Source organism: Chelon labrosus (genome assembly GCF_963514085.1).
Source record: "Chelon labrosus genome assembly, chromosome: 10".
Classification (NCBI taxonomy): Eukaryota; Metazoa; Chordata; class Actinopteri; order Mugiliformes; family Mugilidae; genus Chelon; species Chelon labrosus.
The window spans coordinates 5,906,681-6,050,859 of NC_140360.1; the positions used below are offsets into that span (position 1 = coordinate 5,906,681).

Sequence of the window (144,179 nt, forward strand, 5' to 3'; positions counted from 1 at the left end):
TATTCACATGCTACGTAGCACACAAACATCCAATCACTGTTGCAGTATGCAAACGAGCCAAGACATAGTCTGACAGTGTAGCGTCAGGTTTCAGCACGGCCACGGAGCGGTAAACTTTGAAGAAGCAGCAGCGTTACAAGCACACAGATGAGTGCCCACGTCTACTGCATGTGATAAACTGAAGACAAATGACTAGTGTCTGACCAGTGATTACTATTTCCATCGTTAAAACGCCATTACCGACGTCAGTAATGTAGTTACCGCCATTACCGACAATCAAATGTGGTGCGTTATGAAGTGTGAAGTGAAGCAACTAATAGGCTAGAGCTCCGGTAGCTGACGTCACCCTGCACCGCCAATCACAACACCACCATATTGGCACGAAAGCGCAGCGTTGACAACTGCAGCAACTAACTAACTTGTCCTTGTACCAGTTCCATCCAAAAATGGTCGTCAGCTGTTGTGCCCCAGGATGTCAGAATAGTTGGGGACAGGTAAAGGGGAAATCATTTTATAGGATTCCCCAAGATTCTTCAAGACGGTAGATGTGGATTACTGCAATAAAACGCTCAAGAAGCAGGCATGAGAAATCCCTCAAGAAACGGATTTGTCTTGTGTAGCGATCACTTTATATCAGGTACAGAATCCAGCGTTTTCCAGGTGTAATGTTTATTTAGCATGTTTTTAACTCAATGTCCAACAGATTTCTTTTCATAAAGGTAAGTTAGGCTAATGTTAATAACGTGGCTTAGAAAGGAAGTTAATCTTTAAATTTACATCCGGTCCAGCCGGGCTAAGCCCAGGTTGTCCTTAAAGTCTAGAAACGCCCCTGGTTGCTAGTAACGCTACTGTAATGATAACAACAATGGCAGCCTCCATCTACATTGATGCACAAAAGACTACGAAAAGCGAGTTAAGCATGTAGTTGTGCATGGACAGAGCATGATTACAGCCTGGGCATCCTAGCACTGTAACCTGTAGGGTATGAGGCTCCTCGTTTTTCGTTTGGAGCTTCTCTGACATGCTAGCGACATTTACATGTAGCTGCTACCTAACTATGCTACCAATCTTGGGGCTCGTCAGGCAAGGTTTCGGAGCCACTGAGAAACTAGTATTCCCACCAATGATTGTAAATAAAACAAAATTCGATTAATTAAAAAGGATGTTTTATCTGACACATGTATTACACTTATCTCTGCTATATAAATACACTTGACTTTGACATTCAAGCTAGCTAACGTTAACGAAGGTGAGTCAGCGGAATGTTTTATTTACAGTCATTGGTGGGAATACATATTTAGTTTCTCAGTAGCAGCTGTACATGTAAATGTCGCTAGCATGTAAGAGAAGCTCCGAGTTAGTTGTACGTTAGTTGAGAATTATTATTCGGGGGAAAAGATGGCTGGCTGTCAATGCCCAGCGATGTTGCTGTATGGTGTGATAATCTTTCCCTCTATTAGGCTACTGCAGTGTCAGATTTAGTTAATACGGAAGTGGCAGTCCGCCGGGCGAACTGCTACTGTTCTATGAGGAAAAACGAGGAGCCTCATACCCTATTAGCTCATAGACATATGTATTAGCTCCTCCTCCCAACTTTATTGACAAAAGGCGTGTTCGACTACATCAGAGCCCGTCTACGGAGAGCCTTCCCACTCTCTATTAAGTCCCATTGTAACGAATTTTGGTTGCAGTTCCACCAGATTTCCACTGGGGGCGATCGCCATGAGTGCAACATGAATGGGACTCTATGGAGCTAAACGGCTAAATGTGTCTCTTTCACCCGATTGTCGTTGAGAAATCTCAGATTTGATTGTAGGTTTTGCAAGTTCAACATGGGTTATAGGTCAAAAGTTGAATGAAAGAGAACTTATGTCCTTTCGTTTTCTTACAGGTTGAGTTGTTGTTGCCCATAACACGCTAGCATTGTGCTAATGAACGCTGATTGGTCAGTGAAGGACTGATTACGACCAGATCCCGCTTGACGGCATCGTGGCATCCGAAGCGGGACCAGAATGTTAAGGCGGACTTTTTCGCCCAAGTTTTTTTTTTCCGGCCCGGTCTTTTAAAACAACAAAACAGAAACTCTTCTAGCACAATTATTTACCTGTGTCAGCTGTGTTGTCCATGCCTCGAGAGAAAAGAAAGTGCAGAGCGCGAAAGCACCAAAGCAGTGACTGAAGGATTGCCGTAAAGCAGTATCTGGTCGTACGATGTGTATGACGTCATTGACATTTTAAAATACTTTTTAAAGCAAATAAGTGACTCTAAAAAATCTAACACCCAGCAATGTGTAATTTCTTTGCATCTCCTTTCAAATACAATATTCAAATTACTGCACAAAAAATTATATCCTGAGAAAAGTGGATTTTGAGGGGTACTGCTCCATAGACCGCCATTCATTCTGCACTCGTCCTGAGAGCGCCCTCATATGGAACCAGAGTGGAACTGCAACTAGTTCAGAAGCCGGAAGTTCAGTGAGAGTGGAACTTCTCCCCATATTAGACGTTCTCTGGTGGAACTTCTCCCCTTATTAGACATTCTCTGACTTCATGCAGATCTGTGCAGATCCAGAGAATGTCTAATAGGAAGAGAAGTGGCACTCTCTGGTTACTTCCGGTTTCTGGACTGGCTGCAGTAACACGTCTCTGTCCATGCGGGGGCGCTCGCAGGCGAGTGCAGAATGAATTGGAGCCTATGGGGTTTCACCCCCAGAATCCACTTTTCTCAGGATATTATTTTTTATCAAGTAATTTGAAAGTTGCATTCAAAAGGGTGGGCTAAGATAATACACTCAGCTGAAAATTGCATTTTTAAGTTCATTTATCTGTTCTAAAAATCCGTTCAAAGAATGTGATGACGTCACATATTTTCATACTGCCAGAGGTGCTGCTTTACGGCAATTTCACCCGTGTACTTTTTACAACACATATATAACGATATGAAAATAAAAGTGCCCGCAGGAAAACATAAATACAGCACACAAAAATTAACTTCGACAGAAAGTCCTCCTTAAGAAAATGTTTCTGATTCTGCTTTAGCTTCAGGTGCCATCTAACGAGGTCTCTGGTCGTAATCAGTCGCAAGTCCGTCACTAACCAATCAGCATTCATTAGCAGAATGCTAGCGTGTTCCGGCCAACAACGGCCCAACCTGTAAGAAATTGAAAAGACATAAGTACTCATTCATTTGACTTTTGGACTATAATCTATATTGAACTTGCGGAATCAACAATAAAATCTACGTTGATTGAACGACAAGCAGGAGAAAGAGATACATTTAGCCGTCTAGCTCCATAGACTGCCATTCAGTCTGCACTCGCCCTCGAGCGCCTCCAGTGGAATTCTAATGGAACTGCAATCAAGATCGATACAATGGGGCTAATGGGAAGTGCCACGGCTCTCCGTAGACGGGCTCTGGCACATAGATATATATATAATGACTAGATGTCTCGTCCGCGTTGCTGGCCAACGGAGTCGAACGTCCGCATACGGCGGCCATCTTGCCACAGGCAGCTCGCTCACCCAAAACATTGTGTTGATAGTAAAACATGTCATTTTTAAATAGCCATATCTTGCTCAATTTTCAACCGATTTTCAAACAGTTTGGTTTATTATAAACGTCAAAGATGTAGTTACGACACTGAATACTTTTGAATAATTATCTTATGTTCTAAAAAATAGCATAATTTTCTAGAATAGGTACTAGGCCTACAAGATTTCCCTTAACAAATATACATCAAGAAACGCTTCATGTTGAAATCCCCACCCTGTACAGAGATGACAATAACACAGCACGAAGAACCAAAGTCCATATTTCCAAATTTGTAATAAAAATATTTTTACACATAAAATGGTAGTAAACCAGTTTGTTTAGACATTATAAAGGCACCTTTCAAAGATTTTTGAAGATTTATTAAAATCAATATTTGGACAGAGGTGTTAGAGACATTTGATGGATTTTTTACCTCAGGTTCGACTGATCCCCCCAGAAAGCCAGCCTGTGGTAAGATGGCCGACCTGTGCTGACGCTCTAGACTCCGACGTAACACATCTAGTCATTCTATATATATCTATGCTCTGGCAGATCTGACTTGACGTGATGCATGCTGGGTTGTTCATGCTCATCGACCTCGAATATGATTGGTTAAAGGTGACAGAGAATGAAAAAACGTTTTTACCTTGTCTTAGTTGAATAACGGTAGTCTGCCCGCATTCACGAACATACGAAAAGTGCTAGACATTCTGAACATCTCCGTTTCATAGAAATTCCTCCTTTAGAAATGTCAGCCAGAAAACGGCCCAATCTGAACAACGGATACATATTACGTAACATGTATCTCACTGCCCCCCCACTCTCATTCAATTCCCTCCCCTTCAAAATAATTTGCATACATCCGCCCTCTCGCCTCCAACGGGAAGTACATTGCAGCAGTGCTTGCGGAGTTCAAGGCGAAATGGCGAGTCGCGTTCCGAGGTGTGCTCTTCCAGGCTGTGCAAGCGGTGTGCAAACTTTCCATTACATTCCCACCGAAAGAAATGCACGAGATGCGTGGCTGCTGTTCATTTATAATCGGATTCCAACTACATTCAACCACAGACTGCTACTTCGTTTGTGAACGGCAGTCTATGGCGAAAGATAAATTATTTTCTGGTCCCGGTCGACTTGTGCCTTGGATTATACATATGTTGTTTTTCAGAATAAAAAATGATTTTACATGTCAAGAATGTCACAGTTTGTCGCAAGATAGTTAAGTAAAACGCTATGGAAAATACGTAATTAAACGAACTACAAGTCCCGCATGCTGGCGCGTACAGAACCGATCAAAACTCCCTTCGGTAAGTAGAGGGGCGGGACTTCGGCTCTCTATAGCGAAGTTTACATTCTTTTGAGTGGCAGCAAATGCAGCCAATCAGCGTCAAGTGCTTGTATTTCATAATGAGGTTGCCAGTTAAGCCCGAAGGGGCGCCAAATAGGTGCAAAACCACGCGTTTAAAATCCCCCACCCTAATATAGCTTTCTGAGAGAGGTTCTTAGGAAGCTTCTAAGGCATTACAGACCCAACCAAAATTTTGTTGTCTGCATGTCACATCACAGATCAAGGATAAATACCCCGTTCAATCATTCTATGTCACCTTTAAAATGAACTTGTTCAACCCAGCATGCATCACGTCATGTCAGATCTGCACAGATCTGCATGAAGTCGAACCATTCGAACACGCCTAAACTTGTCAGAGTCTCACCGTTGCCTTGGCAACCGCTCCGCGTATCGTTACAGCAGCGCGGCGCTCTGTGTTAACGGAGACTGACACAAAGACGTAGTAGCTCTGTAGCAGTTAGCAGCGTTACTACGTCTTTGTAACCAGTTAGCAGACCAGTTAGCAGACAACGGGCTAAATCTGTTAGCCTATGTTCCACGGTAGCACACACGGCTAACAGAAAACTTACTATAAATGACAACACCACTGCAGTTAGTCTGTTAATATACATGCTAACATACCATACCTGTCAAGTTTTGGATTTGAAAATAAGGGAAATTTTCCGGCGCCCGCCGCGAGCAGTCCCACCACCCCAACCAAGCTCCAGTATCCCTTACATTTTAAGACAAGTGTAGGCTACAAGAAAGCTAAAATCACCACTTGTCAACTACTTATAAACTACAATTGGCTTTATGCACAGCTGCACTACTTCCTGAACTTCAGCCTGCTCCTTTGTTGTCCTGTCTGCTATTATTGGACAAATTGATTAATCCAGGTGTGCCTGACCTCAGTAGTCACGACAACAATAATCAGACACACAGGATTAATCAGATTTACATGAGGGTTTTGTTTTTTTGGCAGGAGGAGTGCCTTCTCTGTCGTGGCGTCCATCATCCATCTCTGTTTTTTTCTTTTTTTTTTTCTCGCGCTGTCAGTCATCATCTATCGTCACACACTAACCTCGCGACGACCGCCACCCACAGTACCTGTAGTCGGCTACTGCAGGTGGCAGTTATCGCGAGGCTAGTGACATAGCTCAGACTGGGGATGTTTTTTGTTTTTTTTTACTCGGCCCGGCCTGGGGTATTATTATTTTTTAATAACGCAGGTTAAAATACGGGAGATTTACGGGAAAATACTAATACGGGAGGACGGCGGGAAAGAAGGGTAAAATACGGGACTTTCCCGGCCAAAACGGGATACTTGACAGGTATGTAACATACAGACACACTGAAAGTTGCGACAGACTTTTTCCCCCCTTTATTTTTCTTTTTCTCATGGCCCGGCCCACAGGCCCACCGGCCCACCGGGGAAATCCCCGGTGTCCCCGTACGCCAGTCCGCTCTTGTTAATGAGCCTAGGCATACGCACAGGAAGCACAATTACCTGCTTAACGGTTTCGCGTCCTCACGAGATACTTTCTCGTGCGCACAAGATACTTTTCATTTATTTATTTTTTTTTCTATGTCCCTTTAGGGCTCCGTACAAATGACATAAAAATAACAAAATGATAGTAATTAACCAGTTTCCTACGCTTACTAAACCCTTCAAAAGAAGCCATTAATTATGTGCGTGGAGCCATATTTGTTCATAAATAAATAATAAATATAAATAAAGTAAAGTAAATAAATAAATAAATAAAAAAGAGCATTATGGATAATATGGCTTGCGCATGTTTTATCGCATCTTTTTAACGATGATACTTTTGAAAGTTATGGTGGTTTTGTTATAGATCGATTAAAAATTACTTTTGTCTTAACGCTGATAACGAGGTCTGAACACAAAATGGAGAATGTAGTTTCATCTTCTAGCTGTCTTCTGTTTATATTTCAGTAGCCTACCTTCGTGTTACATCAGACAACTCTGTCTTTCACTCGTGTCTTAGTTCAACAACTCCACCCTGGTATTATGAAGAGGGAGACGAGCCATAGTACTGGAGAACAGAGAGACAGCGTTTAGAGTTTACACAGGTCGTATATAAAAATGTAATCCTATGAGTCATAATCAGTACAGGTGTCTATCCATGACAAACTTACCGACGACGACGGACGTAACTAAACTGCCAAAAAACAACAACGTAGAAACCAACCGATTAACGTCAAGAACAACGCCATGAAAACGTCATTTTTAAAAAAAAAAAAAAAAAGCGAAAGAGACTGTGTCGTTTTTATCCGAGGTCCGTATCAGTTGATTCCGCCCACACAAAGTCCGGAACCAGTCAGGTTACAGATTCTCTTCCTCTTCCTGAATCATGATTCATCAGTCAGAGTACTAACCACAAACCTCTCAGAGTCAGACTAGACTTCACTCCAATCAGTGAATCTGAATAAGTTAAATATTGCAGTAAACAGGTGGTTAAACTCACTGGTGTTCATTATGTGATTGATATATTTTATTCACAGGATATGATACTTTTATTCAGTTTGGTTGTTTTTGTTTATATAGCTAATGAAAATATATAAATATTAGTCTATTTTCTATTTTTTTGCAATTCTTGGTATTTTTATAGTAACTCAAGCAAACATGATCACAGATATGAACAATGGATTTTATTTTATTTTTTTATGGTAACACAAGTGGTTTCCTGATGGCACAGATGTGACTTGACACCGACCTCAAGGTATTTTGTTACTATGAAGTATCTTCAGATATTATAAAATGTTTTATAACTAAGGTTTAAGTCTCTACGCTGGTGTAAAATCACAGAGTCAGTGTTCTATATTAAATTGAATTAATGCTTTGTCATTGTACATCAGTACAACGAAATAGTGTGCCACATCTGAAACATAAAGATACCCATTCACACAGCCATCAGTATCTACAATCATACAAACATGAGGGCAATAAAAGTAAAAGAAAAAATAATAGCAATAAAAACATCAACTCAAAAAAAGGGTTGAACTTTAGATTGCTTAAAAGTAGTGCTTTCGAATGTATTAACTGCGTTACATTCTTGATTATATTTTGACGTAAAATTTACTTCTGATGTTAAAACTGAAGTTGGGAACTATATAATTACATTTCAACACTGAACATTAGTTTTTCCAGACTGTATTAGTTATAACTGTATAATAACTGGATTCTGAATCACATTTACTCTGCAGTGAACAGTTCACATGTTAGTTGGAAACACATTCAATTAAAGCAGAAACTACATGTTCATCTCTAGAAACATCATAGCGTACACACACATGTATTTCAATTAATCATAAAATGGCCCTGATATGTCACTAGACATGAAGAAATCATGTTCATTTCAAATACTTATATCACTGACAACAGTGGTCTGGCCAGGATATTGTGAAAGTGAAAGATAAAGTGAAAGTTGCAGCCCTCAACTGATGTTATTGTTGTCATGTTGTGTTTTGGTCTGAGGCGCCACCCTCCACCTATCTACCAATCACGAAGTCAGTAGAGTTTCGTCATCCGGGTTGCCAGCTCTGCTCTAGTTACCACAGCTGCAGCTACGAACGTGTCAGATAAAACATGTATAACGTTACTAAACCTAAAAGACCTCGTCATGAATCCGAACTACGTCGTGACAAAGTCCGAAATAAAACAAGGATTTGTATAGGAGATGCCTTTGAAAGATGGAGACGGCTGAAAACGGAGAAGAATTTTAAGACAGACGCCAACGTTGCTAATTTTCTCCTGGCTAACTTACTTGTACATAATGTAAATGGACATTTAAAATATTCACGACAGTCGAACAAAGTTATGCATGTTCGTGCAAAGTAACGTTACGTTAGCGCATACAGAGGAGGTGGGTCATCGAATTGAAAAGGTAAGGAATTGTTTGGGAAACAAAAACGGCGAGTCGTCATTGCTAACATTAGCGATGCATTATGAGCCCGTTTCTCTGTCATTATGTTGAAACGCCGAGGAAAAAAACATTAGCACGTCGATTATGGCAATGTGAAACGTAATTGAGACGTATTGAGTAGCCTAACGTTACCTTGGTAACCTGGCTACCTCGAGTCAGGGGGTAGGTTGGAAGGGATACACCGTTCTACAGTATTTTGAAAGTGATTGCAGTACCAGTTTTGGCCAGTTTTGGCCAGAATCCTACATACTGTTCCTTTAAGTCTATTAAGACAGACACATCTATTATAACTCATCAGTCACCATTCATGTGGACTGAGGCAGGGTGTTCCAAGACAGAAGTTGATCTACTGATCTGTATTTTCTGTTCTCTGAAAAGATAATTTGACAGCATCTAAATGTATAATAACTGGATTCTGGAGCAAATGTACTCCACATTGAATGGTTTCGTCTAAGAGTTTAGACTGGCTGCACAGCTTCACCCTGAGGAGAGAAACACATTCACTTCCAATGACATAAAAATAACAAAATTAATTAGTAATTAACCACAGTTTCCCACGCTCACTAAACCCTTCAAAAGAAGCCATTAAATATGTGCGTGCCATTTATTCATAAATAAATAATAAATATAAATAAAGTAAACAAATAAATAAAAAAGATCATTATGGATAATATGGCTTGCGCATGTTTTATCGCGTCTTTTTAACGATGACACTTTTGAAAATTATGGTGGTTTTGTTATCGATTAAAAATTACTTTTGTCTTAACGCTGATAACGAGGTCTGAACACAAAATGGAGAATGTAGTTTCGTTTTCTATCAGCTGTCTTCTGTTTATATTTCAGTACCTTCGTGTTACATCAGACAACTCTGTCCTTCACTCGTGTCGTACTTCTTTGTTCGACAACTCCACCCTGGTATTATGAAGAGGGAGATGAGCCATAGTACTGGAAAACAGAGAGACAGCGTTTAGAGTTTACACAGGTACGTACGTACTGGAAAACAGAGAGACGGCGTCTAGAGTAAATACAATACAAAAGTATTATATATATTAGATGAGTCATAATTAATACAGGTGTCTACCCATGAGAAACTTACCGACGACGACGGACGTAACTAAACTGCCAAACAACAACAACGTAGAAACCAAAATCCAACAACAACGTAGAAAAAAAACAAAACAAAAACGTAGAAACCAACTAATTAACGTTAAGAACAACACCATGAGAATATCAAAAAAAAAAAAAAAAAAAAACGAGAGAAAGCGACTGTGTCGTATTAATCTGAAGACTGTAATCAGTTGACTCCGCCCAAAAGTCCTAAACCAATCAGGTTAAAGATTCTCTTCGTCTTCCTGAATCATGAATCACGGTCAGAGGACTAACCACAAACACTCAAGAGTGGACTTCCCTCCAATCAGTGAATCTAAACAAGTTAAATATTACAGTAAACAAGTGGTTAAACTCACTGGTGTTCATTGTGTGGCATATATTTTTTATTCACATGATATGATGACACTTTGAATTTTTATTCAGTTTGGTTGTTTTTGTTTATAAAGCTATTGAAAATATATACATATTAGTCTATTTTCTATTTTTTTTTGCAATTCTTGCTATTTTTATAGTAACTCAAGCAAACATGATCACAGGTACGAACAATGGATTTAAATTTTTTTATTCTCCATACATACTCTGAATATTTAATAGTGATGGTAACACAAGTGGTTTCCTGATGGCACAGTTATGACTGGCACCGACCTCGAGGTATTTTGTTACTGTGAAGTATCTTCAAATATTATTAAATGTATTTATAACTAAGGTTTAAGACTCTACACTGGTGTAAAATCATAGAGGCAGTGTCCTATATTAAATTGAATTAATGCTTTATTGTCATTGTATATCAGTACATCTGAAACATAAAGATACCCATTCACATGGACGCCAGTATCTACAATCATACAAACATGGGGGCAATAAAACTATAAGAAAAAAAAAATAATAGCAATAATAAAATCAACTCCTAAAAAGATTGAACTTTAGATTGCTTTAAAGTAGTGCTTTCAAATGTATTATGTAATTTACTTCAGATGTTAAAACTGAAGTTAGGAACTATACATATACTTATGTTTCAACATTGAACATTATTTTTTTTCCAAACAGAATTAGTATATAACTGTATAATAAGTTTTAAGTTTAATGTGATTTTTCGTTATAAAAAATAAATCTTCAAGTGTTCTATGAAAGGTTTTGGTTCACAATTCAATAAATTCTGTTTGTGTCTGCATACCTTTCAGTGTCAGATACAGCTAGAAAGGTCACTGCCAATTTACAGTTCAACCTAAAATACTGATAAAACGCAAGTTAATGCTCAACCGTTTTTGCCAAGAGATACAAGTCCAACCACGACAGTCTCAAAGTGCTTATTAAGTCTGTTAAGACAGACGCGCCTATTATAACTCATCAGTCACCATTCATGTGGACTGAGGCAGGGTGTTCCAAGACAGAAGTTGATCTATTGATCTGTCTTTTCTGTTCTCTGAAAAGATAATTTGACAGCGTCCAAATGTATAATAACTGGATTCTGGAGCAAATGTACTCCACAGAGAACAGATTATATCTGAGAGTTTAGACTGGTTACACAGCTTCACCCTGAGGAGAGAAACACATTCACTTAAAACAGAAACATTTGTAGAGACATCACACAGCCAGACGATCCTCAGTTAATAAACATTTCATTGAAGAACACACGGCTGTCTTACCTCCGGCTGTGACAATGGCACTAATTCTGGGACTTGTTGTAATGTAGGTTGAGGATTCTTTTTAGAAGAAATTAAAGGAAAAAAAATGACATAATTTAATTCTTTCAATAAACCCAGTGCTGTGATCTGTAACAGTGCACATAACCAAATAGTGAGAAATAAACATACCTCTCTGATGATGACTGCATTTTTGTTTCTGACTATAATTGAACAAAACCAGTGAAAAACATAATTACCAGCACTGTCATGACTCAGCAAAAAACATTATCATCCATCAAAGATGTGACAAAACATAGAAAAGAAGAACATTTTCCTGATATAAATGAAACCTACCTGCTGAATAGATTTTCTCTCTGTAGACGTAGCACAGTACTGCTACTATTAGAATGACTAATAAAACCACCACACCAGTGATGATCCCTACAACATTTGAAGTTTGTTCTCCACATACAGAATCAGTTGACGTAGTTCCTGGTGTTATCAGTCGAAGGTTTTTTGATTCACATCTGGAACAATAAAAGGGACATTTTATAGAGAAAGGTACAGATACAACAAATTCATGGCTGTTATAAAAAATAAATGTGTCTCCATGTGTGATGTGAAGATTTACTTACTGTGTGTGTTGGAGACAAGATGTTAATGTTCCATCTGAAAATGTTCCATCACTGCAGTCAGAGCACACAGTGTCTGAGGAGGCTGAGCCTGCACAGACACAAATTATATGAAAGTTGAAACTAGTTCAGTCTAAAGTATGAAGAGATGAATTAATGAGTAAGTAATGTGTTGGAATGTGGTTTATTAATCTATGAAGAATCAGACTAACGTAGAAACATGGTCTAGATGAGTATATTCATGTCATGTTTAACCTAAACTGAAATAAGAAACTATTTTTTAATGTTTACAACTTGAGAACAATGTTTTACAATCAAAGACAGGAAATCTTCAGATATCAAGACACTGTTAGAGTGCAGGCTTTACATCATTGGATAAGACACACTAATGAGAAAACACCTGAAATTAATCAGTTAATCAACCATTAATTATCGGAACAGTGAAGTAATGTTTTGCTGTTGTTGTTGTTGTTTTAAAGTAGTCTCATTCATAAATTGAGTCTGGAGTCTCTGGCTGTCTTTGGATCATTTGACCATCATTCATTGGGGAAAGGATTCCTCCAGTTCCAGGTGTGAGTTCCAGGTGGATAAACACCTACAGATGTTCATATTTAAACCCCAACATGAAAGGACAACTCAGCAACGTCCACCTGGTGGCTTGTTAAATCTGTCTTAAAGCGTCATAGGATTAATATGACAAAGTAGTTTTGGAAGCCAAAAAACACAGGAGTGCTACTCAGTTACTGTACAACATCAGTAAATGTGGATAGAAACACATTTATTAGACTTTTGATGCTCTTTACTCCCATCTAGTGGTCAGCAATCATCATGTGCAGCTTTAATAAGCAAACTGTCACAAAGATCAGTTTCCTTAAACTTTGTTCTCATTTAAAACTAGAAAACCAACCTTTCTCCTTGATGTATTGTCCTGGATGACAGACCGTGTGTTTCTGTGATGCTACACATCGGTCCTTTGTTAAGTCAATACAGAAGAATCCCTCAAGTGGTTCACAAACTGTATCTGATGTTGGTGTACATGACCTCTTTACCTTCAGACCAGAACCTATCAACACATATGGAAGTTACAAAACATGCAGAAACAAAACTCCTATTCTGTTTAATCTGTTTCTGATTTAAAGATACCTTCAGTGGTTAGAACAACTTTAGAAAATGTGACACAATAGTCTCTTCAGTTTATGAATTCATAGGAAACATCTGCATAAATTAACTTGTCTGATGTGGATTTGATTTAAAATTCACCAGTTGATGTTATTGATGCAGAAAAAAGGAAAAACATTTCTACTGATAAATAAATAATATTAAAGGGGAACTCCGGCGCAAAATGAACCTGGGGTTAATAACACATGTGTACCGAGTTCGACCGTTCTCTGGTATTTGTTTTCATACATTTGTTTTGTTAGTCAAATGTGACCAGTTTTCTTGCAAACCGCTAATTAGCGTATAACGCTAGCCTTCGGAGCACACCTACACATAAAAAGAAATCGCTATTTCTATACCACTAACAAGGCTCACAATATCACCACATTTACAGAGAGCATAGGAAAGAGAGTTCAGTTTCCCCAAGATGGCGCCCGCCTGGATATGCGAGCCGGACGCGAACGGTACTGTATTCCTTTTTTAATAAACAGCCTGTATACTTGCAAAGTTCTCAATGGTTCGGTTTACATGTAGAGACTCTAGTTAATGCTACCGTGTAAGTGTGGTGATATTGTGAGCCTTGTTAGTGGTATAGAAATAGCGATTTCTTTTTATGTGTAGGTGTGCTCCGAAGGCTAGCGTTATACGCTAATTAGCGGTTTGCAAGAAAACTGGTCACATTTGACTAACAAAACAAATGCATGAAAACAAATACCAGAGAACGGTCGAACTCGGTACACATGTGTTATTAACCCCAGGTTCATTTTGCGCTGGAGTTCCCCTTTAACAGAAATGTACCTCCATCACAGTTGGTGCATGGGAAGCACTGCTTACGTCCATTAGCTTTATCCATATAAGTTCCTTCCATGCAGGGTAGACATGATGTACTTCTGAACTCTGTACAATCTATTTTAACTCTGTGTCCTGTTGAAAAGACAACCAGCCATTATAGTTCAAGAAATCTTCTTTCAATTTAATTCAAATACAATCTCCAGAAGAAGGCTACATGTTGCATGCTAAGTAAAGTGTAATGCTATGAACTGGGACAGCCCGTCCTCCTGTGTGTTGGTGAAAAGAAGAACCGCATCCAAAGATACTACGTCATCATTGATCACAAGGCCATCCCTTGCAAGGCACAGACATCCTTGGCAGCTTTCAAAGAGCTCTTCATAGCACACTTCATCTTCAGTGTCAACTACGATGAATCCCCCCACAACTTCTATACGTTCATCCAAACCAAGGTCTTTAACGTTGACGTGGGAAGTGCCAAAGAAAGTCCCCAAGTCAAGGAGCTAAGAGCGAAATTTTTGGTGAGCCCTCAACTTCACAGGCAGTCAGTACAGACTCTCCAATAACTACCCAGCACTCTATTGACAATAATCATATGGAGCAAATATGGAAGTTCCTATTTTCAGAAAGGTCACCAATATCATAAAACATGATGAGCAAGCTTTTTTGACCTGCAGAGTGGACACTTTATTTTGATGATCATTTCAATGCATTCTGTGGCAATGAGAGAGCAGATTCGTTTTGTTTTTCCAATTAAGGAACAAACAGTTCTCAAATGAGATGTGTGAAATAACACACATAATAACAAATATACATTGTGCCACAGTTCCATATGGTGTGAGCTGTGTTGTGGTTATTGCAAAGCCAATCCTATTTTGATGTAGTGTGTTTGTTGGAAATACATGTTGATTCAAACTGCAACTTGCATGGTTATCTTTATAAATTCAAGTGGCATGTGTGGTTTTGGGGAGTGAAATTGGGGATTATTAATTGACTCCCAGTAGTATTTTTAAAAATGAAATCAACTATAAAAGATTTATATGTTTTCCATATTGTTAATTTAATATGAACTATTCAGTGTTAAAAAAAAAACACACTGGTAGTGTCAGTGATGTGTGTTGAATTTCAACTTTTGAGAGTGTTGTTCCAACTCTGTCACAGTGTTAACTGTTTAATAGGGATGCACCGAAAAGAAAATTCTTGGCCAAAACCGAAAGTGAAGAACCACATGTCCCCTGCACTTTTTCAAAAGGCTGTTTTGGTCCCCTGCACTTTTTACCGTCCAAAAACAATGTTCCCCTACAGCAGGGGTGTCAAACTGATCCGTGAAAGGGCCGCTGTGGCTGCAGGTTTTCGTTCCAACCATGCAGCACCCATGCAGTGGGTGTGGCTGGCAAGTTTTTGTTCCAATCAAGCAAGAGAACACCTGAAATGACTGCATGAAGGCAGTTCAGTTGATTGATTGAGCCAAGTCAGGTGTGCTGCTGCATGGTTGGAATGAAAACCTGCAGCCACAGCGGCCCTTTCACGGATCAGTTTGACACCTGTGCCCTACAGTAAACAGAGAAGAGTCAAGCACTAGGACCAAGCGGAAACCTGTTTCCCTTAGTTTAGACCCGCCCACAAGCTCCTCGATTGGCTCTGCTGTCCCTTGTGTGATTGGCCGTCCCCGCTGTCACTCCACCTTGCTTGCATAGCGCTCTGCAAGTCCGGGCAGTAGAGGTGTGCGATACCGCTAGATTTGGTATCGATCCGATACCAAGTAAATACTGGGCCAGTATCGCCGATACCGATACCGATATCGATACTTTTTAAAAATTAAGGTGGATGCGCCATCAATCTGAATCAATCTAAATCTGAATTAATTCTCATGACATCTTAAGTGTTTTCATGATTTGCCTTTTGGATTATTAATCAATTAAAGTTCAGTACAGAATTTGGTTTATAAGTAAATAGAAAATACTTTATCACAATAAAAGTTTTTGTTCAGAAACAAAATGATCACTTGAGGACAAATAAAAACAAATTATTTTTCAGGCATGTTCAGAAACTACAATAAAAACTTAATCACTCCCTTCATTGAACTTCTTTCTGGATTTTCTTTTCTTAAATAAACAAAGTGTAGAAAATTATCACTCCACAACAAATCTTATAAATAATGTAAGGACGTGTTTAGGAAGTACAATACAATACAAAAATAAGACAACATTTCTCCCCTTTAGTGCACTTTTTTTCGTCATATCAGCGATCTGTAGGGGCCAAGTGGGCGGGGATTTTAAAAATTTCCATATGCTTTTACAAGTTTGTTGTGTTACCACCGTATCTTACTACGTTTTTACAAATAGCACAACTTGCTATCGTTTCATTTTCGGCCCGAAAATATAACCAAACAGCTCTATTCTTTCTCTCGTTGTGTGTAATGCGTTGCTGCTGGCCGAGCCTGGCTGGTAGAGGTGGGCGGTGTTCGGTCACCTGGCGCTGCGGAGTCACGTGACAGTACAACAAACACACGCGAGGGGGAGGAGGAGTAAAACGAGCCTGATCTGCTCTGTGACAGCAGCGGCATCGAGACAAACAGAGTCGGGTCGCTTCTTTAATGAAACGAGAGAAACTGAAACTTAAGTATCGATCTCATTACATTGGTATCGATCAATCTCGATACCAACGTTGGTATCGATATTATCGATATTTGGATCGATCCGCCCACCTCTACCGGGCAGGACTCCTTGTTAATCTGCTACTGTAAATTGGGCGTTTGTTCTGCCTGAGTCAGGTCAGCTAGAATGATTGTAATATCAGAGGTTTATTTACATTAACGTTTGAATCGGTGTCCATGTGCGTATGTGCGTGTGTGTTTGTGTGTTTGGTAATTAGGCGCAGCCAGGATGTCTAAAAAAGAAAAGTGAACATAAGAGACTTCTTTAGAAGTCAAAGTGAAACTCACAGAAATGCGTTACACCCATCCTGCAACACCGTCACTGGCGCCAATAAAGCAGCATATCCACTTCAAGATCCTCCTCATCATTTACAAAGCTCTCAATAATCTTGTAAAGTGTATTAGTTTTATTGAAAGAGCTGATAAATAAAATGTATTATTATTATTGTTATTATTATATATTGTTATATTATTTTATATATTATATTATTAAATACAATATATACAAATATGATACATCCAAACTCATTATAATTGTGTTTATTCCTCTATATCATCAAAATTCATAATTGTTGCACCCCAAATTGCCCCACTGTTCATGTCATCAGTATATTTTTGTCAGGTGACGGATAGTAGAGATGCAGAAGTTGTGTGTCCCCCACCTCTGAAGTCAAAATTTCGTCCTTGCTTGGCACCATTGCTGGGAAAATTCCTTGCTTGGATGTTTGGATTTAAAGTGATAAACCCGACATGGAGAAATTCTTTGCAGATGCTCGCCTCTTGAAATTTCAGCTGTTGGCATCTGAACCTGGGGGTGAGCTATGGAAGCTCACCATGCATAACCAAGTTAACCACATGTCTTGGAAACAAAGGGAAGCACCAGAACTCCCACAATCCTCCAGGTGTGAAACTGACCAAGCAGTTCACTGGCTGACAGTGGCATGTGACCTCTGAGGTCATCAGGTCATATAAAATGCGCTGTTTTGCCAGTGTTCTCTCTCTTATTCTCTTATCCTCTTACCCTCTACAACTCCACACCTCCACGTGGAGACCCCCAGCCGCTCGGCTGCAGCTGGGTGCCAGGCCTGTTCTCCTTACAGCAGCGAAGCAAGATCCTGCTGAGGAATCTACACCAGGTCTTTTAGCCAACAAACAGAAGGTTTGCAGGCTAAACTCCCAACAACAGGAGCCACACGGCTAGTTAGCACCGAGCTGCTAACAAGCCACTTCAAAGGACTTCAAGGAGCGGCCAGTTTCCCTCCAACGTCTGCCATCAGGAAAACACAGCAAGGACTACAACTTTTCCCGGTTTGGCTTCCATCAGGAACCGCCAGCCACAGGAGCAACACACCAGAAATTGACTTTCCACCAAATCTGGTATTATGACCTGGGCCTAGTCAAGCTAAGCTAAGCAAAGCATAGAACTTAAACTTTGATTGAATGTGATATTTGTGTTTATTGAGTTGTTTATAGTATAGTGGTTTGATGTTAGTTTAGATTATGCAACACATAGACTCAGGGTCTTGCATGCTTAACTAACCACTCTTCCTCTAACCTGGCACCTCATAAAACCCTTATCACATTCCACATATCTACTGGCCAGCACATGGGCTGTGTCTCAAATCGCGTACTTCTGCACTTACAATACCTAATTTGAGTACGTGAGTGCGTTCACACTGAAAATTCCAACGAGACGAAGTGCACTGCAAGTACCCGGATGGTGTACTCATAACGGTCAAAAAGCTGAGTGTGGAACGCTGCACACTTTCCACCCTTAACGGTAGCCATCTTGGCTACGTAGCGGAAGGGGAGGGACTATCAACCCAATTCAAACTTGCGATAGTGGCGGCTGATATCGGCGGCAGTGATTTGGAAGCGGTGGTGGAGCAGTTTTACAGGTCCATACAGATGTAAGTTACAATATGACATTTAATGAAAATGATCTTTATTTCTGTTTTAAACGTAGTACTATTAAATTGCTGCTCGATATACGCTCGCGGTCAAAATCAAAATACGGCGTTAGTCATTCGTCATTTCCGGTAAGTATAGGCGTAGTACCCGATTTGAGACGATACTACGTTTTTGAAAATTACGCACTACGGACGTAAGTGCATAGTGCTCATAGTGCATTATATCGAAGTGTACTGACGAAAGTACGCCATTTGAGACAGGCCCATGGTCTGAGTGTCCCCACTCAGCAGCCATCTTGTTTCCTTTGTGTTCAAGCGGCCATCTTGGCGGCCATCTTGGCACACCCACCCGGCGGCCATCTTGGTACGCCCACAACTGGCGGCCATCTTGACACACCCACAACCAGCGGCCATTTTGGCTCACACACACACACACACACACACATATCTGTATTGAGTACACTGTAGTTAGCTTGTATGTTTAATTTTATTCTTGTTAATAAATGTCTTTTAAACATACCTGTCTGTTTAATGTTGCACAAGAGTGAATATTGCCAACCTCTACACTGCCAAGAACTCCAAATTCCTTCAACTGTAACTAGTTGTTAACGTGGTAATTTTGGTTATAGTTATTAAGTTAATTATTAATCCGAACTCCAAATTGACAATTTAGTATAATTTATGAGACTGTTTTGATTAATTGGCTATCTTTTCCCTTCCTAGAAGGGTGGTGCCCCGAGGTGATCTAGTAATTCAGATCCAATTATTTAATAATAAATAATTATTTTTGATAATTATTAATTATTCATGATAGCCAAACCCCAATACTGAGTGCCTTAGTACCAGGCCCAACACAGCATTACGCGTTTTGCAAATCGCTATCAGTGGGTCTTTATATAATATTTCTATGATAAATATTTTATATAATGAAATACGTCCACACGGCAGAAATGTTCAACACTTTCAAAAGTGTTATCCCTAGGAGTTGAATTAACACTTGCTGCTTTGCTGTGTACACTGTTATTTCTTATTACTACCATCATTCATTCATTCATTCATTCATTTTCTGGAGCCGCTTGTCCTCTGAGGGATCGCGGGGAACAAGAGCCTATCCCAGCGGAGAGGTGGGGTCCACCCTGGACAGGTCTCCAGTCTATCACAGGGCTAACACAGAGAGACAGACAACCATTCACACTCACATTCACACCAGCAGGAAAGGACGAGTTAACTTTAGTATTCAGTTGGATCTTACCAGGTGGACACATCGGGCAGCAGTCATCCCCTATCTGATACTCCTCTGGACGGCATGTGAGGGTTTGACAGCACAAGACTTTCATCACAATTATCTGTGGAGAAGTTAAAAAAAAAGTCCATCACTCTCCTCTGACTTTAGTTTCTTAACAATAAAACACGTCTGAATTATAATAGGAGGCCAATGTAAGCATTTATTTATATCTCTATGTGTGTGTGTGTGTGTATAAATAAAAGCATTGTGCAGATGTGTTTAAGTATGTGCAGCAGGGGAAATAAGTATTTTGTAAGTTTGCCCACTTACAAAGAAATGAATGGTCTATAATTGTTACCCTAGGTTCATTTTAACAGAGACAGAGTATCGCAAAAAATCCAGAAGGTTTTTTATCCATTTGCATTTGAACTAAGTATTTGATCCCTAAACAACACAACAATTTGGTACTTGGTGGAGAAGCCCTTGTTGGTGAGTACAGAGGTAAGACGTCTCTTGTAGCTTGTCACCAAATTTGAACACATCTCAGGAGGGAATGATCAAGTCCTCTTCACAGATCCTCTCTAAATCATTAAGGTCCTGCAGCTGTCACTTCACAATGTAACATTTCAGCTACCGCCATAGATTTTCTAAAGCATTAAGGTCTGGAGACTGGCTAGGCCACTCCATGACATTAATGTGCTTCTTCTTGAGTCATTCCTTTGTTGCTTTGGACCTGTGTTTCGGGTCATTATCATACTGGAAGACCCACCTTTTGTGTTCTGGCTGAAGGAAGGAGGTTGTCATCCAGGATTTTATGCTACATAGCCCCGTTCATCGGCCCCTCAAAGCAGCGAAGTCGTCCTGTACCATTAGCAGAGAAACAGCCCCAAGACGTAATGTTTCTACCTCCATGCTTGATGGTGGGGATGGTCTTCTTGGGGTCATGCTCAACATTTCTCTTGCTCCTGACTTTGTCATTTTAGTCTCATCTGACCACATCACATTCTCCCAGTCTCTCTCTGAATCATTCAGATTTTCTTTGGCAAACTTTAGACAGGCCTGTACATGTGCTTGCGGACCTTGCGGGTGCATAAACACGGTGTGTCACCAGTGGTTTTGTTGGTGACTGAGGTCCTAGCTTCCTTTAGATCATTAACAAGCTTCTCCCGTGTAGTTCTAGGTTGATCCTTCACCTTTTTCATGATCATCCTTGTCCCTGAATGTACAGACTGGTTGAACTCTGCTCTACAGCATATCTCATCAGAGGGTAACTAGAGAACATACAGTTGACTTTGAGTTGTTGGATGCATGTGAGATGTAAACAGGACTTCAAGAACAACCCCACTGCTTCTATCCCACTAATAGAAAGAATCTCCCAGGATTAGGAGGATTAGAGGAGGAGCATTATGATTTATTATCCTGTGATTTTCTGCAGTAAAGTATTTTACCAGAAAAGATGAAGTTCTCCAAGATGTTCTTCTTGAAGTCTTGTTATATAGCAGGTACATTTTTTCTCAACCTGAAGACATCTCAGTGAGATTTGGGATGAGGTGAGTTTGAACATCCAAGACATCAGAACAGCATCTGTAAGAAAAATGAAAGGTTTACAAAAACTGCATTTTCCAGTTTCAGTTTATAGATTTCACTAAAAGTTTGGACACACCTTCTCATTCAATGTTTTTTCTGTATTTCTATTAATTTCTAGATTGTAGATTAATACAGAAGACATCAAAACTATGAAGGAACGCATGAGGAATTATGTAGTGACAAAGTATTGCGTTTTATATCTTATATCACACCTTTAGCTTTTACAACAATTTTGCAGACTCATGTTATTCTCTCAAGCAGCTTTTTTTTTTGCTCATTTCCCAATTCCTTGTTTCTTTGTCTTTTACCACTTCTCTAAAGCCCTTTGTACACTTCCTCAAATAGAGTCATGAGTTAATTCTAATCAAAGCTCATGTGCAGTTTATCATTGCAGAAAACTAAAAAGCCTGCTGTTCTTTCTACAGCAAAGATACATCCAGTCCCTACTGTACTCCTCAGTACCTTCTAGTTCATGGTCATAGCTGCTCTCTGATAAGTGCACAGTAAATAAAAGTTGCACCCTAAAGTAGGAGGAAGTAGTTGGTTTGTCCACCACAAATGACATAAAAATAGTAAAATTAATTAGCAAGAACTCAGGTTTCCCAGACTTACTAATCACTTTTAAAGATAAGAAATAAGTATAGTATGTAGATAGCCTTTGTTTAAAAAACAAAACAACACAAAGAACAAACTAGATCGAAAGTGGAGAATGCATTATCGATATATGGCGTGCGCCTTTATATCTTTAAGTTAGTATGGTTTCGTTCTTAATTCTTATACATGCCGTATTTTTATTTTCTAACAGATGTCTTCTGTTTATATTTCAGTACCTTCGTGTCACATCAGACAACTCTGTCCTTCACTGTGTCTTAGTTCAACAACTCCACCCTGGTAGGCTATTATGAGGAGGGAGACGAGCCATAGTACTGGAAAACAGAGAGAGGGTTTAGAGCAAGGACGAAATTTTGATTTCAGAAGTGGGGTGGACACAAGTATTTTTAATAAAACTCTAATCTTTCAGTTCACTGTGTTTCTAGTAGTTCTTCTAGTTTTCTGTTGCTACTTTTAAGTTTGATGTTCCCTTTTTCGGTTTGACTGCTTGTAAAGAATGTAGCATAACATTATCACCCAATTCTGTGTTTCACCTTGTTAGTCAACTTCACTCCATCTCAGTTCCACCAATTTTACACTTATTTATGGAATATATGGTAAACAGACCTCATTTACATAGCACCACACAGTGTAGGGTAGGTAAAAATGGCATCACAGGTGGGGAGAAATTGGACACCGATTCAAACGTTAATGTAGCCTAATGAAACCTCTGATATTACGTTACGTACCCAGGCAGAACAAAGGAACAATTTACAGATGCCGGTTAACAAGGACTCCTGACCGCAGACTCTCTGGTGACAGTGGCAGAGAGAAGGACCCTGGACAAACTGCTGTCCATACTGGACAACGCCCACCACCCTCTGCACAACACCTTCATCAGGCAGAGGAGTGTGTTCAGTGGCAGGCTGCTGTCTCAATCCTGCTCCACCAACAGACTGAAGAACTCTTTCGTCCCCCTGGCCATCAGGCTGTATAACAGCTCTCAGTGATGGCAGGAGACACAATAGACAATGGACAAATCTTTTGCACCTACTTACTGGACACTCTGTCATTTACCATGTCTGTCTACCTCTGCTACATCTGGTGACTGTGATTTTCATTCATTTTTTCCCATTTGTAGCTCTCATATTCATTAAAAAAAAAAAAAAAAAAAAAAAAAAAAAAAAAAAAACCTTCTACTTCTACTGGTCACTTTATATTTCTAACAGGTCACTTTATATTTATATTTTCTAACAGGTCACTTTATATTTTTAACATAGTTTATAGTTGTATAAACATTTTATTTCTAGTCACTTTCTATTTTTTATATAGCTTTTGTATTTTATGTTTAATGTTTGTAACTGCTACTGGATGCTTGAATTTCCCTCGGGATTAATAAAGTATCTATCTAAATCTAAATCTAGCAGACCGGTGTGACAGCAAGGTGGAGTGACAGCGGGGACGGCCAATCACACAAGAAACGGCAGAGCCAATCGAGGAGCTTGTGGGCGGGTCTAAACTAAGAGAAACAGGCTTCAGCTTGAGCGGCCGTTTTCCGCTTGGTCCTAGCGCTTGACGCGTCTCTGTTTACTGTAGCATTGTTTTAGGACGGTAAAAAAGTGCAGGGAACCAAAACGGCCTTTTGAAAAAGTGCAGGGAACATGTCCCCTGTGTCCCCCCATCAAATTACGTCCGTGATTTAGAGTATAAACAGATCACGTATAAAAGTTGAATCATATTAGAGCAGTCATAATTAATACAGGTATCTACCCATGAGAAACTTACCGACGACGACGGACGTAACTAAACTGCCAAAAACTGCAGTAACTGCCAAAAAACAACAACGTAGAAACCAAAATCAACAAACGTATAAATCAACTAATTATCGTTAATAACAACACCCTGAAAAGTTATGTCAAGTCAACATGGAAGTGAAAGAAAAAACAGCCGCGGTTGTCTGAGGTCAGTCCGTATCAGTTGACTCCGCCCATGAACCAGTCTCAGCTTTTTTTTTTTTTTTTTTTTTTGTAATAATTGTGCAAAACAATACAACAGCGACAACGGCTATCATCAGGGGGTTACATACATACATGCATTTTGAACAGATTGCATTATGAAAAGACATTGTAGAGAGCACTTTGGCAAAATATAAAACACAATATTTTCAGTTATGAAATATATATGATATTTTAGGAAAGGTTTACCAGTATATTAAGACTGACGAACTTATTTTTAAACTGATACAATTCATAAAGACACAGCAACAATTAAAAGAAGCATATATGATATGCAAAGGCATCAATAGACCTTTGTTGTTTACTGAGTTTATGTTATCCGACAGTTTGTGATCCAGCTATAGACTCAGGTACTTATAGGTCTGAACCACCTCTACACACTCCTCGTTGATGGTTACTCCAGAAAATCTACTTGGTTTTAGCTGTATTGATCCGAATGCGGTTCTCTCCGCACCATGAGATGAAGCTGTTCACCAGATTCTTGTACTCTTGTCCATACACCCCACAATTGAAACGCTGTCTGAGAACTTCTGCAGGTGACATGACTCTGTGCTGTAGTTGAAGTCCTAGGTGTACAGGGTGAATGGGACAGGGGAGAGTACAGATCCCTGTGGTGCTCCAGTGCTGCTGACGATAGTCCCGGGCGTGCAATTCCCCAACTTGACATACTGAGGTCTCCCAGTGAGATAGTCCTCTATCCAGGAAATGAGGTGTGAGTCCACTCCCATTACTATTAGCTTGTCCCTCAGTAACAGAGGCTGGATGGTGTTGAATGCACTGGAAAAGTCAAAAAACATGATCCTCACAGCAGCATTATCCTTGTCCAAGAGAGTCTGATGGAGCAGGTAGAGGATGGCGTCCTCCACCCCCACCTTCTCCTGGCACGCAAACTGCAGTGGGTCTAGAGCGTGATGGACCTGGCGTCTGATGTGATGAAGCAGCAGCTGCTCCATGGTCTTCATGATGCTGGATGTCAAGGTGACTGGTCTGTAGTCATTCAACTCCCTGGGGTGTGACTTCTTCGGGACAGGGATGATGCATGAGGTCTTCCACTGCATGGGGATCCTCCTAAGGTGTAGGCTCAGGTTAAATACATGCTGAAGGGCATGGGAGTCACACTCGTGGGGGATGGGGGTTTTGCAACACCCCCACTTTTTCAACAAGGTGATTTCATCCCCCTCACTTTTTCCTAAGGTATTAAACCAGTTGCCTGCCCTGGCAATGTACCAGCGTACTGAAATGGAGCGCACCTCAGTCCCCCAGACATGAAAACCCATTGGACAAGTAAGATTGATTGACAGCCATCCAGCCAATCACAGCCCTTTGACTAATAATGCCAAAAAGGGAAAGGCAGCAGAAGATTGACTTATTTTTCCAGTTGCAAGTTGTCATGCAATTAGGTGATAGGAGGGAAACAGAAAGCTAGCTGTCAATCTATAAATGCACTAATTTAATTTTATAGTAGTACATATTCTTGCATTAATGCCATGTAGGTGTTCATTTATGTAACTTAAAGCTATTTGCTGGAGCTTAAAACTTTCTTTTCAATGAAGAAAATCCCCTACATCAACTCATCCCTGTTACTGCTCTCAGAAACTAGAAAGGAATAGAAATGAAGACAATGAAATGCAATAAAACTATTAAAATCTTAAATAATAAAAGGAATAAAATAATATAGAGTATGATAAAGGCTAGGATGAAAGATTAGTTAAAACGGATTAGATGTGAGGAAGGGAAGTCCAGGAGTCAGGACAAAGGAAAGCGTGGAGAAGATGAAGGAGAGAACAGGAGAGAAGAGAGAGAGAACGTAAGAGAAGAAGAAGGGGAGAATATGAGAGGAGAGGGAGGAAACACGATATTGTTGTCACTCACACTTGTTCCCAATAAAACATAAATGAATTGCTTAATACTATGGTATTGTCTGTGAATATATATCTTGGGTTATATATCGTTGTGCTATAATGTACATTTTGAATGCAATATTATTTGCATATCGTCATGATGAAAATCTAGAAATGCATTGGATTAGGTTTGGAGACTGAAACAAACACACACTCTTTTAAAATTGCTGCTCCACCGCTGCTGTCCCACAGCTCAAAAGCACAGACCCTGAGCAATTATGGGGACACTCCGTCTAGACTGGTTGCTTTGCTGGGACCTTAGCTGTCCGCTCACCTGAGCTAAAGAGATGGTTGTGCTGTAAGGGGTGGCTACAAGCCACATCTGCTTGAATAACTATACTTTCAGTCTGAAAGTATAATGTCTGCGAGAAACAAGGTGATCACCAGTAAGCCGCATGCAGCGTGACTCACTGTCAGCAGGACGTTCATGTGACTGAGATAGCTGCTCCAGGCCAGAAGTTGGGCTTTCTGATGTGATTTTGTTCTGTTCTCTGCGAAGACAACAGGACTCTGGTGCTTCTTCTTCTTCACTGGCATCACCACAAATCCTCCCTAGGGAGGAATTTGGTGACTGAGGCAGGGTGTTCCAAGACAGAAGTTGATCTACTGATCTGATCTAACAATTGTTAGGGAGGAATTTTTTGGTGATGCCGATGAAGAAGAAGAAGCACCAGAGTCCTGTATGTCTTATGCTGAAGGAGTTTATTTAGGCTCGATCGAGGAGAACAGAAGCTTCGTCATCACAACATAAGTGCATGAGTTCCACCTCAATTCTAAAGCACAAACAGTAAACTCAAAGTCTTATACTAAGAAGGTGGACCGAGGCAGGGGGAGATGTGTCAATATCCAATTGGCTATTGTACATAAACATGAAGATAAGCATTCACACCAGCTCTGTCTGTAGACAGCCAGTGAGATTGAAGACGCCAAGAGAGGGACCATGGCCTTGGCATGTTCCTCAGAAAGAAAATAGGGCAGATAACTGACCCCAGCAGTAGGGAAGAGAAATTATTCTCTAACAACATCTATTACATAAAAGTGTTGACATCTATAACAGTGGACATTATAGTTTCAAATAGTGTGAAACATACATACCTCCACATTTCCTCTGTCTGTAAGTAAACAAAACCAGTGAAAAACATGATTATCAGCACTGTCATGACTTGGCAGAAAACATTATCATCCATCAAAGATGTGATAAAATTTTGCTGGATCGAAAACAAATCTTACTTGTTCGACATCTTTCCTTTACTTTTTTCTTACGGTTATATATTAATACACCTGTTAGTGCGACTAAAAAAACCACCATGATAACGATGATGATGGCCACAATAACTCCCACATTTGAAGTTTTTTCTCCACATACAGAATCAGTTGAGTTAGTTCCTGGTGTTATCAGCTGAAGGTTTATTGATTCACATCTGGAACAGCAGAGACGTGTTTTACATGAAAATGTACAGAAATAAAAAAATACATCCAATGTGTCTCCATGTGTGATGTGAAGATTTACTTACTGTGTGTGTTGGAGACAAGATGTTAATGTTCCATTTGAAAATGTTCCATCACTGCAGTCAGAGCACACAGTGTCTGAGGAGGCTGAGCCTGCACACACACAAATTATACAGAAGTTGAAACTAGTTCAGTCTAGAGATGAAAGATTAAAGTGTTATAGAGATGCAGCCTGCTTCACAATAGGACATACAGTGTGCTCCGGGACTGTTCTCTCAAGCTTTCAAGCTTGTAGGAGTATTTACAGACATCAGACATTTTTAACCTTTTCCTAACACAGACCACCCAAGCAGACGAAGATCACCTCCCTCAATAACAACAGGCCTGTTGCTCTTACATCTGTAGTCTCCATGTGTGTCGAAAGACTGATCCTAGGTCATCTTAAATCATCTCCCTCCCTACATTCGACCCACAACAGTATGCATACAGAGAAAACAGATCTACTAAGGATGCCATTAACACAACCATCTATGCTGCACCAAAACACAGAGAGGAGAAGGGGTCATACTTCATGATGCTTTTTGTAGATCACAGCATGATACCCAGCAAGCTGGTCACAAAAATGCAGGAACTGGGCCTTAGCAGTAACCTGTGCCAGTGGATACAAGAATTTCTTGGTGCACAGCAATAGACGGTGATTCTGTACACCTCAGTGACCCCGACCTTCAGCATGGGACCACTGCAGTGCAGTGTGCTTAGCACTAAAGCTGTTTTAGAATCCAAACACAGGAGTGCTACTCATTTACTGCACAACATCAGTGAATGTGGGTAGAAACATCTTTATTAGGCTTTTGTTGCTCTTTACTCCCATCTAGTGGTCAGAAATCACCATGTGCAGCTTTAATGAGCAAACTGTCACAAAGATCAGTTTCCTTAAACTTTGAGGAATTTTGTCCTTAAACTCTCATTTAAAACTAGAAAACCAACCTTTCTCCTTGATGTATCGTCCTGGATGACAGACCGTGTGTTTCTGTGCTGCTGCACATTGGTCATTTGTGAAGTCAATACAGAAGAATCCCTCAAGTGGTTCACAAACTGTGTCTGATGTTGTTGTACATGACCTCTTTACCTTCAGACCAGAACCTATCAACACATATGGAAGTTACAAAACATGCAGAAACAAAACTCCTATTTTGTTTAATCTGTTTCTGATTTAAAGATACCTTCAGTGGTTAGAACAACTTTAGAAAATGTGACACAATAGTCTCTTCAGTTTATGAATTCATAGGAAACATCTGCATAAATTAACTTGTCTGATGTGGATTTGATTTAAAATTCACCAGTTGAAAAAAAGAAAAACATTTCTACTGATAAATAAATAATATTAACAGAAATGTACCTGCATCACAGTTGCTGCATGTGAAGCACTGCTTACGTCCATTAGATTTATCCATATAAGTTCCATGTATGCACAGCAGACATGATGTACTTCTGAACTCTGTGCAATCTATTTTAACTCTGCTTCCTGTTCAAAAGACAACCAGCTATTTAATTTTAACCAATCTTTATTTTATTCGAATAAAATACAATATTCAGGGCAAAGAGCATGTTGCATGCTAAGGATTTTGCAGGCACCACTTCATTCAGAATGGCAACTCTGGTCAGAGAGCACAACACTTATACTGGTGTTATTATTACTACCATCAAATGAAAAATAACAAAAAAGTAGCAAAAAATATTAATCCATTTCTTAACAACAGTTTTCACTTGTGATCATGCTTAATACTTTAAACAACAGGAAAGGAAGAGGACCCTTTAGTATTCAGTTGGATCTTACCAGGTGGACACATCGGACAGCATTCTCTCCCTATCTGATACTCTTCTGGATTACATGTGAGGGTTTGACAGCACAAGACTTTCATCACAATTATCTGTGAAGAGAAGTTAAAAGAAACAGCAGAATAAAAATGGTCATCTCCCATGTTTCTCTGACCCATCCATTTCTCCCATCAACATCAACAGCAACATCTTTTCTCAACAATAAAACCTCTACGTAATGTAAAAATGTTACTTATTTGTTGGTTTGTTTTCTATGTAACACACATTGTTACTGAATGTACAGACTGGTTGAACTCTGCTCTACAGCATATCTCATCAGAGGGTAACTAGAGAACATACAGTTGACTTTGAGTTGTTGGATGCATGCGAGATGTAAACAGGACTTCAAGAACAACCCCACTGCTTCTATCCCACTAATAGAAAGAATCTCCCAGGATTAGGAGGATTAGAGGAGGAGCATTATGATTCATTATCCTGTGATTTTCTGCAGTAAAGAATTTTACCAGAAAAACTGAAGTTCTCAAAGATGTTCTTCTTGAAGTCTTGTCCATTTTTTCTTGACCCGAAAACATCTCAGTGAGATTTCTCTGTGTGAAAGCCAAAAATGGAAGACTGTAAATCTAAATTTAAAACATTCTCAAAACTAGACCTTCAGTCAAAACAGGAAGTGGTGAATCATGGAAGATATTTTGTTGAACAGTCTGTACTAAAAATTACAGTTGCCTGAAGGCCAAACACAAGGATATTACAGAAAACACAACAACATTTCACAAAAAACAACGATTTCATTTCAGATTACAGAAAGGGTAGGTACAACACTTCTTTATTACTAAGTCAATTATTCAACCAACATGGTCAGATGCTGTCCCCACAGAAATTAGAGAAGACTGGAAAGGAAACACTGATCGTCGTGCACTGTTAGAGGTATCTAAGACATAACTGGAAAAACTTGTTTTTTCAAGTTCCAGTAAAAACAGAAACAAAACTATTTTAAACAAGACATGATGAGTACACCTTCTGCTTTATCGTACTGGTCTACCTTTGTTGGGAAAATTTGTTGAAATAAAGGTCGTCTTTTACTACATAAGTTTTGTTTAACCAATAAGGTCAAAGAGATCTCCTTTAAAACGATTCACAGATTGTACCCTACTAATCTTTATACGCAAAGGCTGAAAAGAGACATCGATGGAAACTGTACATTTTGAGGAGATCTCAGGGAAACATGGTCTCACTTATTTTAATCATGTGAGAATACAAAATTTCTCTGGAGTAGACTGTGAAAAATAGCTCGTCTTGAACTGTATTAAGTGTTTGAGCTGGGTACCAGGAGAGTTGTCAACACTACAGCTGTGCGGTCAGGCACAGTGAGACACTGTAAGATCTTGTTTAACAGGTTTATTTTTGGCGAGGATGGCAGGCAATTGATGCTGGTTTTATATGTTACTCAGACAAACAATTGCTGCAAGGAGAGAGCCCAGGGTTCTGCTGCAGGGTTTCAAAAGGGCACACACCTGCACAGGCTCTCATATATACACCTTCTAATCAAGCCGGACTCCGCCTACTTCCTGCTCGCTTCAGATCCCTCCTCCTCCAGGGCCTTCTCTTCACATTACATTATTGATTGCGTATATTCTGGGTTTGTTTGAATCTTCAAGCTCAAAATTATACACTACACCCAAATGTACAATTCAAACATTTAATAACAAAACACTTCCCATGCATGAACATTATACAAAAACAAACAAACAAACGTCGCCACCGCTCATTTCGCTTTATAGCCGCCACCACCAGCGCCCAGGCGCATGTTTGGGCCCATGCTCTGTTGTCTTGTAGTTCCATTTTTTCACTGCAGCTGCAATGACAGCAACACAATTGATAAGACAATGAACATTTAAATTAAAGGGGATCTACTGTTTTTTTTTTTACCACCTGGACGTTATTTCTAGCATAAAATAATAATAATAATACATTTTATTTATCGGCGCCTTTCGCGACACTCAAGGTCACCGTACAAAATTGTTTAAAATAGAACACAATTCAAATACACGAAATAGTTAAAATAAAACACAAAGTGCATACAAGCATAATATAGAACATATAGTTACAAACGAATGACAGATAGAATGGGAGATAGAAGTGAGATTATGGAATGGAGAAGGCCTGTCTGAATAATAAGTTTTGAGCTGAGACTTGAAGGTGGTGACTGAGGGCCTGTCCACACGGAGACGCTTTTTGGTTTAAACACAGATGTTTTGCATTGTTTTGGCCGATTGTCCACACGAATCCTGTAAACGCATTGCCCTAAAACGCACTTTTCTGAAACCTGGTCCCAGGGTGAAGAAATTCGTAAACGCAGCTCTTGCATTTTTGTGTGGACGGCGAAAATGGCGAGAAAAGCAAACGAGCGTTTCGATGATGCCATCGCCACCATCGTCTAAAGCCGATTTGTAAATAGCACTCAAGCTTTATGCGCATGCTCCGCCTCTTCGTTTTTGGTGAATTTCTGAAACTGAAACAGCGCCACCTATAGGCCTGGAATATGAAGTAGCGTTTTGAATCGTGTTGAGATGGATCCGTGTAGACGCAGATATTCTTGAAACGATGCCAGGGAAAATGGAGGGGGAAAAGATCGTTTTCGTACGTGTGGACGTGGCCTAAGTCTGAATTTTTTAAGTGTTTCGGGAGGGTGTTTCAGAGGCATGGGAGAATGGGAGAAGGCTCTGAACCCCATGGTGGTCAAGCGAGCTGGTGGGATGGTGAGTTGTTGCGATGAGGATGACCTAAGAGTGCGGCCAGGAATGTTTGTTTGGAGCAGGTTAGTGAGGTACTGAGGGGCGAGGTTGTTTAATGCCTTGAAGGTGAGAAGTAGGATTTTGTAGTTGATACGGAATTTGACAGGAAGTCAGTGGAGTTGCTGCAGGGCCGGTGTTATGTGACTTATGGAGGGGGTTCTAGTGATGATACGTGCAGCGTAGTTTTGAACTAGCTGTAGCTTATGGATGGATTTGTCAGGTAAACCAAATAAAATTGAGTTGCAATAGTCCAGACGGGACGTGACCAGGCTATGGACAAGAGTGGCAGTATTTTCAGGTGAGAGGGATGGACAGAGACAGGAGATGTTGCGTAGGTGAAAATAGGCTAAACAGGTGATGTTGTTAATATGAGAATGGAAAGAAAGAGTGGTCAAGGATGACACCCAGACTCTTAACCTGGGGAGAGGGGGAGACTGGGGAATTGTCAATTTGAATAGAGAAGTTGTTTATATTAGATAGGGTGATTTTGGTAGCCTGGTCGTCACCATCCTACGTTTCAGCCCGAAATTTGATTTCGGTCTGCCACGGAGTCTGGCCAAATTGCCCTTCTGCTGTTTGCGTGTAACCGCGCGTCTTAGCCAATCAGCGAACAGTTGAGTGATGACGTGAAACTCGCATGCCGAGTTGCTTGTAGTCCAGCCAGTGGAGCTTGTAGTTCAACAGAATAGCAACAATGGCGACGGACGAAGAGACGTTAGAAGCCATCCGCGAAGTTGTCTCAACTCTCGAGAGCATCACGGAATTAAAACCAGAACAAGAGGCTTTTCTTGTCAACTTTATAAATGGCAAGGACGTCGTAGCTCTCCTTCCAACTGGCTTTGGGAAAAGTTAGATTTATTTAACTGGAAGCGGAAGTGGTAAGCGTAAGAGCCTGAACTCCGGCGCACAATATATGTCATTACCAAACGTTGCTGATTGGTTAAGGGAACCCCAATGATTTTAAACCTCAAAATAAGCATCTGCCCATTACGGAGACAGACTCCTATTACATTGGGCCAGACTAACGTGCAGACCGAAATCAAATTTCAGGCGGAAACGTAGGATGGTAACGACCAGCCTATGATTTTGGTGCCAATGAGAAGAATTTCAGTTTTACTACTGTTGAGTTTGAGGAAGTTGGTGGAGAAGGTTCTGATTTCCTGAATACAGTCTGAGAGGTAAGTGGGTGGAAAGGTGGAGCTGGGTTTGGTGGACAAGTAGAGCTGGGTGTCATCCGCATAACAGTGGAAATTAATATTATACCTATGAAATATCTGGCCAAGGGGGATGAGGTAGGTGAATGAATAAAAGAGACCCGAGAACAGAGCCTTGTGGAACACCAGAGAAAAGGGGGGATGGGCGGGATGTAAATGTTTTTAACTGAATGAACTGAGTGTGGCCAGAGAGATATGAGATGAACCAATTGAGAGGTGTGTCAGAGATACCGATGGAGGCTAGTCTATGAATGAGAATGGAGTGGGAAATAGTGTCAAATGCTGCGGTTAGATCAAGAAGAATGAGGATTGAAAGGAGACTTGAATCAGCAGCCATAAGGAGGTCACTGGTGATTTTTAACAAAGCTGTTTCTGTGCTGTGTAAAGGGCAAAAACCAGATTTAAATTGTTCATATAGGCTATTGTTAGAGAGGTGGGCATGGACCTGAGATGAAACTGTTTTTTCAAGAACTTTGGAGAGAAAAGGGAAATTGGAGATAGGACGGAGGTTATTGAAATTGTTGGGGTCTGCACCAGGTATCTTGAGTATAGGGGTGACTGAGGCTGATTTGAGAGACAAAGGGACAAGACCAGAGGTGAGAGAGGAATGAACAAAGGCAGTTATAAGAGGGGTGAGAGGGTGTATGTAGAGTTTTGTTAACCAGAGAAAAGAGAGCCTTTGTGTTCCCATCACTTGATTTGATTTGATTTGCAAAATAAAGTGATTTGGCAGTAGAGAGCATGGCCTTGTAGTGGAGAATGTGGTTATGGAACATGTCCTGATGTATGGTGAGGCCAGATTTCCTGTAGAGGCGTTCCAGTTGACGTATTTTAGCCGAGTTCGCGTGTAAACCAGGGTTCGGAGTGGGTGAAGGTGACAGTCCATGTTTTCAGTGGAGCCAGGGAATTGAAGAGATTATGAAGTCCAGTGTTATAATGAAAAAGCAGTTCATCGGGAGTGGATAAGTGGTTGAAGGGGGGGAGGGCAGTGATGCCAGTATTCAGAGCAGTTAAGTCAATGTCCTTAATATTACAGAATGATATGATGCCAGGTAGTTTAGATTTAAATAGTGCAAGGTTAACATTAAATGATATAAGCTTATGGTCAGAGATGGGGAGATCAATTGCAGAACAGATAAAAGGAGTAGTACCAGAACAGCAGATCAGGTCCAGAATGTGTCCTTTTGAGTGGGTGGGAAAGTCAATAAACTGCTGTAATCCAAAACTGTCCAGACAGGATGTGAAGCTTTTTGTGAGAGAGTTATTCATATTGTCGAGATGTATGTTGAAATCACCAAGTAAAATGATGTTAGGGCTGAGTGAGGATATGTGAGTGAAGAAGGTAGAGAATTCACTGATGAAATCAGTGTTGGGCTTAGGTGGACGGTAAACAGTGGCTATTATAGTAGGAGATGGTCCACTCAGTTGAATGACCAGAGATTCAAATGACTGGTGGGCTGGGATAGAGACAGACGAGACTTTCCATTTCTTGCGGTGGATTACTGCGATACCTAGCCCCCGTCCAATGGCACGGGGTTGACTTGTGTATACATACCCGGGAGGAGATGCTTCAGCTGAGAAAAGTAATTTGGTTGTTGCCATGTCTCTGTTAGGCATAAGACCTGTGGTCATTGATGAAATCCTGTAAAAGTTGTCCTTTACTGGAGAGAGAGCGGATATTAAAAAGTCCAAATTTGAGTACGGTTTGGCGAGGAATGGGAGGAGGCTGTGCAGTAGTGAGATCATAGTCTAAGGACGGGCTAATGTGACATTTAATATTAACGAGATTGTTGGGGTTAACAGAAAATCGTCTAAATGAAGACAAAACTGGCCTGCTGGAGGGTACAATGGTGCAGATAGGGAATGTACTACACGAAGATGGCCTAGAGGAGGAGCTAGTGAGATCAGTAGTAATACCATCGTTTACTCACCAATATCACTTTCATTTGCACTTGTTCAGAAGATAATTATATCAGCGTGTAGCAGGCACCCAGCTCACCGAGACGCTGCCTCTAAATAACGCATTATCTGCCGTGAAACTCGTTCATTTCACCAATATTTTGTTATGATACGTTAGTGCTATTTCCCGTTGAGTCCGGAGTTACCTGTTATCATCATTCCCCGGATGGTGTCTTCTGACCAGCACCCGCTACAGTTTACCACTGCAGCGAAGTTAGTTTTAAGTTGGATATTCGACAGACATTCGCTCTGGGTAAACCTCTTTTGCTACGGGTACAGTATCTCCGTGTGTTTAATGTATAGTCTGCAGTAAGGGTACACTTGAAATGTTGGAGTGGCTTGCTCGGAGTCGCACCGTATCCATAGTGAAAAAGAGGTTTACCGAATGTCTGTCAAATATCCAACTTAAAACTAACTTCCCACCGGCCTAACACAGAGGCTAGCCGCAGCACGCTAACCAGGGGCTAGCCGAGTAGCTAACCCTGGGGCTAGCCGCTGCAGCCTTACATGGAGGCTAGCCGTGGCGCGCTAACCCGGAGGCTTATGTTGGCAGCAGCATCATTGGTACAGTCAAAATTTCCACAGGAATTTTCTAGTTTAATTTTGTAAGACACTGGGATATTGGATGATGAGGATTAGCAACTGTACTAACATTTCTGACACATTAAACGGATAAAATCATTACATAAGACCTTCACCGCGGATTTGGAAATTATGCCGTTTCAGTTTATTTTCATTAGGTATCCAAAATCTACAGGAAAATAAATAATAAATAATAATAAAACTGGGAACATACCTCTTTTTTATTTTCCTCCATTCCTCTTCTCATCTCTCAGCTCCTGCTCCTCTCCAGCTCAAACCGGATCTTTTCGCGGGCTTAAGTAGATATAACCAATGAGAGTATGGGAAGGAACACACGTTGAGGGCTGGCCAATGAGAGCCGCACTCTGCCCACGGTCCCACGTGACCAGTAGAAACACCCAGAACGATTAAAATTTTTATTTTGATTAAACTATTTTTGGGCTAAATTTGGACTGGACAAGACGGACTAAACACAACCCAATTTTCAACGAGTTTTTTTGGGCTAAATTTGGACAAAAAAAGGACGACTACAGGAAGCCCAATTTTTAACAACTATTTTTGGGCTAAATTAAGGCCATGACTGGCCGACCAGATTTAGCCCAAAAAAACAACGTCTAAATGATGTCTGGTGTTTGGTGGGTTATATGAACCGAATCTTTTTTTTCCACCGCTACTGAATTAATTAAAAATGAATGAAAATTAAATGCTATTGAATACGTCATTGTTATCAAAAATTAAAGTGACGGGTAAAAATGGGTTATGACGGGATTTTTATGACCCTGTCAGTCAAAATGACAGACCTCTGAGGTACACAGCAGCAGTGCCATACGACAAAACATCAAAGCGATATAAAGAAATAACGGATGCAGTTTAGCACAGTTGAGAAGTCTGAGTAGAATAGGTTAAAGAAACGAATCAGTAATTATCGATATCGACTGATATGAAACACTTATATCGTGATACATTTTTCAGCCATATTGCCCAGCCCTAGTGGGCACCTTAAATATCCTTCCACTATCCCCCACAGCACCACTCAGGTGGATAGTGAAAATGGCTCCACCACACCCCGCCCCTAATTGTTTATGGATATAAAAGACATAACAGTTACCATAATCTTAACATGGAGCCATACATAAAATAATTATCATGAAACGCACACAACAAAAACAAATAAACCCTGATTTTAAGTAGATCTTTCTCCTGCAGAAGGTGAAGCCTTTCAGAATCAGTCTCTTGGCTGCTCGTTTTGAACTCTTCCAGCATCTGGGCCAAGCTCAGTTTTGAGACTTTAAATTCTTCATGCTTTGACTTTCATTGAGGTCCTCTTTAAGTCGGCTCCTCTCTTTGCAGACATTTTCGTGATCCTCAGCATCCTTTTTATTGAAGTCCTGCTTATACTGCCTCTCCAATAGCAGCTCTAATGACTCCACAGACACAGAATCATAATTTTTCATATCTTTACATGAGCCACTCACAACCCAACCCAATAGGGTTTTAGCGGCAAAGCGTCCATCTCCTCGACTATTAACAACCTCCCATGGTTCCAGCAACTGAGAAGCGTTAGTTCCAATTAACAACTCCACTTCAGCAGAGATTTCTGGGATGTGAATGTCATCAAGGTACAACCATTTTCTGAGGAATTCAGTGTTGATTATACTTGAAGCACTTACTGGAATTGTTTTTGGGTGTAAGCATCTAGCAGACTGTAATACCTTTCTCCATTAAGCTTGGATACTTCCAGGCCACTTACAATGTGTGCCGACACAGCTGTTTTGGGACTTATTGATAGCAACCATATTTTTGATCTTTTTCCAGGTTCAGCTTTCGCATTAGACTTTCGGAGCAAAATGTAGATGTTGATCCATTGTCCAAAAACGCATAGATTTTAATGACTTTGCCTTTTTTTGTTTTTACCTGAACTGGTAGAATCGACAGCATTCCATTGCTCCCAGCCCCTGTTTGGCTTCCAAAGGTTTCGGCTAATAGAAGTGTGTTCTTCACGGTTGACTCAGGTTCATTGCCACAGGTGTCCCTGGTGCTCACTGACTTGTCCACCTCTTTGACATGGATGTGTAAGGCTGCTGGATGACTTTGTTTGCATTTTTCACAGGTTATGCACTTATCACAATTTTTGCTCCAATGCCCAATGTCAAGGCAGCCAAAACAAGCTCTCTTTTCCTTTAAGAAGTTGACTTTTTCACAGTGTTTGATTTTTGTGAGTTTTGGACAGTCATTCATGGAGTGACATAGTGAACAGAATAAACTGATGTTGCTTTTATTCATTTCCTTTGTTTCTTTACGTCGTTGTTTGTTAACAGCACAGACATTTGTGGCAAAGTTCTTTCTCCTTACCTTAGGTTTCACTGCAGACGAGTCCCTTTTGACATAAATCCCCTTTGAATATCTCCAAAAACTGGATCAGACAAGAGTTTGACCTGGTGTTCCACAAAGCAAACATCATTGAAACATGGTATGCGATTTTGATTCTTACGGATGTCATATGCAATGAGTCTAAATCGTTCTCTTAATTTATATGGAAGTTTTGACATAATGAGTTTGAGATTGGCAGACGTGTCCAGTTCTTTCATGTCCTGCAGATCAGTCATGGCGTTGCTGCATCCATGGAGGAACAAAGCATAATCCTGAAGTGAAGAAACATTTTCCGCTTTGACAACAGGCCAGTTGTGTACCTTGTCCGTATAAGCTACAGTGATCTTTGTTCCATCTCCAAAGTGTTCTTTTAGAAGAGCTTTAGCTGTTTCAAATCCTCTTTCTGCAGTCAATTGTAGGATCTTTGCACAACGTCTCTTGGACGCCCCCTAGTGTATCTTTCCAGATAATATATGCAATCCCCTTTAGATGCACTTTATCCTCCACACAGTGTTTGAAATCATGCATGAAAAGACTGAATTTCAAAGAATCACCATCAAAAACTGGTATTTCTCTCGGTGTAAGTTGACTTGCTCTTTGTTGTTGTATTAACAGATCATATATTTCATTTTGTTTTTGCAGAATCCGAGAAATGGAATTATCATTAAGTGCATGTACCGTTATGTACATGTACCAGTCATGTTGTGCTGGTGTGTTGGTGCCATTAGGTTGTGCATCTGAAATTTCCCTCCTTACAACAGGTAACTGTTCAGGTTCCACAGGTATAATAGATGCAGGTCAGTTTTTTTCTCTGCCCTTTCAAAATAAGATTCCATTCCATCTTGTTCTGAAAATGCTCTCAACACTGCTAGTTCAGCATCTGAAGCTTCAGTCTCCATTTACATTTGCATTTTCTCCATTATTTTGCATAGTAACTCTGCCTCCATTTCCATTGCATGTTTCCTTTCCATTGCTGATGCGCAGGCCAGAAGGACGGCTCTCTTGGGTTCAGCTTTCAGAGTCATAATAAATGATTTGCTTGATCTTGAACTGCTACGGCTGTTACTTGAGGAATGGGATCCAACATTTGACACACTATCCGTGGGTTTTATTTCTGCGTAACCCGGATTGTGAACATTTTCAACCATTTTGTCAGTAACACATGCTTGATATTTTGCTGTCATGGTTTTTGTCATGTTCTGTCACGTTTTCTGTCACGTCTTTCGCCATGGTTTAGTTTCTGTCATGGTTTCTGTTTAGTCCCGTCATGTTTTCAGTCATGGTTTAGTTTTCTGTCATGTCTTTTCGTCATGTCTTTTCGTTATGTCTTTTCACAGTCAGTTTTAGTTTCTTGGATTTTCTGTTGCATTTTGTCAAGTCTTGTTTTTTTTCATAGTCATGGTTTAGTGTTTAGGTTTTCTTTTCTGAATTTCCTGTTTTGTTACTCCATGTCTTTTTTCCTTTTGATTAGGTTGTTGGTTTCACCTTGTCTCGTTTCTTGTTTTGCTTCACCTGTGTCTTGTCACCCCTGCTCCTCGTGTGTATGTATATATAGCCCTGCCTTCCCCGTTGTCCCTGTTGCGTCATAGTGTTTGTTAGCCATGTTTCACGTCACTGTTTGTCTGCCGTGTCATGCCATAGGTTTTTTTTTTTCATGTTTCCCATACCATAGTTTTTTATGTGACGTTTTGATAGTGTTTTTGATTTTTGTTTTTTTGGAAATCCTGCATCCTCGGCAGTGCTATTGGTTTTGTTCTTAATTAAAAACCCTTTTTTGCCTACTCCTGCCTCTGAAGTCCTGCGTTTGGGTCCTAAACCCCCATTCCCTGCTACCCTGCTTTGACATTTGCAACACTCAATAATAAAAATTCATTCACACTCAAAAGTTTTGCTTTGAACCAAATCTCATGATTTTCCTTTTCTCCCACAGGCAACAACTCAAGCAATTCGTTATGAACATCCTTTGCATCATTAATCAACACCTGATACATATGGAAATTTTTGTAGATTTCATTTTCATAACCAGATTCACCCAACTGTTGTAGTCTTCAAATTAGCAGCCTTTTGTAGTTTAGATTTTCCTAGTATTTCTAAGTCACTTATTTTAGTGAGCAGCGCCTTTGCTGGAAGCTGTGCTGTTTGTTTATAGAGAGCCGAAGTCCCGCCCCTCTACTTCCGGGTTATGGGACCTATCTTTCGAAAAGTCTATGGAGAGATCATAATTATTTTTTGGTCCCGTTCGAATTGTGGCATGAATTTCACATATGATGTGTGTGAATTTAAAAGATAATTTTTCACGTCAAGAGATAAATTATTTGACGTAAATAAGCTGAACAACATTAGGTTTTGTATGAGATCGCTTAGTGAACTACATCTCTCGTCTCGAACAATGTACGTCACTAGAGAACTATGGCTGTCTCCTTGTTGAGCTTTACCGTCTTCTTCCAGGACGAAGGCAGAAGCATCAAACGAGGTGAAAATCATTATAAATCGGGTCATGTCGAGAGCTGTAGTTACACGAAGGGAGTTTTGGTCGGTTCTGTACGCGCCAGCATTAGGGACTTGTAGTTCATTTAATTACGTATTTTCCATAGCGTTTTACTTAACTATCTTGCGACAAACTGTGACATTCTTGACATGTAAAATCATTTTTTATTCTGAAAAACAACATATGTATAATCCAAGGCACAAGTCGATCGGGACCAGAAAATAATTTATCTTTCGCCATAGACTGCCGTTCATATTTTTTCGAAAGATAGGTCCCATAACCCGGAAGTAGAGGGGGCGGGACTTCGCCTCTCTATTAACTCCATTAGTTCCATCAGTAGGCACAGCTGTTTTACCCAACTCAATCTCACCCTTTTTGACATTCATTTTAACCATTGTTTTAAATCACACACACAAAACCCCAAAACATTTTCCAAAAAACAACAACAAAGAAAAAACAATCACTAGCAGTTTTTCAACAAGTAGTCTACTTTGGTTTAGAACACCAAAGCATTGGGATTATTTCAACTCAGTTTATCTTCTGTGTGCACACTTTTTTTTTTTTTTTTAAATGGCCATGTATTGTTTATGGTGTCGATAATTTACCTCCATTCCTTTGTGCACCACCTGCTGCGTCGTTACCGCGTTCCACTGCTGCAGCGACTTCCGATCCCTCGTGTTCTTTCCGTTTGCTTTACTGTGAGAACAGAGCCGTGGCGTTAGGATAAACATTCTTGTGCATAACTCACAGAGAAGTGTTTTTGACTTGAAACGTTGATGCAACTTTGCTTTGTTATGCACTTGCAGCAGTTAGGATCTTCTTTGTTTCTGTGACCTCCACTAAATCACACCCATAATAGGCAAAAAGTAAGTTCAGACATGTCAATCCATTTAATAACTTGCACAACAAAAGCATAAAGCGGTGAAACAAAGAACTCAAAATCTCCCGCCAGCCTGTGGTCAAGACTTCCTGTGCGCCACACCTGAATCAATTAGTGGGCACCTTAAATATCCTTCCACCATCTCCCACAGCACCACTCAGGTGGATAGGGAAAATGGCTCCATCTTCAGTATCTGACAACACTAACCTGAAAGCAATTAAACCTAATATTTATTTAAACTTTCCAACATTTTCATGTAGTTATTTACTTTGTTTTCTCTACTGCACTCTCTGTTGTTGTAGTCCCTTTGGCGTCTTGTTTTGTATGTTCATATTATTCTTCATTGTTCTTCATGATACTGTCTCATTGTTGTCTAGATGTTTTCTGATTGGACGTCATTTCCTGTTTCTACTCCGCTGTGTCCGTGCACGAGGTTTAAACCGTGTTGGAAAGAATGGAGGACAAGATGGCATTAATAGAGGAGTATTGTGATAGAGGACGTACATATAATGTCATTCATGATAAGCTCAACCCATCATGACATTAACATGTCCCTCTGAACCCTGAAACCACGGTTGAAGGAGTTAGGACTGAAGAGACGGTCCAACTAGAAGAGTCATAATATCAGAGCTGCACAAATGTTTGGCTGCAGAACTATGTGGTCCAATCAGAAACAAGAAGTGTTGTTCCTACCCTTTCCATAATCTGAAATGTCAGTGTTTTGAAAACAAATGTTGCTGCGTTTTGACCTTCAGGGCCGTAGTTAGTATGGACAGCTCTGTCCTTCACTTGTGTTGTTGTCCTTTGGTCGACTACATAACCCTGGTCGTATCAGGGCTGTCAAGTTAATTAGTAATCTATGAATAGATGCTCTGCTTGAATCAACCAAACAGAAAACAGTATTTCTCATTGCCAGGTGAAATAGCAGCGCCGCAGCCACACCTTCCACAAATACTGGCAAATGCACTTCATCTCTTATTATTTATTTATTTATTATTTACAATAGCTGCTTATTAAAGTCGAGGAACTATGCAGGATATTTGCTTTATGGATAATTCTTATCTTAATTAAACAGCATTGGACAGTTATGGTTAGATGTAGCTATTTAAAAAGGCTTAGATTAATATAGTTTCTGTTTTTAACTGCCATGTAGCTGTACAAACAGGTATACTGTCTGCTATGTTCAGGTTGAATCTCCTAGAAACACAGGAGCTAATGAATGCAGACAATAACCAGTGATGTTCAAGGGAACACTTCTGTCCAAATGTCTTTTTTTCTAGTTTATTTGGTTTAAAGGATTTGACCTTTATTAGATTAATGTGCTAATACATTGTTAGTATCAAAAAAAGCCCTGGTAGTATGAAGGAGAAGACAAACCACAGTAGTGGAAAACAGAGAGACAGTGTTTAGAGTTTAAACAGGTTAATAAGTTGAATCCTACTTGATGAGTCATACCTAATACAGGTGTCTAAGCATGAGGAACTTACCGACGACGACCGACGTAGGAACCAACTGGCAAAAAATAAAACGTAGAAACCAAAATCCATAAAGCAAGAAAAACAAAATGAAACAACACCATGAACAGTCAAAACCAAAGTGAAAGAGAAAGTCTCTGTCCCATTTGTTACGTAATCCGTCAGCCGCAGATAAAATTCCTGAACCAATTAGGTTAAAGATTCACTTCTTCTTCCTCAATCAGAAATCAGTCAGAAAAAAAAAAAGAAAAAAAAAAAAGGTGGTGACGGTGAAGCTGGGACTAGTAAAGTGAACGTAGAGCAAGGTAAAAAACAGCGCAGTCAACGTTTACCAGCCTTGTAGCGTAACGTACGTAGCTCTAATGTTAACGTCCATTAGCTTGTATAAAAGCCTGATACAGCACGTTATCTTCGACAGAAACAGTTGAGTTTGGTAGCTCCGTCAGAGAGGATGAGACAGAGAGGAGAGGGATCCAGCTGCAGTCAGGTGACAGAGAGAGTGATGCGGGAGAGGCCCGCTGTCCCGGAGCGGAGGGGCGGAGTAAGGAGAGTCACGGAGTCATTCATCTAAGATTATCTCGTCCCGGGTCCAGGCAAGACTGTCAGCTGGCCTGATCGCAGTAAACAAGTGGTTAAACTCACTGGTGTTCATTATGTGACTGATATAGGATATGATGACACTTTGCGTTTTTATTCAGTTTGGTTGTTTTTGATTAGACAGCTATTCAAACATATGTTGCACACTTTTTTTTCTTCTTTTTTTTTATTTGCAGTTCTTGCTTTTTTAAATATTATTATGCTAGTATTTTAATTTCTCTAACTTGTTCTTTTATGGGGTGTGTGTGTATGTGTGTGTGTGTGGAGGGGGGACCACACTTTAAAAACACTTGCCCTCTTTTCTCTGCCATTGGTTGCGATGTCTGAAATACGGACTGAGAGGACAAGGCATATGCTGTAAGGACTTTGCCCCAAGCCAAGAGATGTTCCAGCGCTTCAATAGTCGCATGTACTCTGTGAGTGGAGCATCAGAGAGCAGGGAGACGGATGCAGATGAAGACAGTGTAGATGGATTTTAATCAAGGTAAACACTGTTACTGTATCTTTTTTATTAGTGCCAGGATATGATGATGATAATCCTCAAAGTACTGTAATATTTAATGGGATTTAGGGAATCCTAGGTATTATGGTTGAAGTATAATTTCACCTTATCCCTCACTAGAAAATCTTTTCTTTCTGCAGCACAAGCTCTGGCCTCTACACGTGAAGGAAACAGCAGTGGAGGAATGGAGATAAACCTGAAGAATTCCCCAAAGACATCAGACAAGACCATGTTCTACAGAGACTGAAACTACCTACTCTGTACCCGTCCTGTGGCGTCTTAAGCTCATATGCCACTTTGACATTTGACTTTGATTGGCCCTCTTTGGGTCACCACACATTCCTCTGTAAAACTAAAACATCTTTAATGTTTCAGGATATTTAAGATATTTTCAGATATTTCATAGGTTCAGTTCAGACAAATTGTTATGTTGTTAAATATGTTTAATATGCACCTTGGTACCTGAAGCAACTTGAAAGCTAAGGGTGGTGTTATTCTTCATATATATGAGGCTAAAGTGTTATGAGTCTAAAGAAAAATGTTTTAGACTGAGCTCATCCTCACCTGTTCAAATGGTTTTGACTGGCATAGTTTTTACACCAGTTTAGTTTAAGTCTTTTCTAACTCACTCATCTGTTTGTCACTTTATTGCTGCTCACTAAGATTTTCTGTAATTTCTCCTGTTTCTGGGTTGTAGTTATTTAAAAATTGGGGTCTTCTGCAGTCCCTGCAATAATAAATAAAGAATTTGTGAATTCAGGATGATATTGATTTGTGTGTGCACATTGTAATTATCAGAGGTTTTCTGTGTATATAATGTACTTGGCACATCAGTCTGTGTTTAATGTCTCATCTGTTTTCTAATGTTAAATAATGTTAAAAGGTGGTTTAACTCCCTCTTCTCGTTGTTGTCCTGGTTCTCAGGGGGGAGAAAAATAAATAAACTGTGTACCGTGGGTACAGTTTTGAATCAATCTGTCCACATGGATGTAAATTGACAATCTGTACCCACAGTTTAAAATCCGTCCTCACAGATTTTAAACTGTTAGTACAGATTAATTATTTTTCTCTCCCCGGATCCTAGAGGGCCTCTGTAGAAAAAGTCACTTTTTTTCAGAGGCCTGTTTGCTTATTTGTCTCGCAAGATCTGTCAACACTGCTGAAAATGATTTGTTCCAATATCTATGCATTTACAGCTGTGTCTGTGGTTTTTGGCTCTTTCAGATCTTCCAGTTCCATTCCTTTGCCCTCATGGTAAGATGATCAAAATCTGTCTCATGCATCAGAGCTGCATTTTCCTTCCTTGTTCCTGCTCGGAGTATTGCAGAAACAAATGACTGAATGCAGTTCCCCTTCATTGTTCATTAAAGCCTGCTTCCTGTTGCCAAAAATTCACTGCTGACATGATCATGTGCTTTTCCAAACTCAAAAAAACCTAAAGGTTGAACCACTTTGATGCTGATGGCATGTTTCTGCCTTTCCTGTCGTCTTTCATTTCGCCTATAAAACCAGAGTGTCAGCTCAACAGTCCTTGTCCATGTTTACTTCCCCTCCCTCTCTCCTTTTATCCCAGATCAGCTGACGTTTGCTTCTAAAGCAAATTTAGTCTTGTGAGCTGTATTTGAAAGCCAACTTTCAAGAGCAGGCTTGTCTTTATAACAGTAAATGCATGTTAGCCAACAGCTCACCCTTTCATAGCCTCTGTTTAATGTTTTCACTTGAAAAAAAAAGCCACTTTTTATTGCATTTTATCTTTGTTATGTTTCCTTTTATAAGCAGAAACAATAATGCTGACAACCAACAAAGAAGAACTCAGGGAAGATGGGAAGCAGTCAAAAAAAATTAACCATTGTTAAATGAAAAGGTAAACAACAAATGTAGGTTTGAAAAATGTGGGGGGGAGAGGGAACTGTGGGGAATGTACCAAACAAAATAAATAAAGTACAATAAAATAGGGCCGAGCTCAAGCTATCCATGGGGAAAGAAAAAGAAAACAAAAGGCCTGACTGTCTTATTTACAAAATCATCTGAAATTAATAAAAATACATCAGTGGCAGCAACCCATAACCTAGGGCGGTAATGGTTTCTTTCTACATGTGTGAATGTACAGGGTACCCCAGTTTTACCTCAGTCCTACCTCCCCACCACAAACCTTCCTAGACAAAAAAAGCAAAGTAAGCAAGAGCAAAACAAAGAGAGAAGCTTTCTGATTGGCTGATTGGCTGGAGGATGAGCAAATCCACAACTCTTCTGGAGCTCACAGGTGGCAGCCAATCTTCCACTTCTCACCTGCAGGACAAGGGGAGGAGAGAAACACACGTACAAGTCTATACACGTAACAAGTTTCTTCTCACTTTTGATCAGCAAGTCAACTGTGACTTTCCAGATCATAATGCAAAAGGAGTTTGTGTGCTAATTTGTCTTTGTGTGATTAAACAGGAATAGTGAGAGGAGAAACTCCCTAAAGCCTTTCAGCCATGGCCTTTGTCCCTGCTTTGAATAGCAAGGTACTTTGAAGCGCTCCCCTAAAAAAGACAATTGAAAGCCAAATAAGTCGCAGCTGGCAATGTAAATGCTGTTAGTGTCATGTCAAGATGGAACCTGTTCCCTCATTAGAGAGAACTGAGTTCAGTTTTTTCAGTTTGCCTTTTGTTCAGGATGAGCAGGGAGGTAACAGTCGCTGCAGTGAATAGTTTTTTCACGTACTTTAGTGATAAACATGTGATAAACGATCTCAGCTGACTAGGAAGGCAATCATGAGCTTGAAGACAGACCCACCCTGATTGCACATAACATACAACACCCAGCAATTTAGTTAGTGCTGCAATGTAAGTACTTTAGTGAGAAAAACATCCAGAATATAACTTCTGAGGAATTATCCACTTCTTCCAATGATGTAGCTCCTCTTTTTACAAGCTATTTGGTAACTGTGTCTGTCTACGGTTTTGGTGCTGAGTAGGGTACTGTGGGATGCAGAGTTTATTTTCTGATAATGGTCACCTGCTGAGGCACAAACAATACTGTGAGACTTTTAGGCCTGGAAAACATGAGTTTGGGGCAGTTTTTATGAAGCCTAGGAGGCTAAAGACAATGTAGGCTACAGTGAAAGTAAATCAGACTTTTTAAAATGACATAATTTTGTTCATTGCCAGTGTTATGTCAATGCACCTGCGTGAATGAAAAGAAAAACTGAAGTGAAAGAAAAAGACTGTCGTATTTCACTGAGGACACGTATTCGCTGACCATAAAACTCATTAACCAGAAGGTCAAAGGTTCACTTCTTCTTCTTCCTGATTTACAGTCCGAGGACTAATCACAAACACTCAATTCAATTCAATTTCAATTCAATTTTATTTATATAGCGTCAACAATACAAATCGTCTCAAGACGCTTTACAAAAACCCGGCCTGAAACCCCCAGAGCAAGCATGAAGGCAACGGTGGCAAGGAAAAACTCCCTTTTAACAGGAAGAAACCTTGAGCAGAACCCAGCTCATATGGAGGGACCCATCTGCCTAAGGCCAGCCGGGTACAGACAGGAGAAAGAGAGAAGAGAACAGCAAAGAGAGAAGAGAAGAGAACAGCAAGATAAACATACATCTGTCATAGATACACATATCTGACTAAAGTGTACATGTGGAATCTTATGATACAAACTGATGATGTTACATGACAGTTTGAAAATGTAAGAGGAATCATAGGCAGGTTGGAGAATTGTTCATTCAGGTAGGAGTGGATAACTCAGACTGGACTTCACTCCAGTCAGTGAATCTAAATAAGAAGTTAAATAAAGCAATTCATTCATTCATCTTCTATACCCGTTTAGTCCTGTTAAGGGTCACGGGGGTCTGGTATACGCAATGGATTTTATTTTTTTTATTATCCTTATGTACTTTGTATATTTAATCGTCATGGTAACACAAGTGGTTTCCTGACTGTACAGTTATGACTGGCACCGACCTTGAGGTATTTTGTTACTGTGAAGTATCTTCAAATATTATTAAATGTATTTATAACTAAGGTTTAAGTCTCTACACTGGTGTAAAATCACAGAAGCAGTGTTCTATATTGAACTGAATTAATGCTTTATTGTCATTATACATCAGTACAACAAAATAGTATGCTACATCTGAACAGAACAAAAAAAAAAAAATACTTTCCGTTCACACAGCCACCAGTATCTACAATCATACAAACATTCACTCATTCATTCTTTCTTTTTGTGTAATGTCTTGTCATCTGGAGGGTCACGGGGGTCTCAGCTGTCATCAGGTGAGAGGCTCAGTACACCCTTGACCACCCTTCATTCTTCTTCTACACTCCTTAGTGCACTGCTCGTAGTGTACCTTTTGTTTTCATTTAAAGAAATGAAGGAAAAAAAAAACAGAATTCCTTAGATAATTTAATTCCTTGGATAAACCCAGTGCTGTGATCTGTAGTAAGAAATAAACATACCTCTCTGTAGTTGTCTGCATTTCTGTTTCTGTCTATAATTGAACAAAACCAGTGAAAAACATAATTACCAGCACTGTCATGACTCAGCAGAAAACATTATCATCCATCACAGATGTGACAAAACATAAACAAGAAGAACATTTTCCTGCTATAAATGAAACCTACCTGTTGAAGATATTTTCTTTCTGTAGATGTAGCACAATACTACTGCTACTATTAGAATGACTAAAAAAAACACAACACCAATGATGATGGCCACAATAACTCCAACATTTGAAGTTTGTTCTCCACATACAGAATCAGTTGACGTAGTTCCTGGTGTTATCAGATGAAGGTTTATTGATTCACATCTGGAATAACAGAGACGTGTTTTACATGAAGATGTACAGAAAGAAAATAAGACATCCAATGTGTCTCCATGTGTGATGTGAAGATTTACTTACTGTGTGTGTTGGAGACAAGATGTTAATGTTCCATCTGAAAATGTTCCATCACTGCAGTCAGAGCACACAGTGTCTGAGGAGGCTGAGCCTGCACAGACACAAATTATATGGAAGATGAAACTAGTTCAGTCTACAGATCAAAGATTAAAGTGTTATATATAGATATAGACTGCTTCACAATATGACAAACAGGGTACTACTACCCCCCAGAGGACAAGCGGTTACAGAAAATGAATGAATGTTTTAGTTGTGTTCTACAACTGTCCTAGTCTCAGTATTTTCTCCTTCCTCAAACTATCAAACTACAGTTGATAAATAATAAATATTAAAGGACAACTGAGCAAAGTCCACCTTGTCTATATCAAGAAAGACCTTTATTAGAATTTTGGTGCTCTTTACTCCCATCTAGTGGTCAGAAATCATCATGTGCAGCTTTAATGAGCAAACTGTCACAAAGATCAGTTTCCTTAAACTCTGTTCTCATTTAAAACTAGAAAACCAACCTTTTTCCTTGATGTATTGTCCTGGATGACAGACCGTGCGTTTCTGTGCTGCTGCACATTGGTCCTTTGTTAAGTCAATACAGAAGAATCCCTCAAGTGGTTCACAAACTGTATCTGATGCTGGTGTACATGACCTCTTTACCTTCAGACCAGAACCTATCAACACATATGGAAGTTACAAAACATGCAGAAACAGAGCTCCTATTGTGTTTAATCTGTTTCTGATTTAAAGATACCTTCAGTGGTTAGAACAACTTTAGAAAATGTGACACAATAGTCTCTTCAGTTTATGAATTAATAGGAAACATCTGCATAAATGAACTTGTCTGATGTGGATTTGATTTAAAATTTAACAGTTGAAAAAAAGAAAAACATTTCTACTGATAAATAAATAATATTAACAGAAATGTACCTGCATCACAGTTGGTGCATGGGAAGCACTCCCTAAGTCCAGTACCTTTATCCATATAAGTTCCATTCAAACAGGGCAGACATGACGTACTTCTGAACTCTGTGCAATCTATTTTAACTCTGTGTCCTTTTGAGAAGAAAACCAGTGATTATAGTTCAAGAAATCTTTAATTCAGTTAAAATGCAACATTCAGGGTAAGGCTCCGTGCTGCATGCTAAGCAAAACTATTTTTATTGTTTACCAACTGTTTTCACTTGTGATAATAGAATAATTCAGTAAATTCAGTTGGATCTTACCAGGCGGACACATTGGGCAGCATTCATTCCCTATCTGATACTCTGCGTGATGACATGTGAGGGTTTGACAGCACAAGACTTTCATCACAATTATCTGTGAAATTAAAAAAAAACACAAAAATGATCATCTCCCATGTTTCTTTGATCTGTCCATCTCTCCCCTTCAACATCAACAGCAACATCTTTTCTTAACAATAAAACCAGTCTGGATCATGATTGGGCTTGCACAAACAACCAATAAAGGCATTCTTTATGTGAGGACAGTCTCTTCTTAACACAACGTAAAACTGTGACTAATTTCTAGTGTGAGTTTTCTATATAACACACAGTGTTACTGAATGTACAGACTGGTTGAACTCTGCTCTACAGCATATCTCATCAGAGGGTAACTAGAGAACATACAGTTGACTTTGAGTTGTTGGATGCATGTGAGATGTAAACAGGACTTCAAGAACAACCCCACTGCTTCTATCCCACTAATAGAAAGAATCTCCCAGGATTAGGAGGATTAGAGGAGGAGCATTAGGATTTATTATCCTGTGATTTTCTGCGGTAAAGAATTTTACCAGAAAAGCTGAAGTTCTCCAAGATGTTCTTCTTGAAGTCTTATTATGTGGCAGGTAAAACTTTTCTTGAACTGAAGACATCTCAATGAGATTTGGGATGAGGTGAGTTTGAACATCCAAGACATAAGAACAGCATCTGTAAGAAAAATTAAAGGTTTTAAAAACTGCATTTTCCAGCAGGAATCCTGGTTATACATTGTAGTTACAGTTACATATATCAATAACAGTGTACATTCACTATACAGTTGAGTTTCAGTTTATAGATTTCACTAAAAGTTTGGACACTACAGAACAGTATTCCTCAGTACCTTCTAGTTCATAGTCATAGCTGCTTTCTGCTAAATGCACAATAAACAAAAGTTGAATCCTAAAGTAGGAGGAAGTAGTTGGCTTACCCACCAAAAATGAGAAAAAACAAACAGAAATATTAAATTAACCAGTAACCAAAAAAAATAACTGTTTTTTCTGTGCTTACAAAACCCTTAGAAAGTCAGGCCTTTAAAGATGGATAGATAGATATGGGGCAGCCATCTTAATTAAAAAACAAACAAAAGAAACATATAAGATACATGGTTTGAGTTTATAGCAGTGTGACATATTATTGTTTCTCAAACCGATGTTCCTTCTTAAACTGGTTGTGTTATTGTTGTAAATAAAGTTAAAACGACGTTTGTCTGAGAGCTAATAACTTATAACATAAAATGGAGGCATTACTTTCGTTTTAGCGTTCCTCGTTTATATTGTAGTACCTTTAAGGTTTAACTCTTTTGTTCGACAACACAACCTTGGTAGTATCATATGAAGGGACACGACATACTAGAAAACAGAGTAATAGTGTTTACAGCACACACAGGACGTGAACAGCTAAAGTTTGCTTAAAATATAAAAGGTGCGTCACAATCAGTACAGGTCCCATGTCCAACTTACCGACGACAAACGCAGGAACCTATTGACAAAAAACAACAACGTAGAAAAAAAAAACGTAGTAATCAACTGCCTTACACAGTTATCTTACTCTTATTCCTCTAGTAGTTTTCTTTTTCTTTTTTTATGTTTCTCTGTCTTCTGCCAGGTGAGCGCATGCTCAGGTGCAGGTGACTGTGCCAGTGTTAGATCTCACGAGACAAATAAGCAACTGGACTGTGAAAGCAAGCCCAAAACAAGCGACTTGTTTCTACTGTATGCACGATTTTACAATCCGTGGGGACGGATTTTAAACTGTGGGTACAGACTGTCAATTTACATCCATGTGGACAGATTGGTAAACTGTGCGCAGTTTTGCAAAACTGTACCCACGGTACACAGTTTATTTATTTTTCTCCCCTTGAACTTCAGGACAATGACCACAAGAGGGAGTTAAACCACCTTTTAACATTATTTAACATTAGAAAACAGATGGTGTTCGTGTTGGGGTTTCTTCGACACTGATGTATATTATATATACAGTAAACCTCTGATAATTAAAATGTGCACCCACAAATGAATATCATTCTGAATTCACACAGTATTTATTATTGCAGGGACTGCAGAAGATCCCATTTATAAATAACTACAACCCAGAAACAGGAGAAATTACAGATAATCTTAGTGTGCAGCAATAAAGTGACAAACACATGAGTGAGTTAGAAAAGACTTAAATAAACTAAACTGGTGTGAAAATCATTTCAGTCAAAACCATTTCAACAGGTGAGGATGAGCTTGGTCTAAAACATTTTTCTTAAGACTCACAACACTTTAGCCTCATATATATGAAGAATAACACCACCCTTATCTTTCAAGTTGCTTCAGGTACCAAGGTGCATATTAAACATATTAAACAACATAAACATTTGTCTGAACTGAACCTATGAAATATCTGAAAATATCTTAAAAATCCTGAAACATTAAAGATGTTTTAGTTTTACATCCAGACGTTCTTGATGACCCACATTCAAACAGGAACATAATAAAACCTTGTAAATAATTAAAACAAACCCTACTCTGATTCTGATTGGCTAGCACTCATTGTCATCAGGGTCAGAGCCAATTAGAAGCAGGATGCTGGTGGGGAAAAACTCTGCTGTCTCCTCTGTGTTTGGGGAAAGGGGAGGGACAGAGGGGACAGGCAAGAAAAACTCCTGTTTAAGTCTCTACACTGGTGTAAAATCACAGAGACAGTGTCCTATATTGAATTGAATTAATGCTTTATTGTTATTATACATCAGTACAACAAAATAGTATGCAACATCTGAACAGTACAAAGATAAAAAGACAAACATAGATATACTCATTCACACATATAAAATCAGGTTCTAAAAGACTGACCTTATTTATTTATTTATTTTTTCCAAGTAAAATGAACTTCAAATGTTAAAACTGAAGTTAGGAAAAGTGCAACAACTTATTTATAACACAACTTAATGCTCAACCCATTTTTGCCAAGAGATAAAAGGTCCAACCAGGACAGTCTCAAACTGTTAAAATATAAAATACATGATTTTCAGTTATGAAATATCTATAATATTTTAGGAAAAGTTTAATATAATAAGAGAGACTAGCTTATTTTTTAAAAAGAAATAACTCATAAATACACAGCAACATTTATAACAAGTATATGTGGTATTTCCCTGTGCAAATGCATCAATATATTTCATTTATGTAATACAACAATCAATCACCATTCATACGTAACACAGTTTCCAAATAAAATAAACCGTCTCTATGTCACTGTCAGCAGGGTGTTCATGTGGACTGAGGCAGGGTATTCCAAGACAGAAGTTGATCTACTGATCTGTCTTTTCTGTTCTCTGCAAAGATAATTTGACAGAATCCAAATGTATAATAACTGGATTCTGGAGCAAACGTATACTCCACAGTGAACGGTTTTAATCTGAGAGTTTAGACTGGTTACAGAGTTGCCAGCACTGTCATGACTCAGCAGAAAACATTATCATCCATCAAAGATGTGACAAAACATAAAAAAGAAGAACATTTTCCTGCTATAAATGAAACCTACCTATTTCCCTGTTGTATACATTCATGTACTACTACTACTATAAGAGTGAATAAAAAAAGAATCTCAAAAACAACAATGCTGATGGCCACAATAACTGGAACCCTCCAAGTTTGTCGTCCACATACAGAATCAGTTGACGTAGTTCCTGGTGTTATCAGTCGAAGGTTTTTTGATTCACATCTGGAATAACAGACGTGTTTTACAAGAAAATGTATAGAAATAAAAAAAGACAGCCAATGTGTCTCCATGTGTGATGTTAAGATTTACTTACTGTGTGTGTTGGAGACAAGATGTTAATGTTCCATCTGAAAATGTTCCATCACTGCAGTCAGAGCACACAGTGTCTGAGGAGGCTGAGCCTGCACAGACACAAATTATATGGAAGTTGAAACTAGTTCAGTCTAAAGTATGAAGAGATGAATTAATGAGTAAGTAATGTGTTGGAATGTGGTTTAATAATCTATGAAGAATCAGACTAATGTAGAAACATGGTCTAGATCAGTGTTTTTCAACCACTGTGCCGTGGCACACTAGTGTGCCGTGAGAGATCGTCAGGTGTGCCGCGGGAAATTATCCAATTTCATCTAATTGATCTTAAAAACATTTTTTGAAAACAAATTAATTATTATTGCCATTATTATTGCCATTGTGGAGTATCTCTCTGTGTGTATGTATATGTGTATGTATGTATATATATATATATATATATATATATATATATATATATATGACTTTTCTTTGTGTTCATTTGATTCCTATTCAAGACACTTTGACAAGAATGACTTTATATTGTTAATATTGGCTACAGAGTTTCATTTTTTTAACATTTTTGGTTGGTGGTGTGCCTTGTGATTTCTTCAATGAAAAAAATGTACCTTGGCTCAAAAAAGGTTGAAAAACACTGGTCTAGATGAGTATATTCATGTCATGTTCAACCTATATTAAAAGTATAAACTCTCTTTTAATGTTTGCAACTTAAGAAAAATGTTTTACAATCAAAGACAGGAAATATTCAGATATCAAGACACCATCAGAGTGCAGGCTTTACATCACTGGATAAGACACACCAATGAGAAATCACTTGAAATTATACCATTAATCATCGGAACAGTGATATTTTATTTATGTATTTAATTATTAGGGTAAGTAGAGTTTCATTCATAACATGAGCCTGTAGTCTCAGGCCATTAATGAGTCAGGATGAAAGGTATTCGTCCAGTTCCAGGTGAATAAACACCCACAGACGTTCCTATTTAAAGCCCAGTATGAAAGGACAACTGAGCAACGTCCAACTGGTGGCTTGTTAAATCTGTCTTAAATCTGTCATAGGATTAATATGACAAAGTAGTTTTGAAAAACAGGAGTGCTACTCATTTACTGCACTACATCAGTAAATGTGGATAGAAACATTTTGGTGCTCTTTACTACCATCTATTGGTCAGAAATCATCATGTGCAGCTTTAATGAGCAAACTGACACAAAGATCAGTTTCCTTAATCTTTGTTCTCATTTAAAACTAGAAAACCAACCTTTTTCCTTGATGTATTGTCCTGGATGACAGACCGTGCGTTTCTGTGCTGCTGCACATTGGTCCTTTGTTAAGTCAATAGAGAAGAAGCCCTCAAGTGGTTCACAAACTGTATCTGATGTTGGTGTACATGACCTCTTTACCTTCAGACCAGAACCTATCAACACATATGGAAGTTACAAAACATGCAGAAACAAAACTCCTATTGTGTTTAATCTGTTTCTGATTTAAAGATACCTTCAGTGGTTAGAACAACTTTAGAAAATGTGACACAATAGTCCCTTCAGTTTATGAATTCATAGGAAACATCTGCATAAATGAACTTGTCTGATGTGGATTTGATTTAAAATTTAACAGTTGAAAAAAAGAAAAACATTTCTACTGATAAATAAATAATATTAACAGAAATGTACCTGCATCACAGTTGGTGCATGGGAAGCACTGCATACGTCCAGTAGCTTTATCCATATAAGTTCCATTCGTGCAGGGCAGACATGATGTACTTCTGAACTCTGTGCAGTCTTCTTTAACTCTGGTTCCTGTTAAGAAGACAACCAGTGATTATTGTTCTAGCAACCTTGTTAAAACACAATCTTCAGAGTAAAGAACATGTTGCATATAAAAACATCTATTTTTATTGTTCACCAACAGTTTTCACTTGTGATCATACATTAAAAAGCAGGAAAGGACGAGGACCCTTTAGTATTCAGTTGGATCTTACCAGGTGGACACATAGGGCAACATTTATTCTCTATCCGATACTGTCCTGGATAACATGTGAGGGTATGACAGCACAAGACTTTCATCACAATTATCTGTGAAGAGAAGTTAAAAGAAAACAACATCATAAAAACGGTCATCTCCCAAGTTTCTTTGATCCGTCCTTCGCTCCCCTCAGACTTAGGGTTAGGCTTTACAATAAAACATGTCTGGATCATGGCCCTGTTTTAGACTGGAGACCTGTCCAGGGTGTACGCCGCCTCTCACCCGATGACAGCTAGGCTCCAGCAGACCCCGCGACCCTTAACAGGAATAAGTGGGTATAAAAAATGAATGAATGTCTGGATCATAATAGGATGCTTACACAAACAATCGATAAAGTCATTCTTTCTTCTTAACACACTGCAGACTTGTTAGCATATATACATAAGTTTATAAAGCTGTTGAATACCTTGATTTTGCTGCTGATTCCACTTTATGAACAGTTTAAAACAATTAACGCATAAAAATTAAAGAAAAGGAATAAATATCCTGCCACTCACCTGACAACCAGTTCTACTATAATAATGAAAGTTTCTGTTACAGGTCATTTATCAAACACTGTCACATAAGAGTTGTTGATATTTGTGTTATTTAACACTAATACAAGTTAAACTATAGAATAGATTGGTCTGTAAATGCAGAGAGGATTCATTCTGTACTGTTATGGTGGATGAGTTTTCTATATATCACACAGTGTTACTGAATGTACAGACTGGTTGAACTCTGCTCTACAGCATATCTCATCAGAGGGTAACTAGAGAACATACAGTTGACTTTGAGTTGTTGGATGAATGTGAGATGTAAACAGGACTTCAAGAACAACCCCACTGCTTCTATCCCACTAATAGAAAGAATCTCCCAGGATTAGGAGGATTAGAGGAGGAGCATTATGATTATTATCCTGTGATTTTCTGCAGTAAAGAATTTTACCAGAAAAACTGAAGTTCTCCAAGATGTTCTTCTTGAAGTCTTGTTATATAGCAGGTACATTTTTTCTTGACCTGAAGACATCTCAGTGAGATTTGGGATGAGGTGAGTTTGAACATCCAAGACATCAGAACAGCATCTGTAAGAAAAATTAAAGGTTTACAAAACAGCATTTTCCAGCAGGAATCCTGGTTACACATTTACATACATACATATATCAATAACAGTTTACATTCACTATACAGTTGAGTTTCAGTTTATAGATTTCACTAAAGGTTTGGACACACCTTCTCATTCAATGGTTTTTCTGTATTTTTATTATTTTCTAGATTGTAGATAAATACAGAATACAGATACATCCAGTCCCTACAGTTCTCCTCAGTACCTTCTAGTGCACAATAAATAAAAGTAAATAATAAATAAAACCCTTCTAAAGATAAGAAAGTAGTATGTAGATGGCACCATATTTATTTAAAAACAAAAAAAAAAACATAAAACTCTAGACAGAAACCTGAATAAAAAGTGAATTATAGATGTATATGGTGTGCATCTTTTTATCATTTCAGGAGCATGCTTCCTGTGTACATACAGAGAGCAACACAAGCCTTACTTTGAGTTATATTAATGAGTAAATAATGTGCGCAACCTCTCACAGACTGGGTTAGGCTCGTGTCCTTGGCGTGTGCTTGTGGCTAACTCTCTGTATGTCATCAATATAATGGTTGTGCATATTTTTATCATGTGTCCTAAATTTCCTCAGCTGAGTTAAAGCTGCTGTTGCTCTTCTTCTACACTAAGTCAACTTGACTGCAGCGGTCCATTTATTGGGATCTTTTCTCTGTGTAAAAGCCATGATAAAGTGTAAATCACTAGACCTAAAGTGTAGGTCACAAAACTAGACCTTCAGTCAAAACAGGAAGTGGTGAATGATGGAAGATATTTTGTTGAACAGTCTGTATTAAAAGTTACAGTTGCCCTGAAGGACAACTGTAAGAAGCAGTCGAGTTGAGCGCCTGAAACTGAAAGAGTGGCAGCAGGTCAGCAGATCATTAGCTCCATGATTCTTACCTCTAAGTCTAAAAAAAAAAAAAAAAAAAGCAATTTCCCTTGTGGATGAATAAAGTTTATCTAAGTCCAAGTCTAAGGCTAAGGACAAACACAAACACATTACAGAAAACACAACAACGTTTCACAAAAAAACGATGATTTCATTTCAGATTACAGAAAGGGTGGGGACAACACTTCTCTGTTATTAAGTCAGTTATGCAACCAACATGGTCAGCTGTTTAACTACGCTGAATTCCTTCAACATTATAAAATTCCTGTTACACCGACAGATTTCTCTATTGGCCTTGATGCTGTCATCACAGGAATTAGAGAAGACTGCAAAGGAAACACTGATCGTTCCGCACTGCTGGAGGACATAACTGGAAGAACTTGTTTCAGATTCCAGTTAAAACAGAAACAAAACTATTTCAACAAGACCTTTGTTGGGAAAATTTGTTGAAATAAAGTTTGGCATTTACCACATAAGTTTTGTTTAACCAATAAGGTCATAGAGATCTCCTTCAAAATGATCCACAGATTTTACCCTACTAATCTTTATACACAAAGGGGGTAATTTTATGTTCACTGATCCAATTTATTTTTTTTTTTTTAAAAAGAAACCACATTTCTTAGAACTTGCAGTATATATCAAACTATACATGTCTTTGATATGTGACAACACTAACCTGAGAGCAATTTAAACCTAAGATTTATTTAAGCTTTCCAACATTTTCATGTAGTTATTTACTTTGTTAACTTTTCTCTACTGCACTCTCTGTTGTTGTAGTCCCCCTGGCGTCTTGTTTTGTATATTCATATTATTCTTCATTGTGATACGCGTTGGAAAGAATGGAGGATGAGATGGCATTAATAGAGGAGTATTTTGAAAGAGGACATACATATAAAGTCATTCTTGATAAGCTCAACCCATCATGACATTAACATGTCCCTCCGAACCCTGAAAGCACGGTTGAAGGAGTTAGGACTGAGGAGACGGGGCAACTACGTCTTCATCAAATGAAGTTAGAAGAGTCATAATATCAGAGCTGCACAGACCTGGACAAATGTTTGGCTACAGAACTATGTGGTCCAATCAGAAACAAGAAGTGTTGTTCCTACCCTTTCCGTAATCTGAAATGTCATTGTATTTTGACCTTCAGGGCAAAGAATGCTTGTAACCAGTTAATGTGGAAGCAGCCAGTTGAATAATGAATTTAAGTTATTCCACTGGGTTCATAATTGTATCGGTGCCTCACCAGCCATGAACCTCACCACACGTCACTGTTTCTTTTTCTAGAAGTTGTCATTTCTATGTTAGTACCTTCATCAGACATCTCTGTCCTTCAATTGTGTTGTTGTTATTTGTTCGACTACATAACCCTGGTAGTATCAGCTCTCAAGTCATGGATTTCAATAAGTTCACACGCCACACATGATATTTCTCACGCTGAGAAGTGATAAAAGTTGCCGCATATTAGTCACATAGAGTGTTTAAAAAAGAGATTAGTAATCTGTGAATGGATACTCTGCTTGAATCAGCCAATCAGAAGATAGCATTTCTCGTTGCCAGGTGAAATAGCAATCACGCTGTTCGCAAATGCACTTTTACAATAGCTGCTGATTAAAATCGAGGAACGATGCAGGATATTTGCTTTATCTATCTTTTTTTTTTACTATTTTACTATTTCATTAATTTAACCTTCTTAAATTAATAAAACTGGTTCGATGGGGCTATTTAAGAAGGCTCAAATTAATTGAGTTTCTGTTTTTAACGGCCATGTAAATGTACACACACAGGTTCAGGTTGAACCTCCTAGAAACACAGGAGCTAATGAATGCAGACAATGACCAGTGATGTTCAAGGGAACACTTTTGGCCAAATGTCTTTTTTTCTGTTTATTTGGTTTAAAGGAATTTGTCCTTCATTAGATTAATATACTAATACATTATTAGTATCAAAAAAAGCCCTGGTAGTATGAAGCAGAAGACAAACCATAGTAGTGGAAAACAGAGAGACAGTGTTTAGAGTTTAAACAGGTAATAAGCTGAATCCTATTTGATGAGTCAGAATTAATACAGGTGTCTAACCATGAGGAACTTACCGACGACGACCGACGTAGGAACCAACTGGCAAAAAATAACCACGTAGAAACCAAAATCCACAAAGCAAGAACAACAAAATGTAGAAACCAACTAATTAACGTTAAGAACAACACCATGAACCGTCAAAACTTAAGTGAAAGAAAAAGACTGTCTCGCATTCCTCTGAAGTCATGTAATCCATCAGCCGATAGAATTCCTGAACCAGGTTAAAGATTCTTTTCTTCTTCCTGAATCATGAAATCACAGTCAGAGGACTAACCATAAACACTCAGACTGAACGTCACTCCAGTCAGTGAATCTAAATAAGAAGTTAAATATTACAGTAAACAAGTTGTTAAACTCACTGGTGTTCATCATGTGGCTAATATATTTTATTCACATGATATGATGATACTTAGATTTTTTATTCAGTTTTTTGCAGTTCTTGCATTTTTTTACTATTATTATACTAGTTATTTAATTTCTCTAACTTGTTCTTCTATGGGCGGGGGGGGGGGTTGAAGTGCTCAATTACAAAGACAGCAGTGGAAGACCACACTTTCAAAACACTTGCCCTCTTTTCTCTGTCATTGCTTGCGATGCCTTTAAGCAGCGCTGATGTAGAACAAGTGTTCTCACAGATGAGCCTGGTCAAGTCCATACTGATAAATACTCCACATAAAATACGGACTGAGAAGACAAGGCATATGCTGCACAGACTTTGCCCCAAGCCAAGAGATGTTCCAGCGCTTCAATAGTCGCATGTACTGTGTGAGTGGAGCATCAGAGAGCAGGGAGACGGATGCAGATGGATTTTAATTAAGGTAAACACTGTTACTGTATCTTTTTTTTTATTTGTGCCAGGATATGATGCTAAGAAGGAAAGTTGTTTTTTGATAAATGATGATAATCCTCAAAGTATTGTAATATTTAATGGGATTTAGGGAATCCTAGGTATTATGGCTGAAGTATAATTTCACCTTATCCCTCATTAGAAAATGACCTTTTCTTTCTGCAGCACAAGCTCTGGCCTCTACACATGACCATGTTCTACAGAGAGTGAAACTACCTACTCTGTACCCGTCCTGTGGCCTTTGACTTTGATTTGCCCTCTTTGGGTCACCACACTCTCCTCTGTAAAACTAAAACATGTTGAATGTTTCAGGATATTTAAGATATTATCAGATATTTCATAGGTTCAGTTCAGATAAATGGTTATGTTGTTAAATATGTTTAATATGCACCTTGGTACCTGAAGCAACTTGAAAGATAAGGGTGGTGTTATTCTTCATATATATGAGGCTAAAGTGTTATGAGTCTTAAGAAAAATGTTTTAGACCGAGCCTCATCCTCACCTGTTGAAATGGTTTTGACTGGAATGGTTTTCACACCAGTTTAGTTTATTTAAGTCTTTTCTAACTCACTCATCTGTTTGTCACTTTATTGCTGCAAACTAAGATTATCTGTAATTTCTCCTGTTTCTGGGTTGTAGTTATTTAAAAATGGGATCTTCTGCAGTCCCTGCAATAATAAATAAAGAATTTGTGAATTCAGGATGATATTTATTTGTGTGTGCAAATTTTAATTATCAGAGGTTTACTGTATATATAATGTACTTGGTACATCAGCCTATGTTTAATATCCCATCTGTTTTCTAATGTTAAATAATGTTTAAAGGTAGTTTAACTCCCTCTTGTAGTCGTTGTCCTGAAGTTCAAGGGGAAGAAAAATAAATAAAATAAAACTGTGTACCGTGGGTACAGTTTTGCAAAACTGCGCACAGTTTACCAATCTGTCCACATGGATGTAAATTGACAATCTGTACCCAGTTTAAAATCCGTCCCCATGGATCGTAAAACCCTGCACACACTTTATTTATTTTTCTCTCCCCAGATCCTAGAGGGTCTCTGTAGAGAAAGTTGCCTGTTTTGGGCTTGTTTTCAGAGGCCTGTTTGCTTATTTGTCTCGCAAGATCTGGCAACACTGCTGAAAATTATTTGTTCCCATATCTATGCATTCCCAGCTGTGTCTGTGCTTTTTTGGCTCTTTTAGATCTTCCTGTTAAGATAATCAAAATCTGACTCATCCATCAGAGCTTATTTTTCTTCCTTATTCCTGCTCAGAGTGGGCTTATTGCAGAAACAAATGACTGAATACAGTTTCCCTTCATTGTTCATTAAAGACTGCTTCCTGTTGCCAAAAAAATCACTGCTGTCATGATCATGTGCTTTTCCGAACCCAAAACAACCCAAAGTTTTAACCACTTTGATGCTGATGGCACGTTTCTGCCGTCTTTCATTTTGCCTATAAAACCAGAGCGTCAGCTCATCAGTCCTTGTCCATGTTTAATTCCCGTCTCTCCCATTATCCCAGCTCAGCTGACGTTTGCTTCGTCCTAAAGCAAATCTACTCTCGTGAGTTGCATTTGAAAGCCAACTAGCAAGAGATTTACCATTTTTAAATGAAAAGGCAAAACAAAAAATGTTGGTTTGAAAAATGTGTGAGGAAAGGAAACTATGGGGATTGAGCCAAACAAAATAAACACAGTACAATAAAATAGGGCTTTTCTCAATCTATCCGTGAGGAAACAAAAAGAAAACAAAAGGCCTGACTATCTTAAAAACGTCCAATAAAAATACATCAGTGGCAGCAACCCATAACCTATAGTGGTAGCGCTTTCTTTCTACGTGTGTGAATGTACAGGGTACCCCAGTCTTAACTCAGTCCTACCTCCCCACCACAAACCTTCCTAGACAATAAAGCAAAGTCACCGAGAACAAAACGAGAGAGGCTTATGTCCTCTGTCTCTGATTGGCTGGAGGATGAGCAAATCCACAGGTCTTCTGGAGCTCACAGGTGGCAGCCAATCTTCCACTTCTCACCTGCAGGACAAGGGGAGGAGAGAGACACACGCACAAGTCTGTACACGTAACAAGCTTCTTCTCACTTTTGATCAGCAAGTCAGCTGTGAAACATTAACAAAAAGTAGAAAGAACGAGGGAAGGCAGAACGTCAGTGCAGAGAGTTGGAAGGGAGAAGAAAAGTCCTGGGACCGTTGCGTTCCAGCTGAACTCATGTGTGCACAGAAGGCTTCCTTTCCAGTTCATAATGCAAAAGGAGATTGTGTGCTAGTTTGTCTCTGTATGATTAAACAGGAATAGTGAGAGGAGCAACTCCCTTAAGCCCTTCAGCCATGGCCTTTGTCCCTGCTTTGAATAGCAAGGTACATTGAAGCGCTCCCCTCAAAAAGACAACTGAAAGCCAACGAAGTTGCATCTCAAACCTGTTCTCCTCATTAGAGAGAACTGAGTTCAGAGTAACAGTCGCTGCAGTGAATAATTTCCCCATGTATTTTAGTGATAAACATGTCTCATAAGCAAGCTATTAATGATAAATGATAAACAGTCTCAGCTGACTAGGAAGGCAATCATGAGTTTGAAGACAGACCCACCCCGATAGCATATAACATACAACACCCAGCAATTTAGTTAGTGTTTACAAGCGGGATTGACTTCACAAACTAGGCTGGTTTTCTGCTTGCAAATATGCAAATATGCAGTGATGCAGTATAACGACTTTAGTGAGAAAAGCATTCAATATTTTGACTTCTAACTTCTGAGGAATTATCCACTTCTTCCAATGATGTAGCTCCTCTGTTTTCACAAGCTATTTGGTAATTGTGTCTGTCTACGGTGTTGGTGCTGAGTAGGTAGGGTATTGTGGGATGCAGAGTTTATTTTCTGTAATGGCCACCTGATGTGGTACAAAAAATACTGTGAGACTTTTAGGCCTGGAAAACATGAGTTTGGGGCAGTTTTTATGAAGCCTAGGAGGCTAAAGACAATGTTCAAATCATTTTGTTCATTGCCAGTGTTATGTCAATGCACCTGTGTGAATGAAAAGGCAAAGCCTGTCTCATATTTCCTTGAAGACATAACCATTGACTCAGCCCATAAAACTCATTAACCAGAAGGTCAAAAATTCACTTCTTCTTCTTCCTGAATCATGATTCACAGTCAGAGGACTAATCTCAAACACTCAGACCGGACTTCACTCTAGTTCTAAATACGAAGTTAAATATTACAGTAAAAAAGGCAATAACAGGCAATAAACAGGTATACGCAATGGATTTTATTTTTTTATTATCCTTATGCACTTTGAATATTTAATCGTCATGGTAACGTAAGTGGTTTCCTGACTGTACAGTTAGGACTGGCACCGACCTCGAGGTATTTTGTTACTGTGAAGTATCTACAAATATTATCAAATGTATTTATAACTAAGGTTTAAGTCTCTACACTGGTGTAAAATCACAGAGGCAGTGTTCTATATTGAACTAAATTAATGCTTTATTGTCATTATACATCAGTACAACAAAATAGTATGCTACATCTGAACAGTACAAAGATAAAACACAAACAAACACACAGATACCCATTCACACAGCCACCAGTATCCACAATCATACAAACATTCACTCATTCATTCATTCATTTTCTGTAATGTCTTGTCCTCTGGAGGGTCACGGGGGTCTCAGCTGTCATCAGGTGAGAGGCTCGGTACACCCTTGATCATTGATTCTTACACTGATTGCTGCACTGGTTGTAGTGTACCTCATTTTGTTTTTCTTTAAAGAAATGAAACAAAAAACAAAAAAAATGAATTCTTTAGATAATCTTAATTCCTTAGATTTCTACGGATAAATAAATAATATTAACAGAAATGTACCTGCATCACAGTTGGTGCATGGGAAGCACTGCTTATGTCCATTAGCTTTATCCATATAATTTCCTTTCGTGCAGGGCAGACATGACATCCTTCTGAACTCTGTGCAATCTATTTTAACTGATAGGTGTGGCCAAATACAAGTGTCTCATCTGCTGGAATAACTATACTTTCAGTCTGAAAGTATAATGTCTGCGAGAAACAAGGCGATCACCAGTAAGCCACATGCAGCGTGACTCACTGTCAGCAGGATGTTCATGTGACTGAGGCAGCTGCTCCAGGCCAGAAGTTGGGCTTTCTGATGTGTTTTTTCTGTTCTCTGCAAAGACAATGTGTCAGCATCCAACTGTATAATAACTGGATTCTGGAGCACATTTACTCTGCAGTGAACAGTCCACATGTTGTTCAGCATGTTTACACTGGTTGACACTGAGGAGAGAAAGCCATTCACTTAAAGCAGAAAGCTCTTGTTCATTTGTAGAAACATCATGGTGCAGCACAGACAGACCATCCTCAGTTAATTGTAATTTGTGTGTGAAAAACACACTGCTGTCTTACCCGCTGCTGTTCACACCAGTGAGGATACAGCTCGTTCTTCTTTTTACTGTTTGATGGGATTAAAATATATATATATATAACATCTATTATATAAAAGTGTTGACATCTATACCAGTGGACATTATAGTTTCAAATAGTGTGAAACATACATACCACCACATCTCCTCTGTCTGTAAGTAAACAAAACAATGAAAAACATGATTATCACTGTCATGACTTGGCAGAAAACATTATCATACATCAAAAATGTGATAAAATTTTGCTGGTTCAAAAAAAAAGACTTACTTGTTAGACATCTTGCCTTTATTTTGTCTCGGTAATATATTAATACACCTGTTAAAGAAACCACCATGATGATGATGATGCCAAAAATAACTCCTGCATTTGGAGTTTGTTCTCCACATACAGAATCAGTAGTTCCTGCTGTTATCAGCTGAAGTTTTTTTGATTCACATCTGGAATAACAGAGACGTGTTTTACATGAAGATGTACAGAAAAAAAAAAAAAAAAGACATCCAATGTGTCTCCATTTGTGATGTGAAGATTTACTTACTGTGTGTGTTGGAGACAAGATGTTAATGTTCCATCTGAAAATGTTCCATCACTGCAGTCAGAGCACACAGTGTCTGAGGAGGCTGAGCCTGCACAGACACAAATTATATGGAAGTTGAAACTAGTTCAGTCTAAAGTATGAAGAGATGAATTAATGAGTAAGTAATGTGTTGGAATGTGGTTTATTAATCTATGAAGAATCAGACTAGAAACATGGTCTAGATGAGTATATTCATGTTATGTTTAACCTGAACTGAAATCATGTCTGAGTCAACTGAGTCATGTCCACCTTGTTTAAATTTAGAAAGACCTTTATTACACTTTTAGTTCTTCACAACCATCTAGTGGTCAGAAATCACCATGTGCAGCTTTAATGAGCAAACTGTCACAAAGATCAGTTTCCTTAAACTTTGTTCTCATTTAAAACTAGAAAACCAACCTTTTTCCTTGATGTATTGTCCTGGATGACAGACCGTGTATTTCTGTGCTGCTTCACATTGGTCGTTTGTTATGTTAATACAGAAGAATCCCTCAAGTGGTTCACAAACTGTATCTGATGTTGGTGTACATGACCTCTTTACCTTCAGACCAGAACCTATCAACACATATGGAAGTTACAAAACATGCAGAAACAAAACTCCTATTGTGTTTAATCTGTTTCTGATTTAAAGATACCTTCAGTAGTTAGAACTTTAGAAAATGTGACATAATAGTCTCTTCAGTTTATGAATTCATAGGAAACATCTGCATAAATTAACTTGTCTGATGTGGATTTGATTTAAAATTCACCAGTTGATGTTATTGCGGCAGACATTTCTACTGATAAATAAATAATATTAACGTAATATTAATGTACCTGCGTCACAGTTGGTGCATGGGAAGCACTGCTTACGTCCAGTATCTTTATCCATATAAGTTCCATTCATGCAGGGCAGACATGACGTACTTCTGAACTCTGTGCAATCTATTTTAACTCTGTTTCCTGTTGAGAAGACAACCAGCCATTATAGTTCAAGAAATCTTTTTGTTTTAATTAAATTAAAATACAATCTCCAGGGTAAAGAGCATGTTGCATACTAAGCAAAGATTCATACACTGTTATCTGTTATACTGTCATTATTATTACTACCATCAGATGAAGGCAAATATAAAAGGGAGTATCAATAAATATTAATCTATTTTTATTGTTTACCAACAGTTTTTACGTGTGATCATACATTTAACAGCAGGAAAGGATGAGGACCGTTTAGTATTCAGTTGGATCTTACCAGGTTGACACATCAGACAGCATTCATTCCCTATCCGATACTCCTCTGGATAACATGTGAGGGTTTGACAGCACAAGACTTTCATCACAATTATCTGAGAAGAGAAGTTAAAAGAAAAGTCATAAAAATGGTCATCTCCCATGTTTCTTTGATCCGTCCATCTCTCCCCTTCAACATCAACAGCAACATCTTTTCTTGACAATAAAATTAGTCTGGATTGTAATAGGAGGCTTACACAAGAGACCGATAAAAGCATTTTTGTTATAAGCGTTATTGAATGTACAGACTGGCTGAACTCTGCTCTACAGCATATCTCATCAGAGGGTAACTAGAGAACATACAGTTGACTTTGAGTTGTTGGATGCATGTGAGATGTAAACAGGACTTCAAGAACAACCCCACTGCTTCTATCCCACTAATAGAAAGAATCTCCCAGGATTAGGAGGATTAGAGGAGGAGCATTATGATTTATTATCCTGTGATTTTCTGCAGTAAAGAATTTTACCAGAAAAGCTGAAGTTCTCCAAGATGTTCTTCTTGAAGTCTTGTTATATAGCAGGCACATTGTTTCTTGACCTGAAGACATCTCAGTGAGATTTGGGATGAGGTGAGTTTGAACATCCAAGACATCAGAACAGCATCTGGAAGAAAATTTAAAGGTTTACAAAAACTGCATTATACCATAGGAGTTCTGGTTATACATTATAGTTACAGTTCTATCTATCTATCTATCTATCTATCTATCTATCAACTTCACTCCACATTGATGCTTTATTTGGAATAATCAACACATCAAGTATAGAATAAATCTCTTTCTCAATTCCTGGTTTGATAATAACATCATTTTAGTTACCCAGCTACTCAATGATAATGAAAATCTTCTAAATTACACTGAATTCCTCCAAACATATGGTATTCCTGTTACCCCAAAGGACTTTGCAACTAATGGATGCTGTTCCCTCTGGTATTCTAACCCTATTAGGAGGTGCTGGAAAACCAGTTTGTCCTCCTATAGACCCCTAACTAACACCAATGAGACATATGTGTTTCTCTGTCACAACTGAAAAAACAAAATACAATTGTCTCATCAGATCATTGTTTCAAACAGATATCACTACTACTACTCCATTTGTTATTCAGCACTGGTCTAAGATTGCTAATGGGTTGAACTGGATCCATATATGGAACCCTCCTTACAAATACTTAGTTACAAATAAAGTTAGAAAAGTGTATCACAAACTGATTCATAGATACTACCCTGCCAAACATTTTTAAATGTTTTTAGAATTTAAGAAAGATTAACGCATGAATTGTTCTCTGTGTGAGTCTGAGCCCAAAACCACTTTCACTTTCACATTGATCACAATGAAGATTGACTCAGATTTTTCTCGAGCATGAAACAACGTACTTTTTGGTGTCCATGATGTCAAAAGTAAAAAAAAAAACAGAAAGAACTGTATGTCATAAACTTAACAGGGAAATATCACATACACAAAGCTAAATTTAGTCACTCAAACCCCTGTTTTGTGGAATTCCAAAGGGGATTTATTTAATAGCCCAGCCCCCTTGCTATTGTTTAATTGTTTGTTTGTATGTACATTAATAATAACTGCCTTTCTATTGATTCTATTTCTTTTAATAAAGAAGTATTCATTTGCGTTGTAGTCTTATATTCGACAACATAACCCTGGCAGTATCAGGGCTCTCAAGTCACGCATTTCAATAAGTTCACACGCCACACATGACACTCGCTGTACATTAGTAACATAGACTGTATATGATGAGATTAGTGATCTATGAATCAATACTGCTTTGATCAGCAACCTATCAGCCAATCAGAAAATAGTATTTCTTGTTGCCAGGTGAAATAGCAGCTCCACAATCACGGCTTCCATAAATACTGACGTATGCGCTTTACAGTAGCTGCTTATTAAAGTCGAGGAGGAACTACGCAGGATATTTGCTTTATGGATAATCTTTACCTTATTTAAACAGCATTGGACAGTTGTTGGCTTAAATTAATCTCAGTAACTGTCATGTAAATGTACACACACAGGTATACTGTCTGCATGTTCAGGTTGAACCTCCTAAAAACACAGGAACTAATGAATGCAGACAATATAGTGTTGTTCAAGGGAACACTTTTGACCAAATGTCAAAAAAACAAAAAACAAAATGTAGAAACCAACTAATTAACGTTAAGAACAACACCATGAAATGTAAACACTGAAGTGAAAGAAAAACTGTCTCGTAGTTCTCCGAAATCACATGATCCGTCAGCCAATAGAATTCCTGAACCAGTCAGTCAGAGGACTAACCACAAACACTCAGAGTGGACTTCACTCCAGTCAGTGAATCTAAATAATAAGTTAAATATTACAGTAAACAAGTGGTTAAACTCAATGGTGTTCATTATGTGATATTTTGAGATATTTTATTCACATGATATGATGACACTTTGCATTTTTATTCAGTTTGGTTGTTTTTGATTAGGAAGCTATTGAAAATATATTTGCATATTTTACTTTTTTCTATTTAAACTTGCTATTTTTATATTATCATGCTATTTATTTAACTTCTCTAACTTGTTCTTCTACTTGCCTGTAGGCAGGTATGCAAAATGGATTTCATTTTTTATTCTCTACACGCACTTTGCGTGTGTAATCTAAACTAAAATGAGAAACTATTTGGTAATGTTAAGAACAATGTTTTTGTAATAAGCTTTTTCTGAAAATGTTGGTGTACTGCAAGAAGATATACGGCCTAGACAGTCAAAGACAGGAAATCTTCAGGTATCAAGATACCATTACAGTGAAGGTTTTACTTGAGATTAGACTGATTAAAATGTTTTAATGGTGTTTAAGCTACAACTGGCCTAGTCTCACTATTTTCTGCTTCCTTAAAGTATTAAACTGCATTTGATAAATAATCAATGTTAAAGAACAAATGAGCCAAGTCCACCTTGTCTTAACCTTGAAAGACCTTTATTAGACTTTTGGTGGTCTTTACTACCATCTAGTGGTCAGAAATGAAATCACCATGTGCAGCTTTAATGAGCAAACTGTCACAAAGATCAGTTTCCTTAAACTTTGTTCTCATTTAAAACTAGAAAACCAACCTTTCTCCTTGATGTATTCTCCTGCTGCTTCACATTGGTCCTTTGTTAAGTCAATACAGAAGAATCCCTCAAGTGGTTTACAAACTGTATCTGATGTTGGTGTACATGACCTCTTTACCTTCAGACCAGAACCTATCAACACATATGGAAGTTACAAAACATGCAGAAACAAAACTCCTATTGTGTTTAATCTGTTTCTGATTTAAAGCTACCTTCAGTGGTTAGAACAACTTTAGAAAATGTGACACAATAGTCTCTTCAGTTTATGAATTCATAGGAAATATCTGCAGAAATTAACTTGTCTGATGTGGATTTGATTTACAATTCACCAGTTGATGTTATTGATGCAGAAAAAAAGGAAAAATATTAACAGAAATGTACCTTGCATCACAGTTGGTGCATGTGAAGCACTGCTTACGTCCATTAGGTTTATCTATATAAGTTCCATTCAAGCAGGGCAGACATGACATACTTCTGAACTCTGTGCAATCTAATTTAACTCTGTTTCCTTTTGAGGTAAGGAGCGTGCTGCATGCTAAGTAAAGATTCATACACACTACTGTCATTGTTACTACCACCAGATGAAGGCAAATTTAAAAAAAAGAGAGAGAGTATCAATAAATATGAATATGACTGTTGTTCAATAGCAGTTTTCACTTGTGATCATACATTTAACAGCAGGAAAGAACAAGGACACCTTCAGTATTCAGTTGGATCTTACCAGGTGGACACGTCGGGCAGCATTCATTCCTTATCTGATACTCTCCTGGATGACATGTGAGGGTTTGACAGCACAAGACTTTTATCACAATTATCTGTGAAGAGAAGTTAAAAGAAACAACATAATAAAAAACAGTCATCTCTCATGTTTCTTTGATCCGTCCATCTCTCTCCTCAACATCAACATCTTGTCTTAACAATAAAACATGTCTGGATCATAGGTGATCCTCCAGTCCAGGCATTCTTTATGTGAGGACAGTCTCTTCTTAACACAATGTGTTACTAATTTGTAGTGTGAGTTTTCTATATAACACACAGTGTTACTGAATGTACAGACTGGTTGAACTCTGCTCTACAGCATATCTCATCAGAGGGTAACTAGAGAACATACAGTTGACTTTGAGTTGTTGGATGCATGTGAGATGTAAACAGGACTTCAAGAACAACCCCACTGCTTCTATCCCACTAATAGAAAGAATCTCCCAGGATTAGGAGGATTAGAGGAGGAGAATGCACAATGGATTTTATTTTTTTATTCTCTATATGTACTTTGAATATTTAATGGTCATGGTAACACAAGTGGTTTCCTGACTGTTCAGTTGTGACTGACATCGACCTTGAGGTATTTTGTTACTGTGAAGTATCTTCAGATATTATTAAATATATTTATAACTAAGGTTTAAGTCTCTACACTGGTGTAAAATCACAGCGGCAGTGTTCTATGTTGAACTGAATTAAAGCTTTATTGTCATTATACATCAGTACAACAAAATAGTAGGCTACAAGTAGTAGTATACCTGAAGCAACTTGAAAGATAAGGGTGGTGTTATTTTTCACATATGAGGCTAAAGTGTTATGAGTCTTGAGAAAAATGTTTTAGACCGAGCCTCATCCTCACCTGCTCAAATGGTTTTGAGTAGTATTTCTCGTTGCCAGGTGAAATAGCAGCTCCGCAATTACAGCTTCCATAAATACTGGCGTATGCGCTTATAGCTGCTTATTAAAGTCGAGGAACTACGCAGGATATTTGGTTTGTGGATAATCTTTACCTTAATTAAACAGCATTGGACGTTTGGTTGTTGGCTTAAATTAATTTAGTAACTGTCATGTAAATGTACACACACATGTATACTGTCTACATGTTCATGTTGAACCTCCTACAGGGAAGGACGAAATTTTGATTTCAGAGGTGGGGGGGACACAAGTATTTTTAATAAAACTCCAATCTTTCAGTTCACTGTGTTTTCTAGTAGTTCTTCTAGTTTTCTATTGCTACTTTTAAGTTTAATGTTCCCTTTTTTGGTTTGACTGGTTGTAAAGCATGTAGCAAAACATTATCACCCAATTCTGTGTTTCACCTTGTTAGTCAACTTCACTCCAACCAAGGATGCATTACATGAACAGTGGGACAATTTGGGGTGCAACAATCATCAATTTTGATGATACGGTTATAGAGGAAATAATGTTTCACAATTATAATGAGTTTTGATGTATAAAAACACATTTGTATATATTGTATTTTCCCTTTTTTAATAATAACAATAATAATAATAATATATTTTATTTATCAGCACTTTCAATAAAACTAATACACTTTACAAGATTATTGAGAGCTTTGTAAATGATGAGGAGGATCTTGAAGTGGATATGCTGCTATACTGGAGCCAGTGAAGGTGTTGCAGGATGGCTGTAACACATTTCTGTGAGTAACTTACACTTTGACTTCTAAAGAAGTCTCTTATGTCCACTTTTCTTTTTTTAGACATCCTGGCTGCGCCTTATTACCAAACACACATACACACATACGCACATGGACACCGATTCAAACGTTAATGTAAATGAAACCTCTGATATTACAATCCTTCTAGTTGACGTGACCCAGGCAGAACAAACGCCCAATTTACAGTAGCAGGTTAACAAGGACTCCTGGCCACAAACTAGCAGACCGGTGTGACAGCAAGGTGGAGTGACAGCGGGGACGGCCAATCACACAAGAAACGGCAGAGCCAATTGAGGAGCTTGTGGACAGTCTAAACTAAGAGAAACAGGCTTCAGCTTGAGCTGCCGTTTTCCGCTTCGTGCTTGACGGGTCTCAGTTTACTATAGCGTAATATTGTTTTTGGACAGTAAAAAGTGCCCCGCCCCCCAAATTACGTCCGTGCCTACATGAGCTAATGAATGCAGACAATGACCAGTGCTGTTCAAGGGAACACTTTGGGCCAAATGTCTTTTTTCTAGTTTATTTGGTTTAAAGGAAAGGCCTGGTAGTATGAAGGAGAACACAAACCATAGTAGTGGAACCAACTGGCAAAAAATAAAACGTAGATACCAAAATCCACAAAAACAAAAAAACATAGAAACCAACTAATTAACGTTAAAAACAACACCATGAAATGTAAAAACTGAAGTGAAAGAAAAAGTCTGTATCATATATCCGTGACAAAATAACCAATGACCCCGCCCATAAAAGTCCCCAACTTACCACACTCAGACTGGACTTCACTCCAGTAAATAAGAAGTTAAATATTACAGTAAACAAGTGGTTAAACTCACTGGTGTTCATTATGTGGCTGATATATTTTATCCACATGATATGTTGACACTTTGCATTTTTATCCAGTTTGGTTGTTTTTGATTAGAGAAGACTACAGAGGAAACACTGATCGCCACGCACTGTTGGAGGTATCTAAGACATAACTGGAAAAACATGTTTCAGGTTCCAGTAAAAACAGAAACAAAACTATTTCAACAAGACATGATGAGTACACCTTCTGCTTTATCATACTGGTCTACCTTTGTTGGGAACATTTGTTGGAATACAGTTTGGCTTTTACCACATAAGTTTTGTTTAACCAATTAGGTCAAAGAGATCTCCTTCAGAACAATCCACAGATTTTACCCTGCTAATCTTTATACACAAAGACTGAAAAGAGACATCGATGTAAACTGTACATTTTGTGGAGAACTCAGGGAAACATGGTCTCACTTATTTTGGTCATGTGAGCACAAAATTTCTCTGGAGTAGACTGTCACATTATATTATTGACTGCGTATATTCTGGGTTTGTTTTATGTTGGAGAAATGTTTTAATTGGACTCATAAAACCTCTCCTCACAATTATATGTGATCAATTTGCTTGTTATTTTAACCAAATTTTATGTTTTTAAATTTTAATTTCAAATTAGCTGTTTTTACAGAACTAATAGAACTAACAGTGTATATCAAACTATACATGTCTTCTGGTGACGCAACTTTACTTCGTTATGCACTCGCAGCTGTTAGGATGTTCTTTGTTTCTGTGACTTCCAGTAAATCACACTCAATAATAGGCAAAAAATAAGTTCAGACATGTCAATCCATTTAATAACTTGCAAAACAAAAGCATAAAGGGGTAGAACAAAGAACTCAAAATCTCCTGCCAGCCTGCAGTCAAAAACAAAAGACTTCCTGTGCGCCACACCTGAATTATTTAGTGGGCACCTTAAATATCCTTCCACTATCCCCCACAGCACCACTCAGGTGGATCGTGAAAATGGCTCCTCCATCTTCAATATCTGACAACACTAACCTGAAAGTAATTTAAACCTAAGCTTTATTTAAGCTTTCCAACATTTTCATGTAGTTATTTACTTTGTTAACTTTTCTCTACTGCACTCTCTGTTGTTGTTTTGTATGTTCATATTATTCTTCATTGTTCTTCATGATACTGTCGTAAAAACAATCGTCTCATTGTTGTCTAGATGTTTTCTGATTGGACGTCATTTCCTGTTTCTACTCCGTTGTGTCCATGGACGAGTTTTAAACCGTGTTGGAAAGAATGGAGGACGAGATGGCATGAATAGAGGAGTATTGTGATAGAGGACATACATATAATGTCATTCATGATATGCTCAACCCATCATGACATTAACATGTCCCTCTGAACCCTGAAACCACGGTTGAAGAAGTTAGGACTGAAGAGATGGTCCAACTATGTCCTCAACAAATTAAACTAGAAGAGTCATAATATCAGAGCTGCACAGACCTGGACAAATGTTTGGCTACAGAACTATGTGGTCCAATCAGAAACAAGAAGTGTTGTTCCTACTCTTTCCATAATCTGAAATGTCAGTGTTTTGAAAAAAAAAAAAAAATGGCGCTGTGTTTTGACCTTCAGGGGCGTAGTTAGTACGGACAGCTCTGTCCTTCACTTGTGTTGTTGTCCTTTGGTTGACCACATAAACTGGCAGTATCAGGGCGGTCTAGTTAATTAGTAATCTCTGAATAGATGCTCTGCTTGAATCAGCCAATCAGAAAATAGTATTTCTCTTTGCCAGGTGAAATAGCAATCACACCTTCCACAAATACTGGCAAATGCACGTCATCACTTATTATTTATCTATTTATCTATTTATTATTTACAATAGCTGCTTATTGAAGTCGAGAAACTATGCAGGATATTTGCTTTATGGATCATTTTTACCTTAATTAAACAGCATTGGACAGTTATGGTTAGATGGAGCTATTTAAAAAGGCTTAAATTAATTTAGTTTCTGTTTTTAACTGCCATTTAAATGTACACACAAGTATACTGTCTACATGTTCAGGTTGAACCTCCTAGAAACACAGGAGCTAATGAATGCAGACAATGACCACTGATGTTCAAGGGAACACTTTTGACCAAATGTCAAAAAAACAAAAAACAAAATGTAGAAGGAATTTGACCTTTATTAGATTAATATACTAATACATTATTAGTATAAAAAAAGCCCTGGTAGTATGAAGGAAAAGACAAACCATAGTAGTAGAAAACAGAGAGACAGTGTTTAGAGTTTAAAAAGGTAATAAGTTGAATCCTATTTGATGAGTCATAACTAATACAGGTGTCTAACCATGAGGAACTTACCGTCAACGACCGACGTAGGAACCAACTGCCACAAAACAATGTAGAAACCAAAATCCAACAAAATCCAAACCAAAAAATGTATAAGCCAACTAATTAACGTTAAGAACAACACCATGAAAAGTAACAACTAAAGTGAAAGAGAAAGTGTCCCATTCCTCTTGTTATGTGACAGGCAGGGTCATTTGCATGTGTGTTTTCCCCTCCTGTTATCCTCTTCCCCTCCTCCTTCTCACTCCTCAGACTAGGCGTGTTCGACTTCATGCAGATCCGTGCAGATCTGACTTGACGTGATGCATGCTGGGTTGTTCATGCTCATAGACCTCGAATATGATTAGTCAAAACGAACTTGTTCAACCCAGCATGCATCACGTCAAGTCAGATCTGCACAGATCTGCATGAAGTCGAACATGCCTATTAACTCAACTCAATTAGGATACACCTGTGGATCAGACCTGGCCAATCACCCCAGGTTGAGGTATAAAAGGACAGTGCCTGCAGTGATGAGGACTGCTATTCTCTGCCTGCCTGCGTTGTTGGTTTTCTGTGCAATACTTCGTGTCATTAACTTTGTAATCAAACAATAGGTTTGTGGAGTGAGTAGGTGAGATTAGGTAAGTTTGGAGTACTCCATACATTTTTCTCATTTACGTAGTACTTCCTGGAATATACACACTAGGTTTTAGGGTTGGTGCCACTTTTGTATTTATTTTTTGTTAAGCTCCATTATTTTTTAGATAAGAGAGACAGGTTTTTGTTTGTATATTGTTTCAGTTGTAGCCTCAGTATAGGCCTAGTTTTGTTGTATGTTTTTATGATTATTTGGCACAACCACACCGTCTCACTCTCCCCCACAATTGTGTTTTTGTATTAGTGTTGCTTGATTAATAAAGCATTTTTCTTTTCTTCACCACACAAACTCTGTCATCATTTATTTTGATTGTTGTATTTATGTCTCCTTGCCTGTAAACCATTTTACCATCATAATTCTCTGAAGTCATATAATCCGTCAGCCGTCAGATAAAATTCCTGAACCAGTCAGGTTCAGGTTCCTGAATCATAAATCACAGTCAGAGGACTAACCATAAACACTCAGGGCCCGTCCACACGGAGGTGCTTTTTGGTCTAAACGCAGATGTTTTGCATCGTTTTGGCCAATTGTCCACACGAATCCTGTAAACGCATTGCCCTAAAACGCACTTTTCTGAAACTGGGTCCAGGGTGGAAAAATTCGCAAACGCACCTCTTGCGTTTTTTGTGTGGACGGCGAAAACGGAAAACGATGATGTCATTGCCACACCCCTTGAGCAGCCTTCCACCTCTTATATCCCGCAAGACGTCTCATAACAACATCAACAACAATGGCGGACTACATGCTCACGTTCCTGCTGGAGAAGATATTGAGCCTATGAGGGTTACCAGGGCAAAATATCATTTCTCCTTGAGTTTTGTTTCTTCTAAAGCCAATTTGTAAACAGCACTTAAGCTTTATGGGCATGCTCTGCCTCTTCCTCTCCGTTTTTGGTGAATTTCTGAAACTGAAACAGCATCACCTATAGGCCTGGAATATGAAGTAGCGTTTTCAGTCGTGTTGAAACGGATCTGTATGGACGCAGATATTCTTGGAACGATGCCAGGGACAATGGAGAGGGCAAAGATCGTTTTCGTACGTGTGGACGTGGCCTCAGACTGGACTTCACTCCAGTCAGTGAATCTAAATAAGAAGTTAAATATTACAGTAAACAAGTGGTTAAACTCACTGGTGTTCATCATGTGACTGATATATTTTATTCACATGATATGATGACACTTTGCGGTTTTATTCTGTTTGGTTGTTTTTGATTAGAAAGCTATTGAAAATACATTTTTATACTTTTTTTTCTTTTTTGCAGTTCTTGCTTTTTAAAAATATTATTATGCTAGTTATTTAGCGTATTAGTTATGGGGTGGGGGGGGGGGGGTTGAAGTGCTCAATTAGACAGCAGTCGAACATCACACTTTCAAAACACTTATTACCTATTTTCTCTGCCATTGCTTGCAATGCCTTTAACCAACGCTGACGTAAAACAAGTGTTCTCACAGATGAGCCTGGTCAAATCCATACTGATAGATACTCCACATAAAATACGGACTTAGAAGACAAGGCATATGCTGTACAGACTTTGCCCCAAGCCAAGAGATGTTCCAGTGCTTCAATAGTCGCATGTACTCTGTGAGTGGAGCATCAGAGAGCAGGGAGACGGATGCAGATGAAGACAGTGAAGATGGATTTTAATCAAGGTAAACACTGTTACTGTATCTTTTTTATATGATGGGATATGATGCTAAGAAGTTGTTTTTTGATAAATGATGATAATCGTCAAAGTACTGTAATATTTAATGGGATTTAGGCAATTCTGGTACTATGACTGAAGTATAATTTCACCTTATCCCTCATTAGAAAATTTTCTTTCTCTGCAGCACAAGCTCTGGCCTCTACACATGAAGAAAACAGCAGTGGAGGAATGAAGATAAACCTGAAGAATTCCCCAAATACATCAGACAAGACCATGTTCTACAGAGAGTGAAACTACCTACTCTGACTTTGACTGGCCCTCTTTGGGTCACCACACTCTCCTCTGTAAAACTAAAACATGTTGAATGTTTCAGGATATTTAAGATATTTTCAGATATTTCATAGGTTCAGTTCAGACAAATTGTTATGTTGTTAAATATGTTTAATGTGTACCTTGGTACCTGAAGCAACTTGAAAGATAAGGGTGGTGTTATTCTTCATATAGGCTATATGAGGCTAAAGTGTTATGAGTCTAAAGAAAAATGTTTCTTAAGAGTCAAATGGTTTTGACTGGAATGGTTTTTACACCAGTTTAGTTTATTTAAGTCTTTTCTAACTCACTCATCTGTCACTTTATTGCTGCTCACTAAGATTATCTGTAATTTCTCCTGTTTCAGGGTTGTAGTTATTTAAAAATTGGGATCTTCTGCAGTCCCTACAATAATAAATAAAGAATTTGTGAATTCAGGATGATATTTATTTGTGTGTGCAAACTTTAATTATCAGAGGTTTACTGTGTATATAATGTACTTGGTACATCAGTCTGTTTAATGTCTCATCCATTTTCTAATGTTAAATAACGTTAAAAGGTGGTTTAACTCCCTCTTGTAGTCGTTGTCCTGAAGCTCAGGGGGGAGAAAAATAAATAAACTGTGTACTGTGGGTACAGTTTTGCAAAACTGCGCACAGTTTACCAATCTGTCCACGTGGATGCAAATTGACAATCTGTACCCACAGTTTAAAATCCGTCCCCACGGATCGTAAAACCCTGCACACACTTTATTTATTTTTCTCTCCCCAGTGCTCTGCAGAAAAAGTCGCTTGTTTTGGGCTTGTTTTCAGAGGCCTGTTTGCTTATTTGTCTCGCAATATCTGGCAACACTGCTGAAAAAAATTTGTTCCAATATCTATGCATTCCCAGCTGTGTCTGTGCTTTTTTGGCTCTTTTGATCTTCCTGTTGGACTTGTAGTCAAGACCACCTAAACCGAGACCAAGACACTACCAAGACCAGAGAGTATCAAGACCAAGACAAGACCATGACCAAGACCAAGACAGACCAAGTCAAGACCAAGACTAGTTCAGCTCGAGACCAAAAAAAAAAAACGAATTTTTTTCCATTTTGCATTTTCCTCCTGTCAGCCAACTAACTCGTGTGTATTGTTAATAAGAAATGAAACCAATCTTAACAGAAAATACACTTCTACTCTATAAGGTCTGATGTTGTTCTCTACAGAATCTGTAGCCTAAACCATTCTGCTGTAGTGGTGCATGATAGGCTCATAGGGCCACACAGAAGAGGACTTAAGTCTTAACCATACATACCACATCCAACATTTAATAAAATAAAATATATAATAATAAAATAAGGCTGCATTGCATGTTGATCGTGTAGGCACAAGAGGGATTAAGCCTGTGTGTGTGTGTGTGTGTGTGTGTGTGTGTGTGTGTTCTCACGGTCATGGATTGACAGACTGTGTGCAGCGACACCGTACCGTATCTGAGACATTGCAAGACTGAGAGACCCGAGACCGTGACAAGACCGAGACCAAAGACTGTCGAGGCCGTGACAAGACCAAGACCACGAAAAAGTCTACTTCCTGTTAAGATAATCAAAATCTGACTCATCCATCAGAGCTTATTTTTCTTCCTTGTTCCTGACCAGAATGGGCTTATTGCAGAAACACATGACTGAATGTAATTTCCCTTTATTGTTCATTAAAGACTGCTTCCTGTTGCCTGCTGTCATGATCATGTGCTTTTCCGAACCCAAAACAACCCAAAGTTTGAACCACTCTAATGCTGATGGCACGTTTCTGACGTTTTTCAGATAGAACCAGGGCATCAGCTCGTCAGTCCTTGTCCATGTTTAATCCCCTGTCTCTCCCTTTATCTCAGCTCAGCTGATGTTTGCTTTGTCCTAAAGCAAATTTATTCTTGTGAGTTGCATTTGAAATCCAACTTACAAGAGCAGGCTTGTCGTTGAACAAGTTGTAGAACAGTAAATGCATGTTAGCCAACAGCTCCTTTCACACCCTCTGTTTAATGTTTTCACTTGAAAAAAAAAAAGAAAGCCACTTTTTATTGCATTTTACCTTTGTCACGTTTCCTTTTATAAGCAGAAACAATAACGCTGACAACCAACAAAGAAAGAACTCATGGAAGATGGGAGGCAGTCAAAAAAATAAAATAAAAATAAAATAAAAATTCATCATTTTTAAATGAAAAGGTAAACAACAAATGTAGGTTTGAAAAATGTGGGGGGAAGAGGGAACTGTGGGGAATGTACCAAACAAAATAAACAAAGTACATAAAAGCCCTAGTTTAACCTATCCGTGAGGAAAGAAAAAGAAAACAAAAAGCCTGACTATCTTATCTACAAAAGCGTCTAATAAAAATACATCAATAGCAGCAAGCAACCCATAACCTATTGCAGTAACGGTTTCTTTCTACGTGTGTGAATGTACAGGGTACCCCAGTCTTACCTCAGTTTAGTGATGTTACGAGATGTGCCGAGTCTTCGAAGCGTGTGTCGAGTAATGGAGGGGGCGTTTCTGCGAAGCGCATATCGAGGTTTGCTTCATTTAGGGGAGGAGCCGAAGATAATAGGCGCGTTCGACTTGATGCAGATCTGTCTGAGTCTGACTTGACGTGATGCATGCTGGGTTGTTCATGCTCATAGACCTCGAATATGATTGGTTAAAATGAACTTGTTCAACCCAGCATGCATCACGTCAAGTCAGATCTGCACAGATCTGCATGAAGTCGAACGGGCCTAATGACGTAGCCTGGATACCAGACTCTCTGACTTCGCAGAGAGTCTGGCCAGAGAACGTCTAATATGGGGAGAAGTTCCACTCTCACTGAACTTCCGGGTTCTGAACTGTTGCAGTTCCACTCTGGTTCCAAAAGAGGGCGCTCTCAGGACGAGTGCAGAATGAATGGCGGTCTATGGAGCAGTACCCCTCAAAATCCACTTTTCTCAGGATATAATTTTTTGTGCAGTAATTTGAATATTGAATTTGAAAGGAGATGCAAAGAAATTACACACTGCTGGGTGTTAGATTTTTTAGAGTCACTTATTTTGCTTTAAAAAGTATTTTAAAATGTCAATGACGTCATACACATCGTACGACCAGATACTGCTTTACGGCAATCCTTCAGTCACTGCTTTGGTGCTTTCGCGCTCTGCACTTTCTTTTCTCTCGAGGCATGGACAACACAGCTGACACGGGTAAATAATCGTGCTAGAAGAGTTTCTGTTTTGTTGTTTTAAAAGACCGGGCCGAAAAAAAAAAACTTGGGCGAAAAAGTCCGCCTTAACATTCTGGTCCCGCTTCGGATGCCACGATGCCGTCAAGCGGGATCTGGTCGTAATCAGTCCTTCACTGACCAATCAGCGTTCATTAGCACAATGCTAGCGTGTTATGGGCAACAACAACTCAACCTGTAAGAAAACGAAAGGACATAAGTTCTCGTTCATTCAATTTTTGACCTATAACCCATGTTGAACTTGCAAAACCTACAATCAAATCTGAGATTTCTCAACGACAATCGGGTGAAAGAGACACATTTAGCCGTTTAGCTCCATAGAGTCCCATTCATGTTGCACTCATGGCGATCGCCCCCAGTGGAAATCTGGTGGAACTGCAACCAAAATTCGTTACAATGGGACTTAATAGAGAGTGGGAAGGCTCTCCGTAGACGGGCTCTGGTCTGGCCTAGCTCCATTGGCAAACGTTTATTTCCTGGTGGGAGGGCACAGTTTGAGGTTTAAAATCATCGGAGTTCCTTTAACCAATCACTAACGTTTGGTAATGACGTATGTTATGCGCCGGAGCCTTCAGGCTCTGCTGCCTCGTACTTCCGCTTTCAAGAACGCAACAAGTTAACAAATCGCTACTCTACCATCCCCTATTGCAATTAAGGACGCGAAATTGGAATAAAAGTGCTGTAATGCCAGTAAGCATATCCACAACGGAGCGAATGGCTTCGAGTATATCCGTCTCCGTTCGTGTAAACATTTCAAACTCGGCGCGCAACTGAAACGTAATCGCTCTCAGACCCGCCCTCTGTTCGCTGATTGGTCCGCCAACCAGTTGGCCGGAGTAAACGTTAGCGGATCAAGCTATTCCAGACGGAGTACTGTAGGGAATGCAAATGAGCGGAAGTACGTAGGCAGGCGGAGCCAGGCTACTAATGACGTCCGAAGCCTCGCTGCCCGGCTGTACCACGTGACTGCTCCAGCAATATAAACCTCTCTGGGTCTTTGATAGAGAGTTGCGGTCAATTCAGAGTTTGGATAGAGTTTTGATAGTTTGGAGAGTTTAGAGAGAGAGAGATGGTTTGAAGATTTAAGAGAGTGAGGAGAGAGAGATAGGGTAAGAGGATGGAGCCAGCTAGTAAGAGACATATTCAGTGTCCTCTTCCTAGTTCCACAAGCACTTTCACTTTCCTCTGCCTGCTTAAGCCCATGCCATTTGCCTAAAGTGACAGAAAAGCATTACACAACCTGCCGTATCATATGATACTACCATTTTGGGAAAATTTACACACACAGAATACATTCAAAAAATATTTTATCATACACATGTGATAATTTAAGTAGAGAAATTATTTGGTCATACATTCTTTTTGTAATTCAAAGTCATTCCCAAGAGCCATTACAGACACAAAAATTCAATGCATCATACATTATGTGGTTGAGCTGCAGCCTGTGATTAAACACCTGGCCAGTAGGTGGGTTCGTGTGCACATGAAGCTTCGAGAGATGAACCCTTTCTCGAACCAATTGGCTCAAGTGGTTCAATGCCTCATGAGGCTTCATCTCACCATCACTACCTCAGTCCTACCTTCCCACCACAAACCTTTCTAAACAACAAAGCAAAGTCAGCGACAGCAAAAAAGAGAGAGAGGCTTTTAAAGGGTGTCCTCCATCTCTGATTGGCTGATTGGCTGGAGGATGAGCAAATCCACAGGTCTTCTGGAGCTCACATGTGGCAGCCAATCTTCCACTTCTCACCTGCAGGACAAAGGGAGGAGAGAAACACACGCACAAGTCTGTACACGTAACAAGCTTCTTCTCACTTTTGATCAGCAAGTCAGCTGTGAAACATTAACAACAAGTAGAAAGAACTGGGGAAGGCAGAACGTCAGAGAGTTGGAAGGGAGAAGAAAAGTCCTGGGACCGTTGTGTTCCAGCTGAACTCATGTGTGCACAGAAGGCTTCCTTTCCAGGTCATAATGCAAAAGGAGATTGTGTGCTAGTTTATCTTTGTATGATTAAACAGGAATAGTGAGAGGAGCAACTCCCTAAAGCCCTTCAGCCATGGCCTTTGTCTCTGCTTTGAATAGCAAGGTACGTTGAAGCGCTCCCCTAAAGAATACAATTGAAAGCCAACTAAGTCGCAGCTGGCAATGTAAATGCTGTTAGTGTCATGTCAAGATGGAACCTGTTCTCCTCATTAGAGAGAACTGAGTTCAGTTTTTTCAGTTTGCCTTTTGTTCAGAGTGAGCAGGGAGGTAACAGTCGCTGCAGTGAATAGTTTTTCTACGTATTTTAGTGATAAACATGCCTCATAAGCAAGCTATGACTGCAGAGATAAACAATCTCAGCTGACTAGGAAGGCAATCATGAGCTTGAAGACAGACCCACCCCGATAGCATATAACATATAACACCCAGCAATTTAGTTAGTGTTTACAAGCAGGATTGACTAAACAAACTTGGCTGATTTTCTGCTTGCAAATATGCAAATATGCAGTGCTGCAGTGTATCTACTTTAGTGAGAAAAGCATCCAATATTTTGTCTTCTGACAGCTTCTGAGGAATTATCCACTTCTTCCGATGATGTAGCTCCTTTTTTTACAAGCTATTTGGTAACTGTGTCTGTCTACGGTTTTGGTGCTGAGTAGGTAGGGTATTGTGGGATGTAGAGTTTATTTTCTGATAATGGTCACCTGCTGAGGCATAAATACTGTGTAATTTCTTACATGACTAGCTAGTTCCACTTTATATTGCTCCCTAAGTGCCTCACTCTGCTTCTTTCAAATCATCATTCAGGCGCATTTTTTGTTAATTGTGGCTGAATAACCGTCGCTCATGCTAACAGACAAAATAGCATCTCTTTAAACTAAAAGTCTCGCACATATACTGTGAGACTTTTAGGCCTGGAAAACATGAGTTTGTAGCAGTTTTTATGAAGCCTAGGAGGCTAAAGACAATGTAGGCTACAATGAAAGAACATGAGACTTTTTAAAGTGACAGCACTTGTTCGTTGCCAGTGTTATGTCAATGCACCTGTGTGAATGAAAAGAAAAACTGAAGTGAAAGAAAAAGACTGTCGTATTTCACTGAGGACACGTATACACTGACCATAAAACTCATTTACCAGAAGGTCAAAGGTTCACTTCTTCTTCTTCCTGAATCAGAGGACTAATCACAAACACTCAGAGTGGACTTCACTTGTCAAATAGGGGGTTGCAGGGAATGGAGTGTGGACCCAGATGCAGGACTCAAAGGAGGCAGGAGTAGGCGAAAAAAAGGTTCTTTTAATTAACAAAAAGACAAAACCAAGAAGAGCTGCTCAGGTTGCAGGAAATCCAATAATCAAAAACACTCTCAAAACTATGACATGAACTTGGCATGAAACACTTAACAAGAATCACATGGCATGACAAACAAGCAGTGAACAAGCAGTATGACGCGACAGGGACAAAGGGGAAGGCAGGGCTATATATACACACACGTGGAGCAGGGGTGACAAGACACAGGTGAAGCAAATCGAGACAAGACAAGGTGAAACCAATGATCTAATCAAGGGAACAAAAAAGGCATGAAGACAAACAGGAAATCGAGAACTTAGCAAAATAAAACAGGAAACAGAACAGAAAAAACTAAACACTAACCATGACTTTGAAAACCAAGAACTTGACAAAATACAATAAACAGAAACATCATTCATTCATTCATTCATTCATCTTCTATACCCGTTTAGTCCTGTTAAGGGTCACGGGGGTCTGCTGGAGCCTATCCCAGCTGTCATCGGGCGAGAGGCAGGGGTACACCCTGGACAGGTCGCCAGTCCATCGCAGGGCCACATACAGAGACAGACAACCATTCACACTCACACTCACACCTTCGGACAATTTAGAATCACCAGTTAACCTAACCAGCATGTCTTTGGATGGTGGGAGGAAGCCGGAGTACCCGGAGAGAACCCACGCAGACACAGGGAGAACATGCAAACTCCACACAGAAAGGCCAGCCGGCCCATGGATTCGAACCGGTGACCTTCTTGCTGTGAGGGATCAGTGCTAACCACCTTGCCACTGTGCCGCCCATAAACAGAAACACAAGAAACTAAACCATGATGGAAACCATGACAGAAACAAAAGACATGACGGACAACATGGAAAACCAGAACTTAACAAAATAAAATTAGGAAACAGAAAACCTAAACACTAAACCATGACTATGAAAAAATACCAAGACTTAACAAAATACAATAAACAGAAAACCCAAGAAACTAAACCCGTGACTGTGAAAAGACATGACGGAAAGACATGACGGGACTAAACAGAAACCAGGACAGAAACTAAACCATGACGAAAGACATGACGAAAGACCAAGAACGGAAAGACGTGACGGAAAACCAAGAACGGAGGACATGACAGAAACTAAGACATGATGAAAGACATGACGAAGGACAGGACATGACGAAGGACATGATAAAAAACTAAAACCATGACTGAAAACGTGACATCACTCCAGTTAGTGAATCTAAATAAGAGTTAAATATTACAGGAAACAAGGCAATAAAAGGCAATAAACAGGTATACGCAATGGATTTTATTTTTTTATTATTCTTGTGTACTTTGTATATTTAATCATCATGGTAACACAAGTGGTTTCCTGACTGTACAGTTATGACTGACATCGACCTCAAGGTATTTTGTTACGGTGAAGTATCTTCAGATATTATTAAATGTATTTATAACTAAGGTTTAAGTCTCTACACTGGTGTAAAATCACAGAGGCAGTGTCCTATATGGAACTGAATTAAATTAATGCTTTATTGTCATTATACATCAGTAAAACAAAATAGTATGCTACATCTGAACAGTACAAAGATAAAAAAGACAAACAAACATAGAGATACCCATTCACACAGCGACCAGTATCCACTCATACAAACATGAGATGAGAACAATCATTTATTCATTCATTGACCATTGGTTCTTGGACTGATAACTGCACTGGTTGTAGTGTACCTTTTTTTTAATGAAATTTTTAAAAAATGACATAGACAACGAAAGACAGGAAATCTTCAGATATCAAGACACCACTAGAGTGTAGGTTTTACTTTAGATAAGATTGATTAAAATGTTTTAGTGGTGTTCAAGCTACAACTGACCTAGTCAGTAATTCTACTTCCTTAAAGTAACAAACAGCAAAGTCTGAGCAAAGTTCACCTTGTCTTAACCTAGACATTTATTACACTATTGGTGCTCTTTACTACCATCTAGTGGTCAGAAATCACCATGTACAACTTTAATGAGCAAACTGTCACAAAGATCAGTTTCCTTAAACTTTGTTCTCATTTAAAACTAGAAAACCAACCTTTTTCCTTGATGTATTGTCCTGGATGACAGACTGTGTGTTTCCGTGCTGCTGCACAGAAACACATTTAATGATGTTCCTTTTGAACGTTATGGTGGTTTTGTTATAGATCGATTACACATTAAAAATTTCCCTGGGCACCAACAAAGAGGTCTGAACAGAAAATGGAGGCAGTGGTTTCATTTTCTAGCAGTTGTCGTTTATATGTTAGTACCCCATGTATCACATCAGACAGCTGTGTCCCTCACTTGTGTTGAACTCCCAGGGCCGGTGCTAGCCATTTGGGTGCCCTAAGCACAAATGCTTGGTGGTGCCCCCCCCCCCCCCCCCCCCCCCCCCCCCCCCCCCAACCAACCAACCAACCAACCACCCACCCACCACCAAAGGAATAACAACCATTCAGAATTCCTTAGTTAGGTTCTCTTTACTTCCAAAATAACTGCTGCAAATAAATAATTTTACATTAACAATGGCACCAAACATGAAAAGAAATATATATATATATATATATATATATATATATATATATATGTATATATATACATATATTCTACTGAAATGCATTATTAGTCTTTTATATAGGCCTGTGTGTCACTGGAACATTTAAAATTCAAAACTCTATTTCACCTTTAAAAGAGGTCTGATGAGGCACGATATAATAATTCTGTAAATAATTTGACAACTCTGTGAATATGAAAATATACAAACACTGAGATTGTGGGTTTTTTTTTTCTAATTGCAGTTTCACCAACAGATGTTGCCCTTGGCCTATGAACCTCTTGAAAATGACCGCATAGAACAACGAAACTTATCTAAAGCGGTCTAATTTGGCAAAATCACATCACGTTCAGTTGCAGGGTTTTTCTAAAGTTCACCTTACCGAGAGCCGTTTCCTACTCATCATTTCATTACGTTGTGAAAGTGTCACTTGTAGCGTTACCTTTTCACTACACATCGTTTGATCATAATTGATAACAAACGCCAAAAAAGCGTCCTGAAATGCAAAGCAAACTAGGCTAATAGGCTAACGTTACTTACCTGACTATATATTTCTGATGGCTAAAAGAAATAGCAAGCCCAGTTTAAGCATAATCAAACATAGCATTGCTAGCAGACGAACTGATAAGTCTACCGTGCAGAAACGCAACACAGGTTCTTATTTATTTATTTATTTATTTGTGATCATACAGTAGACATTAACGTTACAGTAGCCCACACAGCAGCACAGGTTCGCGTGGCCGTCGTCAGATTTGGAAGTCGCTGAAAAGCCTCTTTCTAGGTTGTGGCTTCGAGTCGACTTCAGTGAGGCGCCTTCAGTGAGGCGCGGTGGTTTATGGTATGAGTAGTTCCTTCTCTCGGAAATGAAAATATGTACACAGTCTTGTACCTTTGACTTTTTTTGGACTTTCTCTTCGTTTTTTCACTCTAAATGATATGTTATATGCTTATGAGTTCAGCCGTAGCTGGTTATCCTAAGACATGCTCTAAAACTCTTTAGATACAGATTTTTCCAAAACGTCAATGGGAGAAATGAATGGGAACCGTACTTCCGGCACCTCCGCTCTGGCTGTGGGCGGGACTGTGACGCTGACGAGGCATAATCGAACAGACCACTGGGAGGTGGGGAAGGGGGGCACCAGAGGGAGACTGGAGAGAGGGCCGAACAGGAGATTCACCCTTTTCTCGACTAATTTGGTCTAGGCCTATATTACTTTTGTATATTAACATGCTTTAGACATATTTTATTTGTTATTTATACTAGTAGCCTATTGTGATGATTTTTCACGACCCATATTTTTTGGTGCCCCCCCAGGCACTTGGTGCCCTACGCGCAGTGCGTGATGTGCGTGTGCGGAGCGCCGGCACTGTGAACTCCTTAGTTTAACAACTCAGCTCTGGTAGTATGAAGAGGGTGACGAGCCATAGTACTGGAGAACATAGAGACAGTGTTCAGCTTGTACACCTTGTATATAAAAGTTGAATCCAATGACGACCAACATAGGAACCAACTGACAAATGAAACAACAACGTAGAAACCAAAAAAAACAAAAAAAAAACGGCCTGACTTGGGTTAAAGAGACAGCAGCCTGTCACTAAATGAGCTTCTCTGCCTGACTATGGTGTCATGTAGAAGGTGGAGGAGGGTGGTTGTTCAAGGTCCTACCCTCTGCCACTGATGTCAGGGACTCCAGCTCTGCCCCGACCACAGAGCCCACCTTCTGTATCAACTTGTCCAGCCTGAGGTGAACCTTCTTCTTAGTGCTGCCTCCCCAGCACACCACAGAGTAGAAGAGGACAGTGGCAATGATAGTCTGGTAGAAAATGTCCAGCAGATATTAAACGACAGATATTAGCCTCCTGAGGAAACAGAGACGGCTCTTTTTTTTGTACAGTGAGTCTATGTTAGCCGACCAGTCCAGTTTGTGATCCAGATGTAGACTCAGGTACTTATAGGTCTGAACCACCTCTACACACTCCTCGTTGATGGTTACAAGCTGCAGGCTGAGCCTGCACACACACAAATTATATGGAAGTTGAAACTAGTTCAGTCTGCAGATCAAAGTGTTATACATAGATGCAGACTGCTTCACAATATGACAAACAGGGTAGTACGTCATCAGATCAGAAAATGAACGAATGAATGTTTTAGTTGTGTTCTACAACTGGCCTAGTCTCAGTAGTTTCTACTTTCTACTTTCTACTGGCCTCTCAGCGCTCCCAGCCCAGCCCACTCAATACAATCTAGCACTTTCAATCAGCGCTGATGCCCTCTCGCAGAAAGTTGTTAGAACTACTCATCCTCCACACTCTTCCTCACCCTCCTCTTTGTGTGAGTCAGCAGTTGCCACTGATCTCACCAGCTCCCCCCGTAGGCCATCCTGTCGCAGTACACTCCCTATCTGTACCATCAGATCCTCCAGCAGGCCTGTTCTGCCTTTATTTAGACGACCTTTTAACCATGGTCTACTCTGCTGTCGTCCACACAGAGGCTCTGGTCGCATGTTCAACTACAACTTTTCAACTCCTGACTCTATCCCATCCATCTGGTCCTGCTCACGAACTGCAACTTCCTCATTACGTCATCACAACAAACGACAAGTGCACTTATCAAATCTCCGCCCCCTTCCTCAGTCCTCACAACCTATCATGAAGCAACGTCACCTGAAACTGGCTCTGCTCAACACCCGCTCACTTAACAATAAAGGTCTCATTCTGAACGAATTCATAACTGACAATAACCTGGATTTCCTCTGCATCACTGAAACTTGGCACAAACCTCTGGACTACTTTTCTCTCAACCAGACCACACCGACCGGATACACCTACATGGACAAACCCCGATCTGAGGGGCGGGGAGGTGGTGTAGCAGCATTCTACAGGAAGGACATTAAAACATCCACCATCTCCATCCCTGCTGCTCGCTCCTTTGAACACCTCACATTCAAACTCTCTGGTCCCACTCCTCTGGTCACTGCCATCATCTACCGCCCTCCCAAACCAAACCCCTCCTTCCTCTCTCTCCTGCTGCTATGTTTAGAATTACTAATAAAACCACCACACCAATGATGATCCCTCCAACATTTGAAGTTCGTTCTCCACATACAGAATCAGTTGAGGTAGTTCCTGGTGTTATCAGCTGAAGGTTTTTTGATTCACATCTGGAATAACAGAGGCGTGTTTTACATGAAAATGTACAGATACAACAAATTCATGGCTGTTATAAAAAATAAATGTGTCTCAATGTGTGATGTGAAGATTTACTTACTGTGTGTGTTGGAGACAAGATGTTAATGTTCCATCTGAAAATGTTCCATCACTGCAGTCAGAGCGCAGTGTCTGAGGAGGCTGAGCCTGCACACACACAAATTATATGGAAGTTGAAACTAGTTCAGTCTGCAGATCAAAGTGTTATACATAGATGCAGACTGCTTCACAATATGACAAACAGGGTAGTACGTCATCAGATCAGAAAATGAACGAATGAATGTTTTAGTTGTGTTCTACAACTGGCCTAGTCTCAGTAGTTTCTACTTCATTGAGGGCACGTATTCGCTGACCATAAAACTCTAAAAGCTACAAACTTTACAACAACTTTAGAAAATGTGACACAATAGTCTCTTCAGTTTATGAATTCATAGGAAACATCTGCAGAAATGAACTCGTCTAATGTGGATTTGATTTAAAATTCACCAGTTGAAAAAAGTTAAAAAAAAAACATTTCTACTGATAAATAATATTAACAGAAATGTACCTGAAGGCAAATAAAAAAAAAAAGAGTATCAATAAATATTAATCTACTTTTGTTGTTTACCAACAGTTTTCACTTGTGATCATACATTAAACAGGGGATTAGGAGGATTAGAGGAGGAGGATGCACAATGGATTTTATTTTCATATTCTTTATAAGTACTTTGAATATTTAATTGTCATGGTAGCAAGTAGTACAATTAGTACAAGTTTCCTGACGGCACAGTTGTGACTGACTCTGCCTGAAGAATTCCCCAAAGACATCAGTACAAGACCATGTTTCTCCTGAAGCAAATTTACTCTTGTGAGTTGCATTTGAAAGCCAACTTACAAGAGGAGGCTTGTCTTTGATCAAGCTGTAGAACAGTAAACGCATGTTAGTAAATGCTGTTAGTGTCATGTAAAGATTGACCCTGTTCTCCTCATTAGAGAGAAATGAGTTCAGTTTTTCCAGTTCGCCTTTTGTTCAGAGTGAGCAGGGAGGTAACAGTCGCTGCAGAGAATAGTTTTCCCATGTAGATAAACAATCTCAGCTGACTAGGAAGGCAAACATGAGCTTGAAGACAAACCCACCTGAGGAATTATCCACTTCTTCCAATGATGTAGCTCCTCTGTTTTCACAAGCTATTTGGTAACTGTGTTTGTCTACGCTTTTGGTGCTGAGTAGGTAGAGTATTGTGGGAAGCACAGTTTTGTTTTTCTGATGGCCGCCTGCTGAGGCACAAAAAATACTGTGAGACTTTTAGGCCTGGAAAAATATAAGTTTGGGGCAGTTTTTATGAAGCCTAGGAGGCTAAAGACAATGTAGGCTACAATGAAAGAAAATCACACTTTTTAAAATGACATCATTTTGTTCATTGCCAGTGTTATGTCAATGCACCTGTGTGTCTGTTTATCAGAGAATCCAATAATTCTTCACCCAAAAAAACTCACTCCACAGTCTCCGTTCATGTTTTGTTGAGCTAGGTTGAGATATCTTCCCCAGAAGATGAGAGTGTTAGTGGGAGAGAGGAGAGCAGAGAGCAGGAGGACATAGATTACTTTCACCGTCCTGAGTCTTCTATGTTACAGAGCTTTTTGGATCACCACCCACAACAAAATGGCAAAAATCCAGTAGTGCAAAGTGTATTGACCAGTAAAAACAGATGAATGCTGCTTTAAGATTCATTACTGTGATGGAGTGGTAGAGTATACAGTGTTTATAATGACACTTTTTGGAAGTATTTAATGTGTCCACTCTCACTGATTCTCATTAACTCATTGCATGGTTTAAGGTAAGGATGGTTTTAAATAGTTGCACAGTGGTACACATTCAAGAGACCAAAAAGACAGAAAAGGTGTGTGTTATCAAATGTGGTGGACCGGTCTGGAACAAAATGCCAAGGCTGATTTTTTTGTCCCAGTCTGCCCCTGGTCATGTGATCAGTTTACTCAGACAATAAAAGTCCTGAACCAATCAGGCTAAAGATTCATTTCCTCTTCCTGAATCAGAGGACTAACCAGAAACACTCAGAGTGGACTGAGTTAAATATTACAGGAAACAAGGCAATAAAAGGCGATAAACAGGTATCCGCAAATGATTTTATTTTTTTATTACCCTTATGTACTTTGAATATTTAATTGTCATGGTAACACAAGTGGTTTCCTGACTGTACAGTTATGACTGGCACCGACCTTGAGGTATTTTGTTACTGTGAAGTATCTTTAGATATTATTAAATAGTTTATAACTAAGGTTTAAGTCTCTACAGTGGTGTAAAATCACAGAGGCAGTGTCCTATATTGAATTAATGCTTTATTGTCATTATACATCAGTTCAACAAAATAGTATGCCACATCTGAACAGTACAAAGATAAAAACAAACATAGAGATACCCGTTCACACAGCCACTAGTATCCACAATCATACAAACATTCACTCATTCATTCATTCATTTTCTGTAATGGCTTGTCCTCTGGAGGGTCACGGAGGTCTCAGCTGTCATCAGCCGAAAGGCTCGGCACACTCTTGATCACTGATTCTTAGACTGCTTCCTGCACTGGTTGTAGTGTACCTTGTAGTGTACCACTGTGGTGTTTGTTTTTCTTTAAAGAAATGAAGAAAAAAAGCAGAATTCCTTAGATAATCTTAATTCCTTTGAGAAACCAAATGCTGTGATCTGTAGTGAGAAATAAACATACCTCTCTGGAGTCGTCTGCATTTCTGTTTCTGACTATAATTGAACAAAACCAGTGAAAAACATAATTACCAGCACTGTCATGACTCAGCAGAAAACATTATCATCCATCAAAGATGTGACAAAACATAGAAAAGAAGAACATTTTTCTGATATAAATGAAACCTACCTGGTGAATAGATTTTCTTTCTGTAGACGTAGCACAATCCTGCTGCTATGTTTAGAATTACTAATAAAACCACCACACCAATGATGATCCCTCCAACATTTGAAGTTCGTTCTCCACATACAGAATCAGTTGAGGTAGTTCCTGGTGTTATCAGCTGAAGGTTTTTTGATTCACATCTGGAATAACAGAGGCGTGTTTTACATGAAAATGTACAGATACAACAAATTCATGGCTGTTATAAAAAATAAATGTGTCTCAATGTGTGATGTGAAGATTTACTTACTGTGTGTGTTGGAGACAAGATGTTAATGTTCCATCTGAAAATGTTCCATCACTGCAGTCAGAGCACAGTGTCTGAGGAGGCTGAGCCTGCACACACACAAATTATATGGAAGTTGAAACTAGTTCAGTCTGCAGATCAAAGTGTTATACATAGATGCAGACTGCTTCACAATATGACAAACAGGGTAGTACGTCATCAGATCAGAAAATGAACGAATGAATGTTTTAGTTGTGTTCTACAACTGGCCTAGTCTCAGTAGTTTCTACTTTCTACTTTCTACTGGCCTCTCAGCGCTCCCAGCCCAGCCCACTCAATACAATCTAGCACTTTCAATCAGCGCTGATGCCCTCTCGCAGAAAGTTGTTAGAACTACTCATCCTCCACACTCTTCCTCACCCTCCTCTTTGTGTGAGTCAGCAGTTGCCACTGATCTCACCAGCTCCCCCCGTAGGCCATCCTGTCGCAGTACACTCCCTATCTGTACCATCAGATCCTCCAGCAGGCCTGTTCTGCCTTTATTTAGACGACCTTTTAACCATGGTCTACTCTGCTGTCGTCCACACAGAGGCTCTGGTCGCATGTTCAACTACAACTTTTCAACTCCTGACTCTATCCCATCCATCTGGTCCTGCTCACGAACTGCAACTTCCTCATTACGTCATCACAACAAACGACAAGTGCACTTATCAAATCTCCGCCCCCTTCCTCAGTCCTCACAACCTATCATGAAGCAACGTCACCTGAAACTGGCTCTGCTCAACACCCGCTCACTTAACAATAAAGGTCTCATTCTGAACGAATTCATAACTGACAATAACCTGGATTTCCTCTGCATCACTGAAACTTGGCACAAACCTCTGGACTACTTTTCTCTCAACCAGACCACACCGACCGGATACACCTACATGGACAAACCCCGATCTGAGGGGCGGGGAGGTGGTGTAGCAGCATTCTACAGGAAGGACATTAAAACATCCACCATCTCCATCCCTGCTGCTCGCTCCTTTGAACACCTCACATTCAAACTCTCTGGTCCCACTCCTCTGGTCACTGCCATCATCTACCGCCCTCCCAAACCAAACCCCTCCTTCCTCTCTGACTTTTCTGACTTCCTCACCCAGTTATCGGCCATCTCACCTTCCGTTCTTCTTCTGGGGGACTTCAACATCCACATTGACACTGACTGCAAATCTGCCACTGAATTCCTGGAACTGCTACACTGCTTCGACTTCACTCAACACGTCAACTTTGCCACCCACAGCCGTGGTCACATTCTGGACCTGGTCTGCTCCACTGGTCTCACCTTACATCACCTCTCCAGCGTCAACCTCAACATCTCTGACCACTTGGCAATTATCATGGACATCAACATCCCCATTCCCACCGCTAAGGACAAACGGACAATATCTTTCAGAAACCTCAAATCCATCTCCCCTTCAGCCCTTTCTGCCTCTCTTGCTAGTAAAATATCTGCTTCCCCCCCTCCGTTAACTGACAATCCCTCTGACCTCACCAAATTCTACAACGTAACACTCTCCTCCTGTCTCAACCAGCTAGCCCCCATCAAAACTAACACTGTCTCCTTCACCCACTCTGCCCCCTGGTACACTCCTGAACTACACAAAATGAAATCACAAAAACGACAGCTTGAAAGACTTCACAAGAAAACCGGTTTAACTGTCCATCTACAAGCCTATACAGATTACCTTCAGCAGTACAAGGATGCTCTCAGTACTGCCCGATCCACCTACTACTCTCACCTCATTCACTCTGGCTCCACCAACCCCAAGGCTCTGTTTTCTACAGTAAATAAACTCCTCAAGCCCAGCGACAATACCTCCAACTCATTCACCACTGACAAATGCAACTCCTTTCTCTCATTCTTCCAAACAAAAATCGACACCATTTACAACAACTTGTCCTCCTCTCCTGCCCCCACGGCCTGCACTCCCACTCCCTCACCTGCTCCTCCCCTCCTCACCTCTCAGCCTCTGTCTCAGTTCTCCCCCGTGTCACCAGGGGAGCTGCCCAAAATTATGATAGGCATGAAAACCTCTACATGTGTTCTGGATCCCATCCCATCTCACCTCATTAAGGACTCTTTACCAGCCATCTCCACACTCATCACAGAAATCATCAACTCCTCCCTCAGGTCTGGCTCAGTCCCCCGTTCACTCAAACTGGCTGCTATCACCCCCATCCTCAAAAAACCTGGACTCAACCCTGACATCTTGTCGAACTTCCGGCCCATCTCCAATCTCCCCTTTCTGTCCAAAATACTGGAGCGTATTGTCGCCACACAACTCAAAGCCCACCTCTGCTCAAATGACCTGTTCGAACCATTTCAATCCGGTTTCCGTTCCCAACACAGCACCGAAACAGCCTTCCTGAAAGTCACCAATGACATCCTCCTCTCCGCAGACTCCGGCCAGCTCACCATCCTCATCCTCCTGGACCTCACTGCAGCTTTCGACACCATAAATCACACCATTCTCCTCTCCCGCCTTGAGTCCTCCCTCGGCATCACTGGCACTGCACTCTCCTGGCTCAAATCATACCTCTCAGACCGACAACAATTCATCCACATCAACAACTGCACCTCCTCCACTGTTCCTCTGTCCCAAGGTGTCCCCCAGGGTTCGGTGCTTGGTCCTCTCCTCTTCATACTTTACCTGCTCCCCCTTGGCAACATCATTCGCCACCACGGTCTCCATTTCCACTGTTATGCTGATGACGTCCAGCTTTATATCTCCACCAACTCCATCACTCCCGCCACTCTTTCCACTCTCTCCAATTGCCTCGCTGACATCAAATCCTGGATGCAGATCAACTTCCTCAAACTAAATTGTGACAAATCAGACCTAATCATTATCGGCCCCAAATCCCTCAACAACACCACAGACAGTTTCCGCCTCACCATCGACAACTCCACCTTGTCTCCATCCCCCAACAGCCGCAACCTCGGAGTCATCTTTGACAGTAACCTCTCCTTTGATCATCACATCAATCAAATCACCAGAACTGCCTTCTTCCACCTCAAGAACATTGCCCGACTCCGTCCATCACTCTCCTTCTCTGCTGCTGAAACCCTCATTCACGCCTTCATCACTTCCAGAATTGACTACTGCAACAGCATCCTCTATGGCACACCATCCAAAACTTTAAATAAACTTCAGTACATCCAAAATTCTGCTGCACGTCTGCTCACCCACACCCGCTCCCGTGATCACATCACTCCTGTCCTCCAGAAACTCCACTGGCTCCCAGTTCCACAGCGTATTCAGTTCAAAATCCTCCTCCTCACACACAAAGCCCTCCATAACCAGGCCCCTTCCTATCTCACTGACCTGCTCCATCGCCACAATCCATCCCGCAGCCTCCGTTCATGTGACGCAAACCTCCTTACTCCACCACTCAAGACCAAGCATCGAACCTGGGGCGACAGAGCCTTCTCTGCAGCTGCCCCCTCCCTCTGGAACTCTCTCCCCAAACACATCCGCGACTGTACCGACCTTCCTACCTTCAAATCTCTGACAAAAACACACCTTTTTAAAATTGCTTTTAATGTTTAGCTCAGTTTATTGTGTTTTGATGTTATATTTCACATTGTTTTGCTAATTTGATGTCCTTTTTATGTAAAGTGTCTTTGAGTATCTTGAAAAGCGCTTTTAAATAAAATGTATTATTATTATAATTATTATTACTTCCTCAAAGTATTAAACTGCAATTGATAAATAATAAATATTAAAGAACAACTGAGTCAAGTTCACCTTGTCTATATCTAGAAATACCTTTATTACCCCTTTGGTGCTCTTTACTTCCATCTAGTGGTCAGAAATCACCATGTGCAGCTTTAATGAGCAAACTGTCACAAAGATCAGTTTCCTTAAACTTTGTTCTCATTTAAAACTAGAAAACCAACCTTTCTCCTTGATGTATTGTCCTGGATGACAGACTGGGTGTTTCTCTACTGGTTCACATTGGTCCTTTGTTAAGGTAATACAGAAGAATCCCTCAAGTGGTTCACAAACTGTATCTGATGTTGGTGTACATGACCTCTTTACCTTCAGACCAGAACCTATCAACACATATGGAAGTTACAAAACATGCAGAAACAAAACTCCTATTGTGTTTAATCTGTTTCTGATTTAAAGATACCTTCAGTGGTTAGAACAACTTTAGAAAATGTGACACAATAGTCTCTTCAGTTTATGAATTCATAGGAAACATCTGCATAAATTAACTGGTCTGATGTGGATTTGATTTAAAATTCACCAGTTGAAAAAAGGAAAAACATTTCTACTGATAAATAAATAATATTAACAGAAATGTACCTGCATCACAGTTGGTGCATGTGAAGCACTGCTTACGTCCAGTAGCTTTATCCATATAATGTCCATTAGTGCAGGGCAGACATGACGTAAGGCTGGACTCTGTGCAATCTAGTTTAACTCTGTTTCCTGTTGAAAAGACAACCAGTGATTATATTTCAAGATATCTTTTTTTAAGTTGCAAAATGTCATACACTGTTATCTCTTATACTGTAATTCTTATTACTACCATCAGATGAAGGTGGATAAAACAAGGAGTATAAATACATATTAATCTATTGCTGTTGTTCAATAGCAGTTTTCACTTGTGATCATTCATTAAAAAGCAGGAAAAGTATTCAGTTGAATCTTACCAGGTTGACACATCAGGCAGCATTTATTCTCTATCTGATACTCTTCTGGATGACATGTGAGGGTTTGGCAGCACAAGACTTTCATCACAATTATCTGTGAAGAGAAGTTAAAAGAAACAACATAATAAAAACCCATGTTTCTTTGATCCGTCCATCTCTCCCCTCTGACTTCTTAATAATAAAATATGTCTGGATCATAGGTGATCCTCCAGCCCAGGCATTCTTTATGTGAGGACAGTCTCTTTTTAACACAACGTAAAACTTCTATATAACACACAGTGTTAGTGAATGTACAGACTGGTTGAACTCTGCTCTACAGCATATCTCATCAGAGGGTAACTAGAGAACATATAGTTCACTTTGAGTTGTTGGATGCATGTGAGATGTAAACAGGACTTCAAGAACAACCCCACTGCTTCTATCCCACTAATAGAAAGAATCTCCCAGGATTAGGAGGATTAGAGGAGGAGCATTATGATTTATTATCCTGTGATTTTCTGCAGTAAAGAATTTTACCAGAAAAAGTTCTCAAAGATGTTCTTCTTGAAGTCTTGTCCATTTTTTCTTGACCTGAAGACATCTCAGTGAGATTGAACATCCAAAACATCAGAACAGCATCTGTAAGAAAAATTAAAGGTTTGATTGATAAGTCAACTGGACTGCAGCGGTCCATTTATTGGGAGCTTTTCTCTGTATGAAAGCCAAAAATGGAAGATAAAGTGTAAATCTAAACTTAAAACAGTCACAAAACTAGACCTTCAGTCAAAACAGGAAGTGGTAAATGATGCAAGATATTTTGTTGAACAGTCTGTATTAAAAGTTGCAGTTGCTCTGAAGGCCAAACACAAGGACATTACAGAAAACACATTTCACAAAAAAACAACGATTACATTTCAGATTACAGAAAGGGTAGGTACAACACTTCTTTGTTACTAAGTCAATTATTCAAACAACATAGTCAGCTGTTTAACTATGCTGAATTCCTTCAACATGATAAAATTCCTGTTGCACCGACAGATTTCTCTATTGTCCTTGATGCTGTCCAGTACTATTTCAACAAGACATGATGAGTTCACCTTCTGCTCTATCGTACTGGTCTACCTTTGTTGGGAACATTTGTTGGAATACAGTTTGGCTTCTACCACATAAGTTTTGTTTAACCAATAAGGTCAAAGAGATCTCCTTCAAAACGATCCACAGATTGTACCCTACTAATCTTTATACACAAAGGTGGAACAGAGACATCGATGTAAACCGTACATTTTGTGGAGAACTCATGGAAACATGGTCTCACTTATTTTGGTCAATATCTCTGGAGTAGACTGTCACATTACATTACTGATCACGTATATTTTGGGTTTGTTTTTTGTTGGAGAAATGTATTAATTGGACTCATAAAACCTCTCCTCACAATTCTATGTGATCAACTTGCTTGTTATTTTAACCAAATTTTACATTCATTGATCAAATTTTTTTAAAAACAAACACATTTCTTAGAACAGCATATATCAAACTATACGTCTTCAGTATCTGACAACACTAACCAGAAAGCAATTTAAACCTAAGATTTATTTAAGCTTTCCAACATTTTCATGTAGTTATTAACTTTAACTTTTCTCTACTGCACTCTCTGTTGTTGTAGTCCTACTGGCGTCTTGTTTTGTATGTTCATATTATTCTTCATTGTGATACTGTAGTAAAAACAGTTGTCTCATTGTTGTCTAGATGTTTTCTGATTAGACGTCATTTCCTGTATCTACTCCTTTGTGTCCATGCACGAGTTTTAAACCGTGTTGGAAAGAATCGAGGATGAGATGGCATAAATAGAGGAGTATTTTGAAAGAGGACGTACATATAATGTCATTCTTGATATGCTCAACCCATCATGACATCAACATGTCCCTCTGAACTCTGAAAGCATGGTTGAAGAAGTTAGGACTGAAGAGATGGTCCAACTATGTCCTCAACAAATGAAGTTAGAAGGGCCATAATATCAGAGCTGCACAGACCTGGACAAATGTTTGGCTACAGAGCTATGTGGTCCAATCAGAAACAAGAAGTGTTGTTCCTACACTTTCCATAATCTGAAATGTCAGTGTTTTGAAAACAAATGGCGCTGTGTTTTGACCTTCAGGGCCGTAGTTAGTACGGACAGCTCTGTCCTTCACTTGTGTTGTTGTCCTTTGTTCGACAACATGGCCCTGGTAGGATCAGGGCTGTCAAGTCTAGTTAATTAGTGAATTGAATGGAAGCCAATCAGAAAATAGTATTTCTCGTTGCCAGGTGAAATAGTAGCGCCGCAATCACACCTTCCACAAATACTGGCAAATGCACTCGATCACTTATTCATTTATTTATTTATTATTTACAATAGCTGCTTATTAAAATCGAGGAACTATGCAGGATATTCGCTTTATGGATCATTTTTATCTTAATTAAACAGCATTTGACAATTATGGTTAGATGGAGCTATTTAATAAGGCTTCAATGAATTTAGTTGTTGTTTTTAACTGCCATGTAGCTGTACACACAGGTATACTGTCTGCATGTTCAGGTTGAACCTCCTAGAAACACAGGAGCTAATGAATGCAGACAATGACCAGTGATGTTCAAGGGAACACTTTTGGCCAAATGTCTTTTTTTTCTAGTTTATTTGGTTTAAAGGAATTTGACCTTTATTAGATTAATATACTAATACATCATTACTATCAAAAAATCCCTGGTAGTATGAACGGGAAGACAAACTAGTAGTGGAAAACAGAGACAGTGTTTAGAGTTTAAACAGGTAACAAGTTGAATCCAATTAGACGAGTCATACCTAATACAGGTGTCTAACCATGAGGAACTTACCAACAACGACCGACGTAGGAACCAACTGGCAAAAAAACATCAGCAGCAAAAAAACGTAGAAACCAACTAATTTAGGTTAAGAACAACACCATGAAAAGTACATACTGAAGTGACAGAAAAAGTCTGTGTCCCATTTCTCTGGAGTCATATGATCCGTCAGACAACAGAATTCCTGAACCAATCAGGTTAAAGATTCTCCTCCTCTTCTTCTTCCTGAATCATGAACTAACCACAAACACTCAGACTGGACTTCACTCCAGTCAGTGAATCTAAATAAGAAGTTAAATATTACAGTAAACAAGAGGTTAAACTCACTGGTGTTCATTATGTGGCTGATATATTTTATTCACATGATATGATGACACTTTGAATTTTAATCAGTTTGGTTGTTTTTGATTCGAAAGCTATTTAAAATAAATTTGCACATTTTACTTTTTTCTTTTTTGCAGTTCTTGATATTTTTTATATTTTATGCTAGTTATTTAATTTCTCCAACTTGTTCTTCTACTTTTACTATATTCTCCATATGTACTTTGAATATTTAATAGTCATGGTAGCATAAGTGGTTTCCTAACTGTACAGTTGTGACTGGAACCGCCCTCAAGATATTTTGTTACTATGAAGTATCTTCAAATATTGTTTTACAACTGAGGTTTAAGTCTCTACACTGGTGTAAAATCACAGAGGCAGTGTTCTATATTGAGCTGAATTAATGGTTTATTGTCATTATACATCAGTACAACAAAATAGTATGCTACATCTGAACAGTACAAAGATAAAAAAAACAAACACTATCCATTCACACAGCCACTAGTATCCACAATCATACAAACATGAGAACATTAATTCATTAATTCATTTTCTATAACCGCTTGTCCTCTGGAGAGTCGCTGGTGGGCCGTCAATAAAGTAATAAAATCATTCATTCATCTTCTGTAACCGCTTATTCCTGTTAAGGGTCTGGTGGAGCCTATCCCAGCTATCATTGGGCAAGAGGTGGGGTCCACCCTGGACAGCTCTCCAGTCTATCTCAGGGCTAACACAGAGAGACAGACAACCATTCACACTCACACATACAGCCAATTTAGAATCACCAATTAACCTAATGAGCATGTCTTTGGATGGTGGGAGGAAAATAATAAAATCAATTTCTAAAAAGACTTCACTTCAGACAGACAGAACTGAACCTTAATTTAAACTGATATAACTCATAAAGACCCAGCAACCATGCAAAGGCATCAACAGATTTAATTTATACAACAATCAGTCACCATTCATACATAACACAGTTTCCAAATAAAATAAACTGTCTCTATGTCACTGTCAGCAGGGTGTTCATGTGGACTGAGGCAGGGTGTTCCAAGACAGAAGTTGATCTACTGATCTGTCTTTTCTGTTCTCTGAAAAGATAATTTGACAGCATCCAAATGTATAATAACTGGATTCTGGAGGAAATGTACTCCACAATGAATGGTTTCATCTGAGAGTTTAGACTGGTTGCTCAGCTTCACCCTGAGGAGAGAAACACATTCACTTAAAGTAGAAACATTTGTAGAGACATCACACAGCCAGACAATCCTCAGTTAATAAACATTTCATTGAAGAACACACGGCTGTCTTACCTCCTGTAGTGGCAATGACACTGATTCTTGGACTGTTCTTCTTGCAACGGTTCGAGCAATGATTTTAATGAACCTTGGGGTCCCTTTTTAGATTAAACATAATTTAATATCTTAGATAAACCCAGTGCTGTGATCTGTAACAGTGCACATAACCAAATAGTGAGAAATAAACATACCTCCCTGGAGTTGTCTGCATTTCTGTTTCTGACTAGCCTGGCTGACGCGACTGCACATCTCAATAGGCGCGTTCGACTTGATGCAGATCTGTCTGAGTCTGACTTGACGTGATGCATTCTGGGATGAACGCAATGCATGCTGGGATGGACGCAATGCATGCTGGTTAGAAATCCTGTCCGACTTGAGTCAGACGGGGAGGGACTTACCACTACGTCACCATGTCACATGACCTTAAAATATCGCGGGAGTCTTCGCCTGCAGACAGATCTTGCAGTTGCTCTCCACGAACTGCACGACCGGAAACCCGCCCTCATGACGTCAGGTCAAAGACGTGATTGGGCAGTTTGGGAGGAATCTCCTCATGACGATTTTGACGTTTCTCGCTTCGTTATGTTGGAATATGCGAAAATGAACAGAAATGGAAGGGATACCTTCTTATAAGTGATTTCTGCAACAATGGTAGGCTGGCCTACTGAAAACGCTGTACATCTGACTGCAGTTCAATGCAGTGTTCATTTCTTCCATTAAACAGTAAAAAGGCATTTTTAACATGTTGGTAACAGTAGAATAAGCGGGATAATGGACTTCACTCCATTAGACTATAAAATAAAAAATAAAAATAGCCTGGGCTATTGGCTCAACTGTCAGCACGCTCGGCTCCCGATCCGAGGTGCTGCTGGTTTGAGTCCAGGCGTGTGCAAAGTTCAACACAACGCAGGTTACATTCTAAGGCTTAGCGTCGGGCCGTTTTACCATCTAGAACGCGTGCATTCAATTTGTAGAAGTGTCGTCCATTATCCTTTACTTATATCGTAGTACTGCTTCTTCACTATCATCCTACATTGGTTTAGTGGGTAACACGTCAGTCTGGCGATCGGCCGTCCGTAGTTCGAATCTTGTTAACGGTTAGTAGGTTTTTGGGGTTCTTCTTCACACCTGTCTGTCCAAAAATGAAAACAAATGGCATTTAATCTCCATCTCAATATCTTTCTGTGAATTCGTTTCATGGTTGAGTTACAGGTGCTAAACGACTTTGGGTGTAAAAGTAAATATTCAAATAAGTAGCCTAATCAGCAGTTCATTCTGGCCAAGATTGGAGACCAAAGCACTATGCTACTTAATCCTTATTCAGTAGATTTGCTGCTATTCACAATCCTTTGCATACAGCATGCTTGTTGTAACACGGGTATAAATTCCGGTAACTCCAAAGGTTCTATTTCGTCGGCAACAACGAATGCAAACACCGCGAGATCCGCCATTGTTTACACGAAGTTGACCGTGTCCGACTTGTCTGCAGCCGTTTTATGCTCCACCCCTACAGTCGGCGTAAGATCACGCTGACGTAAGCAAGTCAGACTCAGACAGGCGCAGACAAGTCGAACGCGCCTAATGAGATGCTGGTCTGGAAACTACGTGTTTATTTTCTCGTATTTGAGGCGTGGTTTTACAAACGCCTAGAGCCGTTTATTGGGCGCTACGAATGTCTATCAAATGCGCCTGGTAATTCCCATGCTGCCTTGCGCGCGTTAGCAGAGCAAACACATCCTTCTTGGCAATGAAGTCTTTCAACGCCAAACGTTGCTCTTTTTTTAAAATAAACTTGCGTTCTAAGCTACTTAAAACACTGTCTAAGGCTGCATCGAACGGTAACGTTAGGTCCGCTGCCATGTTGGATTAACACGCTACAAGCTTCGGTGTCGCGCATAGACGTCGTCATCGTCTTGCTGCCCCCCCCCGTTCTGTGATTGGTTCCCTATCTCAGGCGAAAATATGGGCGATGGTTTCCAGACTGCTTTTGCAGCGAGAATGAAATCGCGCGCAAAGCAGTATGGGAACACCCAGGCTAGTTTCTGACTATAACTGAACAAAACCAGTGAAAAACATAATTACCAGCACTGTCATGACTCAGCAGAAAACATTATCATCCATCAAAGATGTGACAAAACATAGAAAAGAAGAACATTTTCCTGACATAAATGAAACCTACCTGCTGATAGATTTTCTTTCTGTAGACGTAGCACAATATTCGTACTACTGTTAGAATGGCTAAAGAAACCACCACACCAGTGATGATCCCTACAACATTTAAAGTTTGTTCCTCACATACAGAATCAGTTGAGGTAGTTCCTGGTGTTATCAGCTGAAGGTTTATTGATTCACATCTAGAATAACAGAGACGTGTTTTACATGAAGATGTACAGAAAGAAAAAAAAACATCCAAGACCAATGTTTTTCTAATAATAAACTTTTCCTGGAAATGCTGTTGTAAGACGATCTACAGCCTGCATAGACAATCAAAGGATATAGACAGGTATCAAGATAATAATGAGACTAATTAAAACGTTTTAGTGGTGTTCTACAACTGGCCTATAGTCTCAGTAGTTCCTGCTTCCTCAAAGAATCAAACTGCAATTGATAAATGGTCGATATTAAAGAACAACTGAGCAAAGTCCACCTTGTCTTAACCTAGAAACACCTTTATTAGACTTTTAGCTCTTGACTTCCATCTAGTGGTCAAAAACCACCATGTGCAGATTTAATGAGCAAACTGTCACAAAGATCAGTTTCCTTAAACTTTGTTCTCATTTAAAACTAGAAAACCAACCTTTTTCCTTGATGTATTGTGAGATGCATGTGAGATGTAAACATCAGATGTAAAGTTTGAACATCCAAGACATCAGAACAGCATCTGTAAGAAAAATGAAATCTTAACAAAAACTGCATTTTCCAGCAGGAATCCTGGTTATACATGTAGTTACATGTTACATATATCAATAACAGTGTACATTCACTATACAGTTGAATTTCAGTTTACAGATTTCACTAAGTTTGGACACACCTTCTCATTCAATGGTTTTTCTGTATTTTTATTATTTTCTAGATTGTAGATTAATACATAAGACATCAAAACTATGAAGGAACACATGAGGAATTGTGTAGTAAACAAAGAAGAATTAATCAAAACCAGAATGTGTTTTATATCACACCAATGGCTTTGACGACAGTTTTGCAGACTTATGTTATTCTCTCAAGCAGCATCTCAGTGTTTTTGCTCATTTCTCTATTTCTTTTTTCCCTTTTCTTTTCTTTGTATTTTACCACTTCTCTAAAGCCCTTTGCCACTGCCTCATATAGAGTCATGAGTTAATTCTAATTAAAGCTCATGTGCAGTTTATCGTTGCAGAAAAATACAAAGCCTGCTGTCCTTTCTACAGCAAAGATACATCCAGTCCCTACAGTACTCCTCAGTACCTTTCAGTTCATGGTCATAGCTGCTCTCTGATAAATAAACAATAAATAAAAGTTGAATCCTAAAGTAGGAGGAAGTGGTTGGTTACAAATGACGTAAAATAAAAAATATGAATTAGTAGGCTAATTAACTAGAAAAAAAGAACTTGGGTTTCCCAGGATTAGATGTTTAAGAAATAAAACAAAGCAAACAAAAAACTCTAGCTAGGAACACGAATAAAGAGCATTATGGATATGGCGTGCATCTTTTTAACGATGTTACTTTTGAAAGTTAGTAGCCTATGGTTCCGTTCATAACTTCTTATACAGGTCGTAGTTTCGTTTCTAGCAGCTGTCGTTTCTATGTTAGTAGCCTACCTTCATCAGACAGCTCTGTGCTTTACTTGCGTTGTTGTCCTTTGTTCGACAACATAACCCTGGTAGTATCAGTATCACGCGAATCAGCTATGAGCCAATCAGAAAATAGTATTTCTCGTTGCCGGGTGAAATAGCAGCATTTCGTCACCAAATGTCTTTTTTCTAGTTTATGTGGTTTAAAGGAAATGGTCCTTTATTAGATTAATATACTATTATCTTCAAACACACTTTACCCTCGCCCCCTAAAAAAATAAAAATAAAAGTAAATCCTGGTAGTATAAAGGGGGAGACAAACCATAGTAGTGGACAACAGAGAGACTGTGTTTAGAGTTTAAACAGGTGATAAGCTGATGCCTGCAAGATGAATCAGAATTCATAAGTGTATACCCACGAGGAACTTACCGACGACGACCAACGTAGGAACCAGCTGCCACAACACAGCAACGTAGAACCCAAAATCCAACAAAAAGGGGAAAAAACCGTAGAAACCAAAATCCAACAAAAAAGGGAAAAAAACGTAGAAACTAAAATCCAACAAAAAAGGGAAAATAACGTAGAAACCAAAATCCAACAAAAAATGAAAACGTATAAACCAAAGTCCAACAAGAAAAAGAACAAAAACGTAGAAACCAACTAATTAACGTTAAGAAAAGCCAAAACATGGTAGCAAAAGAAAAAAACTGTCTCGTATTTCTCTGAGGTCACGCCCATACAATGAACTAATCAGGTTAAAGATTCTCTTCTTCCTGAATCAGAGGACTAACCCATAGATAGGACTAACCAACCACAAACACTCACTGAGACTGGACGTCACTCCAGTCAGTGAATCTAAATAAGAAGTTAAATATTACAGTAAACAAGTGGTTAAACTCACTGGTGTTTATTATGTGCCTGATATATTTTATTCACATGATATGATGATACTTTGCATTTTTATTCAGTTTGGTTGTTTTTGATTAGAAAGCTATTGAAAATATATCTGGGCTACAACAACACTAACCTGTAGGCAGATATCCACTGTGGATTTTAATTTTTGTATTTTCCATACTTTCTTTGAATATTTAATAGTCATGGTAGCACAAGTGGTTTCCTGATTGTACAGGTTTTTGAGTTTTTTTGTTACTGTGGAGTATCTTCAAATATTATTAAATGGTTTATAAGTAAGATTTAAGTCACCGGTGTAAAATCACGGAGACAGTGTTCTATATTGAATTGAATTGAATACTTTATTGTTATTGTACATTATTGTACAAAATAGTGCGCCACATCTGAAACATAAACATACCCATTCACATAGCCACCAGCATCCACAATCATACAAACATGAATTATAAAATATAATAGCAACAATAAAATCAATTCTTAAAAAGACTTGACTTTTGGACTTCAGATTAATCAGTGAACAGAGCAACATTTCCCCTGATAAAACACATGTTAGTGCTCAGACTTTTTTGAACAATACAGGTCCAACCAGGACAACTTTGGCAAAATATAATATACAATATTTTTGTATATTATATACAATATTGGTAAACAGGAAAAGTTTATCAATATATTAAGAGAAACTAGCTTATTTTAAGCTGAAATGACTCGAAAAGCAACAATTAAAACAAGCATATGTTGCATTACAACGTGCAAAGGCATCAACAGATTTCATTTATGCAATACAACAGTCAGTCACCATTCATAGATAACACAGTTTCCAGATAAAATAAACCGTCTCTATGTCACTGTCAGCAGGGTGTTCATGTGGACTGAGGCAGGGTGTTCCAAGACAGAAGTTGATCTACTGATCTGTCTTTTCTGTTCTCTGAAAAGATAATTTGACAGCATCCAAATGTATAATAACTGGATTCTGGAGGAAACGTACTCCACAGTGAATGGTTTCATCTGAGAGTTTAGACTGCTCCTGTTACTGGTAGGAGCGCTATTGCAAGAAATGCTCCCATGGGTCGTATTCGAGAGCATGTACAAACGACTTATGTGGTCGTATAAGTTGGAGGGCTTGTTGATTAATTTAGTTTTTGTTTTTAACTGCCATGCACATGTACGTACCGCCTGCATGTTCAGGCTGAACCTCCTAGAAACACAGGAGCTAATGAATGCAGACAATGACCAGTGATGTTCAAGGGGACACTTTTGGCCAAATGTCTTTTTTCTAATACATTATTAGTAAATAAAAAAAGGCCCCGGTAGTATGAAGGGGGAGGCAAACCATAGTGAAAAACAGAGAGACAGTGTTTAGAGTTTAAACAGGTCATTAGTTGAATCCTGTTAGATGAATCATAACTAATACAGGAACTTATCGACGACGACCAACGTAGGAACCAACTGGCAAAAAAAAACTCACTGGTGTTCATTATGTGACTGATATATTTTATTCACATGATATGGTGACACTTTTTTTATTAGAAAGCTATTCAGTTCAATTTTCGTCTCAAGACGCAAATTGAACAAAACCCGGCCTGAAACCCCCAGAGCAGCCTGAAGGCGACAGTGGCAAGGAAAAACTCCCTTTTAACAGGAAGAAACCTTGAGCAGAACCCAGCTCATATGGAGGGACCCATCAGCCTAAGGCCAGCCGGGTAGAGACAGAGAAGAGAGCAGTAGGAGAAATGAGATAAACATACATCTGTCATAGATACACATATCTGACTAAAGCGTACATGTGGAATCTTATGATACAAACTGATGATGTTATATGACAGTCTGAAAATGTAAGGAATAGGCAGGTTGAAGAATTGTTCATTCAGGTAGGAGTGGATAACTGCAGGAGGCCATGAAGACTGGGCAGGCTGATGAGACTATTTGAAATATATTGGTAGTACAAGTGGTTTCCTGACAGCACAGTTATGACTGGCATTAGTATTAGTCATTTAATAGCATTAAATGGTTTATAACTAAGGTTTAAGTCTCTACACTGGTGTAAAACCACGGAGGCAGTGTCCTATATTGAAATGAATTAAATTAATGCTTTATTGTTATTTTATATCAGTACAACAAAATAGCATGCTACATCTGAACAGTACAAAGATAAATACAAACAAAGAGATTCACACCCATTCACACTTCTCTCCTCGAAGCAGAAACAGTGGGGAAGATTTGGACCACGTGGTTGTGCCAAATAAATGAAAGCAATAAAACAAAACTAGGCCTGGTTAACACACTTCCATATGGAAAACAATAAACAACTAGTACTAACTATCTTCTCTACTAAAAAGGTTACCAAAACTATATAGGTGGCACCAACCAACAATCCTAGTGCGTAACAAAGGATCACCTACGTGGTGGGGTGTAAAGGGTATCCCAATCTTACCTCTGGTCTACACCTTCCACCACAAGTGAAATAAATCATTCAAAAAGGGTCCACACGCCTCAATACCACGGCAGGTGACAGAAAGCAAAAAGAACAATCGAGCAGGGTAACAAGCAGAGGGTAGAGACTGGACCAAAAGCGAGCAACAAGCAGTAGCAAGTCAAGTGCAGGGGAAGTAGAGAGAGAGACCTGTATCTGGATCCTTTTAATGTAGGTGGTAACTGGATGAACCAACTAATCAGCAGGCCCCACCAGACTTGGACCCAGGTGGAATCACTTGTAGAATCACCTGAACACACTCACTTTATTGCTGCACACTAAGACTATGGTGCTTTTATATAGCACTTTTTTATATAGCACTTTTCTGCCTATTCTACCTATTTACAGTCACAGACACATCTACCCATTCGCCCACACAAGCACACACACATTCATAAACACATTCACACACCAATGCCATGCACTGGGAGCAACTGGGGATCCAATGTCTTGCTCAAGGACACTACGGCATGTGGCACATTCCGGAGATCGAACCGCTAACCCTCTGGTTCATGGACAATCCGCTCTACACATTGAGCCACAGTCGCCTGTGTTTATTATTGTAGTTATTTATAAAAATGATCTTCTGCCGTCCCTCCAATAATAAATAAAGAATCTGTGAATTCAGGATGATATTTATTTGTGTGTGCAAATTTTAATTATCAGAGGTTTACTGTGTGTATTATGTACACATCAGTCTATGTTTAATGTCTCATGCACACAGTGCACACAGTTATATTATTATTTTTCTCTCCTCCACGGAAAAAATTGCTTGTTTTGGGCGTGTTGTCAGAGGCACAATAGGATTTGTTAAAATATCTATGCATTCCCAGCTGTGTCTGTGCTTTTTCGGCTCCTTTTGATCTTCCTGTTCCATTCCTTTGTCCTCATGTTAAGCTAATCAAACTCTGACTTATGCGTCAGTTTAATTTTTCTTCCTTGTTCCCGCTCAGAGTGGCCTTATTGCAGAAACAAGTGACTGAATGTAGCTTTCTTTTATTGTTCATTAAAGACTGATTCCTGTTGCCAAAAATTCACTGCTGTCATGATCATGAGCTTTTCCAAACCCAAAACAACCCAAAGTTTGAACCACTTTAATGCTGATGGCACGTTTCTGCCTTTCCTTCCATCTTTCATTTTGCCTATAAAACCACGGCGTCAGCTCTACAGTCCTTGTAAATGTTTAATCCCCCTCTGTCTCTCAGCTCAGGTGACTGTGTACATACTATACAATCCTTAACCCTGCAGAGTTTTTTTTTCTGATAATGGCCGCCTGCTGAGGCACAAAAAATACTGTGAGAGGGAACCACAACAGTGAAGTTGTGTGCTGCACAGCTAAACTGAGAAAATCATTATGAAGCTATGAAGCGTGATAGTGAGTAAGCTGCAGCTTCAAGTTACGTCAATTGTAATTTTATACAAATATTGATTAGAATCACTTCAGGAAGGATTTAAATTAAAATCCATTAGTTGCACAGGGCTAGTTGCTATATGAAGTATTTTGAAAATCTACTTAAGAAAAGAGATATACCGTGCGTACTTCATCGTTGACTACAAACATGTGTGCAGGGTGTGTGTGTGTGTGTGTGTGTGTGTGTTTTTGATTGGCTACAGGCATAGGCAAGGCATACAGGTCCAGCCAGGACAGTCTCAAACTTTGGGGCCAAGCCCAAACCCTGAAGATTGCTCTATACCAGCATTTCCCAAACTTCTTTGGCCGCGCACCCCCTTCTATGTCCCAACTGGGTTGACACACCCCCAATCCCACACACCTTAAAAAAAAGAAGCAAAAAAAAAAACAAACAAAAAAAAAAAAACGCAACAAGCTTTTTTATAGCCATATTAAAGGAGGCATGTTTAATCATGTTCAGATGAACAGAACACACACATAATAAAATGATCACGATCACAACAACGCCCTCTCGCATTTGGATTACACTGAAACACTAAGTTACGCACAGCTTCCACTTTTAAGAGCAAAGAGGATGATGACAGGCTCAGGATCAGAAGCAGAAACACACAGGTTGAGGGACATGTTATGATATTTTCAGCCACGTCAAACAAAAATTGCTGAAACTTTAAATGACCGTGGAGCTAACACAACACGTCATCCTAAAACAGCGATTATGGAGATAAAATTAGAACGCCAGCAATTTTAATTGCATTGTAAAGTTACACACGACCCACAATATCGATAATTAACTAACATGAGAAAGAAAGCAAGCAATGTCAATTCAGCGATTCTGACAATAAAAATGATCAAAATAACTGGAATCATACAGAAATTACATTTATATCACAGACCAATGGAAAAATAGTATGATTTATTTTATCAATTGTATAATTATTTATTTTATTGTCATTACATTTCATGATTCTGGGTGAGGCACTGCCTCAGTGCCTTGAAGAACGTTAGGTTACGTTGTAACCTTGGTTCTCTGAGTGAAGAGACTATCTCTCCACTCCGTTACATATTCCATGTGTACGGGGAATGACCTCCCCTGCATGTCAGGGTACGTGGATACTTCTTTAAGGCGCCCCCAGGTTTACCCTATAAAGCACCTGTGCTGACGTGAAATCAGTGATAGTTTGATCGACACTGGTCTCCGAGCGGCCCTAAGAGCTGGAGAGATAGTCTCTTCACTCAGAGAACCAAGGTTACAACGTAACTTAACGTTACATAACGGAGCCACCAGAATCAGCCTCCCCCCTTTCATCTGCAGCCTTCGGAGAAGAGGCTGGAGAAGGGATAAGGGGGGAAAAACGTAGAGCAGCCTCTGGGACCCGGGGCCGCCCCGGCAGGGCGAACCCAGGAGAGTGCTCCTCCACTCTCCTGGACACGGGCCCCCTCTCGACATGATGTCCGCGGCCGTGTTCAATGACGCCGGCACGTGTACTGCTCTGAGCAAGCAAAAGATGGGGTGGGCCCATTTCAGCAGACTGGTTGCCAGCTTGCACAAGATGGGGGAGAGCAGGCCCCCCTGCTTGTTGATGTAGGTGGCTGCCACCGTGCTGTCGGTCCTGACAATGACATGGTGGTCTCTCAGTCTCGGTAGGAACTGGTGAAGTGCAAGAAAGACGGCTCTCAACTCCAGGACATTTATGTGCTGGGTTGTCCAAGGACCGGGGCAGCAACCGCTGACCCCCCAGCCCTCGTGGACGGCGCCCCAGCCTGCCAAGGATGCGTCGGTGGAGACCACTTGGTGATAGACCACTGGTCCCAGAGTACTCCCTTTCTGTATGTTGTCCGAAACTCTCCACCAGTGAAGGGCTGTGTGAAGTCCCCGGGAGACCACCACCTCGGAGTGGTGGGACCTCTGTGGACATAAGCCCAGGCTCAGCAAGGACTGTTGGACAGGTCTCATGTGCAGCAGGGTCAGAGGGACTACTTGCACCATTGCCGCCATCAAGCCCATAAGGCGAAGGCAGAGCCCCCAGCTGACCCACTGGAAGTGTCTGAGGCAGGCCCTGAAGGCCTGCCTCAGACCCCCGAGGCTTAGATGACGGTCCCCCGCCCCTTGCTTGACGGCGGGTGTTCCGCCTACGGAGAGCCTCCAGCTGTGGTCTGCGGTCCCCCGGCCCCCATGCCTTGACCTCAGGTGTTGGACGAGGTGCGGGCGCTATTTTTGCCTGTCTCAAACCCCTGGAGTGCCTCAAGGGGCTCCCCGAGACTTCCTGCGCGCAGCGGCGATTTTCTTGTGCCTGCTGCAGCAGCCTAGCAGCATTTGGGCCAAACACTGCTGAGGGGTCTACGGGCAGCCTTAGCAGGCAGTCCCGATCCCCCTGCTGGAGCTGTGGCATCTGACCACCGAAAGGGATGCCAGAGCTTTGCCTGCAGTCTCCGCCTGCTCCTACATAACTGAGGAGGGGCATGAGGAAGCTGCCTGAAGCTCGCCTACAACACCGGATCCCCCTGAACCGTCCTGTAGCTGACAAGACAGCTGGCAAACGTACAGGGACATGATCGCTCCAGTGTTAGCCAGGCCGGTCTGAGTAGCCATGGCTCTGTGCAGCTTGGCAAGCAGGCCGTCCATAACCCTGCAATTCTTGCTAGGGCATGTGGCTCTGCCGAGAACAGAGCTGGAGGGAGAGACCAGCGGAGTAAGAGCCAGGTCCAGTGGCGGAAGCGATCCACAGGCGACCTGCTGTAACCCTCTTTACTTTCGTTTTTACTCGGATTATAACTCTGCACCCTGACTGAGGTGGAGATCAAACAATCACTGATTTCACGTCAGCACAGGTGCTTTATAGGGTAAACCTGGGGGCGTGACCGGGCAAGCCGGTGTGTCTTAAAGAAGTATCCACGTACCCTGACATGCAGGGGAGGTCATTCCCCGTACATATGGAATATGTAACGGAGTGGAGAGATAGTCTCATATAGACATAAATTCTTCTCCGCCAGTACATTTTTGATCTCGCATACCCCCTAGAGGCAGCTCTATACCATTATCCCTCCACTAAACATCACAGTTGACACAATGCAGTCAGGCAGGTAACGTTCACCCAGCGTCTGTCAAACCCAGACTCATCCACCTGACTGCCACAGCAGTGTGATTTATCACTCCACAGGACATGTTTCCACTGCTCCACAGTCCAGTGTTGGTGTGTTTTACACTCCATTGGACATTTGTGATGCAACACTTGCATTCAGCTACTCTGTCATGGAAACCCATTCAATGAAGCTCCCATCTATCAATCAGACAACTGATAGGTGTGGCCAAATACATGTGTCTCATCTGCTCGAATAACTATACTTTCAGTCTGAAAGTCTGATGTCCACGAGAAACAAGGCGATCACCATTAAGCCACATGCAGCTTGACTATAAGTCAGCATTCATGTGACTGAGGCAGCTGCTCCAGGACAGAAGTCCAGTAATAACTGGATTCTGGAGCACATTAACTCTGCAGTGAACAGTCCACTGGTCGTTCAGTATTAAACTGGTTGACGCTGAGGAGAGAAACCCATTCATTTAAAACAGAAAGCTCTTATACATTTGTAGAAACATCATGGTGCAGCACAGACAGACCATCTTCTGTTAATTGTAATTTGTGTGTGAAAAACACACTGCTGTCTTACCTGCTGGTGTTCACATATAACTCATTCTGCTTTATCTTCTTTTTACTGTTTGATGGAATTAAACAAAATATATATAACATCTATTATATAAAAGTGTTGACATCTATAACAGTGGACATTATAGTTTCAAATAGTGTGAAACATACATACCACCACATTGCCTCTGTCTGTAAATAAACAAAACAATGAAAAACATGATTATCAGCACTGTCATGACTTGGCAGAAAACATTAGCATTCATCAAAAATGGGATAAAATTTTGCTGGATCGAAAACAAATCTTACTTGTTCGACATCTTTTCTTTACATTTTTCTTACGGTCATATATTAATACACCCGTTAGTGTGACTAAATAAAACACCATGACAGCGATGATGGCCACAATAACTCCAACATTTGAAGTTTGTCCTCCACACACAGAATCAGTTGACGTAGTTCCTGGTTTTATCAGAAGAAGGTTTTTTGATTTACATCTGGAATAACAGAGACGTGTTTTACATGAAGATGTACAGAAAGAAAAAAAGACATCCAATGTGTCTCCATGTGTGATGTGAAGATTTACTTACTGTGTGTGTTGGAGACAAGATGTTAATGTTCCATCTGAAAATGTTCCATCACTGCAGTCAGAGCACACAGTGTCTGAGGAGGCTGAGCCTGCACAGACACAAATTATATGGAAGTTGAAACTAGTTCAGTCTAAAGTATGAAGAGATGAATTAATGAGTAAGTAATGTGTTGGAATGTGGTTTATTAATCTATGAAGAATCAGACTAATGTAGAAACATGGTCTAGATGAGTGTTTTGATGTCATGTTTAACCTAAACTGAAATGAGAAACAATTTTTTAATGTTTACAACTTAAGAACAATGTCTTTCTAATAATAAGCTTTTCTTCTTGTAAGAAAAAATACAGCCTGTATAGACAAAGACAGGACATAGTCAGGTATCAAGATACCATTAGAGTGAAGGTTTTTTTTTTAGATGAGACTGATTAAAATGTTTTAGTGGTGTTCAAGCTACAACTGGCCCAGTATCAAGCTACAATTGATAAATAATCGATGTCGAAGGACAGCTGAGTCATGTCCACCTTGTTTCAATCTAGAAAGACCTTTATTACAGTTTTAGCTCTTTACTACCACCTAGTGGTCAGAAATCACCATGTGCAGCTTTAATGAGCAAACTGTCACAAAGATCAGTTTCCTTAAACTTTGTTCTCATTTAAAACTAGAAAACCAACCTTTTTCCTTGATGTATTGTCCTGGATGACAGACCGTGTGTTTCTGTGCTGCTGCACATTGGTCCTTTGTTAAGTCAATACAGAAGAATCCCTCAAGTGGTTCACAAACTGTATCTGATGTTGGTGTACATGACCTCTTTACCTTCAGTCCAGAACCTATCAACACATATGGAAGTTACAAAACATGCAGAAACAAAACTCCTATTCTGTTTAATCTGTTTCTGATTTAAAGATACCTTCAGTGGTTAGAACAACTTTAGAAAATGTGACACAATAGTCTCTTCAGTTTATGTATTCATAGGAAACATCTGCATAAATTAACTTGTCTGATGTGGATTTGATTTAAAATTCACCAGTTGAAAACATTTCTACTGATGAATAAATAATATTAACAGAAATGTACCTGCATCACAGTTGGTGCATGTAAAGCACAGCGTACGTCCAGTAGCTTTGTCCATATAAGTTCCACTCAAGCAGGGCAGACATGATGTATTTCTGGACTCTAAACTACTGCAATCCATTTCAACTATGTTTCCTGTTGACAAGACAACCAGTGATTATAGTTCTAACAACCTTGTTAAAACACAATCATCAGGGTAAAGAACATGTTGCATATAAAAAATGCAGTATAATTTTTAATCTAATGTTGTTGTTCAATAGTAGTTTTCACTTGTGATCATACATTTAACAGCAAGAAAGGACGAGGAACCTTTAGTATTCAGTTGGATCTTACCAGGTGGACACATAGGGCAGCATTCATTCCTTATCTGATACTCTTCTGGATTACATGTGAGGGTTTGACAGCACAAGACTTTCATCACAATTATCTGTGAAGAGAAGGTAAAAGAAACAACGTCATGAAAAAAGATAATCTCTCATGTTTCTTTGATCCATCCATCTCTCTCCTCTGACTTTTCTTAACAATAAAACATGTCTGGATCATAGGAGGAAGCTTACACAAGCAATCAATGTGAGGACAGTCTCTTCTTAAAACACTGTAAATTTGTTAACATATATAAATATCTTAATTATGCTGTTGGTTCCACTTCAAGAACAGTTCAAATCATTGACTTTTAAAAAATCAACTCCTAAAATTAAAGAGTAGAACAAATATCGTGTCACTCATCTGACAACCAGTTCTACTATAATAATGAAAGTTTCTGTTACAGTTCATTTATCAAACACTGTCACATAAGAGTTGTTGATATTTGTGTTGTTTAACACTAATACAAGTTAAACTATAGAATAGATTGGTCTGTAAATGCAGAGAGGAATCATTCTGTACTGTTATGGTGGATGAGTTTTCTATATAACACACAGTGTTACTGAATGTATTATGACTGGTTGAACTCTGCTCTACAGCATATCTCATCAGAGGGTAACTAGAGAACATACAGTTGACTTTGAGTTGTTGGATGCATGTGAGATGTAAACAGGACTTCAAGAACAACCCCACTGCTTCTATCCCACTAATAGAAAGAATCTCCCAGGATTAGGAGGATTAGAGGAGGAGCATTATGATTTATTATCCTGTGATTTTCTGCAGTAAAGAATTTTACCAGAAAAGCTGAAGTTCTCCAAGATGTTCTTCTTGAAGTCTTGTTATATAGCAGGTCCATTGTTTTCTCCACCTGGAGACATCTCAGTGAGATTTGGGATGAGGTGAGTTTGAACATCCAAGACATCAGAACAGCATCTGTAAGAAAAATTAAAGGTTTACAAAAACTGCATTTTCCAGCAGGAATCCTGGTTATACATTGTAGTTACAGTTACATATATCAATAACAGCGTATATTCACTATACAGTTGAGTTTCAGTTTATAGATTGCACTAAAACTTTGGCAGGGGTGGAAAGTAACGAGTTACATTTACTCTCGTTACTGTAATTGACTAGTTTTTTGTGTAGCTACTTGTACTTTTTTGAGTACTTTTTAAAATCAGTAGTTTTACTTTTACTTAAGTACATATTATTGGAAATAATTTACTTCACTAGATTTTAAATAGCTTCTGTTACCAAGTAACAAAAAAAATAGATGAAATTGCACTGCATCTGCGTGCTACTAACTGTCCATCTGATTGGCTGTGGACAACGCAGCGCCAGAAAGTCAGAAGCGTGGAGACGTTGGCGACACAGAGGAGCTAGCTAAAAGATGATGGAGACAAGTGCATTGATGGAGAAGGGTCGAATTTGGGACAGAGAGACACGCACGGAGAACGTGAGGCCAATTCCTGGCCATACTTAAGGGACTTCTTTGAGTTCAAGTCCGCGAATGACAATGAGACGCAGCTATCCACCCACAAAAGCTCTGTTTCAACCTGCGCAAGCATGTACAGGTAAGATAACCTCATGTCATCATCTCAACTTCATTAACTTCATCAATCATGGTATACTAATGTCAGTGTTAGCAGCCAGCTTTATAGTGCTAGTTAACGTTAGCTAACTTGCTAAGCTATTAAGCTAACTAGCACTTCATTTTTAACAATCAAATTTGACTCATTCCTTAATTTCACACAAAATTATGGTACTATTGCTATGAAATGGGTTGAAAATTGCTTATGAGTGTATTAACACATTGAGAAATGCACCAAAAAGTTATTAAGTTTTGGCTAAAATCTTCTAGTGTTGTTCTAATATTGTGTCTCTTTAAAATTAAAGAGTATGGTCTAGACCTGCTCTATGTGTAAAGTTCCTTGAGATGACTGTTGTTGTGATTTGGCTATATAAATAAAGATTGATTGATTGACATATTGGTGAATGTTTTTCATTCAGTGATCTTATATGCAGGATAAAACCAGGTGATCTGGGACCACACTTAAAGTCTGCCAGTGACCTATCCATGATATAGTCTTGCCTACTCCTTCTACATGTCACTTTGAAAAATATGAATTAATTAATATAAAAATATTTTAACTGTATGTTTAATTAAAACATGGTATTGATTATAGATATGATGATGTTTGTTTTTATTCACAGGAAACATCTATCAAAGATGAAAATCTACACTGACCTTGTGGCAGCACGGAAGCGGACCCTGGTACCAGAAAAAAACCCAAACAAGCAAAAATATCTGACTTGGTGGCAGTGGGTGGAACCAAGCGTGTGCCGCAAGCAAAAGTTGGCACGGTTCTGATTAACTTAATTTGTGAAGGCCTTCATCCATTTTCTGTGGCTGAACAACCTGCTTTTAAAGAAGAGAGGAACTTTAAAGAGGAACTGTAATCTGGCTCTATCTGTGATCTGTGTTCATCTTTAATAAAAAAGTGAGTTTGAGATTTGTGTATATTTTTGTACTTTTTTATTGCATGGGGAGAGATTACACACCCTGCCTAAGAAGTAACTATGTAACTTTTACTCTGAGTACATTTGAGAGAGATACTTATTTATGAGATACTTTTTACTTTTACTTGAGTAAATTTTTACACCAGTACTTTTACTTTTACTTGAGTCAAATTTCATCAAGGTAACAGTACTTTTACTTTAGTAGATTTTTTTTGGTAGGCTACTCTTTCCACCCCTGAACTTTGGACACACCTTCTACAGCAAAGATACATCCAGTCCCTACAGTACTCCTCAGTACCTTCTAGTTCATGGTCATAGCTGCTTTCTGATAAATGCAAATCGAAGCTGAAAAGAAAATTAATTAGTGACTAGAAACAAGAACTTTCTCGCCTACTAAACCCTTCAAACACGCGTTAAAGAAGAAGTATGTGGGTGGATCCATCTTTCTTTCAAACTAAGTAATATATATAAACAAATAGATAAATAAGAAGTGCATTGTGGATATATATGGCTTGCACATTTTTATCATGTGTCTTTTTAACTTTCTAACGACTTTTGAAAGTTCCTATGGTGGGTTTAGACAGTTAAGGATTTGTAGTCTTGCACCGTTAGCGCAGTGTGATTGACAAGTGACAGCTGCAACAGCCTGAGGAAATGGGTGGGACTTACCCACATGGACGAAATGCGATTGGCTATCAGCATCTAGGCAGTGATACGTGACACAGGTATAGCCTATCACAATAATAGGCGCCACACCGGGGACGCCAGTCCACCCTTAGATCGATTAAAAATTACTTTGTCTATAACGAGCCGATAACGAGGTGTGAACAGAAAATGGAGGATGCAATTCTGTTTTCTAGCATTTAACACCGTTACAGCTGCAGTTACAATAACTGCTTATTAAAGTCCCCCCAAAAGCCCTGGTAGTATGAAGAGGGAGACAAACCATAGTAGTGGAAAGCAGAGATTTAGAGTTTAAACAGGTCATAAGTTGAATCCTATTAGATGAGTTAGAATTAATACAGGTGTATAGGAACTTACCGACGACGACCAACGTAGGAACCAACTGGCAAAAAATAACAATGTAGAAACCTACTAATTAACCTTAAGAACAACACCCTGAAAAGTAAAAGCTGAAGTGACAGAAAAAGACTATGTCATACTTCACTGAGGACATGTAATCGTTGACTCCGCCCATAAAACTTATTAACCAGAAAGTTAAAGGTTTTCTTCTTCTTCCTGAATCATGAATCAGAGTCAGAGGACTAACCTCAAACACTCAGACTGGACTTCACTCCAGTCAGTGAATCTAAATAAGAAGTTAAATATTCATCATGTGGCTGCATAAATGAAACTGTCTGATGTGGATTTGATTTGAAATTCACCAGTTGAAAAAAGGAAAAAAACATTTCTACTGATAAATAATATTAACAGAAATGTACACAGTTGGTGCATGTAAAGCCCTGCTTACGTCCAGTAACTTTATCCATACAATGTCCATTCAAGCAGGGCAGACATGATGTATTTCTGAACTCTATGCATAGTTTATTTCTGGCTCCTGTTGAGTAGACAACCAGTGATTATAGTTCAAGCAATCTTTTGTTTAATTCAGGGTTAAGAGCATGCTGCAGGCGAAGTAAAGATTCATACACTGTTATCTGTTATACTGTCATTATTATTACTACCATCAGATGAGGGTAGGTAAAAAAAATAGAGTGTATCAAAAAATACGAATCTACTTTTATTGTTTACCAACAGTTTTCACTTGTGATCATACATTAAACAGCAGGAAAGGATGAGGAAACTTTTGCATTCATTTGGATCTTACCAGGTTGACACATTGGGCAGCATTCATTCTCCATCTGATACTCTGTTGGACGACATGTGAGGGTTTGACAGCACGAGACGTTCGTCACAATTATCTGTGAAGAGAAGTTTAAAAGAAACATCTCTGATGTTTCTTTGATCCGTCCATCTCTCCACTCAACATCAACGGCAACATCTTTTCTTAACAATAAAACCTGTCTGGATCATAATGAGGCTTGCACAGGAGACCGATAAAGGCATTCTATATGTAAGGACAGTCTCTTCTTAACACAACGTAATATTGTTAATAGTTTAGTGTGAGTTTTCTATATAACACGCAGTATTACTGTATGTACAGGCATAATACATTCCAATATCCCAGCTGTGTGTGTGCTTTTCAGATTTTCTTGTTCCATTCCTTTGACCTCATGTTAAGCTTATCAAAATCATCCGTCAGAGTTTAATTTTTCTTCCTTGTGTCCTTATGCCTATGCTGATAGCCAATCACATTTCGTCCATGTGGGTAAGTCCCACCCATTTCCTCAGGCTGTTGTGTCTGTGTCCTTATTGGAGAAACAAGTGAGGTGAGTAACAGTCACTGCCGGGAATAGTTTTAGCACATAGGTAAACAATCTCAGCTGACTAGGAAGGCAAACATTAGCTTGAAGACAGACCCACCCTGATTGCACATAACATTCGTCTCCCAGCAATTTAGTTAGTGTTTACAACCGGGATTAACTTCAAAAAGTGGGCCGGTTTTCTGCTTGCAAATATGCAGTGCTGCAATGTAACTACTTTAGTGAGAAAATATTTGATCCTATATTTTGGCTTCTGACAACTTCTGAGGAATTATCTACTTCTTCCAATGATGTAGCTCCTCTGTTTTCACAAGTTATTTGGTAACTGTGTTTGTCTACGGTTTTGTGCTGAGTAGGTAGGGTATTGTCGGATGCAATGTTTTTTTTTTGATAATAGCCGCCTGCTGAGGCACAAAAAATACTGTGAGACTGTTAGATCTGGAAAAAATGAGTTTGGGGCAGTTTTTATGAAGCTTAGGCAGCTAAAGACAATGTAGGCTACAATGAAAGAAAAACAGACTTTTTAAAGTGACATAATTTTTTTCATTACCAGTGTTATGTCAATGCACCTGTGTGAATGAATAGAAAAACTGAAGTGAAAGTAAAAGTCTGTCTCATATTTACCTGAAGACATAACCATTGACTCCACCCATAAAAGTCCCGAACCAGAAGGTTAAAGATTCACTTCTTCTTCTTCCTGAATCATGAATCACAGTCAGAGGACTAACCATAAACACTCAGACTGGACTTCACTCCAGTTAGTGAATCTAAATAAGAAGTTAAATATTACAGGAAACATGGCAATAACAGGCAATAAACAGGTATACACAATGGATTTTATTTTTTTATTATCCTTATGTACTTTGAATATTTAATTGTCATGGTAACACAAGTGGTTTCCTGACTGTACAGTTATGACTGGCACCGACCTTGAGGTATTTTGTTACTGTGAACTATCTTCTTATATTATTAAATGTATTTATAACTAAGGTTTAAGTCTCTACGCTGGTGTAAAATCACAGAGGCAGTGTTCTATATTGAACTGAATTAAATTAAATGAATGCTTTATTGTCATTATACATCAGTACAACAAAATAGTATGCTACACCTGAACAGTACAAAGATAAAAAACACAAACAAACATAGAGATACCCGTTCACACAGCCACCAGTATCCACAATCATACAAACATTCACTCATTCACTCTGTGGTTGGCACGAGGCTGGACCCTCTGGCTACTGTAGCAGAGAGCAGGACACTTAAAAAACTAACATGTATCCTGGACAATGCCAGCCACCCTCTGCACACGATCATCAGTAGCCAGAGAAGCACCTTCAGCGAGAGGCTGTTCCTCCCAAGGTGCAGGACTAACAGACTGAGGAACTCCTTTGTCCCCCGTGCCATCAAGCTGTACAACCACCACTCACTTGGGGGGATGAGAACAAAAAGGAAAGGGGCTGAATGACTTTTTTAATTAACCTAACACTTAACATGTGCAATAACAATGTACCTGGTACTTCTCTATTTATGCAACAACCATTTATGTACAGTCGTCACAATATTTATTTTTATTTTTATTACTATTATTATTATTCTTTACTGGGTGTTTTGGTATTTGGGCTTATTATACTGTTTCCTACATGTATGTCTGACAGTGCTGTATGCGATGGAGTTGTCAATTTCCCTGCGGGAACCTCCCAAAGGGATCAATAAAGTTGTCTGTCTATCTATCTATCTATCTATCTATCTATCTATCTATCTATCTCATTCATTCATTTATTTTCTGTAATGGCTTGTCCTCTGGAGGGTCACGGGGGTCTCAGCTGTCATCAGGCGAGAGGCTCGGTACACTCTTGATCACTGATTCTTAGACTGCTTCCTGCACTGGTTGTAGTGTACCTTATTTTGTTTTTCTTTAAAGAAATGAAGAAGAAAAAAACAGAATTCCTTAGATAATCTTAATTCCTTTGATAAACCAAATGCTGTGATCTGTAGTGAGAAATAAACATACCTCTCTGGAGTCGTCTGCATTTCTGTTTCTGACTATAATTGAACAAAACCAGTGAAAAACATAATTACCAGCACTGTCATGACTCAGCAGAAAACATTATCATCCATTAAAGATGTGACAAAACATAGAAAAGAAGAACATTTTCCTGCTATAAATGAAACCTACCTGCTGAATAGATTTTCTTTCTGTAGACGCAGCACAGTACTACTGCTATTAGAATGACTAATGAAACCACCACACCAATGATGATCCCTACAACATTTGAAGTTAGTCCTCCACATACAGAATCAGTTGAGGTAGTTCCTGGTGTTATCAGCTGAAGGTTGTTTGATTCACATCTGGAATAACAGACGTGTTTTATATGAAAATGTACGGACACAAAAAAATCCACTGCCGTTATAAGACATCCAATGTGTCTCCATGTGTGATGTGAAGATTTACTTACTGTGTGTGTTGGAGACAAGATGTTAATGTTCCATCTGAAAATGTTCCATCACTGCAGTCAGAGCACACAGTGTCTGAGGAGGCTGAGCCTGCACAGACACAAGTTATATGGAAGTTGAAACTAGTTCAGTCTGCAGATCAAAGATTAAAGTGTTATACATAGATGCAGACTGCTTCACAATATGACAGAGGGTAGTACGTCATCAGATCAGAAAATGAATGAATGAATGTTTTAGTTGGGTTCTACAACTGGTAGTTTCAGTAGTTTCCGCTTCCTCAAAGTATCAAACTACAATTGATAAATAATAAATATTAAAGAACAACTGAGTCAAGTCCACCTTGTCTATATCTAGAAAGACTTTTATTGCACTTTTAGCTCTTTACTCCCATCTAGTGGTCAGAAATCATCATGTGCAGCTTTAATGAGCAAACTGTGACAAAGATCAGTTTCCTTAAACTTTGTTCTCATTTAAAACTAGAAAACCAACCTTTTTCTTTGATGTATTGTCCTGGATGACAGACCGTGTGTTTCTGTGCTGCTGCACATTGGTCCTTTGTTAAGTCAATACAGAAGAATCCCTCAAGTGGTTCACAAACTGCATCTGATGTTGGTGTACATGACCTCTTTACCTTCAGACCAGAACCTATCAACACATATGGAAGTTACAAAACATGCAGAAACAAAACTCCTATTGTGTTTAATCTGTTTCTGATTTAAAGATACCTTCAGTGGTTAGAACAACTTTAGAAAATGTGACACAATAGTCTCTTCAGTTTATGAATTCATAGGAAATATCTGCATAAATTAACTTGTCTCATGTGGATTTGATTTAAAATTGACCAGTTGAAAAAAGGAAAAACATTTCTACTGATAAATAAATAATATTAACAGAAATGTACCTGCATCGCAGTTGGTGCATGGGAAGCACTGCTTACGTCCAGTAGGTTTATCCATATAATGTCCATTCATGCAGGGCAGACATGATGTAAGGCTGGACTCTGTGCAATCTATTTTAACTCTGTTTCCTGTTGAAAAGACAACCAGTGATTATATTTCAAGATATCTTTTTTAAGTTGCATGTTAAGCAAAATGTCATACACTGTTATCTCTTACACTGTAATTCTTATTACTACCATCAGATGAAGGTGGATAAAACAAAGAGTATAAATACATATTGATCTATTCCTGTTGTTCAATAGCAGTTTTCACTTGTGATCATTCATTAAAAAGCAGGAAAAGTTGAGGATCCTTTTGTATTCAGTTGGATCTTACCAGGTCGACACATAGGGCAGCAATTATTCCCTATCTGATACTCTTCTGGACGACATGGGAGGCTTTGACAGCACAAGACTTTCATCACAATTATCTGTAAAGAGAAGTTAATGGAAACAACATAATAAAAACAGTCATCTCCCATGTTTCTTTGATCCATCGATCTCTCTCCTCTGACTTTTCTTAATAATAAAACATGTCTGGATCATAGGTGATCCTCCAGCCCAGGCAGTCTTTATGCGAGGACAGGCTCTTCTTAACACAACGTGAAACTGCGACTAATTTCTAGTGTGAGTTTTCTACATAACACACAGTGTTAGTGAATGTACAGACTGGTTGAACTCTGCTCTACAGCATATCTCATCAGAGGGTAACTAGAGAACATACAGTTGACTTTGAGTTGTTGGATGCATGTGAGATGTAAACAGGACTTCAAGAACAACCCCACTGCTTCTATCCCACTAATAGAAAGAATCTCCCAGGATTAGGAGGATTAGAGGAGGAGCATTATGATTTATTATCCTGTGATTTTCTGCAGTAAAGAATTTTACCAGAAAAACTGAAGTTCTCAAAGATGTTCTTCTTGAAGTCTTGTTATATAGCAGGTACATTTTTTCTTGACCTGAAGACATCTTAGTGAGATTTGATGAGGTGAGTTTGAACATCCAAAACATCAGAACATCATCTGTAAGAAAAATTAAAGGTTTACAAAAACTGCATTTTCCAGCAGGAATCCTGGTTATACATTGTAGTTACAGTTACATATATCAATAACAGTGTACATTCACTATACAGTTGAGTTTCAGTTTATAGATTTCACTAAAAGTTTGGACACACCTTCTCATTCAATGGTTTTTCTGTATTTTTATTATTTTCTAGATAGATTAGTCGATTAATACTGAAGACATCTACAGCAAAGATACATCCAGTCCCTACAGTACTCCTCAGTACCTTCTAGTTCATGGTCATAGCTGCTCTCTGCTACATGCACAATAAATTAAATATTAAATATTTATATTAAATATTAAAGTAAATAATAAATTAAACCCTTCTAAAGGTAAGAAAGCAGTATGTAGATGGCGCCATATTATTTTAAAAATAACAAAACAAACCAAATTTCTAGATAGAAACCCGAATAAAAAGTGCATTATATAGTGTGCGTCTATTTATTGTTTCAGGGATGTGTGGGCTGCCAGGTGAGGCACTGCCTGCCATGAAATGACGATAAAATAAATTATACTACTGATAAAATAAATCATACCATCTGTCTGGCAGTCTGTGATATAAATGCATTTTCTGTACGATTCCCGTCATTTCGATAATTTTTTGTTAGTTAAAATTGCTGGTGTACATACAGGGAGCGACACGAGCCCTACTTTGAGTTGAATTAATGAGTAAGTAATGTGTGTGCTCTCTCACAGACTGGGTTAGGCTTTGTATGTCATCAATACAATGGTTGTGCACATTTCTATCATGTGTCCTAATTTTCCTCAACCTCGTTAATGCATTTCATGTGTGAGTATAACAGCCATTACTTCAACCTAATTGAAGAGGGCGCTAGTGAGCCATGGGTTCATGCTGTTGCTCTTCTTCTCCACTAAGTAAACTGGACTGCAGCGGTCCATTTATTGGGAGCTTTTCTCTGTATGAAAGCCAAAAATGGAAGATAAAGTGTAAATCTAAACATAAAACAGTCACAAAACTAGACCTTCAGTCAAAACAGGAAGTGGTAAATGATGGAAGATATTTTGTTCAACAGTCTGTAATAAAAGTTCCAGTTGCCCTGAAGGCCGAACACAAGGACATTACAGATAACTCAACATTTCACAAAAAACAATGATTTCATTTCAGATTACAGAAAGGGTAGGGACAACACTTCTCTATTACTAAGTCAATTATTCAACCAACATGGTCAGCTGTTGAACTCCTTCAACATGATAAAATTCCAATTACACCGACAGATTTCTCTATTGTCCTTGATGCTGTCCCCACAGGAATTAGAGAAGACTGCAAAGGAAACACTGATCGCCACGCACCGTTGGAGGTATCTAAGACATAACTGGAAAAACTTGTTTCAGGTTCCAGTAAAAACAGAAACAAAACTATTGCAACAAGACATGATGAGTACACCCTCTGCTTTATCGTACTGGTCTACCTTTGTTGGGAACATTTGTTGGAATACAGTTTTGCTTTTACCACATAAGTTTTGTTTAACCAATAAGGTCAAAGAGGTCTCCTTCAAAATGATCCACAGATTGTACCCTACTAATCTTTTTACACAAAGGCTGAAATTTTATGTTCATTGATCCAATGTTTTTTAAAAAGAAACCACATTTCTTAGAACTAACAGCGTATATTAAACTATACATGTCTTCAATATCTGACAACACTAACCTGAAAGCAATTAAAACCTAAGATTTATTTAAGCTGTCCAACATTTTCATGTAGTTGTTTACTTTAACTTTTCTCTACTGCACTCTCTGTTGTTGTTGTCCCCCTGGCGTCTTGTTTTGTATGTTCATATTATTCGCCATTGTGATACTGTTGTAAAAACAACTGTCTCATTATTGTCTAGATGTTTTTTGATTGGACGTCATTTCCTGTTTCTACTCTGGTGTGTCCATGCACAAGTTTTAAACCGCGTTGGAAAGAATGGAGGATGAAATGGCATTAATAGAGGAGTATTTTGAAAGAGGACATACATATAATGTCATTCATGATATGCTCAACCCATCATGACATTAACATGTCCCTCTGAACCCTGAAAGCACAGTTAGGACTGAAGAGATAGTCCAACTATGTCCTCAACAAATGAAGTTAGAAGGGCCATAATATCAGAGCTGCACAGACCTGGACAAACTACTCGTTGCCAGGTGAAATAGCAGCGCCGTAGCCACACCTTCCACAAATACTGACAAATGCACTCAATCACTTTATTTATTTATTTATTATTTACAATAGCTGCTTATTAAAGTCGAGGAACAGGATATTTGCTTTATGGATCATTCTTACCTTAATTAAACAGCAGTGGACGGTTATGGTTAGATGTAGCTATTTAAAAAGGCTTAAATTAATTAAGTTTGTTTTTAACTGCCATGTAGCTGTACACACAGGTATACTGTCTGCATGTTCAGGTTGGACCTCCTAGAAACACAGGAGCTAATGAATGCAGACAATGACCACTGATGTTCAAGGGGACACTTGGATAGGTTTTATTTGTCACATTCACAGTTATACATAGTACAATGCACAGTGAAATGTACTCTTGTACCTTCAGCCAGTAGTAAAAAAAAAAAGAAAGAAAGAAAGTGTCGGAGCAGGTACGACGGCCGCTGACCTCACCAGCGCCATCTTTGTCCAAATGTCTTTTTTTTCTAGTTTATTTGGTTTAAAGGAATTTGACCTTTATTAGATTAATATACTAATACATTATTAGTATCAAAAAAAGCCCTGGTAGTATGAAGGAGAAGACAAACCATAGTAGTGGAAAACAGAGACAGTGTTTAGAGTTTAAAAAGGTAATAAGTTGAATCCCATTTGATGAGTCATACCTAATACAGGTGTCTAACCATGAGGAACTTACCGACGATGACCAACGTAAGAACCAACTGGCAAAAAAACAACAACGTAGAAACCAAAATCCAACAAAAAAACGTAGAGGCTAACTAATTAACGTGAAAAACAATACCATGAAAACACAGAAGTGAAAGAGAAAGTCTGTGTCCCATTTCTCTGGAGTCATGTGATCCATCAGACAACAGAATTCCTGAACCAATCAGGTTAAAGATTCTCTTCTTCTTCCTGAATCATGAACTAACCACAAACACTCAGTCAGACTGGACTTCACTCCAGTCAGCGAATAAGAAGTCAAATATTGCAGTAAACAAGTGGTTAAACTCACTGGTGTTCATTATGTGGCTGATATATTTTATTCAAATGATATGATACTTTGCTTTTTTATTCAGTTTGGTTGTTTGTTAACTTTTTTTCTGTTTTGCAGTTCTTGATATGGTTTATATTATGCTAGTTATTTAATTTCTCTAACTTTTTTTTTTTGGGGGGGGAGGTTTGAAGTGCTCAATTACAAAGACAGCAGTGGAAGACCACACTTTCAAAACACTTGCCCTCTTTTGTCTGCCATTGCTTGTGATGCCTTTAAGCAAGGCTGACGTGGAACAAGTCTTCTCAGTTAAACTTTGAACCACTTTAATGCTGATAGCATGTTTCTGACGTCTTTTATTTCACCTATGAAACCAGGGCATCAGCTCCACAGTCCTTGTCCATGTTTAATACCCCTGTCTCTCCCTTTATCTCAGCTCAGCTGAGCATAAAAGCATATTAAAGCATGTTTACTCTCCGGATTTGCATTTGAAAGTCAACTTACAAGAGCAGGTTTGTCTTTGATCAAGTTGTATAACAGTAAATGTATGTTAGCCAACAGCTCACCCTTTCATAGCCTCTGTTTAATGTTTGCACTTGGAAAAAAAAAGCCACTTTTTATTGCATTTTACCTTTGTTATGTTTCCTTTCAAAAGCAGAAACAATAACTCTGACAACCAACAAAGAAGAAGATGGGAGGCAGTCAAAAAAAAAGAGATTTACCATTGTTAAATGAAAAGGTAAACAACAAATGTAGGTTTGAAAAGTATGGGGGGAAGAGGGAACTGTGGGGAATGTGCCAAACAAAATAAACAAAGTACAATAAAATAGGGCTTAACTCAACCTATCCATGAGGAAAGAAAAAGAAAACAAAAGGCCTGACTATCTTATTTACAAAAGCGTCTGAAATTAATATAAATACATCAGTGGCAGCAACCCATAACTGAGTGCGGTAACAGTTTCTTTCTACATGTGTGAATGGATAGGGTACCACAGTCTTAACTCAGTCCTACCTCCCCACCACAAACCTTCCTAGACAACAAAGCAAAGTAAGCAAGAGCAAAATAAGAGAGAGGCTTTTAAAGGGTGTCCTCCATCTCTGATTGGCTGGAGGATGAGCAAATCCACAGGTCTTCTGGAGCTCAAAGGTGGCAGACAAGCTTCCACTTCTCAGCTGCAGGACAAGGAGAGGAGAGAAACACACACACAAGTCTGTACACATAACAGCAACCAAAACAAAGACCTTTCTCCTTTAGAAAGTTCAGCCTTTCTCTGTGCACCTTTTTTTCCCCAGTTGTGGACACTGCTCCAATTCATGACCACTAGAACAATATAGGCAGGTAGTAGGGCTTGTCTTTGTACAGGAGATTCCTTCTGAACTTTATTAGTGCGAGCATCTGCTTTATCAGTATTTGAAGTATGAGTTGCAAAGCTGTTTCTTTTGAACTGTGATTTAAATTGAGGTTTGCTTTTGATTCCTGCTTCTGTGTCCTGTATGTCACCAAAGACTGGATCTGAAGCTATTCTGACCTGTTGCTCAATGAACTTGACAATGTCAGTGAAACAAGCTCTTCCGTCCAAAATATCACATGATCTTGCTCTCCATGTTTCTCTGAGTTTGTATGGAAGTTTCTGAATCACAGTTTTCATACTTGCTGGCATGTTTAGCTCTTCCAAGAATTGTAGTTCCTCCATAGCATTGGAACATTCACACAGGTAAAGTGCATATGCTTGGAGTCCTTTAATGTCCTCAGACTTAACACTTGGCCATCCAGTGATCTTTTCCATATAGGCTGTTACCTTTAATCCATTTCCGAAATGCTCTTTAAGCAACTGCTTGGCGACAGCGTAACCTCTGTCTGGAGTCATATGAAGGCAGCTGCGCACAAGATCCCCTGGCTGCTCCCTGGTGAACTGCTCAAGATAATGCAAACAGTCTCCTTTACTGTTACTCTTTGCTTCCACACAATGCTCAAACGTCTTTATAAATTATTTGAACTGCAGAGGATCTCCTTCAAAAACTGGAATTTCCCTGTGAGGTAGAAACTGATAGGTCTGCGTTTAAACGAGGAGTGTTGTGATCTCATTTTGTCGTTGCAGCAAACTGTACAGATCTCCAGATGTTTGATTATTGCTTTGAGAAGGTAAAGAGATTTGCATGATTTCTGGCCTTGCTTGCCTCTCCAGAGGATCCAAAGTTGATTGGTGCACCATTTGCATATCCTCTTGAGATTTAGCATCATGCCGTTTATCATGAGCTGTGTCCAAGATGTTGTGGTGATCAGATACAACCGCTTTTCCCACCAGCCAATTGCTTCACACTGGACATTCATGCTGAGACATATGCTGTTGCCTGGACTGTTCATACTGAAGCTCATATTTATTGCCACGTAGAGTGAGAGATGTAACGCTGTTTTTAAGTTGAGACTCTTTCATAAAATAAGACTCCATTCCATCAGACTGTCCATCTGAAACACTACCACTGTCACACGTCTGCAGCACTGCTAGCCTAGCAGTTTAGGCTGCTATTTCAGTGTCCAGCTCAAGCTGCTCCTTTTTCCTCCTTAGGATCTCGGTCTGCCCCTCCAAAGCGTGCTTCTCCTTTAAAGCAGCACGAGCCATTAGTGCTGCCTTTTCCGCCTCTGCTTTGATGCATGCAGATGAAGTATAAGAATTACCACTTTTGGAGCTTTTGTGACTTGACCATTTGCTGGGTGTATATTTGACTCAGCATTTGAAATGCTGTCACAAGACTCAACACAGACCTCCTCTTTATCATTATCACCAGCCTCATCAGCAGAGCAACTCTGAGATTTAGACAACATCAGCAATAAAATCATTCACATTCAACATATTTGCTTTGCACCATGTTTCATGTTTTGTTGCTTAATACACAGGATTAGATGTTACAATCCCTTGTGCCAAAATCCCAGGCAAAACACATTTAGAGGCCCTGTCCAACTGAGAAACCCTAACAAACCTACAGTCATGTGATATGACGCTTAACCGACAATCTAAATAAACTGCTCAGCAGCAGACACTAACTCAACCTTGTGAAATATAAGCTAACCAAATGCTGCTGGCTAGCTTAGCCTACAATCTAAATGAACCAAGTAAATGCTGCTGGCTTGTAGGCCCATAGAGCAGCAGAGGATAATTCAAACCTTGTGAAACATAAGCTAACCTAATGCTGCTGGCTTGTACGCCCCGCTCAGCAGCAGACACTAACTCAGCCTTGTGAAATATAAGCTAACCAAATGCTGCTGGCTAGCTTAGCCTACAATCTAAATGAACTAAGTAAATGCTGCTGGCTTGTAGGCTCACAGAGCAGCAGAGGATAATTCAAACCTTGTGAAACATAAGCTAACCAAATGCTGCTGGCTTGTATGGCCCGCTCAGCAGCTAACCATAGCTACCAAGCAATATGAAGACATCAGGAACCTGGCCTAAACAACAGCACTATGCAGCATGTCATTGGGGTTTTCAAGTGGGCACCTCCCTTCACCGATGTTTCGTTAAGTTAGGCCCACGACACCTCAAGAAGGCTTAACAGTGAATTCCAGCGTCCTGGAGTCACCCCCCTCCACACTGCCACTGCAAAACCGTTTTTTCTCACCATTTCTCACCATCAATATTAGACAACAACTAATATTTCAATAATTAGCCTAGTCCTTTTATGAATCACGACAAAACAAATCTACCGTGGTTCGCCCCATTGATGCGGGCTGAAACACAAACCAATCGACCACATCTATAATGATTTGCAAACAGCAGCCACCTCCTTTAGCTAGCTCCCTACGTGTCCAGAGCCACTCACTCACTCTCTGTGCTGCCCAGACATGTTACATACCTCAGTCCTTTGGCAGTCCCCAATAAAGTCACATGTGCTTGTTTTGCTTCATCACACACAACCTTATAAAATGTACATTTCACCTCATTTGCACAGGCTTTATCACTCATAAAGTCAACAATTGTTTCTTTTAGTAGTATAGACAATTTGTTCAGTTTAGTTTTTCTTTCTTTTTGTAAATTGTCTACTTTTTCCATAAATGCTTAAGGGTGTTAAATGTCTAATGCATTTTATTTATTTTTTTTCACAGCGTCCATTTCTCGCGCTTCCTCACCCGCATCAAGCAGTCTATTTACCGACAGTTTTTCTTCAACAAGTGAGCCGCAAGGTTTCGCATTTTCCTCTTCCATATTTAAAATGTCAGTGCAGCAGGGGTTGTTAGTTTTAGTTTACACTAGAAACGGAGAAACTGATGCTGAAACTAATTACTTTAAATCCAAAATGCCTTTCTTTGCAGACTATCCAATTTCTTTTTCGTACATAATCTAAACTAAAAATCGTTTCATTTAAGTCCTACGAGCACAGTCAAAAACTGTTTGCTTCGCCCCTGATTAGCAACAGCTGTGCTGTGATTCGTAACAAGAACCAATGTCTTCTGGCCAGCCTCGGCCGTGACCATTACACCCCCTAGTGCGCAGGAGGAGTCAAACCAAGAAAATACAAACGAATATATGGCTCCTACACTAAGGTTTAAGGTCTCTACACTGGTGTAAAATCAAGAGGCAGTGTCCTATATTGAATTAAATGCTTTATTGTCATAGTAGAATGCTACATCTGAACAGTAGGCTACAAAGATAAAAAAAACAAACATGGAGCTATCTGTTCACACAGCCACCAGTATCCACAATGATACAAACATTCATTCATTCATTTTTTGTAATGGCTTGTCCTCTGGAGGGTCACGGGGGGCTGGAGCCTATCTCAGCTGTCATCAGGTGAGAGGCTCGGTACACCCTTGATCACTGATTCTTGGACTGCTTACTGCACTGGTTGTAGTGTACCTTATTTTGTTTCTCTTTAAAGAAATGAAAAAAAAAGAAAAACATACTTCCTTAGATAATTTAATTTTTTAGATAAACCAAGTGCTGTGATCTGTAGTGAGAAATAAACATACCTCTCTAGAGTTGTCTGCATTTCTGTTAGACTAGAATTAAATAAAACCAGTGAAAAATATAATTACCAGGACTGTCATGACTCAGCAGAAAACATTATCATCCATCAAAGATGTGACAAAACATAGAAAAGAAGAACATTTTCCTGCTATAAATGAAACCTACCTGCTGAATAGATTTTCTTTCTGTTGACGTAGCACAGTACTGTTACTATTAGAATGACTAAAGAAACCACCACACCAGTGATGATCCCTCCAACATTTAAAGTATGTTCCCCACATACAGAATCAGTTGACGTAGTTCCTGGTGTTATCAGCTGAAGGTTTTTTGATTCACATCTGGAATAACAGAGACGTGTTTTACATGAAAATGTACAGAAAGAAAAAAAGACATCCAATGTGTCTCCATGTGTGATGTGAAGATTTACTTACTGTGTGTGTTGGAGACAAGATGTTAATGTTCCATCTGAAAATGTTCCATCACTGCAGTCAGAGCACACAGTGTCTGAGGAGGCTGAGCCTGCACAGACACAAATTATATGGAAGTTGAAACTGGTTCAGTCTACAGGTTAAAGATCACTTTTCATTTATAATGAGTGAGGTGGTTTGTGCAGAGGTGCTTGGTGTATGCTTTGGAGAGTATGCTTTTACATTAAAATGAGAAGCTGTAAATATATTGGTAGTCGCAGGTCGTGTTTTTTTTTTGGTCTTGTTTCTAAAGTGTAGTTGCATATTTGGGCTTGTTCCCAGTTGCAGTTTGTCTTGTCTGTCGTCGTGGGCGGATAGATCCAAATATCGATACTGATCGATACGAATGTAATGAGATCGATGATTAAGTTTCATTTTCTCTTGTCCAACTGCAGCGTTGTTTTTTTTTTTTCTTTTATTTTTTCTTTTTTTTCCCAGCGGTTTCATTAAAGAGGAGACCTGACTGTTTTTATCTAAATGCTGCTGCTGTCACAGGAGGGGCAGAAATGTTGTCTTATTTTTGTACTGTATTGTACTTCCTACATGCTACTTGAAAAAATAAGTGAACCATTTGTTTTACATTTTTTATAATATTTGTTGTAAAATGATAAGTTTGTACACTTTCATTTAAGAAAAAGACCCAGAAAGAAGTGCAATGAAGGGAGAGATTTAGTTTTATAATTGTATTGTAGTTTCTGAACACTGCCTGAAAAAGACTTTGTTTTCATCTGTTCTCAAGTGACAATGTTGTGTTGTTTCTGAACAAAAACTTTTATTGTGATAATAAAGTATTTTCTGTTTACTTATAAACTTTGCCCAAATTCTGTACTGGATTTTAACTGATTAATAATCCAAAAGGCAAATCAAAAAAACACTTAAAGGTCATGAAAATTCATTCAGATTTAAATTGATGATGAATCCACCTATATTACAGTTTTTCTCAATTGCTAAAACACAATTTCTGAAACCTTGCTCCATTTTCTCAAAACCTTAAACACAAAACCTCAGCTTCAAGCACGATTTACAAAACCTCAGACTCCTCTTGCAAAATCAAACTTTCGCCTCAAAACAGTTTTACGTGTGCCCAAAATGAAACTTTCGCCTCAAAACAGTTTTACATGTGCCCAAAATGAAACTTTCGCCTCAAAACAGTTTTACGTGTGCCCAAAATGAAACTTTGGCCTCAAAACAGTTTTACCTGTGCTCAAAATCAAACACTGCTCTCATATAATAAACAAACTGCTCAAAATGACATACACTATCAAGCAGTCAGTAAACAATGCACCAAAAAATAGAAAACACATTGTTCAAAACATATAGTTCTCAGGGAGAAGTACATTTTTAATCTCAAAACAAATTTCATATGTTTCTGTCATTATACAAAAAGCTCAAAATTGATCAGAAATTACTGTGTTTTGCTCTTTGCATTTTTTTTGTTCTTCCTCCTTCTTGTACCCTTATTTTTACAGTGCTGTACCCTGCATCTCAAAAACTTCATCTCTGTGATACTGTAATTCTTGTTCTTTGATGATATGAACCTGTAACCAGTCGAAATCTATTGAGCAGTCAGTACTGAAAACAAATGGAAAGCACAATGTTCAGGGCCATACAATTTGTTTATTGTACCATATACAGCCAACAACATGGTCTATGATTGTTGCTCGAATTTCATTGGATATTTCCACTCTTTGTCTTCCTCTTCCTCTTCCTCTTTGTCCTCCTCTTTCTCTTTCTTGCCCTCCTCCTCTTTCTCCTCGTCCCCCATCTCGCATACTCACTCGTCCTCGTCCTCTCACATAAATTCTTCTGTCCATTCTCACACTCTCTCATTCCCACTTTCAACAACCTGTTTGCTCTCTGAACTGGCTTATATTGGTTGTCACATCATTTGAAAGAAGTGAAATCAGTTTTGACTGATTGTGTTCAATCAATGACATTTCTGCTCTCTTTATATGTAATTGTTGCCACTTGTGTTTACCAGTATGGATGACATGTGCATTAGAGTGCAGAATGTGTTTTAAGAATGAGAATGTGTTTAGAGTTTTGCTAAACCATGTGAAATGGTTTAAGGTATTGACAACAGACTGAACAGTTAGCTTAATGAGTTCAAGCAACTGAGAACTTTCTTCAGCCAATGGATTTTAGTGTTTTAGCAACTGAGAAAAACTGTATTAAATCTGTAACAGCGATACTGGCCCTGTATTTACTTGGTATCGGATCAATACAAAATCTGGCAGTATTGCCAGTTGCCTGTTCCCTCTGTCCCTCCCCTTTTCCCACCTGCATCCTACTTCTAATTGGCTCTGACCAAGATGGCAACGAGTACTAGCCAATCAGAATCAGAGCATGGCAATCTGTTTTTTTCTAGTTAGGAAAACGTCAGTGAGTGACGTTTAAATGAACATACGCGTGCCTGATGGTGGACTGTAGGAGAGTTTTTGATGTTCTCGGAAATGGGATCTTCTGCAGTCCCCGCAAATACTAAATGAATAATTTGTGAATTCAGGATGATATTTGTGTGTGCAAATTTTAATTATCAGAGGTTTACTTAGTATGTAATGTACTTGGTACATAAGTCTATATTTGATATCCCACCTGTTTTCTAATGTTTTCTAATGTTAAAAGGTGGTTTAACTCCCTCTTGTGGTCGTTGTCCTGAACCTCAGGGGGGAGAGAAATAAATAAACTGTACCGTGGGTACAGTTTTGCAAAACTGTACCCACGGTACAGTTTACTAGTCTGTCCACATGGGTTGTAAAACTTATTTTTCTAAAATTTATTTTTCTCTCCCTGGAACCTAGGGAGGCTCCGGAGAAAAAGTTGCTTGTTTTCACAGGCCTTGTTGCTTGTATGTCTCACAAGATCTGGCAACACTGCAAGTCTCAGCAGTTTCTGCATCCTCAAAGTATCAAATTATAATTGAAAAATAATCGATGTTAAAGCACAACTGAGTCAAGTTCACCTTGTCTTCATCTTGAAAGACCTTTATTAGACTTTTTGCTCTTTATTACCATCTAGTGCTCAGAAATCACCATGTGCAGCTTTAATGAGCAATCTGTCACAAAGATCAGTTTCCTTAAACTTTGTTCTCATTTAAAACTAGAAAACCAACCTTTCTCCTTGATGTATTGTCCTGGATGACAGACCTTGTGTTTCTGTGCTGCTTCACAATGGTCCTTTGTTAAGTCAATACAGAAGAATCCCTCAAGTGGTTCACAAACTGTATCTGATGTTGGTGTACATGACCTCTTTACCTTCAGACCAGAACCTATCAACACATATGGAAGTTACAAAACATGCAGAAACAAAACTCCTATTGTGTTTAATCTGTTTCTGATTTAAAGATACCTTCAGTGGTTAGAACAACTTTAGAAAATGTGACACAATAGTCTCTTCAGTTCATGAATTCATAGGAAACATCTGCATAAATTAACTTGTCTGAGGTGGATTTGATTTAAAATTCACCAGTTGATATTACTGATGCAGAAAAAAAGGAAAAACATTTCTACTGATAAATAATATTAACAGAAATGTACCTGCATCACAGTTGGTGCATGATAAGCACTGCTTACGTCCAGTAGCTTTATCCATATAAGTTCCTTTCAAGCAGGGCACACATGATGTACTACTGAACTCTGTGCAATCTATTTTAACCTTGTTTCCTGTTGAGAAGACAACCAGTGATTATAGTTCAAGAAATCTTTATTTAAATCCATTAAAATACAATTTTCAGGATATGGAGCAAGTTGCATGCTAAGCAGTGTCGAACAAAGTTACCTCTAATAAAAAGGGAGGAGCAATAAATATTAATCTGTTTTTATTGCTTACCAACAGTTTTCACTTGTGATCATACTTTAAACAGCAGGAAAGAACGAGGAAACTTTAGAATTCAGTTGGATCTTACCAGGCGGACACGTTGGGCAGCATTCATTCCTTATCTGATACTCTGTTGGATGGCATGTGAGGGTTTGACAGCACAAGACTTTAATCACAATTATCTGTGAAGAGAAGTTATAAAAAAAATGTCAGGAAAAAAACGTCATAAAAACGGTCATCCCCCAGGTTTCTTTGATCTGTTCATATCTCCCCTTCAACATCAACAGCAACATTTTTTCTTAACAATAAAACCTGTCTGATTCGTAATAGGAGGCTTACACAAGCAACCGACAAAAGCATTTTTTTTTTTTATAGGCGTTACTGAATGTACAGACTGGTTGAACTCTGCTCTACAGCATATCTCATCAGAGGGTAACTGGAGAACATACAGTTCACTTTGAGTTGTTGGATGAATGTGAGATGTAAACAGGACTTCAAGAACAACCCCACTGCTTCTATCCCACTAATAGAAAGAATCTCCCAGGATTAGGAGGATTAGAGGAGGAGCATTATGATTTATTATCCTGTGATTTTCTGCAGTAACGAATTTTACCAGAAAAGATGAAGTTCTCCAAGATGTTCTTCTTGAAGTCTTGTTATATAGCAGGTAAAACTTTTCTTGACCTGAAGACATCTCAGTGAGATTTGGGATGAGGTGAGTTTGAACATCCAAGACATCAGAACAGCATCTGTAAGAAAAATTAAAGGTTTACAAAAACTGCATTTTCCAGCAGGAATCCTGGTTATACATTGTAGTTACAGTTACATATATCAATAACAGTGTACATTCACTATACAGCTGAGTTTCAATTTATAGATTTCAGTAAAAGTTTGGACACACCTTCTCATTCAGTGTTTTTTCTGTATTTTTCTTATTTTCTAGATTGTAGATTAATACAGAAGACATGAGGAATTGTGTTGTAAACAAAGTATTGAAGTCTTGTTATATGGTAGGTCCATTTTTTTTTTTTTCTTGACTTGAAGACATCTTAGTGAGATTTGGGATGAGGTGAGTTTGAACATCCAAGACATCAGAACAGCACCTGTAAGAAAAATTAAAGGTCTCCAAAATTTGTCCTGGTTACAGTTGAGTTTCAGTTTATAGATTTCACAAAAAGTTTGGACACACCTTCTCAGAAAAGATACGTCCAGTCCCTACAGTACTACTCAGTACCTTTCAGTACATGGTCATAGCTGCTCTCTGATGAAGGCACAATAAATAAAAGGTGAATCCTAAAGTAGGATTGAGTAGTTGGCTTACCCACCGCAAATGATAGATAGATAGATAGATAGATAGATAGATAGATAGATAGACTTCTTGTTTCTGAAAACGATGTTCCTTCTTAAACTAGTTTTTGTTTTTGTTTAAACGATGTTTGTGAGGAGCTAATAACTCATTAGTTTAGTTTTAGCATGAGAGGAATGCTAAATATAAACGAGGAATGCTGAAACGAAACTCATTCATTCATTCATTCATTGTCTATACCATTGTTATTCCTGTTAAGGGTCGCGGGGGTCTGCTGGAGCCTATCCCAGCTATCATCAGGCGAGAGGCAGGGGACGAAACTCATGCAAAAGAGTTAAACCTTTTGTCCGATAACACAACCCTGATAGCAGCATATGGGACAAGCCGGTCGTCAACAGTTCGCTTAAAACACAGAAGGTGAGTCAGAATCAGTACAGAAGAGTCCAATGTCCAACTTACCGACAAACGTAGTAACCAACTGCCTTACACAGTCATCTTAATCGGGGTGTTACGGCCATTATCTAGTGAGTGCACGCTCGCAGGTTCAGGTGAGTGAGGCACCTGCCTCGTGGGGCTCTTCCGGGATAAAGGTATGCGCTCCAATGTTTGCGGTGGTGGTGTGCCCTGTGAAACAGCAGCCCCATTAAGTTCATTCATCCAATCATCTTCTGTCCGGTGGAGGGTCGCGGGGGATTACACCATGGACAGTTCTCCAGTCTATCTCAGAGCACAATGATTGGAGTACGGAGTAAAGGAGTGGGAAGGAGGCGGACTAGACCGAACAAGATTAAAGACAACGTCAGGAAGAGGAACAACGTCGGGAACAGGATCAGTCAATAAGAGAAAACAAAGGGACACAGGTGAGTGAGGGGGGAGCACACAAGAAAAAAACAAAAAACAAAAAAACAATCCAACAATCAAAGGGGAAACCCACAGGAAGTAAAACAAGACAAGAAACGCCAAGGAAATACTTAACAAAATAAATCAGGAAACCCAAAGAAAAGGAAATATTCAAAACTCACAGTATGCTGTCGTTTCTCTTTCAATTCAGATTCTAGCTTCTCAACCATATCTATGAGTTCATACAAGTCATTCAGAGAGTATTCTTGCTTTAATCTTGTGCAAGCATCTCTAATTTGGGGTTTTCCATTTCTCATGCTGACTTGAACGTCTTTTCCTTTTGTGCCAATTCTTTCTTACTCTTTCAGCTCCAGCATCTTAGGTGTCAAATGTCTCTCATGAGAGGATTTCTTTGTTTCACCTAACCTTAATTCAGCCATACTAAGCATTTCCTCTGCTTTCTAAGTTTAAGCATAATGATCCTTAGCAACAGTGATGTTTTTCTGCTTGTGATGACCCCTGGTGTCATTTTAGGGAATAACCACTGTTTGTCTCTCCTGCAGGTAGCTGATTATGTGATCTGGAGTACCTGTAGTGCCCAGTGTGCCCGGGTTACAAAAAGTTGTACCCGTCTAATCAGTCTCTCTGCTCTTCTCCCCAGGCACTTCACATGACTCAGTGGTTCTGTTCCCTTTGGAACTGTACGTCTTTTACTCTTAGCAACATTTGCACACATACTCATCACTCATGCCCATTAACATGCCACTGACTATACTGACTTCCACATCTCACATGCTTATTCTTAATTTGGCACATTAATTCGATTTAATCTGGTGAACAAATATCTAGTTGAAATACTGGTGTGTCTCCCCGTTGTTGTGGCCGCTTGAGCCAGGTCATGACATGCTGCATTAACTTCAGAACTTGAGAACTTTTTGCAATTCTGACAGGGATTCAGTTTGACCAGCTCACTCAACTCAATGAGACAATGTTTGACTATGAATTGACATTTCAGGAATAAACACTTTAAGAAGACAGGTTCGACTTAGACTTAGATAACCTTTATCCATGCACATAACAAACATTATTAAGAACTGTAAATAAAAGAAGGATAAAATAAAATATAAATAAGTAAAATAAAATAAAAATAGTATAAGCAAAAATGTACAAATTAGCATATGGACAAATGTACAAGAGATAGAGACGGAAGAATATATATTATATACATAGGGATGATAGTAAGGTGCAATAGTGTCCCTTAACTTGAATAACATGGAGTTATTTGTTACAGAAAGGTGAGTTTCACTGTAGAAGCCAGTGTACGCCAGCCATGGCGTTGGCGTAGGCACATACAAGTTTGCGGACATTTCACTCTTGATACATCTGAACTTTTCCGTGAGCAAGTACATACGAAACGTTTTTGTGCGCATGCAACCTTCGTACATTAGGCCCCAGCTCCTTGGTTTTGTCCACATTAAGGAGTAGGTGGTTTGCCTGGGACTACTCTACAAAGTGTCTGATCTGTGTCCTATACTCCACCTCCTGTCCATCTCTAATACACCCAACCACTACAGAGTCATCAGAGATCTTCTGCAGGTGGCAGGACCCAGAGCTTTACTGGAAATCAGAGGTGTAAAGAGTGAACAGAAATGTAGACAGGACAGTCCTCTGCGGTGCCCCCACATTACTGACAACAGTATCAGACAGGGAGTCCCCCAGCCGCACAAACTGGGGCCTGTCAGACAAGTAATCAGTAATCCAGGAGACAATGGAGGAGCTGACACCCATCCTGAGCAGCTTCTCACTCATCAAAAAGGGCTGAATGGTGTTAAAAGCACTGGAGAAATCAAAGAACATGATCCTCACAGAGCCATTTCCACCATCCAGGTGAGAGTGACCACGGTGCAGCAGGTAGAGGATGGCATCATCCACACCAACACGAGGCTGATACCCAAACTAAAAAGCTTACAAGCGCACGTACTGTGTTAACTGACAATGAAGCACAATTCTTAAGCCAGTTTACAATTAACTCAAATTTACAGCTGATGCTCTGAATTAGTTTTTGGATTGACAGTGTTGTCCCCCAGTTGTGCCAATATGTGATCATTTACATAGTCCACTGTAGAATATGAAGCAGCACTGCATGCTGAGACCTGTAGTCCAAGGCGAGTGTATAAATGTCTATTGTTCGCCTTGCTGTGTCCTTCACCTGTTAGCACCGTTTTTCTGAACTTCCACTAAATCGTGTGTGTGACTAACAATAAAACTTTTTTTTATCTTTTTTCCCTTCTTCTTCTTCTTTTCTTTTTCAAATAAATAAATATGTAAATAATAAAAAAATTGCAATACCAGTAAACAAAGAGGGGAGAGGATGACAAGAAATCATTGCTACCTGTTACATTATATTTTGCTTAATTACAATAACATAAATAATATTTTCAATGATAAGAATTATAGACGGTTTAGTATAGCAGTGGAAAAGGATACATAAATATTTTTTCCAAAAGAAATAAAACATGACTGACAGAACCTTTACCTATTGAGACAGTTTTGTTTAAAGAGGGAGGAGAATATGAAAAAAAAGAACAAAATAAATCAATAAATAACAGTTTTAAAAAAACAAACAAACCACGTAACAGAAATAACAACAAACTCAGTCATTCATCATTCATATGTGGGGAGTCAGAATCAGCAGGTGTTTACCCACGAGGAACTTACCGACAACGACCAACGTAGGAACGTAGGAACCAACAATTTTATTCACATCATATGATGACACTTTCTTAGGTTCATTGGCTGTAGGTGTGGGATGTCTGTCTCTCTGTGTTGGTCCGGGGTGTGCCCTGCCTATATATACATATATACATATGTATACGCA

General features: G+C 39.2%; 3 protein-coding genes and 2 pseudogenes across 5 annotated transcripts; all 5 read right to left on the reverse strand.

Moving 5' to 3' along the window:
- Positions 1 to 11,788: 11,788 nt before the first annotated feature.
- LOC311494403 (tumor necrosis factor receptor superfamily member 14-like) lies at positions 11,789 to 52,163 on the reverse strand. The gene is made up of 7 exons (XM_084553433.1): positions 51,747 to 52,163; positions 21,353 to 21,488; positions 19,932 to 20,025; positions 14,123 to 14,248; positions 13,074 to 13,229; positions 12,170 to 12,257; positions 11,789 to 12,061 (listed from the first exon to the last, which is right to left on the reverse strand). Exons 2-7 carry the CDS (start codon positions 21,410 to 21,412, stop codon positions 11,830 to 11,832), a joined length of 756 nt encoding a protein of 251 aa, XP_084409559.1. The 5' UTR covers positions 21,413 to 21,488; positions 51,747 to 52,163; the 3' UTR covers positions 11,789 to 11,829.
- On the reverse strand, positions 27,155 to 29,886 carry LOC311494402 (tumor necrosis factor receptor superfamily member 14-like). Its single transcript, XM_084553432.1, has 6 exons — positions 29,790 to 29,886; positions 29,285 to 29,378; positions 28,847 to 28,972; positions 28,435 to 28,590; positions 27,513 to 27,600; positions 27,155 to 27,419 (listed from the first exon to the last, which is right to left on the reverse strand). The coding sequence occupies exons 1-6, from the start codon at positions 29,856 to 29,858 to the stop codon at positions 27,185 to 27,187; spliced, it is 768 nt and encodes a 255-aa protein (XP_084409558.1). The 5' UTR covers positions 29,859 to 29,886; the 3' UTR covers positions 27,155 to 27,184.
- An 844-nt stretch (positions 52,164 to 53,007) lies between the features above and the next one.
- LOC311494519 (uncharacterized protein) lies at positions 53,008 to 71,241 on the reverse strand (the record flags this gene model as incomplete). Its single annotated transcript, XM_084553601.1, has 12 exons — positions 53,008 to 53,994; positions 54,086 to 54,173; positions 55,344 to 55,499; positions 55,756 to 55,881; positions 56,064 to 56,157; positions 57,035 to 57,170; positions 60,181 to 60,271; positions 65,777 to 65,898; positions 65,997 to 66,084; positions 66,435 to 66,590; positions 66,852 to 66,977; positions 71,103 to 71,241. 12 exons carry the CDS (start codon positions 71,239 to 71,241, stop codon positions 53,811 to 53,813), a joined length of 1,506 nt encoding a protein of 501 aa, XP_084409727.1. The 3' UTR covers positions 53,008 to 53,810.
- Positions 71,242 to 89,046: 17,805 nt separating this feature from the next.
- LOC311494960 (tumor necrosis factor receptor superfamily member 5-like) lies at positions 89,047 to 99,305 on the reverse strand (annotated as a pseudogene). The gene is made up of 9 exons: positions 99,229 to 99,305; positions 98,718 to 98,811; positions 98,368 to 98,493; positions 97,956 to 98,111; positions 94,034 to 94,119; positions 93,751 to 93,926; positions 93,586 to 93,617; positions 89,374 to 89,469; positions 89,047 to 89,085 (listed from the first exon to the last, which is right to left on the reverse strand). The product of its transcript is annotated as a tumor necrosis factor receptor superfamily member 5-like (transcript).
- A 3,750-nt stretch (positions 99,306 to 103,055) lies between these two features.
- LOC311494961 lies at positions 103,056 to 141,162 on the reverse strand (annotated as a pseudogene). Its single transcript has 21 exons — positions 140,921 to 141,162; positions 140,057 to 140,258; positions 139,769 to 139,904; positions 139,244 to 139,337; positions 138,876 to 139,001; positions 138,452 to 138,607; positions 135,304 to 135,391; positions 135,038 to 135,210; positions 126,583 to 126,716; positions 126,032 to 126,125; positions 125,659 to 125,784; positions 125,247 to 125,402; positions 124,760 to 124,847; positions 124,480 to 124,652; positions 118,199 to 118,335; positions 117,373 to 117,466; positions 117,043 to 117,174; positions 116,640 to 116,795; positions 115,970 to 116,057; positions 105,354 to 105,528; positions 103,056 to 103,079 (listed from the first exon to the last, which is right to left on the reverse strand). The product of its transcript is annotated as an uncharacterized misc_RNA (transcript).
- Positions 141,163 to 144,179: the final 3,017 nt, after the last annotated feature.

What these genes read in the sequence shown, in the direction of transcription:
- LOC311494403 (XM_084553433.1), bottom strand. Translation starts at nt 21,412, where the DNA reads ATGTACCTGCTATATAACAAGACTTCAAGAAGAACATCTTGGAGAACT. An exon ending in GGAGAACTTCATCTTTTCTG is followed by an intron (nt 20,026 to 21,352) that starts GTAAAATACTTT and finishes ACTTCTCCACAG; the next exon opens with ATAATTGTGATGAAAGTCTT. An exon ending in ATGCACCAACTGTGATGGAG is followed by an intron (nt 13,230 to 14,122) that starts GTACATTTCTGT and finishes ATGTGTTGATAG; the next exon opens with GTTCTGGTCTGAAGGTAAAG.
- LOC311494402 (XM_084553432.1), bottom strand. Translation starts at nt 29,858, where the DNA reads ATGTTTTCGGGTCAAGAAAAAATGGACAAGACTTCAAGAAGAACATCT. An exon ending in TGAGAACTTCAGTTTTTCTG is followed by an intron (nt 29,379 to 29,789) that starts GTAAAATTCTTT and finishes TTCTCTTCACAG; the next exon opens with ATAATTGTGATGAAAGTCTT. An exon ending in CTGTCCGATGTGTCCACCTG is followed by an intron (nt 28,973 to 29,284) that starts GTAAGATCCAAC and finishes TCTTTTGAACAG; the next exon opens with GAAGCAGAGTTAAAATAGAT.